This window comes from Empidonax traillii, unplaced genomic scaffold (assembly GCF_003031625.1).
Source record: "Empidonax traillii isolate 1590-97213 ecotype Southwest subspecies unplaced genomic scaffold, ASM303162v1 scaffold252:size1141739, whole genome shotgun sequence".
Taxonomy (NCBI): domain Eukaryota; kingdom Metazoa; phylum Chordata; class Aves; order Passeriformes; family Tyrannidae; genus Empidonax; species Empidonax traillii.
The window spans coordinates 362,125-506,303 of NW_020955445.1; the positions used below are offsets into that span (position 1 = coordinate 362,125).

The window sequence follows — 144,179 nt, forward strand, 5'->3', positions numbered from 1 at the left end:
TTGTTCTCAGCAAATCTGTCTTGACTGTTTAATCATCTGTTATCTTCTGGATCTTTACAAATAATTTTGATACTTCTGTTTTCTCAAACAAATGAAATTGGACTGGTCCATAATTCTTCATTGCTTCTTTCTCCCCATTATCTTCTTGAAAAATGACATTATCTTAGCCTTTTTCCAGTCTTTTGTTGCTTGTCCATCCCCTGAGTTCTTAATATAGTTATTGATGGCAGAAGTTGAATGAGCCTGCTCTGGAAGTGTGGTTACTCTGCTGTCATTTACTATGGTCAGACTTATCCCAAGTATTCTCTATAGAAGACCACACCTCTTCTATAATGAAATAGTTTCCTGATGAAGCTACTTTTTTCCTGAAGCAAGGAAAGAACTGTCCTTCTGCTTTAGGTTTCATTTCCCTGGGACTTGTAATAACTGAATTTATTGAAGTTCTTTTTTTCTGAAACTGTCAGTTTCTGCTTCCTTCTCAGAACCTTTCTTTAGCCAAAGATTGTGAATCCACTTTATGTTCATCGTATCATCTGTACTTCCAGGTCTTCCTTGCCAGTCTATCATTTGGTATATATCCTTTCCCAATAGTTGTTAGTTGATTAAATCCCCTTAGTGCTACTAGAGCTTGGGATGGTTTTGCTGGCTGCTAGAAAACCTATGCTTCCCATATCTTCATGACTTAAAAATTAAGTGTACGTTCTCATCACAGATTTTTCACCAGACATACATCACTCAGAGAAATGGACTTTGGAGTTGGTGTGGGTACGTTTGATAAACAGGAACAGACTGTACATCTTTCTTTCCTCATTGAAAAAGCTCCTTTGGCTAGTCCACTTGTCAATTGTTTCACAAAGACATCATTTTGCTAAGTTATGATTTGATTAGGTATTGAGACTTCTATTTTCTGCTTGTGTTAGCATCTCTTACATCAATAAGCCCATCTGTTCTCCACCTTGCCTTTTTGAACTTACATTGAAAAATGTTGTTTTCACTTAAGATCCTTGTGGAGTCCATCTTTATGCTTTTTTGATATCTTTTCATGGCTTTGTTTCTTTCTCTGTCCTGCCACATGATGACTTTAGAATTTTCCTTCCTGCTGTAGTACCTGTGGACAATGACTTGATGATTTGGGAGAGCCAGAGGTAAATTCAGATAGTTTCTTGGTCAATACTAGCTGCTCTGCACTGCAAATTTAATCCTCCTGTTCAATCAAACTATGGTAAATGCTACAAATGGTTTCAGGGAAAACTATGCTGAAATGGGCCGTTGGTATCTCCAGCAGGGGTAAGTGACTCAAACACTGAAAACATCTCACAGGTTTGCTTTAGATTTAAATTTTTACTTGAGAATTCAGCAATTTTTTAAGCTTAAAAAGTGCATAGCTAAGGATTTGAGGCAACAGTGACTCTACTGTCTTGTGAGAAGATAGGAAAATATGTGTGTGTAAAGTAAAGAGGACCTTGCAGTTTCTGAATTCTGATTATAGGAAAATAAGGTGCCTTTTAGTAATAAAAGTAAGCTTATCTCTTTCTTATTACCAACATCTATTTCCCAACGTGACAAAACATTGCTGTGTGGCACCTGACATATGTTCTAGAACACATAATTTTGAATTGCTTCAATGCACTTCTAATTTTTTTACGTTTTAAGTGTTTTGTGACTTTAAGTGTTCACTTGTTTTACATATTACAGCACTGTTAACTATAGAAAAAGGAGCTGAGCTCTAAACAAAATCTGCAGTCTAGCAGTATTTCCAGAGCCATAAAGCAGCTCTATTGTACAGCAGTTAGAACAAAGGAGAAATAAACTCTCAGTCCATAAATGTTCTTTGATGTGGCACTGATATGGAAAAGGCCACCTATAAAATACTTGCAATACTTCTCCAGGGAGAAGCAATCTCCCTGTGGGAAACACGGGCAGACAGCATGGTTAAAATAGTTGAACCACTTGAGTCTTCCCTGCCTGTTACATAGCACCTGCTGACACAATGTACCTTTGTTTGTTTTTCATTCACGAGTCATCCTGAAGAGCTTAAGAGAGACAGAAAACCTTTGCTGTGCTCTGGTTACTGCACAGAGCTGTGATAGTAGCAAGGCTACCGAGTAGGAGGGTCACTGAGTTGTGTGATGTCCCAGCTGCAGAGCCAGCATCTAAGAGTAGATAAAATCATGTTCTGTCATGTCAGTAGGTGAAAAGTCAGCTCAGTAGTGCTTGGTTTTGTCACTGGAACATTTGGAGAGTGCTAAGCAGTCTTACTCTCATGAATTGTTCAACTGCTGGAATGGTGGCTATGTATCTCATGCACAGCAGGTAGGAATATCAAAATCCAAAGACTCCAATTTGCTTTCCTATCATTAAAAGTAATGAAAAAACAGGACAGGGAACATATCTTGATAACTTAGGATATAACACTGAGCTAGTAATACGTGGAGACATGCTTTGACTAGGAAAATGAACTAAAACTTTGTGGGCTAGCATAACAAAAATTATTGATTTGCACTAAAGGAGCAGTTAGAAGAACGAAATGTTATTGCAAACTTAGCATCAACCAAATGAAAGGATCCTTATTGCATGCTGCACTTGGGAAACTCTGGAAAGGTGAGTCTAAAAGGGTTTATTTCAGGTCTCTCAGGAGTTCTGAGGCAGCTGTGAACCTGGCCTGGTCCTGAACATCAAGTATGACCATCTGTTTTTAGAGAGGGGACATCTGACTGACAGCAGTCAGTTTAGCCTGGAAGCTCTTGCTGGTTTTTTATTTGTTATGATAAAATATAGGATTCCACGCTACTCCATGGGAGAAACAGTCTCAAATCTTCTGTTGTGCTTCTGTGTTGGCCTTGCAGAAGAACAAGACAAATTCCCTGCTAATGCTGATATGTAAATTTTAGTGCTAAGGTGCTGAGTCTTGCAAAAGTAAGGGCTTTGAGGTTGTGAAGGAGGGTTGAGTTAGATGTGACATGAAGCTTTGTGCTGTCAGTGACATTTCCTGCTATTTGTCTTGTGCAGCTCCCTGCTCAGTGTCCCACCTCAGTTGATCCGATTTCAACTTTTCCTGCTCAGTCTGAGTGATCTGTATGCATATCAATTCAGGGCCATGTGAAGCCAGCTGTTGCATTCAGCTCTTTGGGCAGGCTGCAGGGTCAGTCACGGATGGTGCTTTTCAAGAGGAAGTGGTGACAGTTTCCCCCACCTGGAGCATTGGAACAGAGAAAACTGTACGTATTTGAAGGAAACTGGCACAGTGCTTCCAATCCAGATGTGCTATTCAGTGCTACATGCTGACAGGTTTATTCAAAGGATGTAGTGGAGAAGTTGTGGAAAATGGTATAAGTGAGGAGGAAGTGGGAGAGCAAGTGACAGTGGCAGGTCACAAAACGAGCATTTGACCTCAGAATGTAAGAGAAATTAAAAATCCTAATTTTCACAAGTAGTTTTGAGAGACTGAGTACCTTTAACGCTGCAGTCAAGTTCTTGTTTCAATGGTTGCCTTCTGCTCACTTAACATTTCTGAGCTGGTAGTAGTCTGAAATTAAGGAGTAAACAAATTCTTAACCCCAATAAATAAATCTTTACCCCAAGAAACAAGTATTTTAGAGACAAGTGAAATTGTCATACATATAAAAGACCTTCAGGAGTACTATGGGATTGTTTTACCTTCACAAGTAATTAACTGTTTTAGTGATGTTGTCGTTAGAAGAAAGTCTCATGATCAGCATCTAGCTCTTGCAAAGCTCAGGCATAAACCATTGCTGCCTCGGTTAAATAGCTTTCTCCAGTGAAGTGCTCATTTTCAGGGGAAGTACTTCCCTGCAGTCAGACTTAACCTAGCGTCAATATCTAAGGCACGTTAAGTCTTTCAGCACATGATCTAATTTCTGTCCCCTAATATAACTTTCAAAGCATCCCTGCACAACTTCCCTGTGCAGAAGCTCAGCTCCCGCAGTTCTCTGCCCTGCTGGGCCCTGTCCCAGCATCCCGGTGCTGTGCGCCCTGGGCGGCCCTGCCCCGCTGCCCACCCTGCCCGCGGCTCGGAGCGCCGCAGCCGCGCCCGGCCAAGGTGTGAGGGGAAATGAAGGTGCCGCCCCAGGGCAGCCCCGGGGGCGGGCGGGGGCAGCTGCTCCGCGGCGGGACCTCCGCGGCTGCTGTGGGCACAGCTTCGCCCGGGCGCTCTGGCCGGCGTGGGGCGGCGGGGCCGGGCAGCGCTCGGGGCTTCGCTTCCCACGCTGTGCTGTGCCGTGCTGTCCCGGCGGAGGTGAGCGGCGACCGTGGGCGTCCGCCTGCCGGCGGCTCTCGTCACCCGGAGACGGGTGTCTCCTAATCGTGTTTCCATCAGGCGCGGCGGGGGCGTATAAAAGGAGCGGCGGCGGGCGAGGCGGGCAGAGCGCGGCGCTGCCCCCCGCCCGCCCGCCGGCCCCATGCAGCCCGCCATGATGATGTTCTCCAGTAAGTACTGGGCGCGGAGGGGCTTCTCGCTGGACTCGGCGCTGCCGGAGGAGCGCCCCGCCGCCGGCAGCCTCACCGTAAGTGGCGGGGCTGGTAGGGGGGCAGCCCCGACCCCGGCGGGGAAGGGGGGGAGCGGCCGAGTGGGTCGAGGTCGGGTCCGCCGGCCCCTCCGGTACCTGGTGCCGGGCGCTGCGCGTCCCCGTTCCGCTTCTGTTCGTGCTCAAGTCAGGAGTTCTTCAGCAGTTGCAGGGGCCGGTGAAATTAACTTTGCCTCGTTTTAAAGCGCTGCCTTAAAAGTGTCTGTAAATAAGAAAAAAAGTTTCATTAGTAATAAAAGCCTTACTACAGAAAGAAACCGTGTTGCTACTGGAACAACAGAAAAGCAGCGGGGTCCCGTACAGAGGGTTTTAAATGCTTGGATTTTGGAAGTCTGTGGTAAGTCCTGCTGGCTGTTTGCATCAGCGGAACCTGCCTTTTCAAGGCCCTTGTAAACATCACAGGACGATATATAAAGCGTTTTTGGTAAAACGCAAGTCGCCTGCACTCACTGCGTTGGTGCCGATGGCTCTGCTGCTGTGTGTTAGCCTCTGCCTAAGTGGGGCTGCAAGGACACCTGGGAGCATCGTGCGGAAACTGCTGAAAACCCTGTCAGGAGGTAGAAATAGTTCTCTGTAAGGTGATGGCATGGGTTCAACAGGTGCTTAGGTCATTTCAAGCATGGGATAAACTTCTGTATGTATACCTAAATAAGAATAAAGAATATTAGTAGGGACTAACATGGCAACCTGATCCGAATATGTGAAATATTTTTTTTTACGAAGATTTTTCCCCCTATAGAATTTTGCAACATATGAAGATTTGGATGGGTTGAGTAGAACCAACAAAGTGCACCAGTTTGTACCAGTTGTGAATAGGTGTATTGTCTTTATATTGAAATGTGGAATATTGCTGTTTGTACATGCTCTACTTCTTTTGGAAGTATTGAATTAAATGGAATAAATTTATTTTACTGTCTTTATATTTGAGTTACTTTCTTCACTGAGTTCCACTATAGATGACTTTTTTTTGCTGAGTACTTGCACTTGCCGCAGATAATTAATTTTCATTAGGAAAGTTGATCTTTTACTTGTATTTAATTATGAAATATACTGATTATCAGGCTCGTAAGATTTGAGTTCAGCCTCTTCTACTGGGATCATAACAAACAGGTATTCTAGGTTTCAAATGTTTGAGAGGGTTTTGTCATCACTTTGGTTAATGCTTTCATGAGAGTATTAGGGAACCTGTGACAGTCTTGAAAGGTGCCAAGTATCCTTGTTTTCCAGAGGAATTCACAATATTGAGATTGTCGGACACTCAGCTGACTCCATGATCAACAATATGTAGCTTCTAGGAAGCAGCAGAGGTGGAAAAAACACAGATGCTATAAAAATGGCACCTTTGTCGCTTCATGTGGATTTATATGAAAAGAACTTAGTCAAATCCCAAATATTACTGAAAGTTAAAAGTGACTTTCCCCATAACTATCCCTGGGCAAATCTCCTGCTGAGCAGGATCGTATAAGATCAATTGCTAAAAAATAAACATATGTGAAGCCGTTCATATATCATTCTACAAATGTAATTGCTTTTCCAGATTATTTCCATGTTGTCTAATAAATGATGAGAGAAGACCGTGGAGACCTCTTAGTTTAAATGTGGCTGGTTTAGCCTGTGCCATTTAAAGAGTGTTCTAAGACCTGTTTGAAAGGCTTGATTTTCAGGTTATTTTCTGTAAGCTGCTTTATAAGTTAGTAAAGGACAGTTCAATCCATGTCAAATAGTTGTATGATTTTAAATTTCTATCTTTGTATTTTTAGTGTCTGTATTATGGATTATAAAAAAGCAGCATCTCACTGGAGATTCAATTTTGTCAGGAGTCACAACTTGGGCATTGGAAAATGCAGGCTATTTTTTGAAAATCATGGTCAGTCTTACAAAAATTGTCTATAAAAGCTGTACTCTTGGCATCTCAACAAGATTTAAGCTGATAAAATTACATTTTTTTGAAAATACTGGCTGAAATTTGATTTAAAGCAGTCTTTGACTCCCACATTGTGAGAAGAATGTAGGAGTCATAAATGATGGTGTAATTTTCTGTATATTTTTTGAGTTCCTCCACTAACTCCTCTTTTATAGGATGTACAGTTTTTCACAATGAGAACAGTCAGCTATTGAAATGATCTTCCCAGGGGAGTGGTAGATCCCCCACAGTGGACAGTGTTAAGATTCAGCTGAGTAGGGTGCTGAGGCTTCTTGTCTAGACCATGCTTTTGCTGTGAAAGGTTGGACCAGATGATCCTTGAGGTCTCATCCAACTTGATATTCTGTGGTGCAGTCTAAACTTGTATTTCCACCTTGTTTGTATAATGAACAGAGGTTTTGTTTTCTAAGGAAAAGTTACATGACAGCATTGATTGTACTGCAAGAGAGACCATAACGTTTATGTTTTAAATTTAATGGTTAATACTAACGTACAGACCAAGGCAAATCTTTGTAGATTGACTGGTACAGGTTAGAATAGCAACCCTGCAATTTTGCAGCAATAGTTAGGTTAGAATAACAGAGCTGCTGACTTTTCCAGTAATTTAGAGTGTCTCCATTTGCTTCATGTTTATTACTGATAGTATTGCCATAGTAATACCATCATATTTGTATTCCGTTCATATGGTTTTCCTTAAGCTTTTTTTTTTTTCTTTTTAATGTATTGGCCTCTTACATAATCATCTCTAGCGGCTGCCTTTGACCTGTGATTCTGATTTTAAGTAAACATACTACCTTTTGAATAAGTAAAGTCTGGATGAGTTCTGTTCAGCTATTTTCTAACAAAAATTTCTCTTTGCGGGAAATGCCCAATTTCATCTGAGATGATCATGTTCTTTATCCATTTGTAGCTAAACAGATCGAGTTCTGGGAAAAATGAGGAAAAGAGAGGGAATAAGGGAAATGGGAAAAGTGAATCTGTTTCTGAAGGTGGAAAGACAGCTGTGGTGTTTTCCCTGAAGAATGAAGTTGGTGGATTGGTGAAAGCTCTCCGACTCTTCCAGGTAAAGCTTACAAATCTCTACACTGACTGAACTGATGAAGGCTACTGAGGTCAGACTCTTTGTTGGTATATGTCTAATGGACTGTGGCAGAAGGAATGGAGTGCAGTTACACTCACTCTGCAGAACTGAGTGAAAGTAACTTAAAATTTTATGGACCATTCAGCAAAGCATTTTGGGCTTGCGAAGGGTTTTCTGGAATGAAGTTTTAGCAGTGATGCTGATGTTTACATCATTCACTTTAGGTTTCTCATGTGTGACTCTCAACACTGGGAATAAGATTTGAAGTCTGTGCAGGCCACAATGAAAGGAGGCACTTGCAGAGAGCAGTTTGAAATCTAAATTGCACACAGTCAGGTGGTGGTGGTGGCAGCCTTGCTGTAGGACAGTGTTTGGTCACGAAATTAAAGACACCTTTAAGTGCTTGCAGGGTAGGGGACTTATGTGTCTAACTGGAAGGTAAATTGTGGAGTATTGTTTCCCCGTAGATCGCAATGCAGTTGATGCTTTTCAGTCAGACTCCTTGCTAGTACTGCATGTAGTCTGCTTGCCGCCTTAAAGAATGGAAGGGGGCTTGGAGGCACGTCTGAGCATAGTTAAAGCAAAGCAGTATGACAGAAGTCTTAGGTTGTTCAATCTGTGCAGTGTAGTGAAGAGAAAGTTAGGAGGTGGCCTGGAGCCAGCCTCCAGGACCAAACCATCAGAGGGGTGTAAGTGTGGGAGCTCTGGGTGTTGCCCGTCCTCACTCAAGAGTTGCTGTCTCTGGGAGCAGATTCCCAAGGCTGATGTAGATTAGATACTTAGACTCTCCAGCCTAGGAAAAGGGGTGGGTTAGACCCACAGGAGGGAGGCTGCCAGGAAGCAGGATGTTTCGTAGAAAGAGAGGAAGCCTAAGTGAGTGAACAGAAATTGCAGAAGGAGTCATGTTTTTAGTGCACTTTCTCTCCAAGTGTTGTGTCTGACTGCAACTCCGGCTTAATTGCTTGTATGAGTTTATATCTGAAATTTTGGATTTGCCCATCAGCTACCCCATCTTGGGAATAGGTGTGTATAAGTCACTCTGGTCTCTCAAAATGTGGTTGGAAGATGTGGCAGAGATATCACCCCCATTCACGTAGTCAAAACACTTATTGGAGTGGGTAGTGCGGGGTTTTGTTCTCCACTTAACCTAGGGTAGATCAGAGTGAATTTGTTATGTGATTGGGTTAGCTACACCATATACACATGTTTTGGAGCGTACCAGTGAAAGAATTATGTATGTACACCCAGAGGTATAAAAGCAGAGACTGCTAGTTGGCTGTACCAGAGGAGACCTTCATCTGAAATGCTATTTATGTAAACTTATGTAAAATTGTATTAACTGTTTATGTAAAATACAGCAGGCAAGTGGAAGTAAAAGAACAAGGTTTGTCCCCTTTGGAAATCAGAAAATGTTTTATTGGCTTCACTAAGTGAAAGGATAGTTGTAAAAGTAAGAGAGAGTTTCTGTCTGGCCAAAAGAAGGGAAAAAATCAGAGTCAGGAGAAGTATTGTTTGAAAACCGTCATCTAATTCAACCTTCTGTTTAGAAGCAAGGCTGTCCGAGCACTAGATCAGGACACTATGGTTATCTGTCACTGTGTTACACCCTTGGCAGATCAGTAGTTAGGGTTGAGAGATACCCCAGAGGAAAATTTTCATGCTAGAGGTACTTACACTGTCATGTTTGATGTATGACTTGTGTTCGATGGGGACATCGTAATAGAAAATAAATTGAATTACATTTTAATTTTAATACAATTTTATTACTGTTAATGCTTTTTGCTGTCAATAATTGCTGCACAATAGATAGGTGAGGACTGATACACATTCTCACAAAAATATTTCCTTCCTCACATGTTCATAAGAGAGACTGAAGTAGTACATGTTTAATAGCATCTATTTAAAGAAGCACACTCAAGTCTATTTTAATTAACATTATTATTATGCCCATTGCCTAATAAAATTGCATTAGAATTTAATATAGCAATGTAAAACTAATAGTATAAAATTGCATTTTAAAAAAAATTATGTTATATTGTCCTCTGTAAGACACTGTCTTGGTAGATAAAATGAAATCATTAGTTTGCTTTCTTCATTAATTATAATAATTTTATTTTTACTTTCCATACAGTTGTTTGGGTTTTTTTCATCAGTATTTATTATGTGTTACTAACTAATTCTGTAAATACAAAAAGGGACTACTTTCAATAAAAACGCCTTTTAATAACTGGAAAAGCTTTCCTGAAGAATATGCTATCAGTATTGCCCTTCTCCTGGTATGTCTGTATTTCATCTGTTATTTCATCTTTCCACAGGAAAAACATGTGAGTATGGTTCATATTGAATCACGAAAATCAAAGAGAAGGAGTTCTGAGGTGGAAATTTTTGTGGACTGTGACTGCAGTAAGAAAGAATTTAATGAACTAATCCAGTTGCTCAAGTTTCAAACTAATATCGTAACTCTGAATCCACCAGAAAACATCTGGACTGACGAAGAAGGCAAGACTATTTTTGTATCACTTGGTTACACACTGACAAACGTTTTGCACAGATATCTCCATAATCTTACACTCCAGTAGGTTCAACTCGCATTCTGTTGTCTACAGATCTCGAATGTGTACCTTGGTTCCCCAGGAAGATATCTGAACTGGACAAATGCTCCCAGAGAGTTTTGATGTATGGATCTGAGCTGGATGCAGATCACCCTGTAAGTATAACACAGAATTGTCCCGTAGATAATTTTTTACCAGTCAGATTAAAAGCCTATTGACTGCTGATTGTTTTCAGAAGATGGGGACTACTCTCTCTTCAGGAGTTTCAGTAAATTAATTTTCCTTTTCTATAGAAGAATACACAAGATGGAGGTCCTCCAGAAAACTTATTCTTTGTTTAACAAGTGTGTCCCCTTTAGTAATGCTTGGGGTTTTTAAAATTAACTAGTTGATAGAAAAGGTTTCAAACTTTAAAGAGTTTAGATCAATGTGACCTTCAGTTATGCCATGAGTAGCTCTTAGGTAAGAACTGATATTGTCAAAAGGTGTCAGAGAAGAAAGAATTATGAAGGAATAAAGAAAGAAATATGAAGGAAAGGATTATGAAGGAATAATGCATCACTCAGGAGGTAATTACAAAATAAAACAGAGCAATATGTTCCTGCTTCTGCTGAATGCAGTAGGTGGGAAGGTGTCTCACATTGTTTCCTGACTTTTGTGGCAGGAGATGAGCCTGTATTTCACACAAGCTGTGTTTGCAGTGTTGCCAAATGCTCAGTGCAAAAGACAGAAAAATGGTTTTGTTATTATTTCTTTCAGCTAATTTCCATAGGTGCTTAACCTCTGAGTCTTTAGATGGCAGACGATTGAAAGCGTCTGTGTTAAAATATTTTCCATTTTTATAAATCCCAGTTTCTGCCTCTGGATGACTTGACTGAAAAATACTGATGGTAGCTAGTTGTATTGATTCCTAAAATAGGCTGGATTAAACTAGTATTGTAGGAAACTTCCAGCTGAAAGGAAGTAGGCAACAAACTAAGATATCTGACCATAAGACTGTCTTGTAATACAGTCAGATTAAACTCCACCTGTAGGGGATAGTCTCCTTTGCTTTTTTTGCACGCATTTTGTGCTATGGGGGGAGCTCGGGCACAGATTTCTCACACCTTTGCACACATGCCAGGAGGACACCTGGCAGCTCCATTTTGCTGTCTCTGATGTCACTTGCCGATGTATCAAACACAACGATCATCATCACCTCTCTTCGTTCCCAGCCACTTCTGCCACGTGTGAGTCCTTCCCACATTGTGGGCCCACAGTCAGGGAGCACGTTCCGGGATATTGGTTTCTGCCACGTTTCTTGATGACAAACATAGGATTTACGTCACATTTTCTTAGAAAGGAAAAGCCTGTTGATTATCTTCATCCATTAACTGTAATGTAGTTCAAACAGAGGTTGTAGTGACAACTCATTTGAACTTCGAGTTTATGACTGTGACAGACCATTGGATACTGTTTATGTTTTGAGCTGGTGCCTTCATTAAATACTGTAGCACTCTGCTGAAAATTTGCCTTCAGTTTTACAGAAAATGAAAAAAAGACATTTGCATTATATGAATATATATTTTACCCTTGAGGGAACTCTTACAAACGTAATTTACACACTATGCAGCGTGCTAGATGTTAGAAATGGGGTAAAAACCTGTAAATCTGTGACTGGCCTTTAAAAAGACATTCTAAGTACTTGCACTTTTTCTTAGTGGTGGCTTGTAGGTGCCAGAGGACCAAAGAGAATTATTTTACTACGGAACCTATAAGGATAGCACTGCTTCAGCAGCACAGCCCTAACCCACTTCGTACTGGCTAATGATTTCAGTCTCAGTTTCACTACACTTGACAGGCATTTAAGTCCCCTGTGCTGTCTTCCATGACTTGCCAGGTCTTGAATGGTGTTCAGCTGAGTAACTCATCATTTATGTCAAAAAGTATTAAGGAGACAAGGAGACTCCCCCAGATTACAGCAAACAAACTTCTTTGTGTAGGAGTGGAGGCTTGAAGGTTTTCTGCAGTCCTCTGAAATCCTCACTTACTCTGCCCCAGCAGCACAGCTTTGGTTATGGGGCAGTAAAATGTCTTCTGAGTTTAATGGAACCTCATACAAATATTTCAAATCTAGCCATGTCATCTTTTCATTCCCTTCAGTGATTTGCGTTTGTGTATGTGAGCAGTAAGGAAAAAAGACATTTTAATTTTCAGCTTTGAATAAGGGAAACTTAAGTGCACTTTGTGGGCCACTAACTGGGGAACTTAGCTAACTCTCTATCCTTTTTATCTTCAAGAGATTGGCAGTTCTACCTTGAAAAAAGTTAACTCTTGTAATCCAAAACCTGAAGTGTCTGCATATTTTATATGTTTAGAAGAGATCTTGTTCTAATTTTGAATAGCTCAAAGAGCTGTAAATAGCCACTGTGTATGTACTATATAACTCTTTTGCACCTCATATAGCAAAGGTACGAGCCTACTGTAGCCCATGGGGTAGAGCCCTCCTTTGTAACTCAAACTGAAGCAATGTGCCTATTTAGTGCTGGATGTTGATGGTTCAATCTCTAATGTTTGGTTAAGATGGCAACTGCTGAAATAAGAATCTTCAGAATGAGTTGCTTATGATCTCTAGACACTTGATGCTAGTGAAGAAAGATATATTAAGGGTAGGTAAATTCTGCTATGTGCCTGCATGTAGATCTCCATGAGATGAAATGACAGGAAAAAGTTTCCCTTTTCAACATCGTGGTTGAATGACTGTACCTTTGCACAAAACTGTCTTGAATGGTCTCCTGTGGGACTTTGGTGAAGAAAAAACTGAAGAAATCCTTGTCTTCCATTGCAGTCCACTAGACGGTGTTAATCAAAATACAATGCAACTAAGTACTAAATAAACACTGTAATGGTTTATTTTATAATTCTCACAGCTAATTTTATGTCCTTATTGTAAATTATTCTCTTCTTCCTTGCTTAAGGGATTTAAAGACAATGTCTATCGACAGAGAAGAAAGTACTTTGTGGATCTTGCCATGAGCTATAAATAGTAAGTACTGGCATAATTCTTCCCCATACTGCTGACTAGTGAGAATTCATGCTCTATTTAATTCTGTAGAATAAAGTTTAACGGTAGACAAAGTCATCTTTTAAACTTAGGCTAATTTAGTGTAGGCTATAAATTACAAACCTGATGATTGAATCCTGTTACATTTTTGAAACAGATACAGGCAAGTAAAGTATTTGAAAGGCAAGCACTTTCTCTTCAGCGTTTCATTCACAGATGCTTAAATTAAAGAAAACATTTTACAAATGTTTATGTGTCTTACTGACACACTTCTGAGTATATATATCTAGCATCCCTGTGTAGTTGAAAGAGCTCACCAAAGACCAAAATTATTATTTCTGTTTTTGATGCAGTTTTGATACAGTATACTGTACTGGGGTGAGGCAAATCGCATGAGGTTCAACAAGACCAAGTGCCAGGTTGGGTTGCAGCAACCCCATGCAGAGCTACAGGCTGGGAGAAGAGCGATTGGAAAGATGACTGGCAGAAATGGACCTGGGGGTGCTGTTCAACAGCATCTAAAGGAGCCAGCAGCGTGCCCAGGTGGCCAAGAAGGCCAATGGCATCCTGGCCTGTATGAGAAATAGTGTGGCCAGCAGGACCAGGGCAATGATTATCCTTCTGTACTTGGTACTTGTGAGGCCACACCTCGAGTCCTGTGTCCAGTTTTGGGCCCCTCACTACAAGAAAGGCACTGAGGTGCTGGAACATGTCCAGAGAGGGGCAGTGGAGTTGGTGATGGGTTTAGAGAGTAGTTTAGGAAGGGGTTTAGGAGAAGCTGAGGAAGCTGGGGTTGTTGAGCCTGGAAAAAAAGGAGGCTTAAGGAGACCTTAGCACTCTCTACAGCTACCTGAAAAGAGGTTGTACTGAGTTGGGGATTGGTCTCTTTTCCCAGATAACAAGTGACAGGATGAGAGGAAATGACCTCAGGTTGCACCAGAGGAGGTTTAGATTGAATGTTAGGAAAAATTTCTTCACTGAAAGGGTGGTCAGGCATTGGAGTAGACTCCTCAGGGAAGTGGTGGAATCACCATCCCTGAAGTGTTTAAAAGATGTGTGGATGTGGCCTTTGGGGACAAGGTTTAGTGGCAAACATGGCAGTGCTGGGTTAACCGTTGAACTTGATGATTGTAGAGGTCTTTTCCAAGCTTAACAATTCTGTGATGATACTGGATGCTGCAAAGTGCCATTTGTCAGGTTTGCCAACACAGCTCCAAATTTCTTAGAATTTAATCAGTGCATTTCTCTGCAGTGAAGCTGGTGCCTGTGCACAAATGCACTGCCCATGTGTTTTCTCATTTTTATTTTTTTTCCCATTTTAAGTCAGTATTTTCGATTTCTACAGTCCCTGGAAGTTAAGAAACTTTCTGTTCTACCTACAAACACCTACTGTGTTGCAATTTTCCTGTCACAGAAGCATTCAACTAATTCTAATCCTACTCTAGGTTTTATTTGCAACAGGCTTAAGCACTCATTCTCAAGGGAAAGAACATACTAATTTCATACTCTTTTTCATTTTACCACACTTCTTCAGGTTTTTCATTTTTCTCCTTTTGAGATTTCTACCTACGTTGTTTAAAGAAGATGAAACATGCCATTTTTTTCTCCCTTTATAGAAGGCAAATCTTGTCAGGAAGCATTCAGAACTGGATTTTTGAAGGTTTTTCACTATACGGCTAGTATACAGCCTGCAGAAGGCTGGGGGGACAGAAGTGTTAACTCTGCTTTGTGACCGTATAATTCTGATTATAATACTCCTTTACTTTTGTCCCATTCCTGTCATTAAGCTATTACCAAACTTACAAATGTGTAGGTGCTATTGTTCGTTCCCCTTTCTGCCCACAGTGGTGTTTGTTTAGCTGCGTGCTCATAACATCCTTGCAGCACGCTGAGCTGCTGCCTGCTGGGGCAGTGTTGCTTGGTAGAGAAGCTCTCTAGGCTGCCCAGGTAAGTCCTGAGTTTAACCAGCTTTCAAATGTAAATTGAGACAGCTTTTTTGTTTGTATATTTGTTTGCAGCTGATTGATTTTTTATCTTTTTTTTTGGTCTAATGCTTGCAGTGAAGTTAGTGCTAGCATTTAGTGCAGTGAGAAATGTCAAGTAGGATACCTGTGGATGAGGGCAGGCTGTGTGTGCTCCTAGGCTCTTTCAGTAAGTTGGATAGTTCTCCATTTACCTGTGAGAGTAGCACTAGTGCCATGTATTTCACAGCTTACTGGAATTATCTTCCTCCCTTCTTCCTCTCAGCTTAATACTGGAAAGGTCATGCAGCTGGCGTACTAAGGAGTAGTTGGTCTTCTGCTTCAAAATGTGGTTTTTTTTCCCTTACACTAGTGAGAAACATTGTTTCACAAAATCACGTAAAGTAATCCTGCATATTCCCAGAAAAAAACTCAACGGGTAAAGGAAAGGAAAAATCTTTTCCTTCTTTAGTTCTGAAGGCTTAAGAACCATTTTTTCAGTCACATTACAAAAATAAAATAACCAGAGATTATTTCAGGACCAGATCTTGTACTTCAGCAGAACTGCTCAGAGGTACTCCTTTATTCCACTGATCTTTCCAAACCTTTAAAAGATTTCAAACTTGTCCTATTATTGTGAGCAGAGAGAAAACAGGGACTTCAAATATTCTTAGCCAGGGACCACCATAACTGGCAGACCGGTGTTTAGGGCAGTTACCTGTGGTGTCAAAATCTCATTCACAGTTCAGGTCTTCTGCAGGAGTTGTCCTTAGCCCCAGGGATGTTCCATATGTGGTGATATGTACAATCATTATATTTCTGGGTATGTGTGTAGAGGTGGCCCAGGGAGACACCCGTGGCATCCTGCTGCAGCACAGCCTAAGCTGCCATGAGGAAAGGCAGATCAGCTCAGGGAGGACTCTGTGCTGCTACAGCTGAGCTGCTTCTGCTACCTTAGCTGTGGAGCTCAGAGTTATAGGTGTCTTGACACTACACTGCAGTCTCATCACATTCACTTCTGTGATCTAGTGGCTATTTACTTATTTATATAAAATGACCGGCTCTGTTATAAGAGCTGCTTTCCTTGGGGATAAACACCTCTCAGTGTCTTTCAGGTAAGTGACCTTCCTAATCACTTATTGAAGCTCAGTGTGTTTCTACTTTTCATTTTCCAGCATAAAAAAATCCCTAACCAGACTTGTTTCCTTAAAAAAAACCCAAAAAACGGAGAGATTTGACTGCAAGGAATTGGCTCCATAAAAAGTTGTTGAGTTGAAAATCCCAGATCAGCATTTACTTTATGAATTGCGACTGTTCTATAGTGGTGGATGCTCTGCTTTGTTTGAACATAAAGTGGCGTCTGTAATGGAGAGAGGAAGAGAAAAACACTAAGAAGTGAGCTTACAGGAGCAGATATTTGCTGGAGCTGGGTGTTAAAGGGGAAGGCATGTTAACAGAGCACAGCAGTGAACATCAGCTGTATGAAATAAATGGACCAAAAAACCTGTAAAAACACATTCCTCCCTCCTTCACTTAGCTTCTATCCTAAAGATAGTGAAAATGCATTAATCTTCCTAATTAGTCCTTTGAGACTGATTAGGGATTGGAAAAGTGTTGAGAAAATTAAATCTGGAGGAAACATACGATGTTGAAGAGGGAGTTTAAAATATGAGTTGATAGTTCATGTCCATGGCAAAATGGAAAGACCCTGTTTTAGTAAGGAGAAATAAAAATTCAGATTAGATTAGCTTGTAGAGTCATCTTAGCCACAAGGAAGCTGGCTATGCAGGCTGGCTATTTCTGTGATTTATTGAAGTGTTTGAGTGTAAGGTGGGTCCTGCTTGTTGAAATACAAGGGTAAGAAAAATGAGGTTTGCAGGGCTGAGGGAAAAAGGCATAGATCCTCCCTCAAGTCTGGCTGCCTTGATTCTCTTGATACAGAAAGCAGTATCGTGGTCAGCTGGAAGTAAGATCAGCTCTCCTACGCATAAATCCTATTAAGGAATTAATGTTCAGTGAACCGTACTTCAGTACTAATGAATTAATTGAAACAATAACTAAGTTATAAACCTTTTAGTGAACAGTGAACAAGCTTCAGATCCTTGATTGTGTTTATACCTTTCTAGTGACAATAGAAACATGACTTTTTCCACTGGTGCACATGTATCTTCGTGATGGGCCAGTGCTGACCCATACTACAGTATCCATAGTACAGGTCAGGCCTAAGAAAAAGGGATGAGGCTGGGTATTCCAGCACACCCAAGTGGTTGGAGTAGCAACCTGCTTGTACCTGTTGTGTACAGTACAATTTAGAATAGTTGTGCTACTCTTTCCATGAGCTGGCAGGCAGTTTCAGGCTGATGAAGTGTTAAGGGGGAAGACAGATACTAGACCTGTAGGACTGACTCCCACTACAGGATGGGCACAAACCTAGTGCAGCTTCTGTGGATGAGAAATACTTCACTAAATGTGTTGAAATTCTTGTCGTGTCTGCAAGAGTTTCTGACAGGAAACTAGTGAATGAATTGGGTATTCAGTGAGACCTTAACAAGTACAAGTACCTCATACAAAGTAGCTTTTGACTGACAGATAACTGCCATGGATCAAAATCCTTTGATATAGCAAAAGGCAGGGGGATTAAATGGTAAGTTTTCAATAAAGATGAGGGGACAACCGCAATGAATGTAGGGCAGGTGATCCTCTCGTGTCCATGTAGGGACTGCATGGCAGCAATCAAATGTGACATGAGGGCTCATTCCTTGTTACCTTGTACAGTGGAGACAGGATTATGAACTGGACAACAACCTCTAGCAAAATCCCAGCACTGCAGTTCTGCTGCTGCAGTGGGGTTCCCTGTGCCCACTATACCTGTTCAGCTGCTCTCTGGGATACTGAGGAAACTGCAGTACTGGGCTGGAAGTGCCAACCTGTCCAGCCCTGGCATGGGGATGGGACATAAGAACTGATGAAAGGGAGGAGGATCATACGAATCCCTTTGCCTGTACGTTATTGTTATAGTGTGGCAAAAGAAGATGCCTGAGGAAAAGGCAGATGGCAGAGATTACGTATTCTAGATTGTGAAGAGAAAGATTATAACATTTCTAGGGGGAATTAATGACATGAGATGATGCCCCATGACCATGACATGGGAAATTCCTTACAGCTAAATAAAAGGCAGTGCAGGTTGGAAGGAACTCTTTGCACTGTTCACACTATCAGTCAGTTTTGAATTAGCTGTAACTACTCAAGGCAAATCTTGGATGTCAGAAACAGTTTAGCAGGTACCCTGGAAGGCTCCTACGTTGCAATTTCTGTACATCTTTGTTAATGGGAGAGGGCAGAGGAACAGTCCAGAATTTAAAAAAAAAAAAAAAAAAAGGAGAGATGTATTTACAGACTTAGCGTGAGCTTCCTCGTGATGTAGTCCTGCATGAATTTGGGATTCCAAACATATCTGCACATGTAAGCAACAGTCTAAACAATGAATTAAACAATGAATATATATTTTTAAATTGGATCTATAAATTTCTAAGCATCTATGTAATTGTCTAATCTTCACTTTGCAAATGCTGGGTAATGATACTGTGGGAATATTGTGTATTTTAAGGAATGCATAGAGCATGCAGTCTGCTGTCTTACTGAATCTACACGTTAGACTGAATCAGGATCTTCAGCTGTCCGCTTGCAAAGGCATCATTGGCAATAATTGGAGAAATACTAACATGATACAGGAATAAGAAGAAATCCATCTTTCTGCTATGATATGTACAAAGATTAAGAAACAATGCGATTGTTTGAAAAGAAATACAGTTCTTAAGAAAATGATAGAATATGTACATCATAACGTCAAGAAATAATTCTGAGAAAAAAGCATCTAGTTGTCAACTTAAAATAGTTTAAATAGTTTTAATAGTCTCTGTTTGCCTTCATTTAAATAATACTTTTTGCAGAAATGTTGCTATCCATAATCTGTCTAGAACCTGGTTGTATTCAGATGTATTTCGTATTTTATTTTTTTTACAGTGGTCAACCCATTCCTAGAGTGGAGTACACAGCTGAAGAAGTTAAAACGTGGGGGGTGGTATTTAGGGAACTCAGTAAACTCTACCCCACCCATGCCTGTCGTGAATACTTAAAAAACTTTCCTCTGCTGACCAAGTACTGTGGATACAGAGAGGATAATGTGCCTCAGTTGGAAGATGTTTCTATTTTTCTTAAAGGTAAGATTCATATTTGGTTTTTCAATAGATATAATTCAATGAAAACACTTTTTTCCTAGTATGGAATACAAAGCACGTTAAATGAAAAGATTTGCGGTATTGTCAGTGGTCTTTGGTTTAGCCTGAAGTATTGTTCCAGTTTTGATGTTCTCCATGGCAGGGAGTTTTTTGACATGGCAGGACAGTTTTATGTATGTATTGCATGTATGAAATTGAGAGAAGTTAAACAGCTGAACATGTAAAACATGATGTGAGGCCACACCTGGAGTGCTGTGTCCAGTCCTGGCCCCCTCAGTTCAGGAAGGATATTGAGGTGCTGGAGCAGGTCCAGAGAAGAGCAACGAGGCTGGTGAAGGGACTTGAGCACAAGTCCTATGAGGAGAGGCTGAGGGAGCTGGGGTTGTTTAGTCTGGAGAAGAGGAGGCTCAGGGAAGACCTCATCACTCTCTACAACTACCTGAGAAGAGGTTGTAGCCAGATGGGGGTCGGTCTCTTCTCCCAGGCAAGCAGCAGCAGGACAAGAGGGCATGGTCTTAAGCTGTGCCAGGGAAGGTTTAGGTTGAATATTAGGAAGAAATTCTTTACAGAGAGAGTAATCAGACATTGGAATGGGCTGCCCAGGGAACTGATGGATTCACTGGCCCTGGAGGTATTTAAGAAGGGACTGGATGTGGCACTGAGTGCCATGGTCTAGTAACCACAGTGGTGCTGGATCAAGGGTTGACTTGATGATCTCAGAGGTCTTTTTCAATCCATCTGATTCTATGATTCTATGATTATCTTGCACTGGAAGAAAAGCCCTTCAGTATAATGAAAAGAAAGAGTTGAGTTAGCTCTGTTCTCTCATTGCCATAGGTTGGGAGTTCTGATAAGCACAGTGATACATGATACACCCCCCAAGTATCCAGGCAGGTAAAAGAGGGAATCAAATGCAAAGATAACTGAATTTAAAGAGGAGGGCAGGTTTGGCACATTGTTTTACAGCCTGATGAATATGAAGCTTTCCTGAGTGCTCAAGACCTCAGGAAGCTAGTTACTATATTTGTATATTGAAAAAAAATATATCACTTTAGATGATCTGATACTTCTCTTTCATTTTATTTTTTAGAGGATCAGTATATGATGTATTTAAGTTTGAAAATAGTCTTATTTTTCATCTGTAGGGGAAAGGTATCCCATATGGAAGATGTGGCAGTCATAAACCTGTTTGGTTTAGCTCTAGAGGAAAAGCCACCAAAGAGTTAATTTAAGATTTTAATTTCCTCTCAAAGGTCCCCTCAGATGCACATAATCCTTAATCCTCTTGCTCAGAAACTAAAATATTATAGAGGCGGGCGTTTGAAAAAAAAATTAATTATGTGCTATTAAGAGAATAATTAGGAGAGCATTTTGTCCCAAATATATATGGAAAATACTTAGCTAAAAGAAATAACAATATTTGTAATGACAGGCTTACTTTCCTCAGTCCGTGCTTCATCCATAAACCTTTTTTGTAAACACCTGCATTTACTAATAGCTGATTCACCATTCTTTGAATTTGATTGTGTCCTTCTGGGTCTTTTATATATTGTATTATGGTCTCTATGGAATGATGCTAAATTATTTTTCCCTAGCTAGAAATTCAAGATCTCAGACTTCTTTCAGAAGTATGTTTTCAGACTAAATATAGCAGTAGTAGTATCTGCTGCAGAAAAACTTGAAACATTCTCCTGTAAAAACTTTGAAAGAGTAAAGAATTCATTTTTGAGAGAAACATGCTTTTTAAAGTCACTGAATCTGAAACTGTTCTCCTCTATGGCTAATCTGACAATGAAACATTATTAAATGTTTAAATGAGGACCTCAACTATAAAAATCAAGATTTTATTGTGACAAGCAATATTTTATCTGTAAAAATAATGACAGATTTGTTATAATCCTATTCTGTTCTGTTAGTTTTCAACATATTTTACAGAAGTCATCTTCTGATATGGAAACTTCTCTCCCATTTGGTACTCCCATAAAAATATTAAGAACATGACTTATGGTACCTTAGCGTTTTTTTTTCCAGACAAAGGTATTCAAACCAACTTTGAAAAACTTAAAGCTGTCTTCATTATATATGTGCTAGCAATGCAAAATGATTTTTGTACATAATAATTGAAAATATGTAGTGGTCTTCAGCCAAGATTCTTCATGTCATGCTTCTGGTAGAATAATTAACAAGAGATCTGTCACCAGAAACTGATGTAGTGATATATGTATAATGTGGTCTTTTACTATCTCCTTCACTTCAGAAAGGTCTGGCTTCACAGTGAGACCAGTTGCTGGATACCTGTCTCCCCGTGATTTTTTAGCTGGCTTAGCATATAGAGTTTTTCACTGTACTCAGTACATACGACATGGCTCAGATCCTCTCTACACACCGGAACCGTAAGTTGCTGCATTTGCTTTAGTACTAAAAAAATAAGCTCATTAGATTCTTAAAAGACCCAACTGCATTTTGCCAATTTACCTTCCTTCAAATGTGGAAATCTTGCACCGTTGATAACACTGATGAAGGATTTGATGACGAAATCCTTCATATTGGTGAGTCAGAATTTAATTCAAAGACTTTTTTGGTGACTTTTTACAAGAATCTTGAATAACTGGGTTATGGATGTGGTGGGTCAAAAATACTGCTTGGATTATATTTCAGTGGAAAAAAGAATTTTCAACTAGAAATTTTGAAAAAAATGTTTAAAATTTTATTTTCTGTTGGACAACTAGAAAGAAGTTGTGAGAAAAAGCCCTGAATCTCCTGAAAAAACATTGCATTTAGAATTATAATTTGGACTTCTGTGTTCCCATTTTTCTCTTTTTGGGCCAGGCTCCACGGCTGAATTTCATTTCCCTTCTATTACACAGTGCAAGCAAGTCATGAGGCACTAGGCTCTCACCAAGAGAGAATATTAGATATGAAGACTGTTACAGGAACATGATAGAAATCAGAAACTTTATAATTACAACTTTAATGGGACACCATTGCAGCTTTTCCAAAACAGAATATTGCGAGTATGTATGAAATATTTTGGCATAGGGTCTTTTGATGAAAACTGGGGAAGATCAAATAACTGTATTTCTTGCCTTGTGTGTTCTGTGCACTAATAACAGAACAATACCTGTCAGTTAGATAATATGGAGGTAGTTTTACCAAAGGCATCTGCTGATCTTGTAACCCCAGGACTGACATTTTTGCAGTGAATCAGTCATCAGGCAGTTAGCATGAAATTGCAGCTGTGGTTTTGATCAGCTCAGACTACTTGAGTGTATTTGATTTTTGCCCAAATTTATACAAAGGATTTGTACATACATATTCAGCTCCAATCCTGTAATATTTGGACTCATGCCTAACTTGGATTTCATGAATTGATAGCCAAAACCACGGAGTAATGTTTTTGTATATAAAAGGTTTCATGGAACTGCATATTTAGCTTATCCAAAAACGTGCTAGCATTATTCTGGCAGGAGTCACCAGGTGGTGCTGTTAGACACTTATCTACCTTTTTCCTCAGCATCTGAACTGGGCAAAGTATTTGCTGAAATGCTCTGAGGCTAGTTTTGTATACATGTTTCTTTTGGGGAGGAGGTGGTGATCCCTGAAGGAATTCACTCACTTCTATAACCTTTGTAATTAGAGTTTTAATCTCTTAAATTTGTAGCCAAATTGCTACTATGTAAAATCCTGAAAGAAGGGCTTGGATATGTGATGCCGAACCTCTTCCAGTCTATCTAAAAATATCTGTAGATATTTCAAAAAAATAAATGATACTTAGGGAAGTACCAGGTTTTGCACCAATGATTTTTTTCTCCTGTGGCAAGCCAGTTTCAGACTGCAGTATGTACCAATGTTCAGCAAAAGAATCATGACATTTATTAACTTAGTACAAACTAGAAGAACAGTTTCATCTCCTTACAGGAGATTTAGGTATATAACTCGAACAGGATGAAAGGAAGAAATATCTTCCAAGAAACAATTAAGTGTGTCTGTGCTTTTGCTGATGTTCTCTGGTTCATTGGTTTGTGCATTTGAGAGCCCTGTAGTTTTCAGGATGCTGCTTATATTCAGAATTATGCACTGGATCATAGCTTATCCCTAGTAGTAATGGCAGCTGATTTTTTTGTAACCGTTCTGGTCTAGGTATCTGGAAAGTCACATTCTAACTGAACTATTGTTCAGTTAGAATGAAAATTTTTATTCCTTATTTGGGCTGAACTTGGTCTTAACACCACTAAATATGACTAACAGAGGAATTAAGCTGTCATCTTCTAATGATGTTATACTCTCTTCTTGCAGACTTACTTGTTCACATTAGTTAAATGATGTGGACGAAGGATCAGGAACTCCATAGGAAAAATTTGAAAATCCCTTTTAAAATATTTAGGGTTTTTTGATAGCATAGAACACATAGTAAGTGTTACCAGAAATGTAGAGTGAAATCCTGGCTTTTTTTTTAAATCAGTGACAAAACTAAATTGATTTGAGTGGGGACAGCTCTTCATCTTCTGCAGTAGCTGCAATGCCCCGAGATCTACTGGTTGATATATGGAGCCATAATGAGGTTTGCTGCAGGTCCCTGGCTGGTGAATATTACATTTCAATGATATAAACCCGGTGAAAAGACTCCCTTTGACTTCAGTGGGCTTTCCATCAGATTTAACACCCAGGCTATAGAGCTAGATACAAATTAGAGAGTTCATTTGGTTTGATCTGTATCACTATTGTATGCATTTTAAAACATTTCTTCCTGATTTTCATTATGTTTCTACTGCATTCACAAGGCTATGTAGATTTCCTCTGCTCAGCAAACTAATTTACTTCAAGAAAAATCTTTTGCTGTAAAAAGTGCATTACAAAAGTCTTATTTTCTCTGAGCAATGTGTGTGAATAAATTAAAAGAACTTAATTATTTTCTGAATAAAACAAAACAGAAGAATCAAGCTTTGTTAGTTAGGCAAAGAATTATATAGTTTAGACTATCTATAAAGGGACAGACTGGCAGGGAAGTCTTAGAGGCTCCAATCATAATCCCAAATGCTGGTTCATGTTTCTGTCTGAAAGATTTTCTGGGTTTGTTTTTTTTTTGTTTGTTTTTCATACTCTTTTTGCTTCAAGCTCCCTTCTTTATAACTGCACAAGCAGAATACCAGTTTGCCTAGTTTTAATGGAAGAATATACAAGCTAAAGGCACGAGAAAAAAATATCTTCTGCCTCCTCCTTCTCTTCCCCTTGCCAGGAGAGACAAGCTAATGGGATTAGGCTTTGTCTGTTCTCATTTTGTCTGCAAAAGTGGATGCAACAAAGACCACGTGTCCCAGGGCAGAACTGGGAATAACACATCTTTTGCTTATTTGTTTCTGGGAGTTGTGGCTTCAGTACAGGAAAACAGAGATGTAGACACTTGCTCAGGTATCAATAGCAGTGTTGCTGCTGCAGAAGCCTGCCTGCAGACAAGCATGCTTACCTGGAGCCAGGAACTTGGAGCCAGTCCCACTGGATCTTTTTTGCTTTTGTTGTTCGAACTACTGATACAAAGCTAAATATATCTGGACTGATGCAGTGTGGCATGGGTGCTCAGCAATTACTGTCGATTCTTCAGTGAAGGCAAGAGTTGGAGTTGGAGTTCTGGGCTTCCAGAGAATGGGCTTTTTGGCCCATTTCTGTGTTGGAAGATGATGGTTGGAGAAGTCATGTTCCTCTAGTGAATTGCTTGGTGCTGAGAATTCTTGGGGCATATCTGTCAGACTGCAAACTACACTTCCCAGCTGTCCTTTGTATTGTTAGCGAGGTAAGTCTTGCAGGAGATGATAGAAGAAATTGTTGTGACTGGAACTGAATTAATTAAGAAAGGATCATTAACCTGTAATGATTATCCACTCAGGTGATGCAAACCACCTTGGGAACAAAGAAATGGATACCAGCAGAGCTAACCAAATTTTCAAGTCTGAGTTCCAGTAAGAAAGGGACTGCTATCTAAGCTATGGATCTCATTGAATGAATTACTCACATATGAAGTTGGCTCAAACTTGTCACACATGACTTCAGGAAGATGCTTATCTCACCAAAAAGTGTGACTTTAACATGAGCAAATGATGCTACACATCTGTCAGTGAGGCCATTTAGACTGATAGGGAAACTTGTGTGTGATCGTCCAGTTCTGGAACTATATTTAAAAAACTTTTAGTGAGGCAGACTAGGAATACCAAAAATTTTAGTCTTCATTTGCATATTCTGAAACTATGTCTGGTGCTATCTACTTACACGTAGTTAGTGCAGACTTTTTGGTGAAGATACTGAGTAAGAAGATTTTAAGTACTATAGAAGTTGTTTTCCTGTTCATGATTTAACTGAAGTGTCAGGTTCTGTGACTTTTCAAACAAAAATAGTTTATAAAACGCAAATTGGATGATTTTGGGTAGAAGGCAGAAAACTTGATATTTTCTCCTTGCCTTTAAAACATTTGTTTACAGCTTAGGATAAAAAAAAAAGAAAAAAAGAAAAAAAAAAAAAAAGAGAAATGTCTTTGAAGAGACAAAAGCAAAGAAAATGTCAGATTGGATTTTTAAAGTGAACTTTACTACCAAGTCCATTATTTCCTGTGAACAAATGCAGCAAAACTTCCAGAATTGTTTGAGAGCTTTTGTAGATGATGCATGTGCACTTTTGTTAGGAGTTTTTTGTACACTTATGGCTATACTTTGTCATGACTAATAATCCACATACAGATGTGAACAGCAGTTCTTTCTGAAATGATTTGGGTTCCCTGCTTTTTCTTAAATCCATTTGCTGAGAAGTGGACTGCATAACAAAAGTACACAGTAATTGCAGAAGGATCTCATGACTAAATGAGAAACTAAGCACACAGAAATGTCTGTAAATATTGCTCTAAATTTCTGGGGCCAAGTGGCAAAATGTGGTGTGGAGCTCTACCCAGGTATGGAAAGGGGAATGGAGAAGAGGAAGAGGGAATATGTTGGATTTTGAACTTGATTCATGTGGAGAGAAATGCTGAAAACTGTACTTGTGAGACACTTGACTTTCTTTCCTTTGGGCAGTTCAGTCTTCATGCCACTAAGTCTGGAAGACAGTAGTGTTCAGGCTTTCCCACTCAATGTGGAAATGATGAGAAAATTACAGAACAGGTAGGGTTAAATGACGTATAACCTGTTTAACAGAAGCAAATGTGTATGTTTCTACATACATGCAGAAACCATTCACAGGGAAGAACTACTACGCTAAAAACCTTATTTCATTTTAAGACTTTTAAAGTAGGGGTCAGACACATGTTAAATGGCTTACGTTAAATTAATTATGGAATTATTATGGTATTAATTTCTGTGATGACACTCTTTTCATTTTCATTCCCTCAGGGATACGTGCCATGAGCTCTTGGGACATGTACCTCTGCTTGCTGATCCCAAGTTTGCACAGTTTTCACAAGAGATAGGACTTGCTTCACTGGGAGCATCCGATGAAGATGTTCAGAAATTAGCCACAGTGAGTCAAAACCTTTCTGTGGCATGCTCTCTTACCTGTCCTCCTCTTTGGCTGATGAAGTGATGGGCACTGGCTTATTAGAGCTGATTACATTTTCAGGTTCCAGGTGACTATGACATGACAATCACAGAGCTTTAGGTGTTTTTCCATTGCTTTTAATAGGACCAAAGCTGGTCACACTAGACAGTGAGTTTTACTTTTAAGTGCAATAACCAGCAATTTTCAGGGCTAGCTGAGATGGATTTTGTATACTTTAAGGTGCTGAAAATAAGTAGGGAAGGTAACCTGGAAAAAAAACCCCTGACCTAAACCATTTTGGTGTGTGCTCTCATCTCTGCACTGTTCATTCCTCCACAGGTGGCCACTTTGGCTCATAGCACTGGTGTTTCTGTACTCACTGTTCTGTTTTGCAGCTGTTCATTGTATTGCAGTGTGTGATGGATTTTCAGATGATAATGCATCCGTACCACTGCTCCTTTTGGAGAATACGTAGTTAATAAGCCAAGGCTGTGCAGCAGTAGATCTAGACCAAGATTAAGTGCCTCAGCCAGCAGCTGGGAGATGGATTCTATATTACGTCAAGTGAGGCACAAGCCAGTAGACAAGTGTGAACTGGAGGAGGTTGTGTGTTAAAACTTTCAGATACTACTGCAACTGGAACCTTCTTGGCCCTTGTGAGAGGGCTACTGTCAAGCCATCAGGACTCGCAGCTCCTGACCACCTGTCAGCCCTGCTGTCTTGTCATATTCCAGGAACTCATATGCAGGCAGCCCTTTGCATCATAACATAGGTTAGTGACTCCTGCTCTATACCACTCACTCTGTTTGGTTGTGTTAATTTACTATATGCTTCCTTTTGTGGATCCTGTTAAAACTAGTGCTGTAAATAATTTAATGAACTATACTGAATTAAAAGCCAGCTCCATATGTAAATATTTTATTTCCTGAAAAATTCTGTGAGATCAAGCAGAAGAATTGTTTACTTTAAAACTTATCCAGCATACTGCCGCTTTTCTCCACAAGAAGTGCAGTAGAATTTAAAGGGTTGGAAACAAAAGTGTTGAAGGTAGAGTCAAAGTAGTTTCAGTTAAACTGTAGAAGTTTTGGTGCACTGGCTTAGTAGAGACTTAGAGTCCCATCTGCTAAAAAAGGTGTTTGTACCTATTTGTTTGATTTGCAGCCCTCCAGAACAGGCCACTAAATTTAGTTATTCAAACTGTCTTCACTCCTTAGTTAGACAGACTCAATGTCTTGCTCATGGCATCTCCTCTCACATACTTCAGGGTGTTTCTAATAGATGGCTATGGAGAAGAAAGTAGTGTTTGTAGGAGGGAATCGAGAAGGTTGTGTGGCTATTTCCATGTTTGCTAGGAAAGGACTTACTACTAAGCAGACCTACCTTGACATGACATGCAGTCTCAAGACAAACTACCTAACTGACCATTGCTGTGGGTACTTCAAGGAAAATGGCATGTCCAAATATTTTACCCCAAAATAACCTTGGATGACATAGGCCTGTTGCAGAGGACAAAATTGATACTGATCTGTTTGGGTACAGATATTAATATAAAGTGACCTCTTAATATTATATAAATGCTTTTACTCCTCCCCCTCACAGAAGTTTTCCAGTTATGAGTGACTATGTCATCTGAACAATGAGCTGCTCCTGAATCACAGAGCCAAAAATAAAAGAAGACAGCTGAATCACTTTCCCTTATCACACTGAGAATTTGATATCTGAGTCAAAGTTGATTTCTCCTCTCATGCTGGAAATAGCTTTTTCAGGTGGAAGAAACATTTAGAAAGAGACTTAAGGTAACCCAGGTGGTGTTATTTTTTGTTGAAGCACAGTGAGGGGCTGTACTCTCCTGGGGCAGATGCTTAACAAATACAGAGATGTAACTTGCCCTAAAATGTGCAATATAAACAGGCAACTTAAGAGCAAGTAGAAAAAATATCTCTCAGTGGTGAGGGTGAGGAGGCCAAGAAATTCATTCAGCTGGGCACCCAATGTCACTTGAGGTGCCATTTACTACCTTTTGCAACTTTCAGTCCCGTTCCCATTCTAGATAAAAAACAGAGATGCAGCAAGCTGAGAAATGCCAGCCAAGACTCTTAACACAGAAAAGCAGTGCAGGTTCCAACAAAGCGACTTCAAAGTAAATAGAGAAACAAATGAATGGAGAGTGAGCATGCATATTAATGAGCTTGAATCAATATGCCTAAAGCAAGCTTGCCATTAGGGTGACCTCTTTCAAAAGACAGTGACATTAACATTTGAGCCATTACAGGGAGGACAATGGCTTTAGGAAGATAGGAAAACACCTCTTAGGAATTTAGACCAGAAAGAGGACAATTATTATAGGTGATTTCATAATCTTTTGTTCCATTCTGGTCTCAAAAAGATGCTGTGTATCAGCTTTGATAGATCTGCTCTTTGTCCCCATCAGTCCTGAGCTGCAAAGGAAATGTCTGATGTTTTTATCCCCACAGGGCTGACACAGTAGATGTAGAACAAGCTGGAGTCTGGTGCCTTGGGCAGAGTAGAAGTGTTTGGTAAATTGCGATTGGTTTCGTCTGTGCAGCCCCACTGAGGGCAAGAATTAAATGGGAGAGCATTGCAGAGGCCCTGGTGCTGGCCAGCTGGAGAGAGAAGGATGACTGCAGGGTATGAGGGCTGAAAAGAAAGGATACAAGTCCCTTCATCTTCTTGGAGTCTGGTAGATAGGGGAAAGGAAAAAGGAGTTGCTTTTGTTTTGTCATGAGAGTGGAATATTGAAAGAGCCAAAAGGCTATCTTTTTAGAGGTTTATGGAGAGATTCCATTTCCTTTTACGATGTTTTAGGACATGAGAAAGAGGAAAAACACAAAGGAAAAAGTGTCTGAGAGATATGTTACTGAAACAGAACAAAAGTATTTGCACACTCCACTTTTTTGCTTGTCGTGTGGTATAATGCAGTTACTGTTTGAGGAACACAATTTTACTGTGCATGTCTAGGTGCTAATTATTATCATCCTCATTACTCATGCTGTTCTCTTTGATTTTCTAAAACCACTTTTGAGCTGCTTTTTCAAGCATGTCTGGTCTTTCTGTTTTCACATAGTACAAAATAAAAAAGGCTGTCTTTTCTGCTTACCTATCAAACTATAAGCTGTAGAGAGGACTTGACACTAGGTGTTTCAACTAGTTTATATAGTATATCATTTACAACACATTTAACAGCACATAACATAAGGTTTTGTCAGGAAAATTGTACAGAAAGTACATATTGGTTTACATTTCAGTGTTACCTTGTAATTTGTGGACTTGGGAGCCAGAGAGCAGCTGTCTTTGTAAAGCTGCAAATTGATAAGCACGAACCTGCCTCTCTTGCTAATGGCAGAAATGATACCTGACTCCTGCTAAGTTGTTTCAGCACAGCTCAGGTTACTTCTTTGAGATGCGGTATGAATAGGATGTGTTTGTATAGGTAGAATTCAGTGGGGCACATTAACTGGTGGTGTTTGAGAAAAGAGGATAAGAGAGTGTCTTTGTGTGCAGTTTATCACCAAGTCTTTCCGCCCAAGAATTTGGTCATTAGGGCTTAATTAGCTGCACTAAGTTTTTTTCCAAATTGTTTCTCACTGAAAGTTACATATAAATGTTAAGTTCTTTAGAACTATAGAACTGTCACCTTTGTGTCTTTCTTGTTAATATTTGTTCTTGTATTTTAACAGCACGGGACAGTAGAAACCAAGAAATTAGTCTTGTACTTGCTGTCCTTTATGTAGAAAACCTCAACAATTGCTTCAGAATTTGAAGGAATTGTGTGTGATGAGATCTTTTAAATGCATTTCAGGCTTTTTATGACTCTAAGTGTTTTATCTGGCCTGGATGGTGACTGAGGCCAGTGGTTCATATCTACAACTGACTTGTCTGTGTATGTATCAGAAACAAAATATTTTAAAATTATACAGTGGGATAAAACCAACATTCAGAACTGCCTCTCTGGGTGGTGGTAATTCCTGTGAGTTTACTTGCCTGTCTTCCCTCAGGATCTATTTTATCTGGTCTTGTTTGCTTCATTCTAGTCCTTTTCCCATGCTGAACAACTGGCAAATAATTCAGGATAATTTTCCATTATGTTTGTTGTGATAACCAGAATGGAAGAAACAGGAGCATTGTGGATGAAGACTGAGTTGCATTTGGTAACTCTGGGAAGATACAGCTTTTGTAATCTCACTAGACAGAACTGACTGTTGCAGTCTCTCATCTTTACAAACATAAGATTAGATTTCCCAGAGGATCTAATTGGTAGTGCTAGGCCATAAGTGCAGCTTGTGAACTGGATTACTGTCTTCCTCCATGGATGAGCAAATGGAGCTGAGAAGAAAACTATGAAAGTCGGTGAGATTTTGAACATTCCAACTGTATGTCTGAAAAATCAAGGCTACTTGTGTGTTTCTTACTTATAGTTGTGAAATGATAGAGAACTAACCCCCATTGTAGGTCTATGACCAGTTCCCCTGCTGAAGCTGTTCTGACATATAAAAATACTTACATATTTCTGGTATTACAGCTCAAGAGCTGTGGCAGTCACTGAGCATATTGAAATTTTACATTCAAATATAACATTCACGCTTAGTTTTTTTTTTCTGTATCCCAGTAGCATGCCATGTCTGTGTGACAGATCCCAAGAGTGATTACAGTGAGTACCTTAAGTCCAGTGGTGACATAACTGAGTTTCTTGCAAAAGAGTTAAGTCCAGCTACACCTGTAGTTAGCGAATAAAGGAGCTACAGCACAGAGAGCTGGGAGAGAATATGACGTAAAAACTGCTAGAGTAAATTTTGATGGGCTTACAGGAGACATATGAAATTACTCTGATTTTGGCTGTGTGTCACTTAGGGAAGATGAATCAATTCCCAGGATAAAAGCTAGAATTATAAAGCTGCATTCAGGTATGATGGATCACTATAGCCAGACATTGTCCTGCTACGCAATGAGACTCAAAATACTATGATCTGTATTGTTCATCAGTAGACGGCCTGAACTATGTTTCTATTCCTGACTTTCACCAAGCAAAACCACCCATGTGCACATGTATTTGGAAATTGCCCAAGTGGAAAACCTGAAACTTAGAGAAGAAGCAGAAGAGGAGCCTGATGAAACTTTGTGGCTTTCGTAACCATTGCAAAGTCACACAGGTGTGTTTGAATCAGGAGAGAAAGATTACTTACTGATGGATTACTTTCCTTTGATTGGTGAAGTGTTGCTGGGCTCACTGACTGCTGCTCTAAAACCATTCAGAAATTTGTGGATTTGCTCTGCAAAATGTTATAACAGAATTAATAAAAAGTAATGGTTTCCATTTTTAAGGGTTTCTTTCAGCAATGCTTTTTGATAAAGTAGCTGAAGCACTGATGTGAAGTCCTTCCTACAGTATGCATAATCAAACAGATAGGTAGAAAAGATAGTACATATATCACAGAACAGGACTAAAGGGGGAGAAAACAAATTTGTGGATTTCAGGGACCAATATTGAATGTTTTAGAATACTGTGATGTTCTCCTGCGGTGCATTTTCATGGTCATCACATCAGAGATTCAAGGCACAAGAAAACACAATCTTAGCAGAAATATCTAACCAGCTTTGTAGCTCAAAGCCAAGTGGCTGTATATTACATAAAAATAAGCTAGTACTTCAGAGAAGTTACTACTAGGAGAATTTGAAGAGTTTTGTTGCTAGAATGGGAGCAAATGCGCAATGTTTTCTGCAGGAATTGTGATTGTCTGCTGAGGCCTTTGTTCTGGGTTTGGAGAGTCTGTTTCCAGGTTTGAATTCTGTCAGATTTACTGTGCTGGTCAGGCCCATGGCTGGTGCCTTGTACCCAAGTCATAAATAGCTTCTTAGGGGAGATGTAAGAACAGGATGAGCATCTCTCATTATTTTCATAGTTTTTCCAAGCTTGTGACCATTCAGAAACTTGGGAACCGAATGTGGTTTCTATGTATGTAATCAATGTGAAAGGATTTCTGTCCAGAAACAACTGTATATGTTGGAAGACACGTAGATTTTTAGTACCTGTGGTAACTTTGGCAGCAAGCTCTGTGGTTCAACTATTCATGTCTGGTGAACTATCTCCTTTTGTTGTTTTTAACCTGATTCCTACTAGGTTTTTTGTATATGAGGAGAGAACGATCAAATAATCCCTGTAGGCTTTCTATATGCCATCATGACTTGACAACACATTTTCTTGCTTAGTTCTCTCTTTTTCTGGATTGAAAACCAATAATTTGTTTAGTTATTCCTTATGCTATTGAGACGTTTTTCCTTCCCCGAACTTTCCACCTTTCCAACTAGAACTGAAAAAGAGGGAGGATATCTCAGTCACCAGTCTGTGGAGCAGGGTAAATGAGCAGTTCGAACCCTAATCTGAGTTTTGGTAAAGAGTAATATTGTGGAGTTAAGCCAGGTTTGGACGTGCTTGCTGTAGAAGTGGGAGCCTTTGGTATGGTAGGAAAAGGGAATCTAATGTTGTAGAGCTGACATGGTTTGCTGTGTAGAGATGAGAGAAATAGGCTGCACATAGGAGGGAAGTAGGATTCAATGGATCCATTGCTACTGAACGATATGAATCCCTCCAGTTTCTGATCAGCAGAAGGTACAAAGGATAGGTCAATGCAGGACGTATTAATATGAAATATAAGCATCTTGTGCTTTGTACTGTATCACTCAAAGTTAAGGAGGTGAAGGAGGATTCACCTGTTGCTGTGAGGGTGCCCGATTGGTCAGTTCAGTAACCTGCTTCTTGGAAAGGTCTCAGGTTACTCTAACAGACAAAATTTTGTGCTCACAAGTAACTAGAAATAGTGTCCTTCTATAATGTGCTTGTAACTTTGTATGCTTGGGCCCAGCCCTGTAATGAGGGAGCTCAATGCAACAGAGAACTAATTTGCCTTAATTGGGATCAGAGAAGAAATTAGAAATTTTGCTGCAGAAATAATATAGCGCCTTTTAGACAGACTATGATTTATGAAGATCAAGCCCTAAGCACTTAGAAACGCTAAAGAAAATGGCTCTATTAAAATAACAAATTACAGTCAGACACTGGATTTGCTTATACTTCTTGTAGCATTTTGTTTCCAAAAGTGGTTAGATCATAATCTTTGAGGTTACTGAACTGCGAATGTAAATTTGCATGCACACAAGTAATACATTTTGACATATAGGTTAACAAGAGAATGGTGCAAATTTCACACAGCGCTGGCTTACTAATTACATTTGTTTATTTTCGGAAGCAACTTCATTTTCATTAAGAAATTGCAGATTCTGCAGTAGTAATCTTTGCTGGTAGTTCAATAGCTCACACTCTGAATGCTTGCTCTGCTACAACAGTAATGAAAGTGAGCCTGAAAAACAGCTTTGGAAAAAATTGTGAAATTTAGGAGTGCATGCAAGTGGCTGATTTGGTGTTGGATCCAGTTGAGATAGGTTGAGGAATAGGTGAAAGGAGTCTATGAATTTTGATAGGGTTTTTTGCATATTTGTTTTTGCTTTTGACCTAGAGTAGATAATATATTAGCAAAAAGGCATAAAGTGTCTTTTATATAACATATGTAACTTGGACAAAAGAAAGTACTCATCATAAGCTTCCAGTGAACAACAATAGGACAAACGTTTTGGGTAACAACTATAAACAAAGTTTACATGCATAAAGGTTTAAATAATGGGGGCAAAAAGCAATAGAGGATAGTTTTGGAATATATTGCTACTGCTGTTCCTGACTGCCCCTGTGCTTTCACCAGTATGTAGAAGGAAAGAAATAATCCTGGGCTCTATGTTGGTATCATTCATACTGACACATTATTTGAGTCATTTGTATAAGACATGGATATTCTCTGGCAGCAGCACACAGGAGGTCAGTATGTGGTGGCTCATTTCATCCATTTCTAGGTCTTGCTTAGGATCAAGGGAATGTCTGTGCTGTGAGTGCACAGGTGGAGGAGTTGTCTTTACCTGTGCTTTCCGTGGAGCCATAGCAGTGGAGGAGTTCTGTGCAAAAAATAGCTTTGACTGCAGGTAGGGTTCTCTTGGGAGCAGCTCCCTGAATGCAGGTACCTGGTTAGCTGACTGGGACCTACAGTGGTATTGGGGTGGACCAGCTCCGGGTTCCCCATGCTCAGGGATCTGTGCGTTCTGCTGCACTGTGTGGTGCAACCATGGCTGCCATCCTGCATCCCTCACTCTCCTTTTGGGGGTCGGTGCCTATGTCAGGAGAAGAAAGCCAGGAGATTATGCATTCAGGCAGGAACCAAAACAGTTATGTGTAATCACAGAGTCACAGAATGGGTAAGGCTGAAAGGACCCACAGTGGGTCATCTGGTCCAACCTCCCTGCTCAAGCAGGATGATCCCAGAGCACATTGCACACGACTGTGTCAGGATGGATCTTTAATATCTCTGATGAGGGAGACTCTGCAACCTCTCTGGGCAATCTGTTTCAGTGCGTAGTCACCCACAGAATAAGGAAATTCTTCCTCACATTCAGATAGAACTTCTTGTCATCGGTTTCTGCCCACTGCCTCTTGTCCTGTTGCCTGGCACCATCGAACAGAGCCTGGGTCCATCCTCTTGACACCCTCCCTGCCAATACTTAGAGATGTTGATGAGGTCCCTCTCAGTTGTCTCTTCTTGAGGCTGAACAGGCCTAACTTTCTTAGCCTGGCCTCATTAGAGAGATGCTCCAGTCCCTTAATCATCTTTGTAGCCTTTCACTGGACCCTCTCCAGGAGCTCTGTGTCTCCCTCATACGGAGTAGCCCAGAACTGGACACAGTACTCTAGATGCAGCCTCACTAAAGTCCTCAAACCATTCACTATTCTTTTTATTGTCTATAATATTTCAGTAAATAATTTTGCTTCCAAAAGGGGATATTCATGCATGTAGCTACTATGCATAACCAAAATACTACCTTATGAAAAGAGCCTTCAAATACATATCTGTACAGAGCTGAAAAAATCCTAACAATGTTCACAATCGTGCAAACCACCTAAATGGTTTAAATATTGGTTCAAGTCCTGGACTTGACTCATGTGTTCAGTCTAATTCTTTCTTCCAGCATGTTCTTGGGTATTTTCTCGGTATGCAGAAATTAAAGTATGGAAGTAAGACAAAATATGGCTGGTATCCATAAAGAGCAAGGTATGCCTAGGGCCTAATTACTTAATGCAGCAACTTTGGAAGTGGTTCTTGTGCCTGTCATCATCTTTCTATCAAATGGCATCAAAGTGCTGGATGGAATATGGTCCCATAAATTTTTAATTGAGATATTTTTGGGTGATCTACCATAATAATTTTGTAAGAATGTCTTAATTATATATTTATAGGTCCAATGCTGATGCTACAGAACACGGGGGGAGGCTTTGCCTTTCCTTTCAATGAGTTTAGGTCCATGGGTGAAATACTAACCTCATTTCTATGTGTACTGTTTCGTAAAAGCTAATAGAGCTGTACACATGCATACAAAAGAGAATTTGTTGCTCTAAAATTAATGTTTATCATTTACTTGCCCAAACTGGTTATTTAGAAATATGGAGTTTGATTGAAAAAGAATTAACTCTGGAGGACACATGATTTTGCAGTTGTGTCTCTTTCTTTGTCCAAACTCAAACTTTGTCCAACTTTGCATGGTACAGCATGCAACAAATTGTTAGCTACTCCTTAGACACGGTAGGCCTTCTGAGGTTATTGTGTAAAGGTTTTTTTTTTTTGATTTATTGATGATTTTGGAAAGTTAAAGCAAATACTCTGAGCCTGAGAGCATTGTTGAAGCCAAAGAAAAGTTTACAGAGAAGGTATCAGCCTCCTTATGACAGTTAATTTTGGTTGTTTTGGTTTGATTCCAGATGTTGCTGAAGTTGTCAAGGTCAACAAAACATCAAAGTGATGACACCCTTTCAGGCATACTTTGAACAACTCCTCCACTCCGTCTTTCTGTTTATTAGGTTGCTTTTGCATCAGACAAATGGTCAGTTTAGACTGGGAAACCTTGTTTCAGTTGTTAGCCGTAAGTTTTATAAATTCTGTAACTTAGAGATCTTTCTGTAGGTCATCGCTATGGTGTTCATAAAGATGGTGTCTGCCCATAGCGCTAGATAAAGCGGTTTGAGCTCAGAGCTTTTTCAAGACATGCTGGAAAGAGTGGGTACTCACAGATTATCATTTCTTCCCCCATAAAACATATTACTCTTTTTTTTCTCCTCAGGATTTTTCTTCCCTCCCTTGAATCAGTAGGCTGTAATTGTAGTAATTATATAGCTTTACTACATAAAAGTGGCTAAGATTACAGTTTAACAAGACATTTTACATTTCTAGAATGTAAACACCTTTATAGGATTAATTTTTCAACTTTGAGTAAGCATATTAACTTATGTTCAGATCCATACTATACATCTGCAATGAATTTAGGACCTATACAAGTATAGAATTCTTGCATATCAATGGAAGCTGATCACTAATGACTGTTCCAGAGTGATCTTCACATTTGGTAAGTTACTCCTGGACCACAGCCACTGGAAATTCCTTTGTCTTTGGTACAGTGAAGAACGATGATCTCTCTGCTCACAAGTACTTGCTCAGTATAACTTTTTGCCATGTATTGCTGAATACATGTTCATGTGATTCGCTTTGAGTTTACACACTTTAGGCAAATAACTCAGTGGTGACTCAGTTGACTGTTCTGTGGTTATGACAGATTTATTTTACATGCCCTCACTGCTGAAAATCAGGGTACTGCAAGGAGATGCTCAACTGCACTTGAGAAAGATTTTGTTTGGGGCTGTGAAAAACATGTTCAATTTGGATATATTTTTAGTAGCAAAATTAATAGATATTTAAAATTCCCACAGCTACTTTTCTTCTTTGATCTGTCTGTCAACTTGACATGAATAGAACTTACACTTTTGTACTTATGCGTACTATCTTTTTTTGCTTCTTTTTTGCAAAGCAAGTTGAGCTAATGCATTAAGAGTCACAAAAGCTTTTGGGAGTCCCTTGGCATTTATGTGATTAAAAGAATATTGAATTTAAATGCTGTGTTGCTGCTGGAAACTGTGATGTTTGAAAACAAGTCTTCGCTATTAAATCAGTTTTCAGTAAATAGGTGCAAGAACCTAATTTTCTTTTAAAAATGTTTAGAAAGGATGCTGGTAATTTCTTTTGCTCTTCAGAAATAAATTTGAAATTGATATGACTGTGAAGAAATAGTGCAGTTTTTTTCCTTGAAATAAGAATTCTGAAACTTTACTGGCCAGTTGTTCCTATCTGTTCAATGTGTTTTTTGCCCACACAGGTTCAGGGCTTGCAAATGTTCTGAGATCCTTTCAGCCTTCAGGGCTTCAACTTCAGCCTTCAGCTTCAGGGCTTCTCCCTTTTCTGAAGATATGACTTTTCCTCATTAGTAGGTACATTTGGACTTCTGGAACTGATTGTGTATGCAAAAACCTCATAGTCCTCTTTGGCTAAAATGATGTGGGAGGCTCAGTGGCTCTCCTGCACCACTCCCTGCAGTGCAAGTGTCATCTGCAGTAACTGGCCTGTCAATTAGAGGGGCCACAACCTGCTCCAAGGGAATGGCATTGTGGGAAGCACCACATGAGCCTAGTGCCTTCCCCATGGGAATTCCTGTTAAGGAGGACACTGGGGGTCTTTCTCTGATCTGGCCAAGGGTAGTTACTAAAGAGGCCTTGCAGCTTGCAGTAATCAGTTCTGACAGTGGAGTGGCATAGGGCAGCGATTCAGTAAACTCCCTGCTTATAAAATGAGGATTTCTTGTACTGTGATTAGTTGCTGCACCTTTGCTTCTTGATGGATTTACTTTACCATCCTGTCAAAAGCTTCTGCCAGGATAAGTGGAAGAGAATCCTGTGTCAGTTTTCCTCTTACTCAGTTTCCTTGTGGCATTGTCAGTTTTCCCCATAAGCAGTTTCCTTCTGGCATTGCAGCACGTTCAAAAGAATGAACTTTGCCTCCTCAGTCTGAAGATGTTTTCTTGGTATTTCGTGGAGTGCTGCAACTTTATGTCTTCTTTTTGGCGTGTCCTTCTTAGCATGCTTGCTGGGGAGTGAAAGTTGGTCTTTTTAGAGAAGGAAAAACGATATTGGACCAGTGCTGAGGTCTACAGGTAACTGTGGTAAATGGATCCTGATGTCTAGGATAGGCTTCTGTAGAGATTCTGGATCTGGATGCTGGAGGAAGAAAAGTGAGTTTGTTCGTGTCTGTTCTCTGGTGTTTTTCTAAGCAATGCAATTGACAGTTTGGGACAACAGTCCTAGGATCAGTGGCCCATCGAATGAGCATGCTGTCAGGCAAGGGAGACAAATGATCTCTTGTATGTATATTTGTTTCAAGTTTTGCTCTTGTTTTGGTCATGCCTGCCTGTCAATGTTCAAGTTCCTTTACTGGAGGAGTCATACTCTCCAAGTGGTAGCGTAAGCCGCGAGGCTGAGGAGAACACTTACTGGATGGCAGCCCTTGTCCCTGTAGCCTATAAAATCAGGACTGTTCTTGCTTTGATAGGTTGTGTTAATGCCAATTCCTCACCTGTAAGAGTAGCACAACAAAGATCTGGAACACAGGAATGGCAAAGCTGTAAAGACAGGGCCTGCTTGCAGCCTGTGAATTGTGAAGGATCGTAACAAACCAAGTGTGTCATATAAGCAGCACGGACTGAAGACTGTGGTTGGACAGCAGTGACACGTGTTTACTCAGTGGGGTTTTTTTGGTGGTTGTTTTTGTTTTGGTTTGTTTGTTTTTGTTTTGGGGTTTTCCTTTTGTTTTTGTTTCGGTTTGGTTTCCTTTTTTTAGTTTGACTTTCAGAGGACCCCATCTCTTGGAGGTCCCAGCTATCATGTCAAAAAACCTCACTGTCCCTATTACATTACCTGTGTGAAATCTCTGGATGGCTGAAATTTGAAGCAACAGCTTTAAAAAGAAATGAGCAAATACTCACTTAGCTAAAATATAGGGAGTGCTGAACGTGAATTTATGTTATTTGCAGTAAAATAAAGTGGAAAGGGAATGGCTCCTTATTGCACATTATTTTTTCTTCATAACTCCACATGAAATTAATAAACCTTAAACCCCTAGGTTTTAGAAGTTGTTCAAGAGAAGAGTCAAATGAGATAGAGAAGGGGAAATAGGAAGGGCAAAGCACTAGGGCTTCAGTGCCTAATGTTTAACAAATGACCCCTAAGTAGCAATTTCAATGGTCTTGTCTCTGTAGCTGCATATTAAGATTCAACACTACTAGTTAATTATGTTGGAAAAGCTAGAAGCTCTTCCTCTGGCCATGTTGAGCAAGTTGAGGCAAGTGCTCTTTTTGGGGCATTGATTTTTTGCACCACCTCTGTGACTGCTAGCTTTGGTGGGAGGGAATTTGCTGCCTTGCCAGGAAACACAACCTTTTATACAGAAAGACTTTCTGTGTAAGTGTTGAGATTCCTGATTCTGCACCTCCAAAGGTTTCCAAGGTTTTCAACTGAGATAAAATGAGAAGGCTGGACAGACATCATCTTTGTGCAGAGAAAACCTAAATTCAGATTATTTTGAAGTAATTCAGACATGGAGTGGGATATCCAGTGACTTCAACTATGTGGAAGCTAACTTCTTTTGGAAGGAGATTAGCAGAAAATCCCAAAAATGCTTCATCCTCCACTCTGCTTGCACTTCAGAGTAGCAAGAGGGCCTCCTTCATGTGAGAATGAACAACAACAGAAAGACACATTCTCTCAGGAGACACATTAGTGTTAGTAGGGCTGTCCTTCAGATCTTGTTCCAGAGTTCTATTGCACCTGCAAGGTTGGCAGCTGCCATAGACATTGTCTTGGCTTGGCTGGACTCCCCAGTGTTGGAGGTATAGAGTTACCTTCTTACTGATACTCTTGTCGCATTGTGTTGCTTGAGGTACACTTTTGCTTCCTCACAAACTCGTGATGATAATTTTATTTGGTATACCATTATGAGTTTTTCTCCAGTAACTCCTGAATAAAGAAACATAATTTCAAAGTATTCCCAAGGGCTTAAGCCCCCCTGTGCTCACTGTAGGCCTTGCTTCCTCTGAGTATGTCAAGCCTCTGCATTAGAGGAATTTGCATGTAGGGATGCTGTGTGCTGTGGGTGTCAACAGAAATTCGAAGGCTGGTGTGTATCTATACCCCAGTGCTCTAATGAGCAGCACCACATCTGCTCAAATGTCTGTTTATAAAGAGATTGTTCCAAGCATTCACCCTTAGTGAAAGGTCTTAATGCAAAGCAGACAGATGAGGGAAAAAAGGATAATATTGTTAAATATATTCACTTTGAAAACCCCAAAGGAAACCTCATTTCGCTAAGCCTAAATGTATTTCAAAGTGGCAGACTAAACAAAACAGTTTAAGAAGGTAACTCTGAAAAATTAAACTTTGTTTTCTTATTTAGAAATGCTGTTGGCTGTGAATAGGGTCACTGCCTTTGTTGGAGGTAGGTGAATCATCTGTAATGAGACTTAGCTATTGAATTTTACTTCTTTTCTGCTTTTGATCTATTCACAAGCTCATCATGAGATTTATTTGTTGTTCAAAAATCTCCCTGCATTTCTACTCAATAATGTTCCCGCATGAATAGCTGTCAAATAGCCGGTATTGCTTGATGTCTGGACTCTTAACACTGGGCTGTATTGGCTAGTTGCCTGGGTTACCTGTGTTACATCTATCTGTTTCTTGTAGTGGAGCATTCCTGATACTAGTCAACAGACTGTGAATTTTGAATAATCCAGTCAAATGTGAAATGCCAGCTGGTTTTTTTTTTGGAGACTATTGATGTCTTTGAGATTGAAAAATAAGCAACTATTCAAAAATTTATTTGCACCAGCTCTGAATGAAGAAAGAAAGCACAAATGAGAGTCACAGATATTTCTGAGTCAACAGTTGCTTGAAATTTGAGCAACTTTTGTAGGGGGAAAGAAAGCGCCTTTATTCCATTAAGCCTTAGGACTAACTTCTAATAATAGGAGTTAGTTAGAAGTCTTTCAGCTATATATAACTATTTACTTATGAGATAATTACAACTATATGAGAAATTTTATCTCTGTGTGAATACTTTTAGAGCTAAAATATCAAAGGACTTCTAAAGAAAAAGGAATTATTCTTTGCATATTGTGAACATACTGCATACATTTGAATTGAGTGGTCTATTCAAATATCCTTTGAAATCTTAAATCCAGTAGAACCAATGTAAAGATGTTTTCTTAAGGATATTTATTTGGCACTGGTCTTGCAATTACTTACATACATTAGTAATTGTATTGTTTTCATGGCAACTAATTTTCTCCATGTCAGCTTGGGGTTATAGCCCCTTGCCACGGGCAGTTCCTACAGTGATGATTCTTCCTACCCACGTGCCAGGGTTGCAGTCATGCAGTTACTCAATCTCTCATTCTTCCCCCCTGGTGACAGGGAGCACAGGCAAATCAGTGCTTGACATGGTTGGTGTTCTCAGGACTCATCCTGACAACATTTTTATAAGGTACTTTTAGAGAACAGATAAAATCTCATGCTGTACATCATGCTGAAAATTGCCAAGTGAACACAAGTATCGGTCTCTAAGCTATACCGTAAGAAAATTAAGCAAAGTGGAAAGGTTTGAAAGGCCTTTTTATGGACAAGTCAGATTTTGAACTACTGACTCTGTGACACTAGCATCCAATACCATGCACAAGCTCTTTGCACAGGTCCCAAGAGGCAGATTTTCAAATGCAAAATGATGTGATGTGAGAAGTAGTTTTCAAAGCCTTAGAAATCAGACAGGTGAGAAGAGCTGAGCTTATCAGACCTTTATTCCTGCCTTTGAAAATTTCTAAGCATCCTCAAATAACGATTTTTTCTGTTAGCTGTCATAGCTGTCACTGATTTTTTTCTTTTCCTTTTGGTAGTCCAGTTTATAATGCAAGGCAGTACCTGATTGTGAAGAACAGACATTGTGTTTACCCTGGAGACCAGCTTTGGAGTTTGCCAGGGCTTGATCTTCTCTGTATCTTTCCTGTCAATAGCAGGACAACTGATCTGACTCTTGAAATCACACATATACTTGACCAGACCAGCTATCCCGATACCTTGTCTCTGACACAGGCAAATTGCAGACATTTGGAGGACAGTGTATGTCTAAAGCCATACGGTGGTATTTTCCTGATGTACTGCTTGGGCTGCCAATAACTTTTACTTCAAGGACTCTGAAGGAAGAAATCTGCTGTATTAGTATTTTATAGCCCTTAATAGGATTTTCTTCCATGCATCTGATTAACAGTTTTTGAACCCATGTAGACAATGTTTTATGAGCATGACTGTAAAGTATCTTTTATATATTTTTGATAAATTAGAGAAATAAATTAAAATCATATTGAACACTGTCTTGTGCTCCTGACAGTCTTGATCATTACACTGATGTCACTTGGCATAAAAATTGTTTCTAATCCTTCATTTGGCACTTTGATTCTTCATCTCATTTTGCTGATTTGGCTAATCGAGCACACTCTAGTGTAAGGCTCTTCAAAAACTACAGAAACTTCAAGAGCCTCTCAGTAAGTTGGAGCAAACCCACACTTCATCCCAAAGATGTGATAGAACTGAATGTAAAGGCAGATGACAGGATTTTGCTGTAGTTTGTAGAGGAGACAAATGTCTGGGGCCGCAGTCTAGGAAGTATGCCAGAGACAGGTCCAAGATTTGAAATCAGACAGGAGGGCCTGGATGCCCCCATTTGTGCTTGCATTCATCAGCCAACTTGTAACAACAGTGAAATAATCAGTTTTTGTCTTCAGCTGAGGCTTTAAAAAATGTATTTATCTCAACAGCCATTTCTTTGTTCAGTCATTCCCACTCCAGAATGATTATCCTGTGTGTAATATAGAGTCCCACATTTGTAGTTCACCATACAAAGAGAGGCATTTAGTGGGTATCTCTGTGTCTGGTCTATAAAAAGTGACTCTGTATAGTTAATATTTAACCTCCTTATCAGTATGCCTTGATGTTTATAGACTTGAGAGCACAGCTTACCAAGCGGGCAAACTCTGTTGATGCACTGAGCCATCTCTGCATGTCTGCGAGTGGGAAGGTGGGAGGGAATCGTGTATCACTGACTAACGATCTGAAGATGGCAGCATTGGGTGAGCTATCACACTTTCTTGGCTAAGCAGAACTCTCTTAAATACAAAATTGTAATTTCTCCATATGGCAAATTTATAAAAAAGTCGGCTTTTCATTTGAAGGGCTTTTCTCAGTGCTATAGTTGGATACCACAAGTTAGTAGTAGGCAGATGTATTGCCATTTTGTATGTGTTTTGAGTTGGTTATACTGAGAGTACAAGTCTTGTAAATACTAAAGATTGGCTCTCATCAGCAAGTGTTGGCTCGTAAATATAACTCCCTTTTATAGTAGTAACAATTATAATAATTTTTGAAGCTCTATGCCTTCTGCCCCTTTTGTTCCCTGGAGTGCGTTTCCTCAGGGAAGTGGAGAATGTTTCTCTTCCCTTGTCCCTCTGCCCCTGTAGATTGCTGAGTGGGCGTTGGGCCTTCTCCAGGGAGCAGCATGACATTGGTTTGGTTTTCCTCAGCCTGAGAAAGGTGGAAAGTAAAAGTGTCCCACGTATGGGGACAAAATCATGGCTGCTCTTACAGGTCTTTAACAGACAAACACTAGACTCCCTCATTTTAGCCACTGTTGCTTTTAAGAATGAAAATTACCATGATCACCGTGTTTTATCGGGAGCCAAATCCTGCTGTGTATCTGTTAGAATGTTCATGTTTACAGCATATGGCCTACTACCTGATGGGTTCCTTTAAAGGAGTTGGGAAGGAGGGGATGTAAGTGTAAAGCTGAGTAGTTCATTGCTGATAGTGTCAGCATGTAGAAAACAAGGACTGTTGGCTCTTAAAGGTTTTACTGGCAAAATATCTAGGCGGGGAAGCGGCGTTTGTACTCTTGGTGGTAGGTCTCTCAGCTTCACTCATTGCTTCTATAGCAATACTTGTTTCATTTTGTGTACCTGGCTGTTTCTCCCTGAGATTACATTTTTGGAGATGAGTTCTCTTCTTTTAAGTAGGGACATCAGCTTATTACATGTACTGAAAAATTTTATGCCAGTTTGCCCTAGCTGAGTCAGTAGCAAAGCCAGAGGTTGATTTTCTTTGGTTCTCTTTGATGATGTTGTGTTTTCACACCTTTGACTGCTGTGATGGAATCTGACTTAAAACATTTGCGATTCCTGCAACTGATTCTTCTTCTCAGCTGACTTAGCAGGTTTGGCTCAGACACAGGGCACATGTTTTTATTCTTTCTTTTGTTACACCCCTACGTGCCATGCTGCATGAGTCACTAGCCCTACAGAAACTTTTATGAGGCAAAGCAGTTAATAATTTCTGAATTTCTAAACATTTGTTGAACTTAAAAGAGCTGTTAACTTCTACTTTTTTACATTTAGTATGATAAATACTGGAAGAGTGGGGTATTAAAGAGGAACTGTATGGGAAAAGATCATTGTGTTAGGATCCATTCTTAAGTTATCTGAAAAATTTAAGACTTAGTACAAAATACTGGGTTGGTTCTTATCTTGAATTAATATTTCCTGCAAAGACAGTTAAATCTTCTAGGTTCAGTGAAGTTATGTCTCTACACAAAACCTGAAATTGTCAGATGATGTAATAAGCACACACACACATATATACAGGTGTGTGTGTGTGTGTATGTGCAATATTTTCATGTAAGTTAGAAATCAACTTCCTAAAACCTTTATATGTAGAAATAGTTGCTATCTTAATCTCAACTGTTTGATCTAATATCAAAAGCAATCTTGATGTCTTGTAAAGAAACCAAACTAAAACTCGATACCACAGGAGCAGAAGAGACTGTATCTTCTGCATTTAGGGAACAGTGGGCTATGTGTGCTTCTTAAGGTCTTCCTAACATTTAACTTTGTTGTGTGGGTACAGCAAAGTTAGATACCACACTGTTATTCTCATTTAGCACATCTCTTTCACAGCTTCTCATCAATTTTACAGCTCAGATATGTTACCTGATTCAATGTAGACCTAAAAAGCAACTGTAACAGATTGGTCAAGTAAACTCATTTGACTGACTCATTTTCTTTCTGTAATTTAAGAAACCAAATGCCATATTAGTTCTTCATTTATGACAGACGTTTATGAGAGAGTAAAATCAAGTGAAGACCAAGGCCTGAACTCAAGGAGGCTCTTGCGTGCATGTGTTTCAGTAAATTCACTATGTTGCAGACTTCAAAGCAGTATAAGCTTGAGTGTAAAACTGATCTAGATCTCAGAGATCTTGAGAGGTTCCTAGACAGTCGGACTGACTACCTTGCAGGATTTTATTTTAAGGCATCTTATTTGTTTTAGAAGGTTTCAGAAATCTCTCCAGGGCTCTGCCTTTGATACTAAATGATCTTGCTTGTCTGTTCCTAACTGACCATTCCTGGGATCTCCTTGGTTGCCCAGACAAAAACCAAAATGTCACATTTTTTGTTCAAAGCTCCCTTACTGCAGAACATGACATTTAAGTTACTTTGTAGTAATAACGTACTGTATCTATGTTCAAGACAGGTAATTCTGAAGAAGTTGGGCAAGTGAATGAATATGGTAGTGATTGTCATTGCTGAAGTGCCCATTTGTGACTACACTGTGTGTATCTGAATATCTGTATATTTTGCAGTGCTATTTTTTTACAATTGAATTTGGCCTTTGCAAGCAAGAGGGACAACTACGTGCTTATGGGGCAGGACTTCTGTCTTCTATTGGAGAATTAAAGGTATGTACCACTACAGCATAATCAACCTTTAATCTTAACAAAATAATAGTTGGATATAAATATATTGACTTTCAAGTAACAGTTAAAATTCTCAAGATAAAAAGCTTCCATTTAAAATATGGTATTGACCTAAAAGCTTAGAAGTATCAGCTGGCACTTGAAGCATGAAATGGACTTGTAAGGCCCAAAGTACCAAAACAACTATAAACTACAAAACTTATTTCTATTTGAATTTTCATTTCTTGTAAAAGGAGACTTATGGGTTCTAACAGATAAGGTTGCCTTGGACCTCTAAAAGCTTTGTTTGGATGAGAAGCATGTATTTTTAATACTCACAATAAAGTTTTAGAAATCAGACATGATTCTGTTGGAAGAAATCCGGTGGATTTGTATTACTGATATGAAAAAAACAATATTCATTAAGGTCCTTATTCATATTTACAATTAAGGAATGTGTATATACTCATGTTAGACTTGACTATTAGACAATACATAGATCCCTATTCTTATAAAAGTGAAAGTGTTTAATCTTGCATGGTGTGAGCAGTTGTAGTGGATCATTTATGCCTACAAAACATAGGAAAGAAGCAAAAGGTGTTTTGTTACAAGTGTAGTATTTTGGGACATAGTACACCTCTCTGTTGGCAAGGTAGGAGGGAAGGGTAAAGAGACGGAAGAGTACTATCTTCAGGGACCCAAATAAACTCTTGGTGGCTTTGCAGGTAAATAGTTGTTTTTCAAAAGCGTATATTGAATAGTATTTCAAACTATTTTGCAGTATGTCTGTTGTTTATTTGTGTTAAAAACATCTTCCCAACTTCCTGGACTGGCTTTCAGTGAACTATCTGGCAGTTTAATAGAAGTACCTCAGTGTCTTTTTGCTTTTTGTTTCACCTATAACAGAATATTTGTGGTGAAGCTCATTAGTCAAACTGGTATTTTTTCAGTAGTAGGAAAAAGTTGAAGAAAATTACCTTCTCCAGTATTTTTGCTTTGATTGCCTTAGAGTTGCTCTAAGTTCTGTGCATGCTTCAGCATTCTTTATCTGCCTGGCGATATTCTGTACTCACAGCGCAAAGATGGTTAAATGCAAAGAGGTGGACATGTCCTGCTTGTTTTCCTCTGGCCCAACAACCTTCAGTGCTGAGCCCCAAACTCTGTGCAGTATTTTGCAAAGAATCAGGCCTTTTATTTAAACTAAGAGATATAGTCGCTAGGTGATGACCCTGAAAATACCTATCACATCATTTACAAAATCTAAGGGCATAAAAATGAGGAAATGAATAGTCAAGAACATATTAAGTCTTCTACTGTCAGTGTTGTAAACAAATGCATTATTCTTGTCAAGTGTGCATATTTTGGTATCACACATTTGTGATCCCAGATCTGTATTCTTCACTCAGAAGTAATCTCAGAGTATAAGCGCAAAGAATAATCCTTTTGAAAAGCAGCAGTATAAATTAAATAATCTGCATGATAATGAACTATATTGATCTACTTCAAAGGTATGGCCATATATATATATATATATATCTATATATCTCAATCATAGTAATTGTGCCATAAATCAGTAATATTATATACTTTTCTATTACATTACAAATATATCTTGTAGATATGATGCCTGAAGGGACTATTAGACCATTTGGTTTGACCTCTTGTGTATCGTAAGATATTAAATTTCACCAGATTGTGCATATGCTTAGAGACTTAAATTAGACATTTTGATTACTGAAAATATATGTATTGTGGGAACAGAACAGCACCGTACCACAAGTAGACATAGTCTCCATGAAGGGCCTGATAAGGTGCAAAATGTCCAGAAAGCCTTTGTGGGACTGTGCTCCAGAGTAGAAAAGAAGGTAAAAGGTAAGGAAAAAAAATGCAAAAAACTACTAAGTTTTCTGCTGAAATAACCATGGGAGAAGCTGTTTCTAGACCACAAGCCAGGAATGAATGTGCTTCTTGTCAACAAGGTACATCAGGCAGGTGCTTAGGTAGGAGAATGTCTGGGCACCTGTGAGTTTGGTGCACAGCCTTGCGGCAAGCCATTGCCAGTCTCTGCTGTTTCGAGGGAAAGCAACCTGCCTGTGATGGTTTTAGTTTTCAGTTTTACCAGCCTTTTCTCTTTGCACCTATTGGGAGGGAAAATTTCTTCCTTGACCTGAAGGTTTCTGAAAAATCATGCTAATAGATTGTTCTGGAGATCCTGATTATATCAATATCCTGATTATAACCAAAATCCTAATGGATGGCAGCAGTTGTTCTGAAAATTATGACGATACTGGCTATTTCACTGGTGAGTGGGGACGAGTAGGAGAGTCAGATTGCATGGCCAGGAAGTCTCACCCTCGTGTGTGCAACACATGTACTTCTCATAGGTGTCAGAGTGAAAATATATACCTTTAAGCCATGTCCTCAAGTTGCCATATCCACACAGCTTTTAAATCCCTCCAAGATTGGTGACTCAATCTCTTTCCTGGGCAGCATATTCCAATATTTGGCAACCATTTCACTGAAGAAATTTTTCCTAATATCCAGTCTAAGCCTCATCTGGCACAACTTGAGGCCATTTCCAACTGTCCTGTCACTTGCTGCTCAGGAGAAGAGACTGACCCTTACCTCAGTACAACCTCCTATCAGGTAGTTGGAGAGAGTGATAAGGTCTCCCCTGAGCCTCCTCTTCTCCAGGCTAAACAACCCCAGCTACCTCAGCAGTGTCCTTCTCTGGACACTTTTCCAGTGCCATAATATCCCTTTTAGTGAGGGGCCCAAAACTGAGCACAGGACTCGAGGTGTGGCCTCAGTGCCAAGTGTCGGGGGACAATCATTGCCCTGGTCCTGCTGGCCATGCTATTGCTGAAACAATCCAGGATGCCATTGGGCTTCTTGGCCACCAGGGCACACTGCTGGCTCATGTTCAGCTGCTGTTAACCAGCACCCTCAGGTCCTTTTCTGCTGGGCCACTTTCCAGTTACTCTTCCCCGAGCCTGTAGCTCTTCATGGGATTGTTGCGACCCAAATGCAGGACCTGGCACTTGGTCTTGTTGAACCTCAATGATTGGCCTTGGCCCATCCTGTCCATATTCCTCTGCAAAGCCTTCCTGTCCTCCAGCAGAACAATAATCATGCCCAGCTTGGTCATGTCTCCAAATTTACTGAGGGTGCACTCAAGACTGCAAAGGCATTTGTTACTAATATGCTTTTGTGAGCAAGAAGAAAAGGCTTTCTCCAACTGCTATCCCCATCAGCTCTCTTTTCAATGCAGTGGTATTCACAGAAAATAACATGGTGGCCGATTTTATGTATAATTTCTAGAAATTTCTAGAAATTATTGAGCCACACTGTTTGCAGGGTATAAATGGCCAGCAGTATTTGGTCCTTTCAGTGCAGTGAATGGCTTGTTCAGTCTTCCCTGTTTCTTTATTACGCTGCTTAACTCTGCAAATCTGGTCAACAGCTTTAGTAACAAAGAACTGTAAAAGCTAGAGCAATGTGGGCACCAACCTATCAATATAGGATTCCCTTCAATTTTTTTTCCCCACTCAGCATTTAGACTTAAAATTTCAGATACTGAAAAGTGCATCTCCTGATATGCATACTAGGGAAACATCAAGTAAAAAAAAATTTGAAAGCACAACAAAATAAGGAGAAAGAGAAGATTAAAAATGAAGCCTGGGGGAAACGAATAATACAGTAAGTAGTTATAAAATGTTCTGCTTAATATAGTCAGGTTAACTCTAGCTAACACTATTACACAGTATGTATTTGGGGCTTAGAGATAAGGTGGAAATAATGTACATTTCAATTATTAAAACTATTTCTAAAAGGCAGTTCAAATGTCTTTGGAAATTTTAATCCATTTACTTTGTATGATGCTCTCTTGAACCCTTTCATTAAAGGAGTCTCCTATCCAATTCAGCTGGCTGTAGATCAAGTCATATATCCTTGTTGTATGCTTCTATATTAAACGGAGAGTAGTCTTCAAATCTTTCTGTATAAATTTTTAAGGTCAAATACAATATCCAGCTGTGTTATTTTGTTTTAATGATCATTTATTTTAAGAAGAGCCAGCATTAGCCTTTAACACCAAAGATTCAAATGCAAATTTTGGCTCTGTTTTCTGAAGAGGATGAAGAAAACAACTCCTGGATCCCAGATGCTCATTTTAGTACTCTTTAGAAAGTATTTTCCTTATTTGTCTAGACAATATATAAAATTATACCGCTGAAAAAAATTTTCTGGTAGTATCAGAACACTGTCAGATTTGCAACTTAGATTGTACATAAGCAGGAAAATATTTAAGAGCAGGTTTTCCAAGCCTATATGTACTCTTCCGGGAATAACAAGGCGATAAAGGTGCTGGTACACCACACAACTTCTCAACTCAAGTTTTCCCCTTGCTGGCTGAAAATTTTACTTTTTGGTTTTTGTTTTGTTTATTTTTTTTCTCAAATCCGAAAAGCTCCGAGTTGTATTATTACACTCCATTTTTTATACTCAAGAGAAATTACAAGACCAAACTCTTTTTTCATGTGTCAGTGATAGCGGTCACTTAAGAAATGATTCACTGGTGTGCAGTGTGTAAATGCCTGGTGCCATCTGACATGCTGCAGTATTTCTGACTGGCTGCCTCTTCAGAAACATATAAGTCTTCTTTTGATCTTGTGCTATATCTTCCATCTTCTGTGCAATGCATCAGACAGTCTAGACCCGAGAGACCTGTAATGGGTAATTGTCTAATTCTTAAGCTGTCCAGTTGTCTGATACCGCTGCTTTTCCTGAGAATTGGTGATGATTCATTTGGAAGTTTCACTCCAAATTCTTACTTCTCAAATTAAAGGAGAATCACCAGTAGTTTTATTGGCATAAGCAGTCATATGATTCGTATGAATGGGCCATTAGAGACAGTTATTACAGATCCACAAGATGGTAAGACGTTCTATTTTACCAAAACCTGTTTTCCTTATGAATATTAGCCCTGGCACGTCATTGGAGGGGGATAACAAAAGAGGTTTCTATGAATAACATGAACTTGAATGCTTTTGGACTCACCAGACCAAGTTGTTTTGTTGAGATTGCTTACTTCATAATGTTGAGAGTGCCAAGCACCAACATTTTAGAACACTGTAATGTTTCTGAAAAATACTCTAGTCAGCTTTGAGTCAGTGTCCTGACCGTTCTAGTTCACACTAAACACTTTATGATCTCTCTGAAGGTTTGTCTGCAGGCTTAGTTCAGTTGCTGAAGTCTGGCATTGCTGGTGTCAGCATATCAACTCAGTAGCAGATGTCATAGATGCCAGGCTGTGGAATTTGAAAACACCACCCAGACTTGCAAAGGTGGAAACATTGCTTTGGTAGCCATGACAATGCCGAATTGATCCAAGAACCAAAGACCGCATCCTAGAAGGGAGACAGGTGTCTCAGGTGGGAATTCATCAGAATTTAGGCACTTCATTCCCAAACTGCAATCCTAAGAATAAGTGATCAGTTGTCACCTAACTTTGAAGGCATGTCTAAATTCTTTACCCTCTGTTTCCAGGTTGCACATTCTCTGGTGTCCTCACATCCCAGTCTCTGCAGAATTGCTTTGTGAAGCAACAGCTCTGCTCATTGTAAACTAAACTGGGATCCAGAAAGTATAAGTCATTTCATATGGGTAACCTGAGGAGAATAGCTAGAAAGGCTTTCTTAGAGGACATCCCTTCTGATAGCTGATCAGCTTTTCTCCTCTTTAAAGTCTGTCATTTTATAAAATCAGGGCTCACTGACTAGAGAGTTATTCATGATGTAGGAGCCACAGGCTGAATCCCTTCTCACCTCTGATAGCTTCAGTCCCAAGGACTAGGCCTGGCCCAGCAGAGGCCATTAGTAAGTAGAGAAGATAACACTGTCGCCTCTTTCTGTTGAAGCTTTCACAGTACAGGAAAGAATCCATGAGCCAGAAGTAGTCACCTACTGATTCAGTTCCTGCCAAATCATGGCATGTGTCTTAATTTTGATTCCCTTCATAGGGCTTCACTCAGTCCTGTCAGAGTTTTAAAACTTTGTGCTGCAGACATCTGAAGCATCAAGTCTCACCTGGAAGTCGAAAGACACCTCAAGAGGAGATTTTTTTTATCTATAGTTAACCTCCAAAGGTATCTATTATAATTCTCAGCGAAGAAAAGCAAATTCATTTTGATAGAAGGAGGTAGGTTGCCTAAATTTACAAGCATTTGCTTGTATTGTGGCTCTGCAAAGAGAAAGTGACAGCAGGGATATAAATATAAGCAGGAGCCTAATAAGGTGAGCCTGATCCTGCAGTCCATTTAGAAGAGGATGCTCGTTGACAGACCATTTTTAATATTTGTTTTCAAACCTGTTCAACTGATTACTGGTTAGAAACAGCAAACCTTGTGAGACGGAAAAGATCCATGTACTAAAGAAAGGTAATTCTCTGACATTTCATGATTCCATGCATTAATTTTTCAGGTATTTATTTTTGGAGAGAGAGGAGATGGGAGGAAGAGGCTCTTCCAGTTTTCTGTCCTGTTATTTGGAGATTGCAGGTTGAGAGCTAGTGTGATATTTTCAGTGCCTTTCACAGGGATTTAGGAACGAGCATAAGCAAGAGCATGGATAAAAATTGTGGTGAATACCTTAAGGTTAATACCTTACTCTGCTATAAAGAGTGTCCATGCAGATAGAAAGTAAAGAAATCAGAGACACCTTTGGACCTCAGGGATCTGCTTTCTCACTGTCCTTTCTGTATGATTTTCATGCACATCTTCACTGTGTATAGATATCAGGGGACTAAAGAAGGTTGAAAGGTGACCTAAATATGCTCTCCTTCCTTACTTGCACTGCTGTAACAGAGCACTGAGAATGAAAATAGGTATGCTGTAGAAGATAAGGTAGATCCAAAAGCTAACACAAGTATTCAAGTTGAAAGGGGAGCTAGAAAAGATTGTGTTGGAAAATGTCTCAGTACCTGATTTTCAGTTTTGAAACCTGTGCCCTTTCTAGTGGCTTGTGCAAGTCATTTAAAGAGAAAGGCTAATCAGAAATCTACTCACTCTGGATAGCAGCATTTGATGCCTCATCGGCCCAGTGTCTGCTCTGTTACTTACCTGTGTCTGTTTGTTTAGCTATTTTTTTCTTTGCAGTTCTATATGGAGCATTATTACTCGGGTGTATGTGGCAGAAGGGCAATGCAGTTCATCATCATGCAGTACACTGGCATTATTTAATGGGTTTTCAGATATATAGTTTCACTTTCACTGTCAGGAAAATAGTATATGATTTTGGCCTGAAAATGTAAAGCACAGATTATTTGAACTGTTTGGTGAGACTCAATTTACCCACCAAGACAGTGGTGAATTCTGCCAGTTAAATGACATTTTGGGGACATACGTATTTGCAGTTGTACGGATAATTTTTCAAGAATGGTTATTTGACGACTTTCCTGTTTCCAGCTGAACATTTAGGTCTTTATGTTTTCATGGCAGGTGCATTTCTAATCTCCTCTTTATTATTTCATTATTAGGGGAAAAAAATTCTTCCATAGTGAGAGTTTTTTTAAGTAGCAAATTCACCATGTTCACTGTTCAAACTGAAAAAAACATTGTATGCAAAATAAGAGGGGCTACCAGCTCATGGGAAACAGCACAGTGGTATAAAAGCTGTGTATATGAACAATTGTATGTAGACACACAGCAGTATCAAAACACAGTTTAACAGGTCCTGTGGTATATTTTGCAGCATGCTCTCTCTGACAAGGCCAATGTGAAAGCATTCGATCCAAAGACAACCTGTTTGCAAGAATGCCTTATCACTACTTTCCAGGAGGCTTACTTTGTTTCAGAAAGTTTTGAAGAAGCCAAAGAAAAGATGAGGTAAATTATTTCCCCTGACTCAAAAATCTAAATGTCTCTTCTTTAGTGGTTGAAAAAAAAAATTATGTTAATGTTCTTTTTTGTTTCAGGGACTTTGCCAAATCAATCAATCGTCCCTTCTCTGTGTATTTCAATCCGTATACGCAAAGCATTGAGATTCTGAAGGATACCAGGAGTATAGAAAATGTTGTCCAGGACCTCCGCAGTGATCTGAATACTGTATGTGATGCTTTAAGTAAAATGAACAGATATTTAGGGATTTGATATGTCTGGCACTGATCTGCTGTCAGTTGCTCTTTCTGTAGCCAGTTAGGTCACATGAGATGGCTGACTTCTCTAACCCATCAGTTTTCCCTCTACAGCTTGGCCTGTGTCTTGCATCGTTGTGTACCTCTGTCTAGATATAATGTGCAGACAAACCAAGGCAATGCTAGTTTGTAAATGCCACATGGAAGAATGTGGCAGAATACAATCATCAATTCCTCAAATCAGTGCCATGTACAAGTATATAGTTAAAAATTTATCTGGCAATGGTTTTTTTCCATAAGATGATTCACTTCAGTGTTTAAGAAATGATGTTGCAGATTTCAGTAAGTCTGAGTTTATTTCTTTATAATGCCTTTCCTTCCATAAGAATCCAGAAAAAATTATTTGTGACACTTTCATTTTCTTTGTGAGAGAATCTGTATTTCTTTCTGTAGTGGTAAAGACACAGTTTTGTCTGTATATCTGTAACAGAACTAAGTGTCTCTTGTGACTGAACAATACAATTTGTATACCAGTGCTGAGATCAGGAAGGCTGTGTACTGGTACTAAAAGGTCTCAGAGATTACACATTATGAGAATTCTCAACTGACAAAAGTTCAATGTGTCTGAGTAATTGCAACACAATAAAAAAGAAATCTCTGACAATTCACGTAGAAAGATAGTTCTGATTCACACTCACTACCTGTGACAGTCCTGAGCGTGCTTCCTCTGTGAGTGCTATCTGGGAATAAGATAATTCCACAAGCCCTTCTACATCACTGTGTGCCTTGTGCATTCCCTTGTGTTTTGAACGTACTCCTCTTGCATTTCATGCATAATTTGCTTTTCCTCATTATTCCCCATTCAACCTTGACTTTTTCATGCATGACTGGGTCTATGCTGTGTTAGTATCAGAACGTATAAAATGGTGAATATGGAAGTTGTTATTTAATTATAGCCAGAATGATTTTCAGTTAGTAGAATACTTATGGAGTGATTAAATCATGGAGACACCCAAGCTGCCTTGCTTGTATCGGATGGATGCAGGTAATACCTGAGGTAATAAACTCTAAGTTGTCAAGCTCTGACAGATGTACAAGCTCTGTCTGGGGAGCACAGTGCAAAAATATTTGAGCCAGCTCTTATCTGGAAGCAATAATTATGCATGTCTTTCCTTTGTCTGGGTTATTCTCTTCTCCTATTAGCCAAGATAATGGAGAATTGACTATACTGTATGGACCCCTCTTAATGGAAACCATATGGCTTATGCGGATTATGTCAATATGGGTGAAAGTGTCATGGCTTGTCTACATATATGGAAAATAGGTATCTATTGAAGCTGCTCTCCCAGATGAAAGAGTCATGCAGAGACTCTTAAGTGTTGCTAGCAATTTCAGCATAAAAAGAGCACCACTTGATAGTGCCAGCATATCCTTAAATAAGAGGCAATCTCTAAGGATAATTTTCACAGAGAAATCTTCCACCTCCTCAGAGATAACTAAGAGATAACAGAAAAGGTACTTTTCTCTGGATGGTCCCTGCTGCATTCTAATGCTGCTGTTAATAGGGTGTGAAAAAAACCTAGTTTTAGATTTAACTGTGACTGCCATTGGTACAAATGAAGAACTGTTGGATTATCCCATGGGGATCAGCGTGCCAAAGGAGTTTTTAACCTCCCAACGTTAGTGCTGACTGTTTGCTAGCACTTACCACAGAGGAATTGCTGGCAACCTTAGCAGGAAAGTTTCTGCCTCTTTCCTCACGTAAAATCTGATGAATCCCTTGTAGCCCTTTCTGGAGAAAATGGACTGTACTGAGATTTGCTTTAACTGGTCTGGAAAAATCATTGTGCAAGAAATAATAGATCTTATTTGGTTCAAGAACTGACAAAGTGTTGTTGCTTGCTTAAGTAAAATAAAGCCACAAAGTTACTGAGGCTTTCCCTTGAATCAGAATTATGCAGGAAAACTTTAAATACTTATAATATCTGGATTTGTACTTGACTTTTCTGAATAGCTTAAAGTATTCAACAGCAGTAAAACAATAGAAGCATATCTTTGTTTTGTTTCGTGCTGTTAGCAAGTAAATCTTATTACGGATTAGGGAGAAACCCTTGAAATCCAATAGTCATTTTAGGACTAATGATGGCAAGGAAACTGTCTACAGTGAAGATATAATGTCAATGAAACAGAACATTGTCAAAGGATAATGGGCTCCCGCTGCTAGATATATGCTTAATCCAATGATTTTATTTCTATTATACAACATGATTAAAAATAAATTAACTATAATGGGATAAGGAATAACAGTGATTTAGAGAGACAATCACTCATTGTTCTTACATAGCAAAGTGGCCTTCTTACAGGCTGCAGAGCAAACTGGTTTTGGGCTTCAGCCAGTCAGGAGTCAGGACTGGGAAGGAATGCTTTAAAAAGTGCACTGTTGCACTTTTATGAATCAAATAGTTCCAGTTTAGCTGAAATTCTTCTCTGCAGTTTTTATTAGCAAATTAAGATCAGCCATACAGCAATCTCCTTGGATGACAAGCTCATTTAGCCATAATGAGGGAATTATTGACAGTTATCAAATTACACTAACATTTCATTTAGAATAGGCCATATTTATCTAAGGTGCTTGTTTAGCTTTAGTGAGCAGGACTCTGGAAATTGGACTTCTGGCTTAGTCTCATTTATTTCCTGTGTAATTCTGAACTGATGCTTTATGGGTCTGAGATATATGCACTTGCTTTGCCTGCACTGGCTAAATGGGCCCAAGCTTAATGAATGTAAAGCATTGCAGTGTTTACCACCATGCAAAGTCTAAAATGAAAAACAACACTCTGAGACATGGCAGCAAATACAAATACCAAGTTTCATTTGCCAACCGAGACATGGTTCATGCATTTCATTTAATTTGCTCAGTAAAGGGGGTGGAATGGGGAAGGTGTTACACAATATATTGTGTTTTCCCTCTCCACTCTTCAAGACCTATTGGGAATCCTGTTTTAAGTTTGGCCCTAAAATGCACTTTCGTGAAATAAGGTGTATTTTCCTTTCTTCTTGTTACGATATCCTAATGTGATGGAGAAAATTCCAGAAACTTACTGTACTGTAGTGTGTATTTGCTGATGCACTGTAGTGAATTACAGAAAAAAGTTTCACGTCTTTGAAAGGACAGCCTGGCTCAGAGAGCTAAAGCTGCCGAAGGCTTTCACCTACAGGCTGCTGGTACAAGTCCAGCCCAGTCAGCAGTTACTGAAAGCTATCACCAGCCAGCAGCAGCCTGGGCTCTGTGTGATGAATTGGGAAACTGTGATTGCTTAGTTTGGAGTAGAGGAGACTGAGCGGAGGCATGATAGCCTTTATCAAACACATAGAAATAGCTGCAAAATGGAAGGGACAGGCTGTTCTCCAGCCTCAAGAAGTAATGGACTTAAGTTGCAGGAAAGGAACATTAGGTTATGTAACAGCAAAACGTGAGGGATAGATTGCCTGGGGAGACAGCAGAGCCTCCATAATTTTTTAAGTCAACAGGGTTAGGCTCCTGTCTCTCAGGAAAGATGCTGGCACAGTCAGTCTCATCTTGAGGCCAGAGGAAAGGCAATATGACATCTTGAAGTCCCTTAGAGCAGCAACCAGGAAAAGGCTTCAGATGGCTCGTAATAGCAGTAATGGTCAACAGCCACCACTGTAGAGCATTTATATGTCACCTGCACTTCTGCCTCCTCCTTCAGTGTTTGACTAACCCTAAAGGATGGTTCTTCATCTTTCCATCTTCTCTTAGAGAATGAGTAGAATGCGTGGTCAGAGTGTAGCCCTAAATACCGACTATGGTGTTCTATTTTAAGTTCATCAGCCATTTGAGGGAGCTGTCTGTGTGATTCACCTGCTAGTTACAGCCACTCAATCAGAAGACTGAGGTGCAATTGGCATTTGTGGTTTTTACAAACAAGGTTTTTTCAACTTGATAAACAAAGTAGAAATGCGCATTTCATCCTATCTGTGCCTGCATTTGGGCTGTCAGGAAGACTGTGCTTCCTTGGACAATTTAAAGAACCTGGAGCTTTTTCAAGCTGCTGAACTTGAGTGCTCCAGTCAGACATAAACCTTGTATCTTGGTGAAATCTGAGCACAGAACAGCCTATTCTCCCTAAATATCCTGATTTCCAAGGAAAAGAAACCCACTGGTATAGTCCAGAAGGGAACTTTGGTTTAGGTGCAAGTTCCCAGGGAACTTGGGGACTGCACCTGCTGTCCAGCCTGGTTTCACTTTAAGGGCCAGGTTTTGACCCTTAGGATTAATGCAATGGTCTTCCTCTCAGGGAATCCCCTTTCCCAATCTCGAAACTTCTCTTCTTGTTTCATCTGTCAGTCTATCGCTTTTTAGAAGTATGACAGCTTCCCTTTTATCTCAGTAGGAACCATAATTATATTTCCAAATAATTTGTGAAGAGAGTAATTCTGCTACTGTTATATAATGGCTATGCTCCGTGGTATTGATCACTCCAGTTTGGGAAATGTTTCACAGACAAATTCTCACCTTCTCAGTAAAGAGTTGGACAACAATGACTGATTCCTCTTACGGGTTTCAAAGTATGTCTGAGATAGGGCGTGAAGAGAAAAGTTCTGGTTATACTAGGAAATATTTATTAGAAATTAGTCCCTCTAGTGACATAGTGAAGGTTGTAGAGATGTCCTTGGCATCCTTAGTGGCAATTTCCTGTAAGTTAACTGAGCTTGAAGAGTAAACAGTGTTCTCAGATGAAATGCTGTATGAAACCTCTGTTATTTCATTTTGCATCTGGTCCTAGAGAAAAGGTAAGTAAACACAAAACAACCAGGATTCAGTGATGTCTATTCAAAACAACTACATTTAGTTTAAAAAGGCCCTCCAGCGTCTCAGAGTAAGAATTCATATTTCTTTGCCAACAGCTGAGATAAGGTAAGACTAAAAATAAGTGTTGGCATCTTCTTGGAATTTGGCCCGGAGTGGACTATTCAGGTGGAATAAGTGTGAAATGGTTACATAGTCACATACTTTAAAATGCAAGTGGGTGATGGATATTCTGGTGGACATATTTTTAATGTAGTCAGAAATCTCAAATGTCCAGGAAAAATAATGGAGAAGAAGCCGCCATTGCCACACTCCATCTTTGGAGGTAAGGAGTTGGGTTTGTGAAGCAGTAGGAGTTGGATTTCAGTCCGTGTTAAACTGGCACATGACCTGAAAGACAACCCAAATACGCCTACATTGTCTGCTTCTGTGAGAGTTTCAGTGTGAATACAGTCCTGATAACAGAGCAGCTATAAAGCACTCTATAGCCAAGCAGCCCTGCTCCCCCACAGGAGAAAAAGTGGGTGATTTGAGACCAACAAGACACAAGTAAAATCACTTTTATTTCCTATTAAAACTTTCAGAATATGGTACTATTTCATTTTTTCATAATGGTTGCAAAGAGACATATTAATTATGGAATGGTTGATGCTCTTAGCATTGTCTGCCTCCAGGTTTTCTAGTTGTCTAGTTGTCACTAGAATCGCTCCTTGCAGTGATTTGCAAACCTCAGAGATACAAATAAGGCCAGGTAATGGTAAATGAGTTTAAGGTTATACACACAGTGGTTTTGCCACTCTAGCAGAATTTGTCAGGAGGATCAATCTGAGTTCCCTTTTAATGATCACCCCTGATAGATCACTTGCCCGTAGAGTTATGAAAAAGCAAATGTCTCTCATCAAATGGGAACCACGGAGTCAAAATCTCAACTTCTGCAAAACCAGCACATGTTCCAAGAGGTGTTTTAGTGCCAGTGCCAGTCAGTTCAATTAGAAGTAGCTTGAAATAAATTTCATAGTTGCTGGACTGAAAGGCTAAATTTTACCTGCAGGTCTCAACCCAGCCACTGTTTTCTGAAATAGATCCATGTCTGCAGGAGCAGGAGCTAGAGTCATAAGTCAGGCATGCAATGCCTGCTCCTTATTTCATTTGCAGGCATTTTTTAAAAGAAAATTTTATCTCCAGAATAAAAATGCAGTGTGCAGATGATGGGGAGGCAACATGGTCTGCTCTTGTCTGAGGTCTCATTCATTGCTCCCTTCCAGTGCTGGTCAGTACAGTTCATGCCTCCAAGGGAAGACTCTTGGTCCATGCTAATTGACGGGCAGAAGTTACAAAGCCACCTGAGTCCCAGAGAAGAGCTCCCACTCCAAGCTGCTCCTGTGGTCTCAGATAGCCACTGTTTGTCTTCCTGTCACTTTAAGAGCAACTCCTCTGTCTGTCTAGCAGGATCAATTAACACATGCTGTCATATGTGCAGGAAAAGTAGTAAAGAGAAGCTGAGAAGTGCCAAGAATTTTATTTCATAGATCTCCTTTTTCGAATCTTTTCTTCTGAAACTTGTCTTCTGCTTTAAAAAAAAAAAAAAAAAAAAGGCAAAATAGAGGCCTGTGAGCACCATCCTTCAATGCTTCCCTCCCACTGCAGTCCTCCTGCAGAACCTCTGCTGTGCAGAGGTGGGCAGCCTTGTGCAGGTCTGCACTGAGTACAGTGTGGTAGTGTACAGGTCTGTCTGAGGTGGTAAGCCCAGCCTCATTGCTGGAGTGAAGCCCTCCAGAACAGTCAGGGCTCTCGGTGCCAGTACAATCCTCCTTGCCCCATTTCAGGGGAGAATTACTTTAAATAGCTTGTTTAGCAAGCCTAACACTTGAGACTATTAAAAATGTCAGTGGCTCCCCCAGACTTACAAGGAAAGGGCACTGTGTGGTACCTGTAGGCAAGTATTGATTTTCTTATCATAATGTCAGCACAAAATCTGGCACGCACATGACATGGGGTTCTTGTGAATTCAGTTGTGTTACACCATCTCTCAAAAAGCTCAGGAGAAACAAAAGATCGTCTGTTTGCAGAGGGATGGGCATAGGAGCCTCTATATATTCTCTTTTTTCCTGCCATTACCTTATTTCCAAGGGGGAGGAAGAGCACTGTATGCATGAATGCTATGTAAAAGCTGGTGCATTTGCACTGAGCAATAGCTTGGTTTGTCGCAGTTGGGAATGAAAACGTGGTTAGAGGGAGCGAATTAAACCTCAAATGTAACGCTTCTGGTTTGCAGAAGGGAGAGGGGAAGTGCTAAGTGAATATAGGAAATTGCAGCATTATGCGTTGTAAGAGCAATTCTTTCCGTCCTTGTAGCTAATGGACTGAACAGAAAGTGAACAATTTATTTCATACAGTGATTCACCAACACTCTGACAGGGTTTCCAATTCTGAGCTCAGTTTCATGTTCACCTCCCTGTTTACTAGAGAAATAGTACAATTATCTGTCTACCTCTTACATTTTATAAACAGGCAAGGCTGCGGTATCAGGAAAGAATAAAAATAACTGTATAAATCCTGGATGTTTAAGGCTGGAAGGAAGGGAAATGAAGCAGGTGTTATCTTTCCTGCAGTCTATTGGAACATTCCTCTAAAAGTAAACTCCCAGGGAAAAGAGGTCCAAAAGAAAAATGCTAATGGAACTCGGTTTTCAATTTCTATTTAATGTTTCCCCCATACAGGTTTGTGAAAGGAAATCACAAAAAACTTCTCATTTGAGTCCACTTGTCAAACTGTCAATAGTAAAGTAGCCAGAACTGTTACAGCTGAATTGGTCACATAAAACTCTAGTGAAAAAAGGATGCTTCTCCCAGAGGAGTTTGGTAAATGTGCTAAGCTGCTTTAAAAGACAGGATGATATTTTTCTGCCTTTAACCCCAGTTTTATTGAGAACAGAAATCACTAGGACTACGAGGAGTTTCAGTTTTTAAACTGGAAATGTTTGTGAGCCAGTCCTGACAGTACATATCTCTTGCTCTTGGGAACAGTGAGTTTGAATGGAACAGCCTCCCAGAAAAGTGTAATTAGTTGCTTGTTAAGTTTGATTATTTCTGATATATTAGTGTTTATCAGGGTTATTTGGAAGGAGATTCTGGACAAATATATTGTAAAAGGAAAATAAATCCCTGTCCCAAGTTATAAATTCTGTAGAACTTTTAGAAAACAGAATCAGTGGGTTCAGTGGAAGAAGGTTATGGCTATAAAGATGGATGTGAAAGCTATTAATAAGGGTAACAAGCCAAACAGTCCAGGATTTAGGAGTCTTATTTCTAACTGCATAGGTAAAATGGAAAAAAAAATAGAGGTCAGTAGCAACAATTACCTATTGCAGCCCCTTCTGCTAATGGTGACGAGATTGTCACTTTATGGAAGAACCTGAGACTACTCCTTATGCTTATCATGAAATATGAGTATAAAGTTGATGCTCAAAATGCTGTTAGTCTGAGAGCCACTTAAATTGATGGCAGCAGCAGCAGCAGTTGTCAGTGGGGGTGCTGAAATCTGGGATCTGGCTGAGGAGGTAGCGTGGGCAGTGGAGGCGACCTGTCGTTGTTGGGAACAGCATCCACCTGTGGCTTCATAGCACCTGAAGAACATGAATTTCATAGCACCATTTTGCATGTTGTTCCTGGAGACCCAAGGGGGGAGCTCTTCAGGGCAGGGGGAAAGTACCTGCTTTTTTCCTATAGATATAATGGAAAAAGGATAGAAGGTCCTACATGACTTTTGTTGGGGATTATCAATAACAGAAGAGTTGTTACCTAATCTTAGCCTATTAAGGAAAAGAATATTTATTAAAAACATTCTTATAAATCCTTTAAAATTCTGTCTAAGTCCTAAGCTATCAGTACCTCTGTCCAAGCACAAGAGGAGAATCCTCAGTTCCAGGGCTGCTTCCCTCAATGACACTGGGATAGAGGTGCTGGGTTAAAAGTGTGCTGAGTCTCTGGGTAATTTTACTGCTGCCCTTTCTGGAAGCAGTGGGTACTGGACCTGGGTTTGCTGGGCAAGCCAGCAATGCTGGCTTCATGGATGGAATTTGCAGTGGTACAATTAATCTGCTCCCTGTAAAACAGAGAAATGCAGCATTCTCTTTGGATTATAGGACAACAGGGACAAGTGAGTTTTATGAGGTGTTTACTACATGATGGAAAGAAACATAATCTGTGAGTGCTTTTTCCTGTGAAGTTAGTCCTGGGTAGTTCCTGCAAATGTAGCATTACTAGGTGCCTCCATTCAGTTGGATGGCTCTTGCTCCATATCTTTCTGACTGTAGCAAGTTCTAGGCAAACCTTGGCAGTGGTCTGAATTTAAGTGAAATCTGCCATTTTGTTAGCTCTGAAATAAGTCACGTAGCAGGAGGAGGAGAAAATCTGTGCAGAGAGTTACCATGCTGGGGGGATCCTTGGCAATAACTCTTTGAGCTAAGCAGTATAGATCATGTTGGCTCCAGGGCTGTCTGGGCAGAATTTGCACAAAACTGTTGCTGTGACTAAGGAGCTACAGCAGATTTCTCTGGTTTCCCTTAAATTCTTGAGTTTTTGCTTTCTACTGGTGTCAGGGTTTGATTCAGCCACTGTCTCTCCGGACAGTCCTTGCCTGCATTCTCCACGAGAAATGCCGTGGTTTTCCTCTGGGTCAGTTTGCTTTCACACCCCCCACACAATTACTATTAGTTGAGAGAAGGTTTATGCAGACAAAAGAGACTGGAATTGGGGAAAATAGTATGAACATTTATTACTAGTAAAATAAAAACTACTAAAGAATTATATCTACAACAATTCTACTGAAGTAAAAGTGCTATGTATTTGCAGAAAATACTTCTCCCCCCTTTTTATCGGTCCAAGGAGAAGCAGTTTCTTTCTCCATTCTCCAAGCTCCAGGTCTCTTCAGTAACACTGTAGCACTCTTGTCGCAGCTGGAACTCTTTCTCTTTTTTCTCTTGCTGTGTTGGCCTCCAGGGCTGGGCCTACCCCCCTCCTGGGCTAAAACTGGAGGCTGGGGGTTGATCAGGCCCTGAAGGTTTTTTTTGCCATGGACTTGCAAGGGGACACTTGCCTACCATGGATCTTCACCATAGGGTTACAAGGGATAATGGCTTATGAGTCCACCCCTGTTTTCCTGTGGAGGTCCCTTCCCATGGGAGAACTGTCCTTGATAGACCTCTCCAACATGGGTCTAGCACGGATCCCACACATGGATCCCAACATCCCTACCCGAGCTGTTTTTTGCTCCAGCATAGGTTCTCTCAGGGTCACAAATCTCCAGCACCAGCAGCATGGATCTCTCACTCGGATCCCAAGCTTACCTGAGTCATCTGCTCCGGTGTAAGCCTCGTCCCTTCAGAGTCATAAATCTTCAACAGCACTCTGTCTTATCTCAGTCCTTTTCATGAAGTCTCGGCTTCCTCATGCAAATTACTCTAGTGTAGGCTCCTCCATGAGCAACATGGGGTCTCCTCACCCCAACAAACTTCTACAGGTGGCAGGAATTATTTTTTTTAGTCTTTTCCCTGCTGAAGGGAGAGAGCGAAAGCGGGGAGAGACAGGCCCCCTTCGCACTTTTCTTCTCTCTCCTCCGGCTGCCAGCTTTGACCTTGGTGGTCCCTTGTCTCTTTGCCAGAATTCTTCTGTTGTGGTTTCTGTCCAAATAGTCAGTCCTCTATAAAGTTGTTTTTCTTCACTCTCTTACAAGAGAGAAGGGGGGCTTCAGTGCTACACCTGCCCCTGGCCCAGGCCAGGGGAGGAGAGGCCCTCGGCCCACCTTAGGGCCAGCCGCCGCTCTTACGTGGCTGCTAATTTCAACCGCGCAACCAACCTTCTCTTTCGTTTTCTTAGATATGTAATTATCAAAGGCGTTACTGAGAGTTTTGATTGGCTTCTTGTCCGGAAATCCTCCTGGACAAAACCATTCTCCGCCCCAGGGGCTGGCTGGCTGGGCAAAACCATGACAACTGGGCATAGCATAAAGGAATGAAACCAGAAACTGGGAAAAAAAATGTGTCCCCTCTGTTGTTAAGAAACTGGTACCAACAGAAAACTTCCCTTTCCAACATCAGCAAGTTCAAGAGTGACTGCTCCACTTCCAGCCTCCCTGGCCCTCTCACCTCAGAAGTTGTTGGAGACAGCATTTGTTCACTGTGATTCCCGCTTGCAACCTTATTTTCAGTTGTCTGGAACACTAGAGCATGGTGAAAGATGACTTGTGTTTCCTTTTCAGAAGATGGCTTCATCTTTGGTACTGCAGAAAGAGCCTTTCTTTCTTGCAGATTGCTGAAAAATGTTTTTTGTTGAAATGTCAGTAAATCTACTTTCACACATTTGCCTAAGTGCTTCACTGTTGGACATTTCACAGTTGTGGGACCTGTAAAACCCTAAACAAAAACTAACCTATTCTGGTGTTTTTAAAAGATTAAAGCAAACAAGCAAGCTGATATTTTACTACCCTCTTTCCCTTCTGCGTTTAAATTGCCATTTGTCCTAATTAATCTTGTGTGGCTCCTCAGTTAAGCAATACAGTTTTTCAGTGTATGTATGTATGTACATGTAAATTAAAAAGAGGCCAGATTATTTTCCGAGCAGATTTTTCCGTGGTCCTCTGTATCGCAATTGCTGCCCAGGGTTCTGCAAAGCTGCACGTGTGCTTCTCATGCAGAAAACAGAGCAAACATAACGTAACTAACCCATATTGACTACCAGATGCCTCAAAGTGTTCAGGACTTGTAGTAAACTACTGTTTTCTTTGGTCTGTCTCCCCTCTGCCTTCTGATGCTTTTCCCTTTGATGCCCTGTGACCTCGCTGCAAATGCGATGCCTTCTGCTCAGTGCTCATGGACAGATGGACGATGGTGCCAGCGAGGGATCTCAGGAGTCAGTCCACTAGACTCTCGCTTGTCATTTCTCAGAAGAACGATTACTGCTTAGCTAAAGCTAATGGCTTCTGACAAGTGGTTAACTAGACTTAAAGAAATACTGTCTCTCTGAAATCAGAACCTTCTGATAGATATTTAAAACTTCACTTCTCTGCCAGATGCAAGGGTTAGTAACCATGCTTTGCCAGCTGATCACATCTCATAATTACAATTACTATCCTAGCCCAGGGAAAAGCTCAGTTCATTTGTCCAAGTATTGATTAACTGGTGCAGTCAAGATTACTTTACTTCACAGAGGAGGGATAACTATTAATAGTGTTACAGTTACAGCCCAGAAAATACAGTGATGAGGGGTTAGATTGGAACTTCAATAGATAAGAAGAGAGGCATTGTTTATATAATCCTGAAAAGCTTACAGCTTCTGTGGTAAAGGAGGCAATTAACCCTAGGGAATCACTGATGACAGGTTCATGTCCTTGCTCTGCGTGAAGGGGGCTCTCCTCCTGGGAGTCCTCAGAGGTCAGTCACCATCTTGGTGGCAAAGCTGAGAAAATCTTTGCCTGAATGACATCTCAGAGCTGATGCATGTGTGGAAAGTGTGAGGAGGCTGTATTTTGTTACTGTGAAATTATAAAATACAGCCATACCTGCGCAAAGGATGGGTGGCATTTTAGTTTATGCTCCCTGTCTGGTCAGGCAGGAGGGGGAAGGGTAGTCCATAGCATGAGGTGGCACCAGGAGATCCTTCTCTCTTCCTTCTCATGTGGATGAAAGAAGTCTTTTTTTTTTTTTTTTTAAACAAAGTTTTTCATGGAGCAATGTGATTTTGCAGAAGAAAGCAGCAACTTAGAGCTCATTACATTTATAGTTCTGGTGCTGGCTTATTCCTAAGAGTGAGCTGCAGCTTTGGTTAGAGTCTAACAGCCTCTTCAAGTCAGCAAAGAATTCTTGTGAAGATTCTCCCTCTGTGGACAAAGATCAGAATAATTTTCTTAGCATTTTGTGTGTCAGAGTCCAAAGTCCAAAGGCCAGGTCACTTTGTGCCAGGTCATACCCTTCACACTGAGGGTGTTGAAAATCTCTTGGTTTCCAGGAGCATCCAGAGACCCACAGATGGAACCTCATTGTCCTGAACTGCTGGAGGTGGTGAAGTAGGATTTTTAGCAAGGACATTTTATTGATGGAAAAATTATTATCTGAAGTCAGTAAGTTCATATGCTCAATCTCTTTGACCTCTTTATCTAGACTTCACCTAATTTCTAGGTTCTGTTCCAAAGTTAGTGTCAAAACACAGTCAGTGTTCATCGATCACATAGCACAAACGTGACTGTTCCTACTGAATAGCAATTGCCTATGGGCAGTGTGTCTGTGCTTGTATTCCCTCATACAGCCCACTCTTCCACACAGGTTGGTATTTTTAAATGTAAATTCATGCTAATCTCAGTCTCTATACATGTGGGCGTATTTCACCCATCTGATAAGGATCAAGGGACTTACCCCTTGCTACATACTTTATATTCAAACAACATGGGGTTAATTTGATGCCAGGAGAATAGCTTTTAATTCTCCTTCTCAAGGTATTAAACTACCAGCATTAACTTTCTATGCTCAGCTCTCGAGGTCTACAAGGAAATGGTGTGAGCAAATTTGATAGCAGGTATATTGGCATGTGAATGTAAATCAGGTAGGGAGTTGCAGGCAAAACGAATATCAGGTTAAGATGTGTGGTGATTTTCAAAGGGAAAAATTGAACCAAATTAAATTCAAGCTAATTTTTTTGTTCTCACTGTGTTGATGATTTGGGTGTTTGATCTGTATGCTGTGGGCGGATTGTTCGGAAATAGTAGGTCATGAGTTCTTTTGTTAATGAAAATGTGGAGGGCTCTCATGTCCCACTCTTAAATGTAAAATCTTTTTGCCAGGGTAGCTCTTACCATTAATTTGATTTATTTTTTGTCAGTTTTCCTTTCCTTCCTTCCTCCTTAAAGTCCTCCAAAAGGAGATTTGGATGCATAATCCAGTGGTGTCCTTTTTATTTACAGACTAAATGCTGAGTAGTGAAATGTAGATAAACAATAATCTGCCCAATTCACAAATACTGATTGCATGTCTCCCTTTTGCCGCTGCTTTCAGCATTACAAAAGCTTTGTTAGATTTTATGGGGTACTTATAGAAGTCAGGAGATTTCAGGGAATTCTACCTTTCTGTTTAAGCTGAGGGAAAGTATCTCAAAGCTTGGAGCCCTTTTCAGCAAAATCATTGCAAGCAGGTCCTGCCCTTTCTTAAATTGGGAAGGTGACAGCTTGAGCGCATTCTCTGAGTGCCACTGTGACAGTCTGATCACCTGGGGAGAGAAGTATCTTGCAGACAGGCAGATCCCAAGCCATTTTGGTAATTATAGGTGAAAACTAACAGCTTGCCACTGCAGATTCCTGAGTGCCCAAGGTGTGTGCTCACAGGAGGAGCCTCCCCAGTACAACTGCTGTATTCAGTGGTTCTGCAGCGGCTCGCGCCAGAAGCTCCCTGAGGAGAGCATCTTGTAAATAGAATAATTGGGAGATAATACATTACTGGACAGTAGTTTTGCAAGCTCCTGACCAGCTGGAGTAGAGAAACCCCATGCTAGCTAATGGAACTACATGATTGTCGGGTGCTGGCTGGGCAGCTAACCAGGCCTTTCAGTTGCAAACCAAAGTAATTCTCCTTCTATTCAAAGATTGTTTATAATGTTCCTTGATTGATTCTCCCAATAAAGTTTTCATCTTCCACCAGCCTAATCCTGCCTATTCTCCAGTTTTCATGAGGCAATGAAGTACCAATCTCATTAAGGAACAAAGAAGCACTTACTGTCACCTTAATGTCACCAGCACTGACATCAGGCTGTCAATTTTCTGTCCATTTAGGAGCTAATTAATGTGGCAGAATAGCTGTTTCTTCCACAGGTTTTTTCCTGAACTTAGGCATCAGTGTCAAAACAGAGGGTGTGAAAGTGTAGTTTAGATGAAGTGTAGACACCTAAGTCGAAAGGCATGAAAAGTGCTACCTGCTTTCCGATTTAAACTCTAAAGGTATTTGAATTCCGTAAGGACCTCAAGGCTCGACTGTGGCATTTCCTAGTGCCTAAATCTTGGGAAGAACCCAGAAGTGCCATTATTAGGACTAGAAAACTGCCTAAGTTCAAATGGGATTTCCATTCAGGCATGACCCTTAGCAAGTCTCCTGGAAGTCATGAACAAGTTGATTTGAACCAGGACTAATTTCACAAAATTAGGAATGTGTGATGTTTCCCTTTTAAAACTCAGGCAACTCCAAAATACAGGAACCATTTGGAAGCAGAATTGACCCAAGGCCTAAGAGGTTTTTCTGCCTGTAAAAAGAGAGCCCAACATTGCTCATCAACTGGACATCCCAGCCACCAATGCATGGTCCATCTCTGCCAAGATCTTGGGCTCTGTGCATTGAGAACTGGAGGGAGCGAAATGAAGCCTGGTGTTAGGACATAGTCACTTGAGTTTTACTTCTTCTCCTTTAGCTTAGCTATCACTGTTTAGAGTGAGTATTTCCTCCTAGAGGTACAGTGGGAATTTGAATTAGCATAAAAAGTCTTTCCCTGATTAAAAAATTAAAGAATTCTGGATGTTGTTTTAACTGCAATGTGTCCAAGGCTCAGCTATTTGACATGACTGCATCATAGAGTACCAAACCTAAGCCTCTGTTAAAACAAGCAAATTTCTGTTTTGTTTGCCAAGAGAATCTTCCTTCCCACAGTCTAATTAATGTTTGTCTGAGTCTTCAGACAGCCTTATCAGAAAAGGGTGACCCTTTCCACCTGATTCATCTCAGAGAAGTACCAACCTCACACTCCTTAGTTTCACTCAATGTCAACGTGTGCCACTTATATTGCTGAATGTTTTATCTGAAGGTTTGGAAGGGCATGCTAGGATATGCAGGGTTGGAAGAGCACAAGAAAGAGGAGTAATGACATAGCAAGGAAGAAAGCATCAGCTGTCCTCTGCATGTAGTTGTTGGATTGAGCCTCTCTGGTGACGGCAGAACAAACAGGAGCTGGAGCTCTGACCAGCTCACCAGTCACAACCTCTCTTGTGGGCAGCCCCTTCACATCTTGTACTGCTGCCAAAGGTAGAAATCTTGCCCCAACACCAGCTGAGATTGTCCCTCCTGCAAAGGGGGCTGTTTGCCTCTTGTCCTTCTGCTTTGTCCCACTCTTTCTGGTGTAATCTGAGCCATCACAGACACCCGTGTGAGTACCTGTATTGTGAACACCCTGAGTGCCGTTAACCAGAGATATTGGCATTGGTACTGACAACCCAGCAGCTCCACGAAGGCCCAAGTTTTCTGTCTTCCCTGTATCCAAAGAGCAGTCTGCTTTTGGCCATGTTTGCACCACAGTGGCTCCTTTCCTGTCAAGTGCTTCCACCTCTCCTTCCCTACTTTCTTTGTTTTCCCTCACCTTTCCTCAGAGGGTTTTCAGTACTGCAGTCAGACACTCTTCTCCATGTCACTTGAATGGGACTCTGTTTTTAGTTTCCATTTTTTTCTAAGCTGTTTTCTTTATCTATACTCAGAATTACAAAAGTGGCCACTTCAGGTAGCTATGACTTCTGAAACACCTGTTGCTTCTGGTGGGAATACTGTCGCTTTGTGTGCTCCAGCTTTGGTGCTTTTGTTCTGGATGCATGAACGAGGAAAGTTCAAGGCTATGCTGCAAAATGTTTGTCTTTCTTCTTTTAAAGCTAACAACCAAACTCCACGATTTTTTTCTGCCTCTCTTTCTGTGCTGTAGCTTTTTCACACCTCTCCACTTAAGAACCCCTTCAGAGGCACTAAAAGGAGTCCTTATTTCTTTAGAGAAGAGATAGTTAAAAAGGCACAGGACTGTGAGGGGAAGATGGGGATATGGGAGCTGAGCAAGGCTGAGTCAAGACAGAGGCAAAAGCAGTCGACTGAAGTCAAGGAGAGGTAAGAGCCTGAAGGGATAGGCGAGGGAGGGCTGTTGGAGCCTGTCCTTCGTCAACTGAATAAACAACCCACATGGCAATAGCAATAAATAATTTTATGAGGCGCTAGATAAGCTTTTAAGGGAAAAATGTTAGGGGGTGTAACTGCAAATTGAGGAGGAAAGCAGCTGAGATGGGTTTCCTTGTTGCCGTCTGTCCTCTATTTGGCAGCAGTTCATTTGTGAAAAAAGCGGTCAAGAGTAGTTTATGATGCTAAGACATTTCAATGACTTGCACTCAGTGAAAATCAGTGATATTTCTCCTTTAGGTTTTGCTGCTTGCAGTTGAAAGCATTTCCCTGCCTGAAATACTATTTTGTTAAACCTGGCAATGAGTAAAATCACAAGTTCCTTAACAAAATCCTCTGGGCTTGAAAGGGGATGTGTTCATTACCCTTGTAATTAGCAGGAAAACATCATCTTCACAGGGCACTCAGTCCCCTCTGATTCTCCTCCTCACAGCTCCCTAATCACCAGGTGCCGTTCAGATTGTAGATTGTTGCTATTTAATACATATTGTAGAAAACTCTGATTATGTTTCAGTGTGAAACACTTCGAGAGCTGGGCCATAAATATTTCCATCAACTTGTGTCTCTTCCACCCCCAGGACTCACTTTCTGCAATACAGCTAATCCCTCAAAATGCAGTTTTGGTTCTGGTTTTTGTGGAGCTGATCTTTATGTGAAGGAAGTGTTACCTTGGGAACAAGGTTAAGTGATAGGCTTATGGACCTACTCTCTTAATTCCCCTTTATTTTATGATGGAAATTTAAGATGTTGTGAATGCTTCATCATAACATATGCCAGCAGAAACATGCCAAAAATAGCAATCTGAAGCAGCACACGGTATGTAACGCTTGCATACTTCTCCGAGAGTTAGAGAGATTATTGAAACAACACATGTCAGATGCTATTACTGTCATATTGTTGGGGCCATCTGTTAGAGGCCAAGATCAAGACCTGCTGCTTTCCCAGGAACAGCAGCTCCGCAAAGGACTGTGGCAAATTAAACCAGATCTGCTCAGGCCTGGGGAGTTCATGTAAGGGGTTTCTTGTTATGTTTCAAGATTTCATCAGGGATAAACCCAACAGTATATTTTGGATGTTGCTCCAGGGGAAGTCTGAGGAAAAGCTTTTCAATTCTTTTTGTTTGTTTATTTGCTGTGTGTGGGGGTTTTTTTGGGGTTTTTTTTTGAGACACTGAATAGCAGGTCCAAGATAAGGACTGAATTGTCAGGATGGGATGTGTACATTTGCACTCACAGCTGTGCTTCTTGGAAAACATGTTCATAAATAAAGTTCATACAAATGTGCACATGAAATTATTTGCAGTTAGTGAAGAATAATTTGACAGCAACCTGGAGTTGTATATGACTGCTGATTAATGCAGTTGACTACATGGACACAAATTTTCAAAGCAACACAAAGACTTTTGAGGTTCCATATGGAATTAATTCGGATGCCAATTTCTCCTAGTGCTCTTCAAAATCTCAGCTAGAACACCTATAAATTTGTTTACTAGATATAAGATCAAGTTCTGTTTGGATCCACAGGGAATTTTGGTACTGGCAGCAGTAGGCTGGATTTCACACATACACTTAATGTGTCAAAGTAGCTACTCACACATACATATATCTATTCATATAGATATGCCTTTTCAATAGTATTAACATAATGGCACAGCTTTTAGTTCCACTTCATTCATAGAATTTACTTAATGGGCATATGTTTTACTGGCATGTTCCTTAACAGTTTTAAACAATGTCCTTGCTGACACCAGAACACTAAAGAATTAAATGTATTGATGTGGAAGATTGAAAGTCTCTGCTATGAAGACAGACGTGGTTCAAATGCCATGGAGTGGGAGTAATTTTCAAATGTAGGAAAATGATATCATAGATCTGGAATATTTTTGTGGAGGTTTTGTTTTGCTGCATTTTGGTGAAAGACTTGGACCCAGCTCCTACCCATTCTACACTTTTCACTCGGTAGAGCCACAAAGAGCCTCCAAAGCTTTGCTTCAACTCTGCTGCAGAAAGAAATCCTGATTTGAAATCTCAGGCTGTGCTACAGCACATGGATACCTTTCCAACAGACTCAGGATGCACAGGTTCATAGTGAGAGCTCCTGGAGGAACCCAGCACAACAGGGTGCAATAGCAGGAGAGACCTTCCCAGAGTGGAGGAGGCTCAAATCTAGTACTGAAATAAGAAGAGAGCAGTGGGGGCATCCCTGTTAATCTGCAGTGCAGGAGGGAGATGCATGTGGAAGAGGGAGGACTGCTGGGGATCCACTGCTGGCAGCACCTTGTCCTTCTGCCAGCTATTTTCATGTTTTATGCAATGACTGCTTCATGTAAAACCTGTGGATGGTCCTGAGATTTGGGGTGGGATCCAAGTCCCCGTTTCCAGGAGAGCACTCTCACTGGCAGGGCAGAGACTTGAATTTTATTAACTGTACCTTCAGGGCCTGGGTAGGGAGCTTTTGCTTGTGGAGGTCATACTCTGGGGAGAGGACAATAACATTATGCTCACAGCAATTTTGTAATCTACCGCTGTTCTGTCCTCTGGGTCTATTGCAGAAAACTGGTGTCAGAAAGATGCTGCTGCAGCTGTTGCCAACGAGGAGTAATGATCCCAACTGCAGCATCCTCCGTACACATATCACTGTCTGGGGACGTTAGCAGTACAAGCTGATTATGCAGTGCAGAAGTATCTAACAACCTTCTATTTATTTACTTGCAGGAGAAATTTCCCAAGTAGATCTCTATCAGTCCTCACAGCCATTTTTACTCATTGCTTTCTTTAATGAGAAGTGTTTAAAATACATTTTTGGAAGCCTTGTTTGATTGAAATTCATTGTGTTCAGATTAATTCAGATGAGTTGGAAAACTCTTGATTCCTTGGAGGAGGGTATCAAGGTGGAATTGAAAGATGGTCTAGCAGTTTTGGAGCCAAGCAAAGGGCATGTTTTCAAACCACAGGTACTGTGGAGATATTTGTTATCCTTGAGAAGCGCTAGCCTAAAAGAGAAGCTTCCAGAATAAGAAATAATTTCCCTCCCTGTCTGGGTTTGATCATAGTGTTATTTGGGGTAGAAGCAATTTTCTGATTTTGAAATCTGTGCCAAGTGACAAGCTCCCAGGACAGGGCATTTCAGCTGAGACCGGTGTTCCTGTCACTTTTACTGCTGCTTCCAGCACAAATGGGCAGCGATGCCAATTTCCATGTGCAGCTGCCAGTGTCTGCCACGAAGAGGTACTCTGAGGGAGGCCACCAGCAGACTGTCTCCAGCTGAGGGACCACACAGCTTTCAGCATCTCCAGTCTGGACCAGGTGTGCCAGTAGTCAGGATGACTGATCTCAGAGGACTGTCTTGGATTAAGCAAAAACTTGAGGTGCATTGACTGGCACATTTTAGGTATTTTTTGACTAATATTTGTTCAAACAATTCTGAAGCTCCTCTCAAGATTTCATACAATCTAAAAGCTCACGTATCATCTTTGCTGGCACAGTGTATTCTCCAATTTCATTTAATGTCCAGCCTCCACGTGACCAGAAAAGCTCTCAAAAATTGGTCCACTTTTAAGATCGTGAAAAGAACAGTCAATTCTTCAACAATCTATATATTTCATAGTATGTGGTAATAGAAAACTTTCATAAGCAAACCCTAAAGCATCACAAAACTCTGCTTTCCCTTGAATGAATTCCAACGCAAAAACTGCCTGCCTGTGGTCTGCAGGACTTCAAACACAAAGTGTGTTAACATGAATACCATGACCAATCTCAGCCATAATGACACAGAGAGAGACTATTGCTGACACTAAGTAATTCCATGCTGCAAGAAGTTTGTTCAGTGCCAGCAGAAAAAGAGGCAGCTCCACTGTAGAGGCTATCCAATTTGTGTAATTTTTCAGGAAATGCTGTAAAAATATTTTTCTTCATGAACCTGTGCTTGAGCTGTGTATCTCTAGGGATAAAATATTTTTGTTCTTCATGGCACTTTTTTTTTGGTGTTTCATGATGTGACAGGTTTCAAATATTTGGTGGTTGAAAGATTAAAATGCATAGTGTAAAGGTGGCAGGAGGATAATATATTTGTTTGCTGTTTTCTTGCTTGAGTTTCCTTAAATATGAAGAGGGCAGAAGAATTCAACTAAACCAAACAAAAATGTGTTTTTTTTCAATATTGAGGAAATACAGACTTACTTGTTTACACTGGGAATATTCTTTAATTAAGGCAACCCTTGGAGTAATAGTATATATGAGGGAGGCTGAGGCTGGAGCTATTTCTCCTAGGAGAATTGTGAATTAATATGTGTTCCTCTCTTTTCCTCTAATTTCTTTCTGCTTGTAGGAAAAATTATATCCACATTGTAGCTTCAGTCCATGTCATTTAATATCCTAGACTGGTCCCCCCTTGGGATGTAGGGGAAGTGGGAAAAAGGAGTATATTTAGAAAAGGAGATAGTTTGTAGAGAATTCAATAGCATTTTGATTAAAACAAGACCCCTGAAATGCAATGGATTCAATTGAGATTATTTAAATAATGTTCTCTAGCAATTCTGCACTGCTTTTGCTGCCCCCTATGGTTTCTGGGTTCAGAGATGGAAAAACTGCAGTTTGCCTTACCAAGCCACAGTGTTGTAAGAAATGAAGAGTGCCAAATAGCCTGTCTCTGCTGATGGCTGCCAGTGGGTCCTCTGGGAGAAAGTAAGAGAAACTGAGCAAACCCCTAGGGAGCCTTGCCAGCACCCAGCACTGGGTGGCCCAGCTGGTGGCCCAGCTCCCGGTGCTCTGCCTCTGTAGCAGGGAACACCTTTCCTCCCTGGGAAGCTGATCTGGAGGTACACTCTGGCCTCTTGGGTCCCTGTTCCTCACCAGCTCCCCTTTCCTCTGCCAAAGCAGTGACCCTACCCAGGAGCTCTTTATGCCTTTGGAAATGTGCTGCTGTGCTTCCCCCTTGGAGGGCAGCACCTAGGGAGGAGGCAGATATTGAGCCCCTTTTTTTGGTCTAAATGTTACCTAGTTTAGTTCAGAAGAGGTCATTGCCTTCTGCTATGCCAAACACCTGTTCCTAGAAAGCACACAGTCACAAAGCCATCTAACAGACTTCTCACATCACTGGGTGTAAACCATGTATTCATTTTATCTGCTTTTTCCCCTGGGGAAGTGGTCCAAAGCCTGAAGTGTCATTAGGAAAAGCTGGAGGAATACTGACAGTTCTTGTTTTGCAAATTGTCAAATGAACCCATTTCCCACTGTTGCTGGTAATGTCTTTCATTATGCCTTTAATGAAATTGTATTGACATATTTATGGTCTAATAAAAGGAAAAAAAAGTTACCCTGGAAAAGCAGTTTTCAGAGGCTGAAATGTTTTAATAATGGTTTCATAAATTATTTTCATTTTTTTTTAGTCATAAACATTGGCAAAAAGGACATCATATTATTCAAAACTGCTAATGAAATGATCTCTGGACTGTGCCGTTTAAATCCTCTAAGATATATTTTTTTCCTACCTCTCCTTTATATTCAATGTCCTTTATTTTTGACATCAATGGGGAGCTGGCTACAATATGTTGTATCTTCTTCCCACACAGACCATTTATCCGCTAATATATTTTTCTATTCTCTTATCACTGGGAAAACAGCACTTTTTGACATACCATTTTATGATTTATACTTTAAAATACCCACCTGATCCAGTTTTATTATGTCCTCAGTTGTTGAATTCAGCAGGAGTTAAAGTAGGGACTTTAGCATCTGTTTTGAAATTGTTAGGGATTAGCCAGAAAATTTTGTGATGATTCTGATGAGCATCTGTCACTTTTTTTGTGGGGCAGTGGTGAGAGCTTCCAGATAGACTGTCATGTCTGGTGGATCTAGATCTGGACTCTTCCTAAACCTGTGATCCAATCTGTTAATTGTACTCATTTGTATGACTGCAGTTCTGGTTTCAGTAGTAGATGATGTATAATCTTTTTCAGTATTTTTTTCTTTTGTAAACTCATACAACGAGTCTGACTGAGAGCTATGTATTTTCACTTCACTTATATGAATCAGCCAATTGCTGAATCCAGCTCAATTAACATCTGAATTGGCTTTTATGGAAAAAAAACAACAAAAAAAGACTATTGGTTCTATCCCAGAGGTCACAGCAGACTAAGAAAATAAAGGTCATATTGTATCTTGAATTCAGGATGTACAGATGTTATAAAAAGATAAAATCTGAAACCCAGAAGGGAAAGGAAGATGTATTTGCAGCTGTACTATGTATATGTAAATGGTAACACATGATTTACTGGTATTATCTTTTTTTTTTAACAAAGAAATGTCGTAAAAACAGGCAAACAGAAAAAAAACCAAAATGGACCAATGAATATCAATACATACTCAATCTCGCTTAAATATGCAACTGGGGGAATATATGCTAGTTTCTTAGGACATGGCCAGTAAATATATGGAGCCTTAGTGGCAACTCTGGCTTTTTGGAACATTAGTTCCTATATCACAGATGAAAATAAGGATATAAACATCAAAAATAAAGAAGAGAAACGATACCTATACCCATGAGATCTCTGTGTAATCCAAATCAGTTGCCTGCAAGAGAGTTAGAAAATACTTTATGCATTCAGGGAATACAGCTTTCCATCAGAGAAATAAAATAGATATATCTAGAAGGTATCAGCATTGGTCTCATATTTCCTTTCTTTGGGTTTTACTCTGATGTGATTTCATAGTAGCCATACTTTTCCCTTTGAAGCTCACCATCCTTAGCTCAGATGCAGGGACAAGGAACATTTTGGAGGCAGAACTCTTGGCACAATTTTTGCTCATGTTGTAATTTCATCCTGTTTCACGTTTCTGTCTCCTTCTCTGCCTGCTGTGACTTCTGGCTTGAGCTTGGGCTGAGCATCTCCAGAGTTCACCATGTTTGAGACATGTCAAGTGCTGAGCTAATGTATAATTTCATCCTCTGTGGGGTGGTGGTGGTGGACATGTTGGCACAGAGTACAAGGAGTTTGACCCAATTTTTTTAGCAAAGATGTTTGTGATGGTTTTCAAAGTTTTATGAAGGGGTTGTCATTTAAAGCTGTTTGTGGCTCTTACAGATGTATTTGTCTGTCTGCCTGTTTGTTCAGGCACATTTGTTCTATGTGCCTGTTTTCTGTCTGCCTGTTTATTATCAGCAAAGTTCAGGAGTGGGGCTGCAATGGCTGAAAATGCCGGCCTGTTTGTTCTCCTGATTCATAAAAGAGGAATTGTACTGTGAGGGAGTTTGGAAAAGAAAGGTAACAGTGCAAGAAAGCCAAATTTGAATCCATGCCCAACTCTATAAACTTCACCTTTATTCTTCATTATCCACTGCAAAAGGTGAAGTGTCTTTGTGTTTGTTAAATTGCTGGCCTCAGTCTCACAACTGCCATTCAGGATCTGAAGCCGTGACATTGCAGCTCTCTGTGAAGCTGAGTTCAAAACACCCTCACTCTGGCTTAGAAAACAAACAAAAGGCTTGGGTCAGCTAATGGCAACATATGGAACAAGAATTTAACTGGTTGCCTGAGGATAAAGGGATTTGTATTTGCTTATTGATCCCAGGGGCCAATCTCATGGTGATGGCTAAACTTTTCTGTGGATCTGAAATGATGTAGCTAATGGAGCTGGACCTCATACCTCTGACCTTTCCTGCTCCTCCTTGTCAGACTGGACTGGGTATTCTCCAAACTGCATTTGGTGCTGCCTTTGCCAAAATCCACGAGCCTGTGCTTATTTTATCAATCTGTTTATAAGTGCTCCTGCTTTAGACCCCTCTACTTACATTTACAGCCCTGACATTACAAATGTGAGTTCTCAAATAACAAATTTGTTTCCCTGTAGACTTAGTATGCTGTGGCATCTGTAAATATCTGCTCTCCCCTGTGAGTCCAGAATAACACTGTAACATGTACAGGTCAGCTCAGGGCAGGAATCACCAAAACTGCCTACATTAGGAGTTCTCTCCTGGTTTTGTTTTTGTTTTTGTGGAACCTGTATTCTTTTCTAAAGGAATGCCTGCTCCTCATAACTCCTCTAAAAATCTCCCTGAGGTTTTCTATGTGATAAGTTGTCTCTAAAATAATTTCATGAGTAAATTTGGTAGAGTATTTCAGACATGTTCCTGCAGAAAGAGTAGGACCATTCCAGGAAGGGGGTTGCCTGGATCTGTTGTCTAATAATGCTTTATCTATGATAGAATTTAGCATAGCTATGACAGGATGAATAAATTGTTCTCAGTCACCTACCAGTGGAAATTTCTCTTCACAGCATCACTTTAAAAAGGAAGCAGTTCCCCTAAAATGTTAAATTGATGTTCCAGCTGAGAAAAATAACAGTAACTTTTGAAAGAGAATTTGATTTTTATACTCTTCTGGTTTACTAGCTGGCAGCCTTAGGTATCTGCAAGTATATCCTGAATACATAATCAGCCTAAGCTGAAACCAGCACAAGTTTTACATCTCTCTTGTAAATACAGTTCCTACAAAGGGTGCTTGCACTAGAGCAATACATAGAAGCACTGCACAAACTTACAAAGTGCTCTGAAACCCTTTAAAGGGTAGTGCTTTTGAGTAAATGACATTCTCCAGTTTTGTGATGTTGTGGATAAATGCCTCATTTACTAACTGTGAGGGAACCACAAAGATCTGTTGTTGTAAAAGTTTGATTTTCCATTTTTTGGGACTGGAAAATAGAATAGAGATTTGCCCCAGCCTTGTGGCATAATTGACAAATCATTAATTTCATTGACTCTCACCCTAGTGAAATTTATCAAACGTAAGTCCATTTGTATTAGCAAAACGGGTTACACACCATGGTGAGGAAATCCCTCTTCTCATGCTCTTGCTTTTATACTTTCACCTTTATTTATTTATTCTTTTTAAAGCGCTGTTACATACTGTTGTGGGCTTAGAAGCTTCAGACAAAGATCATCAGGGAGATCCTTCTGTTGAGTCAGGAGGTGCAGAAAGGACCCCCCGTGCTTTCTGAACTCCTTCTCAGAGAGAAGTCTAGGTGCAGCTGGATCCAGTCCTAGTCCTAGATGTGATCAATGGTTTGTGTCTAATGGATTATATAGATGTAACTGAGCCTTTGCAGGACTTTGTCTTGCAGGATTAAGGATGGCAAACCAATACATTATTTAAATTGATGATAATAATGATTAGACTAAAGGACTTTAATCTGAATCAGTTCATAGACAGTATAGATATTTACAATTACAATACAGTAAACTATTTATTAGATCAATAATTTCAAAGCTAGTAAAATAATTAGTAAGTAGGGATTGATGTTACTCTGTACCAATGACTCTGGCTGAATATCTTTCACTCAGCCTCCAGGTGTAACCTTGAGGGGTGTTCCTACAGGGATTCTAGAAATCCCTGCCATTAAAAAGTGGGATGTGCTTTCTGTAGTATAAAGTGATTGACTGTCAGTCATACGTTTCTAGCCTAGCTGCGTCAGCTCAGCAGCCTTCATCTCAGCAGCTTTAGATAAGTTATCAGTACTATCTCTTGTTGGTTCCTTTATCAGGAACTTTTTCTGCCACATCCTCTCCAGTGACAGTTTCTGTCAGGAAACGTTGTTTTTCACATTCTCAGAGTGTTTAACTTGGGGATTGTCAAGTTAGGCTGGTCTCAGCCCTCTTCAACAACAAAAGCAGTTACGACCTCCCTTCTCCATCCATTGATGCAAATAGGGTAAAGTTTGAGCTGTTTCACTCCCACTTGGGCAGAGCAGCCTGCTACACATACCTTGTAAAGAACCTAGAGGAGTAAATAGTGAAGCCTTCTGCTTGGTCTTGTCCATTGAACTCAATGCACTTTATGTCAAAATTGCAAATACATCAAGTGCTAAATGAATGTTTGCCAGTGTTCAGATGGATTTGGGAGAAGCAAGGGACTGCATGCAGCAGGCAGACCCACCTCACTTCCATCTCCCACCCCCCAGCCTGCAAACTTCAGTGACGAAAAGAGCTTTTGAAGGGTGTCTGACTAGGAATAAATTTTCTTTTTTCTTGGTTTAAAGAAGAAAACACTTTCCCCACCCCAGCAGGTTTTTGGCCCTGGCTGGTCTGTGTCAACACAGCTGGAGCTGGAGTGGTGGTGATGTACACCACTGGTGATGCTGGCAGGGGGATGCTGCTGTGGGGGTGTGCTGTGCTTCCACTGCAGCTCAGCCTCTGGATGCCATGGAGGCACACAAAAAGAGGAGGGTTAAGAGAGATCCTGATTAAAGTTCCATTTACTGATGCTCCTCACCAATTTATATCCAAGTGCTAGTTTGCTAATTAATGACTGCTCATGAAGTGCCATGTGTCAGCAATGAATCACTTATTTTTGTTGCACTGCAGTAGTATACTGCTAATGAGCAAGGACAACTCATACAATTAAAGTCTAAAATAGCCCTGTCAGTAGGACACAATCAAGTGTTTATATCTTGCTGCAGAGGGTGGACCAGAGTATATCACTTTCCTAGTGATGTCTTTGCTAGTTTTACAAGAAAAAAAGATGGAGAGTTGAAAAAATTTGGGGTAGTAAATATTTTTTCAACTGTAGTAGTACAAGGAATTGACTTTAATTTTAAAAGAACTAGAATTCTGCCAGTTACCTGTATCTGGCATAATCTTAAAATAAGGCTGTCTTAATTATTGCCTCTAATGGGCCTCATCAAGCTCAAAACTAATTAAAAAAAAATAAAAGGGAGAAACAGCCTGGATAAAATGGGGAAGATTAGTGCAAAGTTACAGCAAAATCTGTAGTTTGTTTCTTCACAGCTGCATGTAGGTAGGAAAACTGAGAAATGGGGACAAGCCAGCTGTGAATGTATGTAGGCAGCTGTTCATACTTTAAGCAATACCTTGAAAAACCTGCCACTGAACCAGGAAAAGAGCAAATAACATTTCTCCTGTTTGACCTGGTCAGTGCTAGCACAGCTGAGATGTTCTGTTTTCATTCATGAGAGGTAAGATCAAGTCTCTGAAGAACATTTGGTCCATCCATGCACACTGCATCCCTTTCTCCACAGTGTTATGCATCACAGTCTGAACCACTGATGTAGTCCACTAGTTTTCCTCACAGGAGGGAAAAAAAAAATTGTATGTCTGAGAAAGCAAGTAAAATCTATTAGGCAAGTTCCCCATGTTAGTAGCGACATGCACAAATGACATAAGGCCATATAGGTTTCCTAGATGCAGCAGTAGGAAAACTGCATCCCATTTCCTCTGTCAATGGATAAATCTGTCTCTTCTGGACCCAATTAACCTAATCAGGAGGGAAGGGGTGGGATATATGTAGTCTATATTGAAAAGATAGGACAAAACAGAGGCATTGTAGAAGGCATGGGAAGAAGAATGGACCTTTTATTTTAGTGGTTTGGATACAAAATATTTCAATGTTTAGGATTTTAACTTTGTAGTGAAAAATAGTTCTATGAAAATGACACATTCCTTCCCCCAACAGCCCCTATGATCTCTCCACCACTCCCTTTTACACACACCAATGTGGGAACTTGAGTTTCGATGAAGGAACAAGAGCCTGATCAACAGCTGTGACCACTGCTGATGAAAAAGAGCAATAAAAATGAACATCCATTGTCCTTGGAACAGGTTCTGAATACTTTCTCAGTGTGAGCAGACCTGATCTTGCTCAGCAATAAGAACAGCTAAGGCTCTCCCATTACTGCTAGCATGACAGATCAACATTTGTCCTTGGTGTTGTCTGTAACAAGCACTGGGCAGACCCTTTGTATTGGCCCCATACAGCTGTTTAAAAAAATCCCATGAAACGAGAATCTTTTCTGAAATGATTTCTACAAATTCTCAGGAAGCTTTGTGAGCGTCTGACTCACTCTGGGGTATAAAGCCCTCACTCTGGGGTATAAAGTACAGTGGGATTGCCAGCTCTGTTTTTTCACAGGCTTATTTAAGAAAAATACTCAACTCAGGTTGAGTAGGGAAGACCTTAATCTCCTTATTCTTGAGAACACTGCAGCACTCCCCACCTAAACTTGCTTGAATGTTAAGCTATAAAGGCAGGTGTGCTGCCTGTATCTTATTCCCTTCATGGTCCCGCTGTGATCTCCAATGACATCCTGGCACTGGACAGTTCCCCAGTGATAAATGGGGAACAATTCCTCTTTTCAACATCTGCTCTTCCGCTTCTGTTTAGCTCTTTGAAAGCTGTTTGTTTGCATTGACAAGACTGTGGTGAGATCGTGAGAAAAAACTTTGAATGGAATTAATTTAGATATTTCTGATCTTGAGTTCTCTTTTGGGTAAGTCAAGGTTCTGTATAACTGCAGAGTGGAGGCAGGGATAAAAGTATGAGGCTGTCAGAGCATCTGCAAAATGGACACTTCATGAGTTTAAAAAACATTCACTCTTGTGGAACAGAAGTGTAGTATATGCCATTAACATTAGTGTCATTGAACAGCCTCTAAATTGCAGATTGGTGGGAAAATATTGGTATGAAAACAAGAGAAAATGAAAACTGTAATAAGCTCTCTGCATAAGAAGGGTAATCTACAGTTAAATATAAAGGCTAAACTGAAAAAATATGAAGGATTAGACATATTTCCTATTTTAAGGCTAAGACCGATGCTCTGCCTCCAACCCCCAAAGCTGTGACAAAACTTAATGGTGTGAAGCAGAAACACCATGTCAGATTTCACTCTGCGTTCCTGACTCTGGATGATTTATCAGTTGCAGCCATTCTGTTTGCTATTAATTAAGTACAAAAGTTATTTTACTTTTGTAAAGTTATTATATACAAAAGTTAATAAGTTAGCTTGACTGTACTATGGAGCTTAGTTGAAAGTGAAAACAAAAGGCCTTTATTTCAGCTGCTGTAAATTCAGGTTCCAAATGTATTTCTTTGCATTTGTACACTCATAAAATGAGAATAGGCAGCCTGAATTCTGTACTGTAGGTTCTCCAACACTTGTTGTAAATGTGGTTATAAAAACTGATTACTTCTGAACAAATAACCTGCATGCATTATAACACAGTCAGGAGGATGGATATGATCTGGATGGTATTAAGACAGAATTCTGTCATTTCTTTCCCCCCTGACAGCAGATATGTGGGCTTCACTTTACGCTTTGGTGAACAATGAACTATTGACCACCAAATGATGGGAGAGCGACGTTTGATGTTGAGAAAACTGTACTAGAAGTGCCCTCTGGGAGACAGTGCTCAGCACAAAGGTAGTTCTTGAAGCTGACTGCCAGCCAGGCTCTGTCTGTAGCTCTGACTGCTTCAGAAATGTCAGTAATGTCAGCCAAAATGGGAGGCTTGTGAGAGAGGAAGACAGAGCATCTTGCTGCGGCAATAACAAGTTTGTTGCTAAATGTGAGCTATTACTACCCACAAGCACAGATTTCAGAGAATGCACCCCTAGACACAACTTTCCTGGTGACATGTCCCTGCTCTGCTGGGAACTCAGATTGACACATACCTATGGCAAGGAGCCTTTTTCCCCCTCTGTTACCTTCTGTTTTATTCCTCTTTTCCTTCTACCCAGATAATAATAGAGTATTTTTCCATTTTCTTTTTCTTAATGGCAGGTAGAAAGAATAGAAGATAAACCCCAATAAAGCAGCCCTAGAGTCTCTGGGGAAGTGGATGTCTTTCAATTCAAAATACAATGAAATACAAAATACAACTATGATGGCTGATGTGGCTTTTTATTCTTCAGTCAGATGATTAAAAGGTAAATGCTTCCTTCTTTCAGTGATGTACTTCAGTACAGTGATGGTAAATTGAAGACAAAGATGTGTTTGGGTGATGCAGGGGACCAGACACTATTCAAACATAGGATGGAGAGGATTTTGTTTCTCCAGGAGTCTGAAAGTCCGACCTGTTTGGGAGTTCCTGTATGAGTGGAGATGTGCAGTGTGGGTGAGCTGAGAAGGGATGTCAGGGGCATAAGAGATGGTGGGAGTTGGAAGCCACATGTGGCTGCCAGTCCTTTCGTCTGGGCTGCAAATATACATCTTGTATCTTTTCTTTCCTGTGAGAATCTCAAGGGTTCTGCTGCAACACTGCTCCAGCATAGTGGTACTGCACAAAGGAGAAATCTAGTTTTTATTCAGGATAGAGATTTAAGCATTCCTGTCTACTTCCATTCCTAGTGGTTGTTTGGCACTTTCTTGTGCTGAACTTCTGAAGAGTCCATACAAGGTGCTTTGACTAACCACTCTGCTCCTGAAGCCACCCCCAAAATTTAAATAACCCAGACGATCCTTCAACTCCCAGTTCAGCTCATTAAGAAGTGTGGGTCCCTGGGACCAGCAAACACAGCACGGGATACATTGTATGCAGTGCTATCTTTTGTATGCTGATTTTAACAGCTCTCTGAAAAAGAGGTTCAATTACAGTTTGCCTTGGAAGAGGCTTTCATATGAGCTGCTGAACCCTCCCAAGCGCCATTTACAGGCCAGTGCCTGCCAGGCTTTGATGTTTGCTGGAGAAAGTCCAGCCCATGGACAAGTCACCAGCTCCAACTCCTACTGGAGGGGCCAAGCAGCAGACGTGCCATGAGTGCAAAGGAGCACCTGGGGGCTTCAGAAAGATGGCACGCCACCCAGAGAGGTAATCTTAGTGCCTAAGAGAGTTTTCCAGGGCCAGAATTGTTTGCTTTAATAAAGTAAGAATTTTAGCTGGTTGAAATGAGGATACGTGATGGGGGAAATTTAGTCTTGATGGAATATTCTTATAAACATTTTATTATTACTTTTTGCACTGAAGTGTTCATTGTGTCTCATGAGAACCATCGTTAGACATTTTGACATACTTTTTATTCAATTCAGAAATTAACAGTGTAGTTTTAATGAAGTTCAAATAAACCCAGTATGAATGCTGGGATACAAAACAGTTTTTTTGTTCAAAAATGAAGAAGAAAATCAAGCAAAAGCATATCGGAAGATTACAAAGATAATTTAAAAGAAAATAAAAAGATAATGAATGAGCACAGCTATCATTCCCCTGAATATAATGAAATGTGTTTTATGACATTTGGCTGTAATCACAATTAGCAATACTCAGGGCTATTTGCTTGGCTATGTGTGCAAATCTGAATGTGTGTGTATGAGAAAGTAATAGTGGCTGTACAAATTAATTTCTTGTGAAGAGCTGATTGCTCCACCTGTTATAGTCTGTCTACATCCTATATTCCCATCAAATGTTGCCGATTAGTTCACAGAATGTAATTGAAGAATGAAAATAGAGAGCAAAATGTCTGATTTATAGACTGAAATGGTTATGCCCAGTGATTTTTTTTTTAATGCCGGTTTAAATATTCTGTTATTAAATTGATTAAATAATTAAATGCTGCTATAAACATGTCAGATGGTACTGACATCAATTTTCTACTGCTGAGTGGGACTCTCATTTACTTGCTAATATAGTGAATATTTCTAAAGTTGGTGCTAGTCTTGAACAAGATTTCTAAAGAACACAAAGGAAAGAAGGAAGGGATGCAAATACCCTCTATAAACACTTGTCAGTGAAAAACATAGCATGGGCAGATCATGCTGTTTGTATGTGCCTTATTTATGTTAAATAAAATTTTTCTTTTTTAAGTTGAGCAGAGCTGAAAGAATAACTGGTTCTAAAGGGAAAAGATTATTTCAATGATTCCTTGTTTTCTTTAAAAATACAATCACCAGACCACAAGCTGCATTATTTGTGTGTTTATTCAGTTGTAGAACTGAATCTATATTTGAGAAAGCATGAAAAGTTAAGACAAGAAATCCCTAAATCGAAACAAAGCCACTTGCTGCAAATCAAAATGTTAGTAAAGCAGATAAAGTAGAAACTGGTTTTGGGAAAATATATAAGCTGATAAAATCCATGCGGACCTATGGGAAATTAGCATAGCAAACTATTATAAATATTGTCAGCTACAGCAAGAGTAAAGGAGATCTGGCCATCTCACTCCCCAGTTAGAGCTGAGGCTCTGCAGGTTTGGAGCATCTTAGCTGACTGCCTTTCTTCATATCTGGTGGCAGCTGAACTGTATTTGTATTCAACCCTTTATTCTTTGTTTGCCCTGAACTTGCTTGGAGTCTATTTAAGCTGTGCTAATGGCTGTAGTCTAATTTAATGAATAATCTCCTGGAGGTCCACAGTCGTTGTCTGGGTTTACAAATTTTTTAAGGAAGAAAAAAAACCTGTACCTGCCTTTTTGATGGTATTCTGACTTTGACATGTTATTTGGCCCACTCACTATTCTCCACCAATATGCAGAGAAGAGGGGATAGCAGTGTGTGTATCATGCTGTGCTGCCTTTGGCTGGGGCAGAGTTAATTTTCTTCACAATGACTAGTATGGGGCTGTGTTTTGGATTTGTGCTGAACACTGTGATGATAATACAGAGATGTTTTTGTTATTGCTGAGCAGTGCTTACACAGAGCCAGGGCCTCTTCTGCTTTCTGTACTGCCACACTGGCAAGGAAACTGGGGTTGTGTGGGAAGCTGGGAGGAGACACAGCCAGAACAGGTGACCCCAACTGACCAAAGAGATATTCCAGACCATATGACATCATGCTCAGTATATAAAACAGGGGGAAGAAGGAGGAAGGGAGGGACTTCTGGAGTGATGGCATTTGTCTTGCCAACTAACCTTTACATCTGATGGGGCCCTGCTCTCCTGGAGATGGCTGAACACCTACTTGCGCAGGTTTGCCTTACAGCAAAGTAAGCCTCTCATTTTTAAACATTTACCTGGACTCCACATTCCAAGAGTCCCAATCTACATCAATCCCCTGACACAATACCTACTTCCATTTTCTCATCTTTTTTCTTGTTCCCTGAGTATTTCACTTAAGTATTCAATAACTTATAACTTGCCTGTGCAGGCAAGTATTCCTGATGCTGCAGTGATGGCCAGATGCCGGGACACCTCCCTGCTTGTTGTCAGATGCAAAGCAGAGGCCTTTTTGCAACTTTTCATTAATCATTAATTGTTGGACTCAGGTTTAAAGACTGGAAACTGTTTAATGTGCCTCAGGTTCCCTTTTCAGAGCAGTTTTGAGCTGAGTGAGTGCACACAGTCACTATTCTCTGAATATGTATCAGAATAGATTGTATTAAAGTTCTTTTTTCAGTTGCTGGTGAAGAGATTCATTAAGAACTTATGTGCCATGAGAAACTTGGGAATTTGACTGATTGAGTGTGAAAGCATGTACTCCAGTTGAAAGGATGATAAAGGAGATAAAATTGGCATTGTGGTTTTGAGGAGAAGGTTCCTCCAGATTTATTTAGGAGAACAAGTTAAATAATATTGGGAACAAAAGCAGAAAGCTTATGAAAATAACAGGTTAAATAATGAAAAATAAAATTATTTTTCAGCAGTAAAGAAACTGGAGAAAGCCATTAGATCTCAGTGACAAGTCAGTGATGATCACTACAGAAGATATACTTGGAATGGACATTCTCACAATTCAAGTGACTGTCTTTACTCCAAGTCTTAAAAATGATTAGTGTCTATATAGCTGCAATGGTTTGGGGGCTTTTTTTTTTTTTTGGTAGAAATTGCTGTAACTAAAACTAGATATGATTGGAATTTGGAAGGCAACATTTGTCATTACTAAACATGTTTGCTTATATTTACAGTTCTAGAAGAAGTAGCCAGCAAGGAAGGTTTTAACTTGAAACAAATCTGCCATGTTGTTAGGAGACGTCAGAGTAGGTCCTCTAAGATGCTCTTTTTCTGTCCTGTAAATACACTTGGCAATTTTATGTAGTGCATGGAGAGCCAGACGTAAGTGTCTGTACATCTCCGTTTGGCACTATTCGATCTGAGAATTGTACTTTGGTGTACATTTTATTAAATGCAAAAATGAAAAACAGAAGAAGCTTCTAAGCCCCGTGTCAGTGAACCACACAGTAAAAGTGCAATTATAAAACTATAATAAATATTTATGTGCTTAGTACATATGAGATATTCTAAGATTCTATATTGTAAACTGCACATGCACTGAATAACAAAAGACTGAATACCAAGGCATTTTCTGCTTTGTAGATTAGGCTACCACAGCCCACCTGCTTTGGAAGCAAGATTATTTTCTTTTGCTAAAAGTGAATGTTTTCAGATTCTCATGTGCATGAAGAATTAAGCATTTACTTGTATCTGACAAGGAGATGTATATGACATGGTGTATCCAGAGTCATTTTATTCATGTGGTGTGGGAGCCCCTGGTGGTCTAGAGGTTAAGGACACGGTGCTGTCACTGTTGAGACCCGGGTTCGATTCCCGGTCAGGGCCACTCCCTGGGCAGATGGAGCTCGTTAGCCCATAAGGCAATCCATCTACGTCCTGAGGACTTCGCTGCCACCGTCCAAGCGTGCTTGGCCCCGGCAGATGAACCTCAGGATTAAAGGGTGGGCTCAGTTCCGCGCACACTGTGTCTCACCTAAAAAATCCAATGCGCAGGCTGGAAGGTGTAAAGACCTTCCCTGGTTCTTCATTCGCGAAGACTGGCCATTATTATTTATTCATGTGGTGTATTATTGTCACTTTTTAGCTAGTGGAACTTCCTCTCCTTCTATGAACAAAAACTGTGTCTCTTTTGCACTGTTTACTAGGCTCACCCTAATTCTTATTCTGTCAAAATAAACTCTGAGATATGAACTCTATTCCTCTGTGGAAAATAAAAACCCCACAACCTTTTTTGTTTGTTTGTTTGTTTTTTCCTTTTTGTTGTGAATGGAAATAAAGAAGGTTGAGAGATAAGTCTGGGAACTATAATCATAGAAATGTATTAATGAAACTGTCAAATAATTCCTTTGAAGACACTTTTTAGCATGTATTTCAGAAAAGGAGCAATTTGTGTGATGCCAACCATCATTAATTGAAATTTCTGTGCCTCTGCTTTAATAAATTCGCTTCACTTACTTGATCCTTTAAGTGGCTCTCCCATTAAGTGGCTGCACTTGTTAAGGGAATGGTGTGAAGCTTGTGGTCTCTGCTGAAATCTGTTTACATGCTAGGTCCATTGATAAAAAGAGAAGAGCTTCACATCCACTTATGGTGCAAATATGCAGCCTCCTTTCTGTGAAAAGTAGGTGGAGAAAGAAGGCTGGAAAGGGTGGCTTGGACATATATTTCTGTAGAGCTTAGTCATGCCATTCTCTTAGTAACCTGATCTCGTTCACTCAAGGACCTGAGCATGTGCATGATTCCCATATGGCTAAACAAGGATTTTAGGCTAAAAATGTGCTTGTGAGTGCAGAATCAAGTCGACAAAGATACGCTAAGTATGTGGTAAGCAGTGGCTTGGAAGCAGCTGACAACAGCATAAAAATACATCAGGTTATGCATCACTGGCAGGAATCTTTCAACTGGATAAGGTTGGATAGGGTATTCTGAGGGGATAATTCAGCCCCTTTTCATCACAGACCAGGACGTGTTTCCATCGTGTGGGCAGATTGGTGGTCATTCCCCATGTGACAGGGAGATCCTTGAACCTCAGCCATGTATTCTCCTTACCTAAGTTGTGTTTCCAGCTGGGTAGGAGGGCACCACATAGACCTGGCCATACAGTGCAGCACCTGCCAGCCAGCCTTGGTGTTTTGGTTATGTGGTGAAGGTGCTTCCTTCTGGCCACATGAAAACATGGCATGGGGCTATAGGGAAAGAGGGCATCAGGGTTGGCAAAACAATTCAATATCCCAAGAGAAGGGATGGGATGAGGTCTGACGCCCAGGCCCAGTGGGGAGGCAGTGCTCTCCCAGGTGGCAGCTTCGTTTACCTTTTAGATGTCAGTGTAGTTCCCCAGGCATGCTGTGGCTGCAGAAATACCCAGCCTGTGCCCATCATCACAGCTTCTTTTGGTGGGCATCAGTCAAGTGAGGTCTTGGGGCATAATTCCTAAAAAAGAAAAAAAAAGAACAAAACAAACCAACCAACCAAACAAACAAACAAAAATGGTAGCAGGGTTGTGGTCTATGCCAGCTGTCAAAACAGTGGGGCCTTAGGAGTTGCCTCAGCCATAAATTGAAGCTATCTCTATGGATAACTTGAGGGAGTCAGTTCACGCTGGGTAGCAGGGTTTTTGATGTGACTCATAATTGAATACCTACAGAATATGATCTCTTCTCTAAACATGTAATGCGTGTAGAATTTTACACAATATATAAATTCTGTAATTGTATGCCACCTTTTTGAATGCAGCAACAGGTAAAACTGTTCCTGAGCATCATTTTTAATGCTTTCTCTGAAAATCACAACTACTGTTGCAATTCTGAGCCCAGTTATAAAACTAGTACCTACCATTCACAGTAATACATGTCAGAGGGAGGCAAGAAAAGGATTAGTGTTTCATGCCAACCTGATTCAATAAGTGAACTCAAGTTACCTAAATCACATGAAATCCTAGGGTAGCTCATATACTTTAAGCTAGGACATCCAAATACCTTGCTGGGCTGATAGGCTTAGGCTTAGAGAATTCCTAAAGGAATCTGAAATAATTTCTGCTTCGTATAGTGACTGCTGACATTCATTATTTATATCTTTATCTTATACTGAGAAATAGAAGAGTTTCATTTTCAAATTTGTCATCTGCGTATTAGACATGAACATGACTTAAATAGCAACAGAGGATCTCCCTGAGATAGGGATATATCTCAAGAACAACCACTGGTTGATGAGGCTTCTGTTGTGCAGAAAAAATGCCAAATTGGCTTCCTGAAGAGAAAAAAAATCTACAAAACCTACCAGCATCTTGTCCAAATTAAGAATTTATTAACTTCAATTGGATTTTCACATTTAAACCCATTCTGTTTGATTATCTATTAATTGACAAGCAAATTCTTTCTCCCCAGAGGTACCTTTCCTTTCACAGTCTTCCTTTCTGGCTTCTCAGAAAAAAAAAAAAAAAAAAAAAAAGATCACAGCATTTGAACTCCCCAGTGCCAAATTTTAGGTACAGAATTCACTGTTAGCATGTAAATTATTTGCCAGTAGTGGACCTGACTGGTAAAGACTCAGGTGCCAAGCTTCAAACTTTTTGAGTATCTGGTTACCAGCTCCTGAAGTGAAATACTTAACTCTCCCATACACTGTGCCTCAGGGTGGTAAAGGAATAGCACTCCACTGAAGTGGAAAACCAAGCAGAGTTACTCACAAGAACCAGTTCAGAATTACTCAATAGGAACCCATTCAAAGCTGCTCCAAACATCAGTTTGAAGCTCTGGTGCTGAATTCAAGGTGATAGAAAGGCACCACCATCCTCAGCCAAAATTTTTCTCTCTTGGATTGTCTCTGGCACACATTTGATCAAAGAAGTGGAACTGACAAATCTTTCCTTGAAATTCAGAATTAACAAGAGACATTTGTGTAAAAGAGCAAGTCCCAGGATCAGGAACCAAATTAATGGTGTTTTCTCTCTTCTGAAGGTCCCAAGCACAGAGCCACAGCCCAGGCACAGGTGCACCATGACAAAGATCCCTGCGACTGCCATGCCCTGCTGTTCTTCCCATTAGATCCCACACACACCTGCATGGAAAGACCAGCAGAACACCCACTGATAGTAGCACTTATTCTCCTCGTTTCTGAGCAAAAGTGTCCCCGTTTCACTGGGACTACTTTTTTGTCAACATTCTTGAAAAACTGTTGGTTTAGATTCTTGCAGCAGATGTGAACTCAAGTCTTTTCTGGGTGAGGAGATCCTAAGTTGATAAGGGTTTTGAAGAGAAGGATGAGTGGCTTTTTATCTTTCTGTTAGAAATTAATGGCAGGAGAAGCCCTGTTTGACATTTTATTAACCAGGCACTGGAGGGTGCCCTCTGTACTTGTCTCCTTCTCTAATTTCAGTGGGAATTTTGCAGTCATAGTTTTCAGGAATAGTCTTATTCACCTACTCTTGTACACCTCTGCACTTCAGTACTTCCTTTTTCCTTCTTTTAGACATACAGAGAAGAGCATTTCAGAGGTTTATTTCTGTCTGTATTTATGTACTGTACCTTTTGCATAATTTGCATCATTTGAGGCTGTTTAAAAAAAATGTACTTGCATTACTTTTGGGAATTGAAGCATGGAAGAAAAGAAAATTACATGTTTATCTTTATTTGATTTCTTAATTTGAGATGCAGGGATAAGTTAATTAATTGACAAAGAGGTTTTAGATTTATCCCATTAGAAGTTAGGGCTGGGACTGCTGAGCAGTTAACCATTTTTGACATGTCAAGAACCTGAGAAGATTGCTTTTTGTTACGTATTGATTTTTTCTCACTTCAAGCTAAGATACTTTTATATTTGTTTTAATATTTTGCAAAGTAGTAGGAATGCCAATGGTAGCTAACAGGAAAGGGTCTCTGCTTCCAGTAGCTTACACTGAATGATTATTTTGCTGAGAAAGTATAGTGATGATTTTATACTACAGTTACATCGCTCTGTTTCCATGTCTTCTCAATGGTGTGGAGATTCAGAGTTCTTGCTAGATTCTGGTAAAAGGCAGGTAAAGATCAGCTGATAAGTATTAGTAGTAGTATCATAGAATGCTAATATTGCCAGTAACTAATGATCGCATTTTTGTCTGGAGATAAGTATTCAGAAATCCAATCAACAAGCACTGACTCTGTTGTGCTAAGTTCTGTATCTGAAAATTTCAGTCTAAATATCCAAGTTAGACAGATAAGACATTCATGCTTAATTCAGTGTTCTCTCTGCTCTGTATGTTTGGCAGGGACACTTAGTCGTAGACAGATCACTAAGTTAAAGCATTTATGAGATGCTCTGAGGTCCCCCCACAGCCAAACTCTTGCTCTGGCACAATTCTCCTTGTGTCATTTAATTTCTAATCCCTTTCCAGGCCAGTAGTGCATTAGCTATGTGGTAGAAAAAGACAAAAGTACTTTCATATTCCATTCAGGTATCAAGTTATTTAATCAAAACCCTAAAGAGTGAAACCCAGATTTGGTTTGGCTCTTTATACTTAGCATAACCTAATACTAGGGCTTTGTTTCCTCCTCAACTATCTGATTGAATGCTGCTGCAAATTATTCTGTTTTTAGCAAAGCATTATTTCATCTGGGGCTCATGTTTCATATCTTTCAGAAAAAAAAAAAAAGGAAGAATTTTTTCATCTTATTTTCAAGACTTGCTTAGGTAAGCTTTATGACATACCTGCAAGACTTGAAACAATACATGTCTTGAGGAGTAAAAAGACATCAGTGACATTTCATATTGCCCTAATCACAAAGGGAATATATTGCATAGTCTAATTCCTCTCCAACACATATAGGATTACAGGGTAATTTGGGCTGGAAGAGGCCTCAGGAGGCCTCTGGCCAAGCCCCATGCTCGACAGTTCAGAACAGATTGCTCTGGGCCGTACCTGGAGCATGTGCTTCAAGACCTCCAAGAACAGAGGCTGCTCATCTCCTCTGGGCAGCCTGGGTCCTCTGCTTGGTTGTCCTCATGGGAAACATTTCTTCTGTCCAGTTTGAATCTCTGTAGTTTCACTTAATGTCCTTTGTCTCTCAGCCTCCAGACACATGCTGCTGGGAGAAGCCAACTCCATTTCCTTGACAAGGTCCCTGTAGGTGCTGGGGGGCTTCTCTGTGATCCCCTCAGAGACATTTTCTCTCCAGGTGAACAAGGCCTGGTCCCTCACAGCCTCTCCTCACAGGGCATATGCTCTATTCCTGAGCATCGTGTAATCCCTCCACTGGACTCTCTCCAGTGTATCAATGCCATTCCCATACTGTGGAGCCCTAAACTGAATGCAGTGCTCTAGATGAAGTCTAACAGCTGCTGAGTACAGGGAATAATCACTTTCCTTGGTCTACTGGCTGTGCTCCTGCTGACACAGCCCAGGGCACTGTTGGTCTTCATTGCTGCCAAGGCTCACTGCTGGCCTGGGCTGACCCACTGGCACACCTCCTCTGCAGAGCTGCTCACCAGCCTGCCTTGTTGCAAGGGTTTCTTCCTCCCAGGAGAACCACATTGCATTTGTCCTTGTTGAATTTCACAACCTTCCTGTTGGCCCATTATTTGAACTTGACTTCAGGCAGGGATGGAAATACACTGGGAAACAATTGAAAGGACATGATTGAATTCAGAGGTTGCTCTTGAATCATGCAGGACAGAAATTTAAATACATTAAAGGGAGGAAGAATGTGCAAAGGGATTTCAATGAAATTTTGAAATACCTTGAAATACAGTGACCGAGTCTTTCATCAAGCTGTGTATGGCGTTAGCATAGTGCAAAACCTGCTGCTGTATAAGCAGAGCCCACAATCCTTTGACCAGGAAAAAATTCATTAGTTCACAGCATGGAGCCGTATATCTATCAGCAGTCAGGTACATAAAGTGCACATCAGGTGTTTGTGGGATGTATGTACTCACACACACATACATAAACACAGTGTGCTACAGTGGGACTGACAAAATGCTGATGGGACAGGCCTGCACATGGGTGGGAGCATATGCCTAAAAAATCTCTTGTCATAGCATTTCATTAAAATCAAGCAAAACAAATGGAGGCCTGAATATAGTATACTTTAGGTCCCTTAATATAAACCAAGTTGCACAGACATAACCTGTGTAACCTCACTGTCCTACTCGATCTCTAAATTAGGCCTTTTTAGGGTTATTTAGGCTTAAGGAAGGACATGAATTTGAAGTGAAATAGCTGTTCTAATTTTTCATGTAAACAAACTCTTATTTGATTTTTCTGTAATTATTCAGTAGCATGAAAATTAAAGATTATATTCCCTTTCAAAAAAAATGTATTAAATATTTCATGCAAATGACTTGATTATATCATTTTAATGAATACAGAAAAAAATTAATCAGCACAAAAAGTCATTAATTGTAACATGGCAGAAAACCATTGAAATAGACAACAATGGTTCTTTAACATGTTAAAGAACTCTTTACTCAGACTATCGCAAAGCCATCTTGTGGGCAACGTATTTACTAGTAATTCGTAAAGCCCTCTCAGTGCTTTACATATCCCCCTATGTATTTCAGTAGGAATCAACCCTGCTAAGACTGAATCATTCCACAGTAGCCTGTATACACAAAATACAGAGGAATTTACTTCAAAAAGTGGTTCCTGATTTTAGGAGTCATCTCTCTTTTCATAAGCTCAACTTGATCAGAACTGAAGAATTTGTGAAAGGCGATATTGCACTCAGAGGAAAGTCAAAGGGATTCTGAAAATGGATACAGTTTAAAGCCACATTGGTACTACCAGCTACTGCAAGTCCTTACAGCTGAGGATTAAGTTATATGTCTGTGTGGACGATGCATTTTTAGCTCTGCAAAACTCTGGACATTGAGTTTTTTCCCTGAATGCCATTCATTTCTTGTTCTATTTGTCCAATAAATGGACAGCAATCAACTTCTGAAACAGAATCTCAAACAATAGGTAATATCAAGTGCCTGAAATCTGAAATGCTCCCAACTACATAGAGAAGAGAAATTCTGAAGAAAAAAACTGTGACACTGTCAGGAAAAACATCCTGAAGAATGAAGAGTGCATGCTGATTTCTTGCAGAAAATGGGAAAGCAGCATGATTTTTTTGTCTTAATATCATAACCAATAGAAACATAGTAGCAAGACTGTGTAATGTCTGAAAAATAAGTAGATGTGATTTAGAAGATAGGAGATGATATCTGTAGTTAAAAATTCCCAAATAGCAGTATAATTTTATTCACCTTTTTATTTCTGGGGGTGTTTGTTGGGGTTTTTTGTTTGTTTGGTTTGGTTTAGTGTTTTGGGGTTTTGTTTTTTTTGGTTTGTTTGGTTTTTTTTTAGTTTACGTTGGTCTGGATTTTTTTTTTTTTTTTTTTAAGATTTCTGATACCAATCTTCTTCAAGCAGTTAGGCTATAAAGAGAATATTGGGCTTTTTCCACATGTGTGCTGAGGTTTCCTGTCAGTGGCAGCACTGCCTGGAAAGCATCAGATGAAGGGAGACCTAGGCTAAGCCTGAGAGAGGCTGGAATGCTGAGAGTACAGACACGCCTGCACTCGTGTATGACAGGAAGACCTACTGGAGACTTCCACGGGCTATATTTTTGGATGGTCTAAAATAGTATAATTCTGCAAAGTCAATGGAGTGGTGTTGATTCACACCATATGGGTATTTGGCTAAATCATTCCCTGGCAGAATTACAGAGCTATAAAAGTGGCAGTGCTCTTCCACTGTCACTCTGTGGGTTGATTCGATATTTGCTGAAAGGAAACAATAATTGAGGCACTGATATTTGCTTGACAGATAGTACTCATGGCAACCTTCTCTCAGGCATTTATTGTGTACACAACTATTGAGAGCACTGATAGCTTTCCTTCACTTGATGACATAATAAAATACTACAATTAGTACAAAATGCACTCAGCATTCAAAATGTCATCATCTAGTGATATTCATTGTTCTTGTGATCAATAGATTTTAGTGGAGAAGGATGAATTTATTTAAGTGATATTTGCATATGTTTTTAAATTGTTGCTGGTTGATTTGAATTAGATAAAGCAATTTCCAGATTTTCTCACCAGGACCACTTACTTTGTTTTGAAGTTTTCCATTAATCCCTATAATTTATTGCATAAATTGATATTTTTTTTCCATCATGGATAGGTGCATTTCCTATGACATTTCCTATGATAAACAAATGCTTGGTATTTTGTTTCAGCAAGAATAGGATGTAAGGTCATCCTTCTTTCAGAAGGAGGCTGTACTAGCATGATGACATTCAGGGGAACAAGGTTGCTTTTCTAATTTTGTTATAGTCAAGTGCTGTGGTGGTGCAGTGGTATCTAATAGAATCAATAGTAGGAAGAGGACAGTGTTTTTGCTATGGAGACAGAAATTATAAAAAAACCCAAAGGATTAGTGTGGGAGATAATGACCCTGGTAACTCTGCCCTGTTACTACCTAGCAAAATATTTAGTGAGTTCTCATTGCTTCATTTACTATCAGACACTTGCCATAAAGCATTAAATTATCACATGAGTCTTTTGATAGATAGATAGATAGATAGATAGATAGATAGATAGATAGATAGATAGATAGATAGATAGCTATAGAACAAATGCACGCAAACCTTTATCAGTATGAACTTGGGATGCTTGCCGAGGCGCATCCTCATCAGACATTAAACCCAAGTGAGAACTCATCTCTGAGCCTTGAAATTTGTATAAATCATTAAAGCTACCCAGCATATGCAGCATCACCCCTTACCTCAGTGCCTGTGGAAGTCAGAGTGCAATAAGTGGTTACATTTACTTCTATATTGAAATAAGATAAAGTCAGTAAGGAACTCCTGTTTGCTGCAGCTAAATCACATCTAATTCTGGAATTGAAGAAAGGCACAGTAAGGAAGGGACTTCTAGAGGTCATCTGGTCCAAGCTCTGGCTTGAAGCAAATCCATTGAAATCACACTGCTCAGGATCTTGTCCTGTAAAATTTTGAGTATCTCTATTGATGAAGATGCTATATTCTCTCTGATCAGACTAGTTGAATGTTTGACTGCCCTCGGGGGCAATTCTTGTCTCCTAATTTCTAATTAAAGTGTCCTACATTGTAATGTGTGTTCCTGTCTCTCATCCTGTGTTTTGGGAGAAGTCTGTTTTTGCCCTGTCTGTACACTTCTATTAGGTATCTGAAAATAGCAAGAAGATTATTCTGTTCTTAAGATTTCATAAACCCAGCTGTCAGCCACCCCTTGTACACCCTGTGCTCCTTACCCCTGCTACAGTCCAGGAAAAAGAGGGGAAGCACAAGGACTGCTTTTCTTTCCCTCTTCTGTTCATGGGGGCTCGAAGCAGATATTGGTGCTGATGCTGGAGGTCAGGGGGAACCGGGGAAAGATGGATTACTTATGCAGGTGTGATCTAAGCAGGCTGCTGAGACTCGTGGCCATGAATGCAAGAAATTGAATTGCAAGCCCAGGCTAAATGGGAAGCAACCAGTTAGGGAGAATTACATGCAAGGGTTATCCTAATATGGGCCAGAGTCTCCTCTCAGAGTCCACAAACATTTTGAGAAAAGACCTGGCTCCTTTGGTGTAAGACTTCTCTTCAGCACAGCAGATACCAACAGAAATTTTGACCACAGGACACATCACGTGCAAGTGCCGTTTATCTTCAGCACGGGTATTTTAATAATTTAAAGAGAATTTTAAAAGATATTATCATGAAGAATACATGCTTGTATTCTTCTGCCTGAGTGTCAATACTAAGAGGTACAAAGTATGAACCAAGCAAAGAGGAGTGTTGTGCTCTGATGTGATGTATACTGAGTGATGGTACACAGACTCATTCAGTTCACCTCTGACAAGGTTGGATTCAGTGAGGCTAGCTGTTCATAGATAAATTATCTGTGCATGCTCATCTGGCACAGCAAACCTTTCTTCCAGTCACCGCATGACTGCATTGTTAAATACAGAATATCCGATGGTGTAAAAGGAGCTTAGCTTCTGAGGGCAGGTTTGATTCTACCAGACTCATTCCCATTCCTTAAACTACCATAAGCTTGAATGGGGCAATACGGTGGAGAGGAAATGAAGCAGTGGCTCTAGTTCTTCCCTGCCTTTTCCCCCATCCTGCACATCTGGGTTTGCAGGAGGGGAGCTGCACACTCTGTTCCTTGAGATATGTTGGAGAGGCTCCATTCCCTTGGAAATCCCACAGCTGAGTATATGCAGATTGCTGGTTAACACTTTTTAGTAGTACTCACAGTAACTGCTCCTGTGCAGCAGTACCCAGCAGCTTTCTGGGGCTCATCTACTTGTAAAAATCCAATGAAATCTGAGGGGACGTGGCAATTTCTTGCACCTGTCAAAATCTTATTCCATTGCCAATGCACAGCATGTCACAGAAGCATTTTCAGTAGTGGGAAATAAAATCTGGTTAATCTCTATAAAGCCCAGAAATAGTGATTCTCATGCAAGGATAGCAATGTCTACAAATTTAAGGTGGCTGTGGATTCAACAGAATACTGACTGAGATACTGAAGCTTTCATGGCACAATCTAGGGAATCATAAAGATGTGCGTGTACAAGCAGTTTTTAAATTTCAGTTTAAACATCAAATTGCAATGCAACATCCACATAACTTTGTCACAAAGTTTAGTGGGAAGCACTTTGAGCAAAATATAACCCTCTCAGCCAAATACTTGTCAAAGAAATATTCATGTCTTTCGGTATGGCTATAGAGGCAAACTGCAGTTAAGAAAAATGACAACATTTTTAATAGAAGTCTTTATTTTAGGTTCATTTTTCATTAAATATTTGACAGCCCTGGAGTGCATAAATAATTATTTACTGTAGGATTTAATTAAAATACACTTATTTTTTGGAAAAAAAAAATCCGTCCTGAAATACCAGTGCTACAATATGCAGGCAAAATAAATAGGGCAACACAATTCTGAAGTTCACATTTATTGCATGAATGCTTTGAAGTCCTATTTATGGGCCAAATTCAAAAACCAGTAGAGGAGATCCCTGTGGGGGAGGAATTTATACTGTGGGATGGGAGAAGCAAGTAGTACCCATGTGTGACTCCTGTATCTCTCAATGCCACCATCTTTTCTCCCATGGGGGATGGCTGGTTGCTCCACATAGTCATGGAATTTTATTTAAAAAGCAGCATTTTTTTTCCTTAAGTTAAAAAACCAGCAACAAAACCTCTCCTGCGTTGCCCTATAACTGATTTCACTGCTACCCAGTTAGTCATCTGTATGAAGAGACTGGCAAGGTTTGGCCCAAAACAATTGTTGCAATAACCCGCAGATACCTAAGGAGGTAACTGTAGCTTGCACTCAGTTTTGGACAGATGACTTATTATGGCTCATCGAGCTTTGGGTTGGGATAGGAGGTTACTATGGGTCTGCAGAGGACTATTCGTGGGAGCTGTACCTCTTGGTGGATTTGTGTTGTGAAGGAAGGCAGAAGAAGGGAAAGCTGTACACATACTCCCAACACTGGATGTCCTAAATGATAAAACACATATAGTGTGTTAGATAGTGGAATTGGCTGGCATTCGTGGGAGACGTGGCTCTCTCAGAGAGCAAACCTGTTCCAGCAATAATCTGGAGAAGTTTTCCACTTATGTCTTTAAAGTGAACTGCTGAACAGAAATGTTTTTATACTGAAAAACCAGGCACGGTAGAAAAGAATATGTACAACTCACAACTTCAAATCAATTTCAGGTATCATGTGTGATGTACATCTTGCCTTGAAAATAATCATAGCATCATTTAGATTGGAAAAGGCCTTTAAGATCCTCAAGTCCAACCATCAACTGCCAAATCCTCAAGTGCCACATCCATATGTCTTAAATACCTCCAGAGATGGTGATTCAACTCATCTCCTGGGGAGCCTGTTCCAGTGCTTGACAACTTTCTGTTATGAAATTTTTCCTAATATCCAATCTAACCTCACCTGGTGCAACTTGAGGCCATTTCCACTTGTCCTGTCACCTGTTATCTGAGAGCAGAAACTGAACCCCATCTCACTACAACCTCCTGTCAGACAGTTATAGAGAGCGATAAGGCCTCCCCTGAGCCTCCTTTTTTCTAGGCTAAAAATCCCAGCTCTCTCAGCTACCTCTCATATATGACGTGTTCTCCAGACCCTTCACCAGCTCTACTGCTCTTTTCTGGACACAATTCAGCAACTCAATGTCCTTCTTTCAGTGAGAGGCCCAAACTGGACACTGTCACTGCCCTGGTCCTGCTGACCACACTGTTCCTGATACAATCCAGGATGCCACTGGCCTTCTTGGCCACCTAGGCACCCTGATGGCTCATGTTCAGCTGCTGTGAACTAGCATTCCCCGGTTCTTTTCTGCTGGGCTGCTTTCCAGCCACTCTGCCCCAGTCTGTAGCATTGCAAATGCTGTGCTGCAAGTGTGCAAAAAGCCAGTGTTTTCAAACTTTCCTGATCAAAGGCATAGTTGCATGGGTAGGCTGTACACATGCATGTGGAAAATGTGCAACGCTCCCATCAGCTACAGGAGGGTCAGGGCTTTCCAGAACTCCTCTCTAACTGATCTTAATGGATGAATACAACAGATTTTATTCTCTGCTTCTTCCAGGTGCTTTTTTAATAACACTGCTGGAGAGAATAGCTTTTGTTTGCACAAGTGGCCTCAGTTTCCAGTAAACATCACCCATGCTGACACCCCGAAGGGGAATCTGAAAGAAGAATTGATTTGTACTCAAGCCCAAGGTATTCTATCTGTCCTTGGCTTACACGTATTGCTGTCTGAATCACAGTAAGATAGTGTAAAAATACTACTGACAACTACCCTTAGGGATTCTTACCATGTGGAATAATTATCAGGGCTCTGGGGAAGCTGGGAGGGAGCTTCCTTTCCCTTCAGGGACTCTGTTGAATAACTCAAGCTCCCTTGGTATTTACACAGGTCTCTCTGTATGATGGACCAGAATTTAAAGCAAACAAACAGGTAACTATGAACAGACAAAACCAAACAAAAAACCATTTATCCAACAGAGAATCCTGCAGCCAGACCTAGACAAGAAAATGTTGTTAAGGGCACATGTTCCCAAAGCAGCTGCTGGCGTGTTCAGCAGGAATCACTACCTCCTCTGTGTGATGAAAACCAGGTCATTTACTGAGTGCCTGAACGTGGATTTAATAGCCTCACTGGGGTGGATGTGGTTTTCCTCTGAGGAACTCTTGTCCTTATGTTACATCTTTGGAAAAGGACACACTTTTCCCTGCCACATCCCTAAAAAGAAAAATAAAAAACCCCCCAACTGCTGTAAATCAAGGAAAATTCATAACTTGCTTGAGGTATAACAGCTGTTGATTTAAGACTCAACATCTTTGGGACCACATTGCTGCTAGGAGGATAAAAATCTTTTTGACAAAGTTGGGACCATAAAAATTGTAAGGCTTTAGTCAACAGTTAGAGAGGATTTGTATCTCCCTTATAATAAATAACAATAATAATAGCTCACATTTATATGGTGCTTCCCAGATTCAAAATGTTTTACATACATCAGGTAATTAATCATATTGAAATACTTTCTCTTGCAATACAGTGATATACAGTCCAAAATGTATCTCATAAAGGGGACTGATGACTCATAAAATGCAGCATTTTCCTCACTGTGTAACTATCACCGGTTTTTAAAATGGCAAATATAAAAATCACACACCTTTATATTTATGCAGCCCATTCTTCAATTATTACATCTGTGCAGTGGCTGCTATGGTTAATTTGGGCTGGGAACATGACTGGAATTTGGATCTCCAATCTGATTCTCTGATCTCCTCATTCCATTCTCTGGAATTTTTTGACCTTACAGGGGGATTGTGTTAGTCACTGTCAGCCTGCTAAAGCTGATGGTCCCCAGCTCCTGCTTAACGTCTATGGGCAAAATGGGCTCCATCAGGGGACAGGCCAGAGCAGGCACCAGGCTGTGGCACAGAATGGGGTTAGCCCCCTCTCTGTAAGGTCTGCAGAGACCATGGAGGGAGAACAGCATTGGCAGCTCTTGTAAATACTCTCTGAAGTCCTTTTTACTGTGTTTTGGAAATGTAAAGGAAACCTGAAAGGGACGTGTCCCAGATTTTCACTCCTCTTGTATCCCTCTCCTTGTACATTCCATCTCATGCAATGTCCCTGAAGGAACATGAATCAAACCTATAGCACAAAGGGAGTGTTTCTAGCACAGTTTCTAGCACATATTTCTTGACTGACAGTATATTTGGTTTGCATGGCAAGATACTGGTTGCAGGGGTCTGCAGGACTGGCTTCTGTGAGAAGCTTCCAGAAGCTACCCCCATGTACAACAGAGGCAATGCCAGCTGACTCCAAGACTGACCCGCTGCTGGCCAAGGCTGAGCCCATCAGTGATGGTGGTAATGCCTCTGGAATAACAGATTTCAGAGGGATGAAACAAAACCCGTGCAACAGCAGTCAGAGAACAGAGTGAGAAAATGTGAGAGCAACAACCATGAAGACATCTTGGTCAGTGGAGGAGGAGGGGGAGAAGGTGCTCCAGGTGCTGGAGCAGAGATTTCCCTGCAGCCCAGGGTGAAGACCATGATGAGGCAGGGTGTCCCTCTGCAGCCGATGGAGGTCCCCACACTGGAACAGCCTGAAGGAGGTTGGAACACTGGGATAGACCCATGCTGGAGCAGGGACGTGGCAGGATCCATGGCCCTGTGAAGAAAGGTGCCCACTGGAGCAAGACTTGTGACCCTGAGAGGGACTCGTGTTGGAGCAGTTTGTTCCTGAGGGACTTCGCCCTGCAAGAGGGATCCACACTGGAGCAATTTGTGAAGAGCTGCAGCCTGTAGACTCTGCTTGAAATCTATGCAGGTCTCTCCTTCCATCGAGGGATGCCACATTGGAGGAGGGAAAGAGTGTGAGGAGTCTTCCTACCCCTGAGGAGGAAGGAGCAATTGAGATTCCACTATTGGAGTGGAGGAAGAAAATTGGAAATAAAGTTAAGCCTGTGAAGAAGGGAGGGATTGGAGGAAGGTGCTTTAAGATTTGTTTCTATTTTCTCATTATCGTGCTCTGATTTGATTGGTAGTAAATTTAATTAATTTCCCTAAGTCTGTTTTGCCCATGATGGTAACTGATGAGTGATCTCTCCCTGTCCTTATGTCAACCTGTGAGCCTTTGGTTGTATTTTCTCTCTCCTGTCCAACTGAGGAGGGAGAGCAGCTTTAGCGGGCATCTGTTGTCCAGTGAGGGTCAGCCTGCCACAGACAGTCAATGTTTTGTGAGACTTCTACAAGTCAAAAAATACTGTTGACCTAATGATGATAATGAGAGCTTTTCCTGCAGTTTCCTAGAAAAAACCCACAAACATCTGTGTCCTCCGTGCAGAGGACATGGCCTCAAAATTTGGAAGGACAAAATAGGGTTGTAACTAGAGATTTTCTTCTCCTGTCATATGCAGTGCCTTTATTTGAAAAAGTTGGGTAAATTTACAGATTTCACCATCATTTACTGCTTCTTACTTGCAGATGAATGTAGGCAAAAATCCAATAATCTTTAAACTGACTAAAGATGAAGCCAAACTCAAGCCAACCTTTGCACCAGCTGCATATACTAGTGACTTTTCATGCTAATATATTTTACTTTTTCTTTGACTTACTAATTACTGCCACAACTCTGTAGCATTTTTTTCATAGTAAAAGGTAAGGTAATTGCATAACTGTGGAATTATCTTGTTGGATGGGATTGTTGTTAAGTACTTTTGCTTTCTCTCTGTAGAAATTATGAAAGACTGCATTTTAGGTCTTGACTCTTATTTATATGAATTCTACTTTATACCTTATAAGCAATATCAGAATCATCACAGGGAATGCAAAAATAGTTTACTAAGTCTACAAGGCCCTTTTAAGCTGACAGAGTGGTACAAAGTGTCATTAAACATTTATGAGATTCAGACTATTGGGGCTTTTGTTTAGCCCAGATCCACACTTGGTTTAAATCAGTTTGTTGACTGAAAAGGCGTGACAGCAGAAGAAAGCAAAACCTTTGGAGGCAGGCCTTTTTGCACAGCAAGAAATGAGATCATAGCATCCTGAAAATTTTTCAGCAGCTACCAGTATGTGTCTTTCCGGACACTCAATTCTGCCAGGCCCAGCACATCACAGATCCTGAGGCAGGTCTGGATTCAAAATGTCAGCAGCCCTGAGTGACTTGCTGAGACCTCAGGAGAGGAGCAGCCACCTGCAGCCAGGAAAGCCTCTCTAAGTCAGCACTGGAGGAGGAAGGACCTGGAGGCGTCCAGCCATGGCTGTCAGATGCTGGCTGGCACGTAGCCCTAGCCTGCTCCTCTCCTCCATCTCTATTCTCCACAGTCCTGCCTCCCATGGTGTAGCTCTGGGCTTTCTAGCAGAAACCCTTGCCTGAATAAGCAGGCTTAGAGGTATTTGAATGCTCTAGTGAGTCTTGAAATGCTTTGCCTCAACTGTGAAAGGCCACTTTGAACAAAGGCAATAATTGACCTCCCCTCATGTATTCAGTCATAAATGATGACTCCTGACTACTATATTTGCTTTCTACTTTTCTCTTCTGTTACCACTGGTGAGCCACCATTACCGTGGAAGCATGAGCCATATAATCTCTGGTTTGGGCTTTGTCAGCAGGGAAACCTCTTGAGTTCAGGTTGCAGCATCCTTGTTGCTGATGATGCGTGATGTCAGATGCATGAAGCCAGTTTTCTGCTTCAAGATCCACTCTGCAGGATTGCCCAATAGCACAGCATAACTTTTCTTTGGAACTTCGTCAGATTTGAGCTGACAGTTGACAACATGTGAGACATGTAGATGGAGCCTTTATGGTAGAAGTTATAAAAAGTTTCTTTTTAGGCTAGGAACTGTATTTTAAGCAGCAACACATCATACTTCAGTGAAAGGTATATTTTTCAGATCATACCTTGCTTCTATCTAGGAAAGTATTTTTTGTATATTCTCATATCACATGAACAATATTTACATCGTCACTGAAAGAGTATTGTCAAGGCCTCATACTTACAGAGCAAACCCTGTGCTTTTTTTGCACATTTGAGAATGACTGTCTTTAGCTATAATTTACATTCAAGACTGAAAATAAATGTTTGAGATGTCTGAGCATGAGTCTGTTGCCCTCTTTACATTTTTAAACTAAGCAATTGTTGATTGGATGAGTGGAAGACTAATGAAAACTTTGCTGGTAAACAGGGATCAGCACTGTTCACCAGCTTTTAATTCATGCAATTGCTAAGGAATTGACAATAATGTATGTGCAACGACTCAGTGATAAGTAGAAAACAGATAAGGAAAAAGGTATCACACATCCTGAAATTGCACAAAATTAATACATAAAAGGACTCTCTCTTTGCAAATATCTATGTACACAAATGCTCTGGATAGATGCTCAGGCTACTATAAGAAGGATAAATTCTCAGAATCTACGTGACCTCATGAGAAACAGGTTAGAATGTGGAGCTAGCTAGTGAGGAACTGTGCAGAAGAGGGAAGTCCAAATGGCACATGCCTTACATCACATAGTTCTTTCAATGCTTATTTTTCTTAAAACAAGAAGGACAAATCAGGTGGATAGAGCCTCCAGCCAAGGTGTGTGAAACAGAGGTCCAACCCTCCTCTCTTTGGAGGTGTTGCAACATGGCCACATGTTCATATGCAGGTTTATATTACCTTATGATTTATTTTGGGAGATACGGATCTAAATCCTTTTTGGGAAAACACATGCTCCAGGGAAGTGTTTAGTATCAAAGTTTTGATGGAGGCTGCACTTAAATTAGCTTTTGGGTACCTAGGACAGAGTCCCATGAGCACAGAAATAACAACATTGCTAAGCTGACAGTAGCAGTACTGCAGCAAATTTATGGTTTTGACTGTAGTATAGTTGTCTTACTTCCTTTGACACCTCTTCTGGAAGATCTGTTGAAGAGAAGTAACTTTTGGTATTGTCGTATGAGAAGAAAACTCTCTGTGCAGGAAGAGTTTTTGACAGGAAATTTTAATGTCCCTCCTCAGCCTTCTCACAACCTCTTCTGTCAATCCATATATTATTAATAGAGTTGTTTTAATACATTTGATACATTTTGCCTTTCAAGATTTTTATATCATTTTGATTGACATCAAGGCAATTACAGAAAAAATTCTAAACCATTTCTTAAACATAAAAGGAACAGTTAAGCTCTTTTAAATAATTTTTAGTATTTGAAGATAGATGAGCAACCTCTCCATAATCCTGGAAGCCCCATCCCTTTCACTGCACTCTTACAGACCTGTAAGGAATAGTTAGGATAACCCTGTGTAGATTTAAGCCTTTGGAAAGAGTTTATTCTCCCCAGAAATTACTGTTATTTGTTTTTATATTTTTAAATTTCAAAAGCAAAGGACTTGTTATAGTCAAGCTAAACCTGACTAATTTTTTACATTGTAGCACAGTGTGGAAAGAACAGAAATAAATAAATCAGCTGGTAAGCCATTATCATTCATTTTGCATAGAAAAAAAACAAATACAGCTGCCATTTCCTAACTTTCATTGAAAATAAATTGAAAAAGTGTATCATTCTTTAACCTAGCAAAAAACCAGAGAATTGCCTAATATTCCACAACGCACATTACTTGTGTAATATATATTACAAAGGGGGAAAAAAGAATGAAGGGTTGAGATAGTTTAAAGTTGTAAAAGTGGATTATCATATCCCAGAATGACAAAAGACTCATTTGAAAGAGAGAGAGAATAAAGAAGAAGGAAGAAATCAACTAAGATATTCAAAATAAATAGCAGTTGTTTCTATCTTCCTACACTGCTTTGCAGCTACTGTATCAAGCTGATAACAGGGTAGGTGGGTGTGGGTGTTGTAAAAGTCCAATATTGGAATTGGCTCAAAATCTCAGATTTCTGAAATACTTTATAAAACTGAAGCATTATTTTGCAAGGATGCCAACATAATTATGTAGACTTCTCATCTGGAAAATAAAAGAAACTTGCTGTCAATTTTCTTCCATCTCAGTGGATTGAAGTTACAAAAGTAAAGCAAAGAGAAAGCCCCATGCTCTTTGTCAGTGTGTTCAGGTGCATATGAAGTTTTGGTAGCCCAGGTGAATGAGCAGGGCTGTGCTACATAGAACATCATCCTTTTTCCAAACACCTGACCTGGAAGTCAGTCATGCTGAGGACAGTTTCGATCTTCACTCCTCATTGACCAGACTAAGCACTAAGCCTGGTAGTTTGGTGAGTACAACTACATGATTCATGCTTGCCCTCCTACAATCTGATCATACCAGCAAAACTAATTCCAAAGGCAAAGAGACAATAATCAGTTTACAATGTCTGCTCTGACCCACGAAGTTTTGGACCAAGCAGCTATGCAGAAAGACATCTTAATTACTTTCACTTGTCCCTTCTACCACTCTGGTTCATCCCAGATTCAGTCACTTTGTGACTCATTACCACTGAAATCTCTAAGAATTGCAAAATCACTGTTTTGGATTTCAAAACCAGCTCAGTTGAGAAGCTGTCCATCTTAAGCGCTTCAGATAGCCTGTGCCAAAGGATGGTCGATGGCCAGCTGACACGTCCAGGGCACTGAGAGCCAGTGAAACCTGCACTGGTGAGAAACCTGATCACAAAGATAAAGGGCATTTTATGCAATTTGCTTACGCATTAAAACCACTGTCCAGTTTTCCTTGGAGCAGCTACTGGTCACACATTAATTACCCTTTAGAAAAAACCATTACCAAAGGCTAATAAGGTTTAATGCTGCTGAGGAGAAAAATACTTGTAATGTGAAATATTTTTTGATAATCAAGATATAATAACTTCCTTCATAAAAAAAGTGGCAGATTCTGAATTTAGGGGAAAGTAAAGAGTTGCATAGTGTTCAGGTTCTTCAGAGGACCTCAGGAAACACAGGACACAGATTACGTTCTGCTTTGTAGCATCCTAATTGTGTCAGGTTACATGGAGAAATAAACAAACCATTTTTCATATTATATACCTGACAAGCATCTATTATAGCATCCTCCAGAAGCAATTTCCAGTGATCTGTATGTTCTTGCACAGTCTTACTAAAAAGTAAAGGAAATTGGAGAGTATATTTGACAGATAAAATTAGAAAATTAATCACATAGATAATCCCTTCAGATGTTCAGAAAAGGTTTATGAAGAACCAAATAAAAAAGGTGCAGGAGAGGAAATACTTCAATTTACGAAGAGAACTGTGAATGTTACTACTGGTTTGCTTTCGTATTCCTTAGCATTATTAACTTACACACATGCATACAGGAGCTCCAAGAAGTCCTAACCAAGACTGGAACAATTTCATGTCAAACCCTTTGTATATGCTAAATCTGACACTGTTTGATTCTCCTTTCTTCTCCCTCTTCCCCCAAAATATGTGTTTATACATTGTACTCAGAATAAAAAGCACACAAATTTTAATTGAATGCTAAATACAATTATCATTACAATAATACTGCTTTGTCCATAGAGAGCTTTATGGTCGCATACTGTGAATATGTTCTTGGTTTGTGAAGAAAGGCATAGAATAATTTTGTTTTCACTTTAAACTGCCTGCTATTACTTGTAGCAGTCTTGGGAAAGTGCATGATATAGTTTGTACTTTCCCTTAATTCTTTTTAAATACAAGATTTAAAGTGTGTGAGATGGGTGTATCTTTGCACACTTTAAATGTCATTATATGAAGTTCTGTGCATGACTGTTCATTTTGGAGCCACTGGCAAAGCTCAAATTGATTTTGAACTTTACATCTGCCCTAGGAATGCATTTTAACAGATGATGGACAAATCTGCAATTTAATTTAGTGGCTACTTTGTAAGTGACAGGCCTTATATGTGCTGGAAATGGTGGTTTCAGGATTATTGTCAATTGAATCTGTCCAAAAGGATGCTTTGTTTTCTTTGTATTTAGCATATTCTACCCAAGAATATATTTTTGACATGATTTCCCTAATTAATTTTTATTGAACAAGAAACCATTTGCCAGAAATTCTTTTCAATATTTGGCAAAAAATACTCCTTTAGATGATGATTATTATACTTATCTTCAGTTTGGGGAGGTAGTACAAGAAGGTAGCAATAAAATAAACTGCAGTCTGTGATATGCCTTAGATGTGGCACTGGTTATGTGGCTGCGACTTTTCTGTTGTGCCCCTGTTCCTACCACCCAGTCAAGCTCCTGACAATAATGATTCAGGTTCTCATTCTTATTGAGCATCCCCTTCTATTTCTGTAAAAAGCCTTTTGGCTCAGCTGGCTTCTAAACAGGTGTAACCCTTTTTTTTTTTTGTACCTCATTAGGCACCTTGCCAAGGAGAGAAAGGCTGATTCAACTTTCCTGTCAAACCGTCTCTTTTAAAGTGGCACCTTTGAAAGTGAGATCCATTATTTTGCTCATGTGACTGGGCTCAAGTCTGAGAGGCAACAGAGCAATCCTGGTTATCCCAGGAATAAAACGCTTAAGCTTTAGTGCTTTAGTGGGAACACAGAATTTTGTTCCTGAATATCTCACTGAAAAATATGTATTGTGTTTCAGATATTTCCAGTAAATTTGACCACAGATGAATAGACATGTCATACCTTTCTTAAGGCGGAATTATTCATATGACAGAAGCTTTTCAGAAGATCAATTCTGAGGTTTTTATTTGGGAAACATATGCTTTGAAGTAAAAGGGACTTAGCCCTTGCAGAAACTGAAAAAATCCAGATTCTTCATGTTGATATGGTTGTATTTAGTGTGTTTATCTTCTATGTATTTGGGCTGAAGCCCTCCCCAAAACCTGCTGGGAAGTTTCTGTGCTGGGGAGCTACCTAAGTGTCAGTGCCTTTCTGTGCACACCCCAGTAGTGACATCCTGCTGTGACATTGCCCACAGCCAACAGAGCCCCCTTTTTTGAGGAGCGATGCCTTGTATGTCCTCTCTTTTGATTCTGTCAAGGTGGCTTCCCAAGATATTTAGGATCCCTTCTGTTTCAATGACTTACTGATGGACAAAAGGCCATCTCATTCTATTTTCATTCTTTCCATAATATTTTTGATAGCAGAGCGCCTAGGGACGAATGTTCTGCACTGGGAGTCTGGCCTCTGAACTTGTTGCAAGTTGGTGTGTGTGGATTTTTATACCTGCATAGACCACAGCTAAATATGATGAATGTTGAGGCTGAGGCTTATGGAGCCAGCTACAGGGCTTAGCTGGACCACTCCACATGGAATGAATAGCGTTTACATGGATCATTCTCTAACTGGTTTTAACTACACATTGCGGGTGCAAGTATGGATGTGCTGAATGGATAGATACTAATAATTCAAAAAAAAATCATCTGTTTATTTTTGCTTCTTTTTAGTTTGTTAAATCTCTGCTGTAGTTTTCGTGAGCCAAGGCTGCATGTTTAGTACACGACATAGGATTTCAATAATCACTTCTTAAGCTAAATCTAGGCCTATTTTACACATTTGATCATAGTCTCAGACTACATTTGTGTTCTTGCTTATCTATTTTCCACTCAGCCAGCACCTACACTTTGCTCCTCTCCCCCTGGACTCAGTCTCCAGTGCTTATGCCGTGGGCCTTGGACACCATATGAACAGTGATTGGCTGCCTCCAGCTAAGGCATGGGGGCCTGACTTGCTCCCCTGTGCTCCAACTGCTTGGTGATCTACCCATGGTTGTGATGAACCACTCAGGGTGACACACTGGAAAGCATCCCGCGGGCTGGTGGGGGTCTTAGCTAGAGGCAGGAGCTGGCGGTGCTCATTCCCTGGCAGTGGGGTGAGGGTTGGCTGGCCTCAGCTGTGGGGCCTCTCTGTGTTCAAATCTTAGCTCAGCAACGTGAACCAGCTTTCTCAGCTCCCAGCCTCAGCATGGGCAAACAGGTTGTATGGGTACATCCCACTTGTCCCAGAGCACATGTGGCTGTGACACCATAACACCTGTACCACTAAAGCCTCCTCTAGGCTTCTACCATACAAGCTTAGAAATTAATAATTTAAAGAAAACAAAGGAAAAGAATTAATTTAAGAAGCTCTTGATGATGCCAGCTAATGTGTCCAACTATCCAGAAACAGAAGATTATATATGCAAGCTACAGAGAACGTTTGCAAACATTATCGTTAATGTGCACACCTTATCAACATACATTGATTTTATATGCATCCTTTAATTTAAATAGCTTTGATTTTCTGTCAGGAAGACAAAAGAGAACATTAATAGCCATCGTTTACTGAATTTACAGAGCTGTGCATTAGTTCCTCTAAAATGATCTTCTGTTTGTTATGCTTTAACTATTAATATTTAAAAGAATATTACAAATGCTGGAAACCTGAGTCATGTAGACATTATAGAAATAAATTGCATATTTGATATTAATTCACCCTGTTACTTCCTATCATCCTCCATAAAATTGTATACTTCTTGCAAAGCTACCAATAGCAATCTCTGGGTGCCAGTTTATTACCTGTATAGATATCATTATTCCCCTGTGACAGCAAAGTCAAATTCAAGGCATTTTTCATAAACTAGGAAAAATTACCTTTCCAGTGACATATGACACAACCTTCAACTACTAAATGGATCCAAGAAAAATTCTCCTTTGGAAAAAGACCTTGCACATGATTTGTGAGCCTTAAGAATATTTCTTGAGAAAGTTAATTCTGAGAGACTTTACAACTGAGCAGTGTTTTCTGTTTATATTAAACTGTACTCTGCTATGATGCATTTCAGAATCAAAACTACAGAAAAAAATTTCTTTGCGATATTTTATCTGTACAAAGACTGTTAGGCCCTTGTGCTGAGGTCTGAGGTGTTGTTGGAAATCTCACATAAAAATTTTATTTGTAAATGTCATGTCATGATTTTCAGCACTGAGGTGTTCCAGGAGATTGATGCTATGATGAGGAGTCTGAGGAATGGAGACTAAAACTGAGGTGAGATGTCTGGACACTGACAGGCGAGTTAAAGTAGGATGAAGTGGTTGAAGCAAAAAGCATCAGCTTTGGGGAGGAGGGGAAGACAAAAGGATATTTGTAAAAAAAAGACACTCCTTCCAAAATCCCACCCAGATTTAACCTTCCTTCTGCTGTTGGTAAAGATGTATCTGTAAAGCCCATTGGCATCTGGACTCCTTCATGCTGGCCCATATGTGGGATGATAACCTACAGATGCTCCTAAACCCCTCAGTTACCGAGATGGAATGAGTACACCATGCCTGCCCACAGCCTAAGGAAGGGTTAATTAATGGTTTCATTACCTCCACTAGCTGAGATCAAGCTGTGTATCTAAACAAGCTGCTGTTAGCGACAGCTGCCTGGGCATCATGGAGCAGCAAATGGTGAGGCTGCAGGCTGCCCTGGAGAGGCTTCAGAGATACAGGCTGACAGGAGTGGTGGGAAAAGCTATGTGGAGAGGAAGACTGCTAAGCAGGAACCTAGGAAGTTGCAACAGAAGAAGGAGAGGTACGGAGGGATGATCTGCTATTACTTGATCTAAAGCTAGCAGGAAAGAACAGTTATGGAAATCCCTGCTCCCACCTGAATGGGCTAGGCTAGAGTGTCTGAAGTTAGAGTAGGGGTTCATAACTGAGTCTGCAAGCCCTTGCACCTACAGGGTGTAGCTTTGAGCTGTTTGTTATCTGTGGGGGATGGTACTGCTATGGAAGAATAAGGTGGCATGGGATGGGGATGCTCGTCTTCACTCCAAGCATGTAGAGCTGGCTTCTGCTGCTTAGAGTAGGCTTCTGCTGTCTTAGTGACATTCAGCTGTGCAGTACAGCTCGGTGCTCTGTGGAAACCCTGAGGCTACCTCTGATGACAGCACTGTGTGACAACCGTGTGGTGCTTGCTCTTGCACAGGTAATCTTGCTGAAAAACATGTTGGAACAGTCTGAACAGCATGGTGTTTGAAGCAGCTAAACCTCTTTACCCCAGCTGGCTCACAGCTCTTCCAGGTGATGCTGTGCAATATAGACATACTAAAAATACTGCAAAAGCAAGACGCTAGTGTTTGCTGAAGCAGGATGACACTGCTTGTCTTCTCTATCCTGCAGTCTAGGAAAATTAAGTTTGCCATCCGCATATCCATATAGTGTTAAAATTGGAATTTCCTGGGGTCTGGAGAACTTGCATTTCAAATAAAACTGTATGAAATTGTTTATTTCCATAACTTCTCAAAAGCAAATTGAGCAGCTTCTTCAGGAAGGGATGTATATGAGAAAACGTCTGTCTGAGGAGTGGGGCAGGCAAGATGGACAAATCCCTGAAAACAGGGGTCTGGATTCTGTCACTGTTTGACTCGCGGGACCTGGCTAGTTGTGAGCGTAGCTGCCGATGAGTCGGACTGCACCCAGCTGGGGCTGAGGGGCATCACACTTGGGCTCGTAGGAGACACAGCTGGGGATGCATATATATTGTTTTTGATGCAGCAGAGGCTAAAAACTCCTCATAGAAAATGGAATGGGGTTCTCTTAAGTACTTCCCCAAAGTAGCACAAGGTCCTTCTGTGTGATCAATGGTTGCACTCCTGGGTATCCCATTACTTTTTTCTTTAGAGTATTTTTTTTATGCCATTACACTCACTTTTACCATTTAAGTTTCGCTGATGCTTTTTCAGAATTTCAAGATTCCATGTGTATAAAAAAACCCCAAAAATATATTCAGATCCCCTTTTTAAGCATGCAGTCATTTCTCAGTCCAGCAAGTGCAACTTTCAGAGAGGCAAGTTACCAGTGTATGTCTTATGGTGCTGGTAACTACGTAGAAGCACCTGGTAACTGATCATAGTCTGGTCTGTGTGAAGGTTTGGGAGGGAAAAGATTGATAAGAATAAGTGATGCATGATGGAGTCATGCAGAGACAGCTGTCTCTGTAGCTGTATCCTCGGCAATTGCTGAGATGTGAGCACAGGGTGAAACCTCTCTCACTTGTTGTGTGTCATTCTTCACTCAACCTTATTGCAACTCCTTTCCCCCCCTCAGTCTCAGTAGAGAAGCATCTGCCCATCAGTGTTTTGCAACGGGTGGCTTTTCAGCTCACAGAAAATTTTGGAACCTGACAGGCTATCCAAGGCATTGCTATTTCAGTGTTTTCATGGGATGTAGCATCCAGACACCATACAGTCATTACTAGCTCTTTTTCTCAAAGGCTTTTGCACTGTCTGGAGGAATGATGTTAGCAAAGGGGTACAGGAATACAGGGGTTATGGAAGAAGGCTGTGACTGTACTGGGAAGTCAGTTGCTGAATTTTCTACAGTATGGGCTAGTGAGCTGCCTGTTGGACCATCCCTCCTACTGCTTGAGCTGAATTTACTGTGTTTGAACTTATTTAAGACTGAGAGAAATTGCTGGACACATACCGACTTGTTGGTAGGAGAGTTTACTGGGCTTTTCATCCTTGGAAAATTTCACTAAACCTCAGTGTCCTGCTGGGCATATGCTCCTGTGCAGCTCCTTAGTCTGTTTCATCTCAGTAATGGCTATATATGATCATGAGATACTGCATTTTCCACTGTCTTATATTTTCTATCATTTGTTCTGATCATATATCTTAAGGATGAAATCTCATTTCAGTACAACTCAAGAGCTACTGTAGGAATAGATACATTTCCAGAAGAATTTGTAACGGGAAGTTATACTCGTTTTGTGAGGAACGTTGAAGGTGGATGGGGAGGGGGAACCCCAGGCAAGAGGCCTTTCCTTTTACCCCTTGCTCCGGGGGGGAGCATGCCCTCCCCCTCCCCCCCACCATGAGGTCTCCATGGTTCCGGCAGAGACCACAGGAGATGAGTTGCTGGCGGGGAAAGCAGGCAGAGAGCGAGTTTTATTGTTCTAGTCACTGTTTAAATAGCTCTTGGGGGGATAACAGTATAACCAGTGGGAGTCCAGGAGGTCTTACAAACAACCAGTGATAACAAAGGGTTAACAACCAATAGGTAAGCTTTCAGTTGTCTCTTAGGACATTCCAAAACTACAGTGAGGGATCTTGGGAAGAAGAAAGGTTTACACAAAGAGTTACCACACCATTTTGGAAGCACGTTCACTTTAACAACATTACCATTTCTACATCCTTTTATATATAGCAGAGTTACCCCAACAGTTTTGCTAGGAAGGTTTTCTGCCTAAAGTGGTGGCTCTTTCTCAAAGGCAATTTCAATGCTTTCCCCTGGCCTGACAAAGCAAGAGAAGTTCTCAGGCTCTGTCTGGTTTGCAGCAAGGTAATACGTTTGCAGAATGCACAAGGCCTCCTTGGGCCAGAGAGAGAGGGGGAGGAGAGGGAGAAGATACAAAAAGCCTTGGAGGAGGAGGAGTGGCTTTGCCTTTTGCCCCTGGAGCCTGATGCATGTACTGCCATAAAAAAGTGGTCCTTGCATATGAAAAGACCCTTTTTTTCAATCTTTCAAAAGCCTTGGCATTCTTGGGAAGAATACCTGCATATGTTTACCTTACAGCTACTATTTATCACCCCTCTCCTTACTAGCAAGATTATCTGATATATGACTGCTTGATTAAATTTCAGAGATTTTCAGGGATGACTTATTTTCCTTTATAAATCTGTATTTAGTAAGAGACAATGCAAAGGAGCTGACTAGCTAAAAACCAGAATTTGTAAGCTTACAGTCCTTTTAATGTGTATGCAGAATAAAATGACAAAGACGTTTTATTTGGGGGCTTATAATATAGAAAAACTTCTTTCTTATAGCTTTCAAAGTTGCCAGCTTTAAAATCCCCAACAAAATGATTAATAAAAGTAACAAAAAGGGCTCTTTAAAAATTGGAAACCAGAAACATTCTCTCTGCTCCTTTCAAGAAGACAAACTGACCATAATTCCACTGTCCATAGTTCCTTCAAGTAATGAATGAGGATGTGTTTGTGCCATTCTGTAAGGTGAGGGGACAGTTGAGTTATTAGTGCGGTGTTAGAAAAAACTTATTGTCACCACAGTGCAGCCAAGTCTTGATCTGAACGTACTTTGCAGTAGACATGTCCCATGACACTTTTAATTTTTAGATATGTTTTTGAATTTCTGTGCTTTATCAGAAGAATCTGAAGTGTGCAAATCCACCTTGAATTTCACAAGTACGTATGTTACGATGCAGTATCTGATAATTCATCTCTTCTGAAAGTAGGATTAGTGGGAGTTTACAATTATCTAGCTTTACTTCTCTTGAAAAGGTGTTGCAAAACTAATGGCAGTAAGATACAGAAGCATTTTTCTTGTAGCAAAAATCACACAAGTCAGAGGTTGCCACTTACATTTTCCAAGGTAAGTTTGATGATTATCCTGTAAATGAACATTGATTTTTTTTTTCTGTAGATCCCATTACTTTCAATCCCAGAGAGATTGTCCTGTCTTCTTGCATACCTATTATAAATGAATAGAAACAATTTTCTTCATACATTATTGTGATTTTTTTCTTAAAAGAGAGATACCCAAAGCCCCTAAACCACAACCTCCTCCTTTCCCCATGATGCTCTGAATGCCAGATCCAATTATTTTTAGTGCAGGAGAGATTTCTGTGCTTTTATAACTGGCTGACCCACAAGGTGGCACTAAAGAGAAAAGTGACAACTTGGCTAATAAAAAGTGAAAACCAAAGGCAAAATACCATATGCTGAATCAATATTATTTTAATTAGGAGCACGCTTCCTTTATTGTCAGTTAAATTTTATTTTGTGAAAAGCCTTAAAGCAGCAAAGATGGTTCACTGCCCCTGTCCCACACCAAAAGTTAAGTTTTTAAGAGAATAAACGAGACATGGGTCGTGTATTTATCACAGCTCCAGAATCTTAAGGAGGATAATTGTGATAAAAATGTAGTTAATTAATTTTCTTCTCTGAGGAATAAAGGAATTCAAATGAACTAAAAACTGAAAACTTCTTTTCAGTCATTAGTCATGTTGGTAAGAGATATGACACAAGGAATTATTTATTGTCTATGAATGGACTGAATGAATTTTCTACTGGAATATTTTGATTGTTAAATTGTTCTGCCTTTGTTGTTCAGTGCTCTGGTCTTATTTCAAATATAAACAAATTATTTGAAACAAGAGGGTTCTGTGACAATAAATTTTATACCAACAGGGGTTAAATCTTGCCACTTTGAATTCTCACCAAAAATATCTTAATTGTGAAACTCAATGGAAAAAATTGCATCTGAGTAACCTCTTTATCGCCAGAGTAGCTATAATATTTGTAATCCTTCTGAGATGTGTGCCTATGGCATGAGCACCATTAAGGGCGATAGGGGGCAGGAGTCTACCTGCAGAGACAAACTCAGAATACTACCCATGCATTAAGAATAAAAAACCCTTAAAAATATCATGAAATATTTTCTGCTAGTTGAGTGGTGTTACAGAATACCTGGTAGTGTGCTCTGAGACCCATCAAATGATGATATATATCGGTAATGCATTTTGATGCTTAATGAAATTGCAAATTTACAATGTGGAAATCAAGAGTGACACACAGGTAGCTTGAAAGACTGGAATCTAGAATCATTACTAAGTAGGATATTTTCATGTATTTCAAACATAGGTCGAAGTTTAAGTGCTGTTGGTGCATTTAGATTAGTTTTATCTCTGTGAACAGTTACTTGTTTTGGTTTTGGTTTTGTTTTTTAATCAATAACTGGTATTCTATATTCAAAGACCTTGTTTGATTGGTTCATATTATTCATTGTGTAAGGAAATGGAAGTATCCAGTCCTCGGGATCTCAGTAAAATCAAACCCAGACAAATTTTGGCCAAGAATTGCACTGAGGCAAATGATCTTCCCCAGTCAGCTGAACTTCTCTTCCCCTTCATAATTTGTCCCCCTCATTTATGACTCCCCTTTGGCACTTGCTCCACTTTAAAGGCTAGCCCAAAGAAAGCCATGTTTCAGCACGTACCAAAGTGCTTTAGTGTAATCAATTATAAAGTCACAGCAAGCTTAAACACACCCTGACCTTTTCCTTGCAGTCTTTATTCAGAGAAAATTTGGGATTAATCAGCATTTGGAATGAGGAATCTCACAGTGATTCTCTTTGTAGACGCTTGTGATTGTTTTTACAGATCATTCTTCCTGAAGGATTGCTGCGGACTGTATTTCCCACAGCTGTTAAATTTTGGCCACATTTCTGCAAAAATTGCCTATTTGATGCTTATCCAGGACATTTGGCAAACCACAAATCCCTACAGTATTTTGATTGTCAAGATCAGTGTAGGTGATCAGTGAAGGGTGAAGGTAAAGATCAGTGCATATCCTTACAATTACTCAGGGAGTCCATAGCAGGGTACAAATGGTTAAGGTGGACCTGACAAAATACATTCACATATTCATATAATGCCTACTGGACACAAATATGGGCCTGAGGCAGGTGATTGTAAAACACAGGTATTCCTGCATAAGTTGGAATGCTCTAGCTTAGCTGAGTGAGGAGACTCGTGAGGAAACATCCATATTTTTGCCCTGTAAAATGGAAATGGGATACTGACAGAAACAAAAGAACACAGGATATTTATAATGCTTTACAAAATGCACTAAACTGCACTGAAATCCTGTATTGAAATCCAGTACCAAAAGGATGAATATGTATTTTAGAGTTAAATGGATAAAGATATTATCTACAGATGTTTTAAAAAATGTGGTTTAATCTAAATTTTAATGGAAGTAAACACTTGCCTTGCCCACTACCATGGTCCTTGTATTTTTTAATGAAAAAGTGCAGCAGATAAGACACACCCTAGGCATGGAAATGTTGGTTCCTTACATAATCTGGAGTTTCCATAAATAGCTCTTCTTCTTCTCCTGAGACAAACCTCTTACTACTAATTGATTCCAATTAGCCAGTTTTAAGTGTAATTATTCAGTGAAAGAAACAAACAGTATTATATCTATGCTATGCATTCCACTACTAACAACATGGCATTATTGAACTTGTGGAATTGAAATGGTTCATGCATGGAAAAAAAATGTCTTCAAGAAGCTGTGTTTAAAAACACTGAAAAAACCCCCCACGTTGTAAAGATACTGAAATGTACTTTAACTAAAACTTGCTAGTGGAAACCTTGCTTTCCTTCTTAAACTACTGCTGAAATTAAGAAAAAGAAATGAAACAAAGAAAAGAAAAATCAGTTGCTGAGGAGATATGGATAAACATGAAAACAGAACATCTGGGGAAAAGAATATATCTCAGGCACCTAAATTGAAAATTTTAAGTATTTATTTCTCATGAAAGTAGATATTTTTATCCTAAAGCTTGAGAAAGAAAATGCTGAGTTTTGGGGGAAAAAGAAAGTATTATGATTTTGTAGGATAGTACTGAGTAGTTTAAAAGGATTGAAATATAAAGGAAGAAAATTTCAAAACAAAGGGTGGCAATGGTATGATTCCAAAACACAAGGTGAGTGGGAAGCAGCAGGGGGTCACTGGGGGCCTGGTGGTGCACAAGCAATGCTCTATTGATGTGTCCTCTGATGTTCCTTCCAACTTGAGAGGTGACAGAAAACAAAGAGGTGATGATAAGACAGAAAGAAAAGAGGGGAAGAGAAGGATCCAGATTACTAGGGAGCCTCTCTCTGTCTTGTCTTAAACTTCCAGCTTCTCTTTAGATAGGACTTTACTCACAGCACAGACCAGCACCAAGCCCCTTCCTCATATATCTGTTCCTTTAAAAAAGGAAAAACAAAACCTGTCCAAGATAAAGCCTTACCTAGTCATCTGGACATCTCTAATTATACATTAAACATAAATAGTACTTAATGCCAATGAACTCAAGTAAGAAAGAAGGTCATTTATACAGGTGACCTGTGGGTGAAGGAGCAGAAAATGATGGAAGGAATGTTCCTTTTCTTTGTATGTTTAAGCCAGCACAAATCACTGTGTGTCAGCTTGTTTTACAATCCAGTGTTTTCACTTTTAATTAGAAAGTCTTTCCCGTAGCGTTTTTCTTAGCAGCAATTTTTAAACTAAACAGAAGGTGTATTCCCCAGTGCCATATGTTAAACCTGACATATTACTGAAAATGTCTTCTGGAAAAAACACCCAAACCAAACAAAAACCAACCCCCAAATCACTAAAAGTAGGACCACTGTCCCAATCCACTCCCTCTGGCCTATTTGTAAGCCTCAAGAGGACTCATCTGTCCTCTGTAAGGCAGAGCCATTTCTTTGGGGAATTCGTCATAACTGAAAAGCCAGTGATGATGGACTGATAATTTCTTCTTTGCTTTGCTTCTAACCTGTGTGGCTTGGAAACAGTCAGCTGCTACTTGGTCTTGTAAGTAACAGTCACATGGATCTGTGTCTGTGAGAGGTGAATAGTTCATAATACTTTGAGAAGTTACCTCCTTGATGTTCTTTGACCAGTATGTTTGCAAGCTATGAACTGTAGTCCACTTTAGGACTTAAACAGGAGGGGTTAAGACCTATGGGTAACCTTGACTTTGAAGTATGCAAGGAGAATCCAACTATGACCAGGGAAATGCCTGAATGAGGCTGAAAGGATCAGTGGAGCCCTGACTGATGTGGGCTGATGCAGTATTTTCCCCTTGTAATTCGTCCCAATATAAATTCCTGTAGATTTTTGTCTTTGCATAGAAGGACATTTTTTTGAGCCCCTTACCATATTTGGTATTTTTTGTTTGTGGGGTTTTTTTTTTGGTTGGTTGTTTTTTTTTATGTTTGTTTGTTTGGTTTGGCTTTTTTGTGAGTGGAGTCAGTATGATTAAGTCTGTCTGTAAACCTCTGCTATACCCAGATGAATGAAGGATGGATCACTGGGGTTAAAAAGCAGCAATAGGTGGGCAGACTCAGAAAACTGTAATGTGCTGATCCCCAGTTTGGATGAACTGTACCCAGCTGCATGATATATAGTGAGGTTGCTCATTTACAGAGCTTTTCTTCCAAGACTGTAAAGCACCAGTGTGAATACTGAGAGGTGTTGTGTGCAATCTTAATGTAACATAAACTACAGCTTTATGGGGGTCCCTCATCAGCTCTTTACTAGCCATGCTACAAGCTGGTATAGAATTGGAAACTGTGCTGTCTGAAGTATATACATGTTTCTTCTGATACTTGTCTAGGGAGGGCCATCTTCACAGCAATTCAGTTAAGGTGAGACATACTCGTATTTTGTATGAGTATGTGAAACCCTAAGCTATAAGCTCATAAAACGAGATTGCATACAACATGTTGATGGCCTAGGGGAAATTTTGAACAACAGGGCGTCATTATTGGGATTTTACTGAAAAAATGATCAATGATCCCATGTATTTTCCAACAGTCTTTGCAGAAAGACCAAGGGAGTTGCAATCCACATCTATGTTTGTAACTGTGGACAAATAAAAACCCAATAATTTTCCCTAGATGTACACAGGTTGTTTTTTGGGAGCCCTATGCCTTTGTATTTTCTCAGCAAAATAGCTATATATCAGTCTGTACACAGAACTACTTGCAGAGAGTAGCATTTGAGAACAAATTATTAAGTTAATACCTCCCTTGACCTTTATCTGGTCAAGCTATGTTTTAGAAACATGTCATTACTAATATGAAGAAGAGGTTAACTTAGTAATGTGAGGTTTTAGAATGATGGATGAGTTGAGGCATATGAGCTACTTAACATAGTACCTAGCTGCACCTTCTTACTGTAAGTCTCCAGAGTGTCAAGAAACCCAGAGGGAAGTGGAGAGGAAACCTCTCAGTGCTCTGTTTGAGCAATGACAAAAGCTGGAGGTGAATATAAACAGCCTTAACTCCCATCACTCATGCCTCGTGCCAGTATTTTGAGTGCTATTTCAACTTGGCTTAAAAGGAATCAGCCTCATGGCTTCTTACTAGCATGCACCTTAAACCTTTTACGTACCCTCTCCCAGTACTGGCCCTTCAGTTTATAGACCAATATTCTCAAAGCTAAGTTGTGTGACTGACTCCGTTGGCTGGGGTTGGAAGATCTCATCCTGGAGAGTTATGTATTTGTTATTTGTACATCAAGAAGGTCAGAATGATGCTCCCATGCTGTCACGCACACAGTTGTACATTCCCCTTTAAAAGTGGCAGAGCTGGTTAGCCCAACTGCCTGCCACTCACTGCTCTTCTGAGCAGGTTTCACAAAAACCTTAACCTGTGAAAGCTGTAACAATTCAATTGTATTTAAATAAAAATGTGATTAAAAATTAAAAATATTTATAAATGACACATACTGTTCCACTGTATTCCAGGCTACTTCTACTCTTCAATCACAGCTTTGCCTGAATGTCTCCATGCACTGCTGATGGGAACAAACATAACTTAAAAATCAAATGCAGAGAGCGATAGAGGGAAATACTGCCTATCTTACTAACGCCTGATACTGACAGCCTGCATACAAAATCTTAAAAGCACTTCCTTTTCTGGCCACTTTTAAAGGGTTTAATGAAACATATAGAAACTGACATTTTAAACCTGTAGCTTTAGATGTTAGTTTGCCGTGTCAGGGTTTTGTTTGTTTGGTTGGTTTTTTTGTTTCCCCACCACTCTCCACCCTCCAAATCACATAGCAATAGTTTTCTACCCTTCTGCTTCAAACTTCAGTCAACAAATAATGAAGGCTATTTTCAGATAATAAAATGTTTCTGTTCTTTGGCCTATTGTAACAGGTGGGCAGTCAAATATCACCAGAGGAAATATGTGGGAATGCCAGTTATGGACCCAAATCTTAGTCTTCCTAGGACGTACAAACAAAATTATCAAGTGTATCACCATACTTATAATTAAGAATAGTTAAGATTACAAACATTTTTTAGACCATGCTCATTTCCTTCCAGGGACAGTAGAGCTAAATACAATCCTTCTATAGGAATATATAAGGAAATATAAGGAGTATATAAGGAAGGTAGTAAATTCCTTATATTTTAACTCGTAGTCCTTAGACTTAAAATTGGTTTGAAAGTCAGCAAGTGATCATTCGTATTCTACAACAGCATGCCAAGTGATGTAACATTTCTAGAAGATGTCGCAGATGCAGGGAAAACAAATCAGGCATTTCCTCCTGAAGTGAAATGGCTAATACATCATATTTCATGAAACTCTGCAGAATTGCTTGGCTTATGAAAGAAGTGTAGGACTTGATTTTTATTTTTTTTTCTTTTTTCTTCACTATGGAAAATAAGGCCTTTATCCTGCAAATTGTTATGTATGCATTTAACTTGACGTGCAGCATATATTCCTGTAGATTCCACAGGACTGAATGCCGTGGATAGAGACATCTGTAACTGCTTACAAGACTGGAGCTAAAGAGCTTCAAAAAAGAAAATGAACAGAGGTAGGTTTTGAAGTACGCAAGCAAAATAACTGGAACAGAGATGCTTTCAGACACTGATCTACATCCTCGCTGTATATATTAATTCTGTGTTTCTGCAGTCCCTACGTGCAAAAGTTTGGGGACAGGTGGAAGAAGTGGGCTGATTCAGTTCTCCAGACTGGGGTTCGCTCCAAGGGCTACTCAAGCGAAGTGTTGCTACATTACCCCAGGCAGCATTTAACATATCCTTAAAATCCCTCCAGCTGAGGAGACGGGTTCAGCACTGGCAGTCCTGGGTCCGCGGAATAACGGCAGGGAGATTTCTGAGAGTCCCAGCCAGAGCTTACGGAGCGATTTTTTTTCTCGGCATATTAATCCTATCGATTTAAGTAGGAGTATTTATCCTTTTCTGAGCTCCATCCCCACGTTAGTATGACAGCACTATTGTCGTCCAAACACGTAGTCGGCGGCTCTTTATTAAGTCTCTATAAATACGACACAGTAAGGGCGTTCAATATTTATGTGTCGAGCACACGCATTTGTGTGTAATACCGGGCAGTCCTGCGGTTCGGAGGCTTTGCAGCCGCCCCGACCTCGGCAGCTGCCCAGCCCTCGCTCTCCGCCCGCCCCGGCTGGGGCTCCCGCCGCCGCCTCAGCGACCTCCCCCGGAGCCGCCGCGTGTGACACACCGGAGAAAAGCCTCCCTCATCCCCGCGTCGCCCCCGCCTCCCGCCCCCGCCCGCTCCCCCGGGGCGCCGCCGTCACCGCCGGCAGCCGGAGCAGCCGCTGAAGCCGAGGGGCGGCGGGGCTTGCCCGCCTCTCCCCCCTTCCCATCCCTTCCCTTCCTTCGCCTCTCCCCAGTGCCTATATATAGCCGCCTCTGCTCGATTCAGCCGGGAGACTGCTCTGTACCTGCAGGAGACAGGAAAGAGAAAATAAGAGGAGCCGCGAGGAGCGACTCTCCGGAGCCCGACCCGCTCGCAGGAAGAGGAGGACGGGCCCGGCCCACGTCGCTGTCCGGTGCCACCGCTCCGGTGCCGGGCGAGCCCCGCGGGGACGGCCCGACTTGCGCGGCGGCGCCCCGGGGGCGCGCATGGCTCGGGTGCTGCCGGGGCCGGGCGAGGAGCCCGACCCCGGTCCCGGCGGCTCGGGACGCGGGGGAAAGAGAGCTCCCTGCGGGCGGCGGTGCTAGCGGGGGGGCCGGGGCGGCAGAGCCCTCCCCCTTGGCGCCGAGGTGTGCTCGGCGGCATGTGCTGAAGTGCCCCGCAGAAGCCGCACAAGTTGCCTGCGCTTCGCGGCCCCGGCGGCCGGACGGCGGAGAGCGCCCGCCGCCTCCTGCCCGACCTGACCCGACCTCGTCCCGTATCCCCGCCCGGGAGCCGCTCCCCGGCGGGGCTCCCAGTGGCCAGGGTGATGCGGCTTGTCGGGAAGTGAGGGGCGGTGCGTCCCAGCTGGGCTGAGAGCCCCCCTGCCTCGGAGTCTTCCATGCTTTCGGGGTCCCCTCGGGTGGCGGCGGCCCCGCGGGAGGCGGGGGCGGCGCTGCCGTGATGGCCCTGGAGGAGAAGCGGGAGAAGCGCCCGCCCGTCACCCCCATGATGATCGAGGAGGAGGCCGCCCTGCGGAACGGCAGCCGGGGACTGACGCCGGGACCCTGGGCCGAGGCGGCGGGGCCAAGACCTCGCACCACGGAGCGGCACATCGCCGTGCACAAGCGGCTGGTCCTGGGCTTCGCTGTCTCCATCCTGGCGCTGCTGGCGGTGACCATGATCGCCGTGCTGCTCAGCGTCCGCTTCGAAGAGTGCGGCGCCGCCGCCGACGGCCCGCCGCGGGCCAGCGGCAACGGGAGCCTTTCGGGGGCGGCCCGGCAGCCGCCCGGTGCGGGGCAGCCCCACGGCCGGCCAGAGGAGGAGGCGCGGGGCGGGGAAGCGGCGGAGGAAGAGGAGGAGGAGGAGGAGGAGGAGTGGCAGAGGCGGCAGGAGTTGCCGCTCTGGGCCCGGCCGCGGCTGCCGCGGCACCTGCGGCCGTTGCACTACAACCTGATGCTGAGCGCTTTCATGGAGAACTTCACCTTCAGCGGGGAGGTGAACGTGCAGCTGGAGGTGCGCAACGCCAGCCGGTACATCGTGCTGCACGCCCACCGCATGCACATCGAGGCGGTCCGCGTGGCCGAGGACAAGCTGGCTGGCGGCGTGCGGGTGGCCCGCACCTTCTTCTACCCCCAGACACAGGTGTTCGTCGTGGTCCTCAACCGCAGCCTGGAGGTACAAAGAAGTTACAACCTCAAGATTATCTACAACGCCCTCATCGAGAACGAACTGCTGGGCTTCTTCCGCAGCTCCTACGTCCTTCACGGCGAGCGAAGGTAGCGGAGCGGCCGCGTCGCCTCAAACCCAACTTGGTCCGAAGTTGGCATCCCCCTCGCCGAACTTCGGGCGAGGCGGCGCTAGGACCCGGCGGCCGCGGAGCCGCCAGGCGGGTGATGCCGCGGGCTCCACTCGCCTGGCCCCGGCGGTGCCGCCGAGGGGCGCGGGGCTCCGCCGGCCGCCCGGGCAAGGGCTGCGGCGCGGAGGAGCGGCCGCCAAGCCCAGTCGGTCGGTGAGCACAGGCTGGGCCTCGCCTCCCGCTGCCACCGCTCGCGTAGGGTCCCCGTAAGGCTGGCGCTGGCAGGGCGGAGCTGCGGAGGCTCTGGGGGACTGCGAGTCCTTGCCCGCTCCGCGCCACCGGCTGGTGTCGGGAGAGCGGCTGGAGGGTGCCGAGGCTGAAGGGCTGCGTGGGAGCGAGCAGGGGCGGGCGGAGCTGCCCCGGGCTGCGGGGGGGACGGGGTTGGGGCCGTGCGGGAGGCCGGGTCGGGGTCAGCCGGGGCCGCCGGCAGATGAGCGGAGCGCTCCGCCTGCGCGCCCGCCGGGGCGGCGAAGGCTGCGAGTCAGGAGATGCCCCAGCGCGGCTTGGGGACGGACGGAGGTAACGAGCCAATTTCCAAGGGTGGCAAGAGTGAAGCAGACCGTCCGCTCGGTCCATGTCGGGGCAGGCCCGGAGAGGAGTCTCCGGGTCTGTTTAATGACTCCGTGTGTGTTTGGCTGCCGTGTGCCCTTGTGTGACAGAGCCTTGCCAGCAGCGGGACTTCTATGCTGGTTTAATTTTATTCTATTATCCGAAGGAAGAACGTGAATGTGAATGTGATTTCACGTAACGTGAATACGTTTACACCTCTGCAGCTGAGTCGCTGTAGGTTTATACCCTGCGACCGGGCAAACGTAACTAGTTTTCCTGCAGAACAGGATTCAGTTTTGATTTGTATTTACTCATGTTGTTATAGCCCCTTGGGTTCCTGTCGAGGCCCTTGTTAGGTAGGCAAGGTCACTGAGAAGGCCCTCGTTTAGGCAGTTAGAGAGGCTTTCTTTTTTAAAGTAGTTTTCTAACCACAGTCAGGCTTTGTAATTGAAGAGAAGGATGGCATGGGCTTCATGGTTCTGGCATGGCTTATCATTTTAGAATTAGTTTATTTTTAAGCCGTCCCTTCTTGAAACATCTGTAGATGAAACACGTGCAGTGATGAGTTTTCCTGAATCTTACTGTTTTATACTGCGAAATGAAACAAAGAGTTTATAGTTGGAAGAGCTGGGCAAAAATACTATGTCAAACATGAAAAGCATCCTCACCAACCGAATTAAGTCAAAAGCCCTTTTATTAAAACGTATTTTCATTACTATGATTACTGACAGTTTTTAAGCAGTCTGTTAGAATTGCAAGCAGGATTGAAATTAAGTTTTTGCAATTTGTCATCAAAGTGAAATAAAACGGAAATTTGCAAAAGCATGGTCGTAGGAAAAGATGCGGATAAAATGCCTGTTACCACGGATGATTGAATGGCTGGGGTAATTGAGAGTTCTTACAGACCTGAATGGAAATGGGCAAATCAGAAAACAAGGTACTGTTAACAGCAGGGGGTATAATTCACTTTACAAATCTGAGAAGTTATTTAAGCAGTTATTATTCTTGTGTACTTAGACTTTGTATAGGAGTAATTGAAGTGTCAAATAGGTGTGGCAGTGACATTTTTCCAGAGTTACTGTACTATGCTTCAATACAGATTCCCTAGTTAAGATTTAAAAACCACCACCAACAAAAAAAGGTCCATTCACTTTTTCAGTCATCAGAGTAATTTAAGATACAGGATGGAAGGCATATAAAATGTGTTTCCCAGTACTCTTTGTGTAACTTTCCAGATAAAAATTGCTTTGTTTTTAATACACTAAGTAAAGTAATGCAAGATCTAAGGATAGATACCTTACCTTATGTAAGGTAGCATTGCTATATTGAAATCGATGGCATGTTATTTCTTTACACCAGTTCATTTATATTTCTTTCCATAAAATGTTTTCAAAACTGTAATCATCGTGTGGTTATAGTTTCAGGTGTTAAATAGAAGTAGTGTTTTTCAACTGGCACAGGCTTAATGACTCACTATAGTATAAAGTGAAAAATACACTTCTAAAGCAGGAAACTTTTGTGATCAGAGCACAGTCTTACGATGTAACAATTTGCATTTTTATTAATAACCCATTTTTTAATGTAATACATATAACAATTTATGGTCCTTAAATGTGGACAACTTCTATTATGATAGACAGACAGGCTTCTTACATGCTCCCAGAGACTTTGATGCTCCAACAGGGCTTTAGCTTTTGACATCAGATTAAAATACAGTAGCCTCGTTGGAGTAAAGTTGCTAAAGAAGGGCCCAAACCATATTTCTTTTCCACTTTTGTTGTACATGAAGAGCTAATAACTCTGGGTAACTGTGAGGCATCACAAACATAGTAATACCTTTACTTTATGATTTTTTTTTCCTAAAGTTACTTTCTGTGGTCTTCACAGGTGAAAGTCATTAATCAGTCTGAAATGTTGACAGCTGCATAAAAGCAGCTTCTGACTTAAGTCTTTTCTACTCTATTTGAGATGTAAAATGCAAGTGATATGCTACAAATTTACTTTGCATTATGTGCCAGAATTTACTGGCAGTAATCAACAGACATATAATACAGAGCTACTGTAGAGTACTGTAAAAATATGCAGGCATAATTTAAGTGAACGTCAAACTGTGGCTTAAATGAAAAGGAAAAAAAAATTCTTACATCACACAGACAAAACAAACAGACATATTCGTTAGTCTTGTAACAACTAAGATGTCAAAATAGATAGGTTGTTGAGGAAACATGTCTTCCTTTAACAGATGAGATGGCATTAAAACAGCTGTGAAGTACTGCTGTGGGTATGAGGAGAAGACAAGCTGCAAGCCTGTCATTCCCCCAAGTAAAACTTTATATGTTCGTATTTTTGGGAATTGGAAATACAAGTGTTGGTGCCCAAAGTGGTGTGTAAAGAGATGGATGAAATACTCAGCTTGCTCTTCACTTTTATTATGGTATAGAAGTTTCCTTGTTTTACTTGAACACAGAGACAATGTTGTGGGTTTAGTTTGGGTTTTTAAAGTATAAATGTTTAGTTTTTGGGAAGCAGTTTTAACTTTTTGTTTGTTTTGCTTTATGGCACAACAAGCAAACAAATTTGATAGTAATGCACATGTTATAAATATCACCTTTATTGGTAGTTGATATATTTCTAGTATGAAATATTGACCACCGAGTGTTTGCCCAATTCCATCTATGTGGATACATATCTACCTGTCTGGGAGAATACAGATGATGAGGCGTTTACCAGGGTTATCAGGATTTATTACCTGGTGAAGGGATTGTTTCAATGGCCTAATGAGTATTAAATATAAAAGTATTAAAGAGAGAGGTTGGGGAGGGGGGAACAAGGGAAAGCTTCCTTATTTGGAGAGTGTCACAGTATAAACAGTATTCCCTGAGTACAGATTTACATGTATGTTGGACCTCATTAAAATTATTAATTTCAGAGGAAAGTTCATCATTCTTGCTTTATTAATAACAGGCCAGTACAGTTTTCCATGCTCACTTGAGGCTTCTGCTGATGTCTGTAGCTGCTTAGAGTGTGCTTAGAATGCAGAATCAGGTCCACTTGAAATACTTTGCATATAAATTAAGTTGCTTTGCTCCATTTAATTGGCTGATTTGGCTTTGTTGCACTAGTACAAATCCACTGATAATATGGAATTTTTCTGTATTAACACTGGAATACCTGACACCAAATTTTTACCTTAGATTTAGCAGCCTTATGCAGAGTTATGGTTTTAGTAATGCATTTTTTGTAACAAGACAAGAAAAATGTGGTACGATGAATTCCTTCAATATGTACTAGCCAAAAAAGGCTTTTTATTTTAGACATAAGACTGATCATAAATGCCTCAGTGGTGGTAAAAATTTTCAAATTTAAAAAAAAAATTATCCTTATTTGAAAGAGATGATAATTCACTGGAAAACATATATCTAGTTCTACCGGGTGCAGATGCACTATAGCAAGAAAAAAGTATAACATTTCAATAAATTTATTTCTTCATTGTCTCTAAAATATGTGTAAAACCCAAGAAGTTTTAGAAAAAGTTAGTTAGATACTTCACTTTCCTTATGGGCTACCTATTTTCTTCCTCAGTGTTAGAGGGTATCACATTGCAGAATAATGGTTATAGACTGATTAATAATAGGTGCCACCGTTTTCATTATCTCAAAACTGTCCACCCATCCTCTTCCCTTTAGAGGAATAACAGATGATTAGTCAGCCTCTAAAATTTTGATAAATGTTTGCCTGGTATCTAAAATTGCATGGTTATTTCCACTGATGAAACCTTGCAATGTGAGAGGTGAATCAATACCACTCAAAAAGCCTATGTATGTGCAACTTTTACAGTTACATAGTTGGCCCATGGTAATTTTTTCACTCTGCATGCCACTAGAAAATACTTTTATCAAACCCCATAATTCAGCCTTGAAGTGTAACTTCTTGTTTCTGCAAAAAGATCACTGCACATGGGTTTTCTCTTTATGTGTAAGTCTCTACCCAAAAAGTTTCCTTTTCTGTATCTGATTTAAATCTCTCATTAATTGAAAATATTTATTTGTTCTCTCTAAAATACACTAGAAAAGGAAACCACATGTAGAACAGTGAAATAGTCTTTGCTTGTTTAAACATTTACTGACGCTTGTAATTCGGCAAAGCTCACAGAATTTTTTTTGGATGTGCACAGACACCACAGTGCTGTGCAGCACACTGTCCCAGGCCTACCTGCAGGCGATACAGGAGTAAACAGCAGTGGAAAACAATGACCCTCCTGAGTGCACTGTGTGACCGTAAGTTCTCGTGCCCAAAGAAAGGCAAAGTGCCCTGTCAGTGTCTCAGGGCAGAGTGAACTCCTCGAAGGCTGTTAAATCCTGGTTTGAACTAAGGACTGTACTTGTTTTACATTGTAACCACTAGTGGCTCACTTTTTTTCCCACGTATTGATGAAAAATACTGCTAGAACCTAAAGTTTGATGCAAGACAAGGAGTTATTTATTTAACATCATCGTGGTGTCTGCAAATTTGTATGAAATTCGTAGACCATTACTTTGTATCAATTGCATTGCAGTAGAGGTAGTAAGAAAGTGATAAAGCAGTGTTCAGACAGTTGTTTGAACTGTTTTCAGCAGTTATACAGTTGTATTTTTCCCCACTCTAGACCAGAATAGTCAAGCAATGTCTTATTTGGTATGTTTATGCATCAAGTGCTGGGCACAGTTACTAATCACTGTTTATTTTTGTTTATTGCTTTTCTAGGTTTCTTGCTGTTACGCAGTTTTCTCCTACTCATGCCAGAAAAGCCTTTCCTTGCTTTGATGAGCCCATCTACAAGGCCACTTTCAAAATCAGCATCAGACATCAAGCAACTTACTTGTCTTTGTCCAACATGCCAGTTGAAACTTCTGTTTTTGAAGAAGATGGATGGGTTACAGATCACTTTTCACAGACCCCTCTTATGTCCACATATTACCTAGCTTGGGCAGTGTGCAATTTTACATACCGCGAAACTGTCACCAAGAGTGGAGTAGTTGTAAGTATTTCTAATGTATCAAACACATTTCACTACTTTGAAAACCCTCACTTTTTATAGGGGATCCTACCATCAAGTACTTTAACTATTTTCTTGATTAGCATTTCTAAAATTTGCTAGTATGTTTAATACTGGTGTGTATCATTTGTGACCTTTTCTGGAGGTTTGTCTAAAGTTTTTGGTTTGTCTTGGGCTTTTTGTAACTGGTTAACTTAGTAGGTGTGTTTGTCTGATGAAATTTTAAGCTTTTAAATATACCATTTCACTTTGCTTTGGTTTTCTTGGAAAGTTTTGTCTTGTTTTTTCTATAGCCTTTTCAGTACCAGTGTTCACGAGACTATTAATTAAAAGAAAGCAGTAGTACTGGGTTAAGAAAGCAGTAGGGTTTCCAGTCTCCTTCCTTCAGTACTGACACGTCCTGTGGTTTGCTGTGTGCTAGCTCAGGAGGCTGATACAGTAATCTCTATCTTAGATCTTTTGCTCAGGAGCAGGACTTTGTAACCTAGCTGCTTCCTGAGGTTGATGGAAGCACTAATTTTCTGAAACCATTGTTTCCTGATATGGCACGGTTCCAGGAGTTACACTATGACCTTTATTTATGTAAGTTTTGGTTTTGTGTACAAAGATCAAGCTCAAAACTGTATAACAAGCCAAAACATACATGAGAAATGCTGTCAGCTTAATAGAATATTTCACAGAGCTGTCATCTTGATTTTTCAGGTGAACATACAGAGAAATCCTTCCTTCATAGTTACTGTGAATAACAAAACAGAGCTAGTTCTGGAAGCAGAGGACTAGACAGCAGTTTGATCTGTGCACCTGAGCAAAGGGATGTTTACCCTTTTGCAAATGTTGTATGACTTTGTGCTGTAGCGTGGGGGCATGAGGAAGGACTGCAGGCTGGTCATATCAGGAAATATCTCCTTAAATGCTTTGAGCCAGCCTAAGCACTGTACTGCTGTGGAGGGAGCTGCTCCCATCTTCCCTGAACCAAAGGTATTCTTTACCTTCCTTGTGCCAACCTTCACCTCTGTACAGCCACATGATCTGGCTGAAAACTGACCTGAAAAATAAATGAAAATGCGGTAAGTTTTCAACCAAAACACATCTCCAATCCAGTTTTTTTTTGTGCAGCTGCCAGAGCCCTAGCATGGATTTGAGGCTGTGCTGATGGAAGGTTGACCCAGGAAACCCCTTTGGATTGGCATCTCTGATTTAGGCCATACTGAAGGAGTCAGCAAATAAGTCTTGGTTTTGTCACTGGAACAGCTGGATAGGATATGGGGGGCCTTTCACTTCTCTTCAGTCCTTTCGTACCATGGCTGACAGATTATGACACTATTCTCTGGCCCCACAAAAGAAGCAACCATGACTAGAAAGTGCTTCTTTGAGGTGCTTTAACCTAGGAGTACAAGGATATGGGAACTACTGAGGCCATACTTGCGGTTCTCATGTTACTTTTGATGGCTGAAAGGCTTTGAGTTTGTGGTTTGGATTTTCAGTGGGGTTTTAGTGTATTTATTTGTTTATTTTTCTAGATTGTTTCTCTTGTCAGTACAGTGAGTTAATTTAGAAAAGGAACTCAAAAGTGCCAAGGTAAAGAAATAAGGAAAGAGAAGTGGATGCTTGGTTCTTAGTGTTACTTGCAGCAGATTAAATATTTGTACAGTTGCTATTGCTCTTGGGATGAGAAACTGGTTGCCTCTGACTTTTTAATAGTCATAGAACCATGGATTAGAAGGGACCATAAAGACCATCTAGTTCCAGCCCCCTGTACCTTGGGCAGCAACAGTTTCCACTAGATCAGGTTGCTCCAAAGCCCCATCCAACCTGTCCTTGAGCACATCCAAAGATGGGGTGTTTACAGCTGTTGAGGGCAATCTGTTCCAGTGTCTCACCACCCTCACAGTAAAGAATTTCTTCATTATATCTAATCATACCCTCTTTCAGTTTAAAGCTGTAACTCCTCATTCTATCACTACACTCACTGATAAAGTGGAGTGTTCACTGGCCTAGTAGAACGGGGTAGAGGTATCAGGCTGTTTCTTACTTGTTGTCAACCAGTATTGGAACAGACTTCAACTCAGGTAGGATTTGATGATTTTCATTGTAATGTACTTCACCTGGTAAAGGATTTAGCCTGAAATTAAGGATGCCTGATAGTTTTCAACTTTAGAAAACACTGAGGTCTCTAATAAGATGGAAGTTGTTTGGTGTATACTCTGGTAGGTAGGTCTCATGTTCCTTGTGCTCTAATACAAAGTGATGCTTGCAAGTTTGTGCTACGTAATGCTACCTTGTTATCTCACTCTGAAGTGTCCTGGGCTCATCTGAGAACCAGTTTCAAGCAGTTGGGCTTTCAACATTAGTGTCAGCAACTGTATGAAATGTGGGGATAGGCCTTAGGACCATCATCAATTTGAAACCTACTTTCTCTTTAACTCATTTTCTTGTAGTGTTGTTCAGAGCTCATATCCTGCAGACTTTTGCTGCTTGAGTATGTTTGGTAACCTCTTGTGTTTGGCAAAACTGGTCTCATGACTTTAGATTTAACACAAATCTGAAGAGAAAATCCAAGTATTTATTTGTTAGGAGTTTGTGGCTTCTAGAGCTTGATTATTATGCTTGAATCTATTGATTTAGAGCATTTGGACGTATGTATACTCCACCAACTTGACGGTATCAGTGTACAGAATTATGCCAAAAATTATGCAAATTAGTAGGTTAATCTTTGCAAGGACTTCAAGACCAAAAGCCTGCTTAGATTGAGATAGTTTGAGATTGTTTGGTTAGTCTAGAGTTTTAGCTCTTGCTTTTCATAATATACCTCTGTAATAGGGGCGTTATTGCCCAGGAATACCAGAATAGTTCACACTATTCACACACAATAGGGTTATTGGTTAAATATATCTTGCTATTTTTCAGTCCATTTGGGATCTGATCATCTTTAATCATGGTTCAGTTTTGTTGAAGGAGTATTTTTTAAGGTATGAATTCACAACAAGCACTTCAGAGCTGTGACCTTTCAGATGAATTGCTGAGGTAATCCATGTCTTTGAGTCTCTTAAATTGCAGTACCAGGAATTCATGGACTCTACTTGCCGAATTTGAAAATATCTGAATCCTTGCACATGCAATTTCCAACTTCTTGGTTTCCTTCAAAGCCACTTTTTCACTAAAATACAGTTACTCCCACGGCAGTTAATATAAATGTATAATAAAAGTGTTTCCTTGTAAAAATGAATGAATTTTCAGGAAAATTAAACAAACCTTCAGTTGAAGCACCATGATAAGCAATTTCTTGCATTAGTGAATCTTTCTTCAATTCAGTTAATGCATTGTATATTATATTTATTTTGTAGGCATACTGTAGACATTTAAAAGACTTCACACTGCATATACCTTTGCTTTTCTTTTGGCACTTCCCTAAACCTGGTTTTGATTCACAAAACACTTTGGGGGCAGGGGGCTGTCCTTTCAAATTTTGACAGCAAAGTTAAGATTTTAATTAAAATCTCACCTCTTTTCCAGCTGACCAGTATGAATAAAATGCTGTGGACAAGAGTGTATAAATTCTGAGAGGAACAGAATTAACTGTGAGATTAAAAACAGATTTGTTCCTCAAAACTGCTTAAGTATTAGCTGTTCATTTCAAAGACCTCAAAATTAGTTTAAACCTAAGTGTGACATTCAGTACAAGTCAGGTTATAAATAGAAACTGACTTTTGGAAAGCTTAGGTAGCCAATTAAACCAGGAATTTTTCCATATCCTATATAATTCTTGGAGACATGAAGACATTCTATATTTCATACACTAAAATTAATTTGGAATTTAGACAAGCAGTTATTTTCTAGGAGCACAGCTCAGTGGATGTAAATCATTAGCATAACTCTTTAGTCCATATGGATCTGATCAGAATCCCTTCCAGAGTAGGTAATTTAAAAGCAGAGCTGACTTTTTTATATGCATTGCAGATATATAATATGTTTTTTAGATTAATCTGGGATTACAGGAAATCACTGCAACTGCCTTTGTCTTTGGGCAGGGGCTTTGTTCCTGTGGAGAGGGTTGTGGTGCAGTCATCTATGTTGCTGTGGTCTAGGGAGCAGTATAGTTCTACCAGGGTGGTGCCTGAGGTAATGCGGTATTAAGGGAGGAGGGATGCCCTTGCAAGCAGGCTTAGCTAATCACTGTGTGGCTCTGGCAGGTGTAAGATGTAGTTGGTGAAAATCATGGGATCTGTGTCATCTTTGCCCAATATGATAATCCAGAAAACTCCACTTACCTCCACATGCTTGCTTGCTTCTCCTCTTACATTGCATTTCCTAATCATACCTCTTATATATATTCTTTGTCAATAATTCTTAAAAGCAAAATATTGCTGGCTGGATTGCGTTGTATGTTACATCATCTCTTTGTCTCTTTCTTTCATTGTTGTCTTTATCTGTGGTTTCAATTCACCAAGCCTTTTCCTACTATTGTTGCTTTATTATTTCCCCTGCTTGGATTAATTTTTACAGTACTTCATGTTTAGCTGTGCTTCTATTCTTCAAAGCCTCTGTTTCTCATTCCTTTGTCAGGTGAACATGGAAACTCACTATATCCTGCATGGCTTTTCACTGTCTCGTAAGTTATTTTAATTCCTTTTTTTCCTGCTAATTCTTTCTCTTTTCAGTTGGTGGAAGGAGTGGGCACTCAGGGAAAAAGCACAAAATATCAATTGAGATGAACATATTTCTGAGAAGAGATGTTTTGGGGTGATTCCCATTCTACCATTCTTTTTTGCTGTGGATGGGATGTGGAGATATGTATGGAAATAAAATGCCAACTGGCAGCTCTAAAATGTTTCTCTTGTCAGAGGGAGTATCTGATAAAAAGAAAGTGTGTGGAAAGGAGTGGAATCAGGAGGAATTCTGGGTGCAGGGGTTTCAAGAGACAAGTGCAAACAGTGCCAGAGCAGATGGGAATGAGCAGCTGTGAAAGAAAGTGGCTATCTCTCTGGGTGGTGGTGAGTGGGAGGAGGAATGCTGACGGTACACAGTGCCTTAAGAAGAATTTTGTGTGGTTTCGCTTTTCCTACTCCTGCGTCTATTCCAAAATGGTTGCAGCATGTGCTGCAGGGCTGGCGGTGTGTGCCTGGCAGCAGCTGGGTCAGCTGCTCGGGGCAGGACCTCCACAGTCTGACTGAGCCCATGTGCATTCCATTTTGAAGAGACCTCTGCAAGGGGGTATGTCTTGGTTTCAGTTGTATTAAACATTGCTGAGCAATTTGCCATAATACAGAAAAAGACCTTAAGGCTAAGGAAGATCTTATGATAAGCATCACGCCACAGTAAGGCCAACCTTTATTGCACTGCTTTTATTTTGCTATTACTTTATCTAAGGTGTAATTAGAGATCACAAGCTCCTGGTTAAAGATCTTACTTCAGTACTTTGCAGTGCATTTAAGTCTCTGGCCAATGCGGAGGAGCTGTAATATTTGGCTAAAGGAAAATTAGATAATTACTGTTTCCATGGTGCTCTCTGACTTAAAGAGAGCCTACATAAATGTCCTGGCACTGAATTATCTCAAGCACGTGTCTGGAGGGCTCACTATCAGTCAAAAAGGTATAGTGGTCTCAAAAATGGGATCCATGCAGTAATAGTTGCTTGATTCTGCCCAAGTGAAAAATTATTTTTATCCAGGAAGGGCTGGTGAAGAAAGGCAAATAAGAGGACTTAGATCAGAATTGGTGTGTGCCCAAAAGCTCATGCTGGTTTAGTTCCAGCACCATGGGGAGACTGTGGTTTTATCCATGTCCTTAAGACAAGATGACTGGAAGTAGTGTATTGGTTCTAGCTATCCATAAGATGCTGGGCAGCTGTGCTGGGCATCCCCTTATCTGCAGTGTGGGAGTCAGTCTGAGGAGACTAAAGAGCTGACTTTTATTAATAGTGTAAAAAAAAAAAAAAAACAAACAAAAAAACCAAACAACAGAACCCATAAAAAAACCCATGTTGGACACCAAAAAAACTTTTTTTGTCATTTATTAGTTCCTAGAAAAAAATGAAAATATCAGTTCCTGTCTAAAATAATATCCATGTTTCGTGCAGTTCAGCCTGTAGCCTTTAGAAAATTATTCTGTATTTGAAAAATATATTAATGTTTTTATTTAATAGGAATGACCTCAAAACCAAGCAATTTCTGTCAGCTAATGACAACCTGGATTAAAGGCCTAAGGCTCTTCTTTAGGCCCTCTCTTCAGCTGATGCTTAGTGACTGCCAGCAAAGTCTCTTCATCAGTTATTATTTATTAATCAGTATTGAAACAATTATACATGAGATAATTCTTTGTGGGTGAGCATATTGGTTACAGCAGAATGATTTAGCTATCAAAAGTAGAATTAGTCCTCAGTTAAAATAAAGGTTTCTTCCTCTGCAACCTGAATTTAGTCCAGCTGCAGAGTTGTGCTCTACTTCTGAAGCCCTGCAAAGTAACTTTTGTTAGCCCATTGCTTACCACTGGGAGGCCACACATGTATCTGATAGACAGGTAACAACTAACACAGGAAACACCAGGCGTATTCTGAAGCCTGGTCTGATGCAGACTTGTAATGTTTATTCTTTATATGTCCTCAAATTTCATAGTGATATGGTGATGCCCATTAATTTTTGGTCTTTATAACAAATGTCCCAGTCTTGCCTTCCCCGGAATAGTTTTCATCAAACAGTTAAAAAAAAAAAGCGCATGTTACAAAGAATGTGTTGGGAAGTATGTGATTACGTTGAGCTAGAAAAGCACACACACATATGAATGTGGGTAGGTGTGTTTGTGCTTTCTTTTGCTTGTATGAAATTTTCTCTGTAGTACCAACAAAGGCTGGTTCTACAAGTATCTTTTACTCAGTTCAGTGCTTACTATTTTGAATTATTTTACTTATGTGGGAAATTGTAATGCAATACAATAATAATCCAAAGAAATCATAGCCTTTTCAGATTGACCCCATCAGTATTTGTTTACCCATTCTGCTTCAGGTTTTTATATTGAAAATGACTTCTAGTTTATTAATTTTTAAATACTATAGCTACAAAATGTACTACAAACAAACAAACCCCTATGTGATCAGCATCCATGTTAAACTGAATATGCCAGGGAATCTGTTAAAAACATAAATTGCAAACTTGCAATCCATTGTTATTGATTTCTGGTTGAATTTGCAAGTCGAATATGCTAGGAAAACACTGAATGTGCATTGTACTTACCACTTTAAAAAAATTATCTCGTCAGCACTTGTAGTACATGCTGTATTTAAATGTGATATTTGTTTTATTAACGTAAGTGCCCAGCTGCAGTCTGCAAATAATGCTATTGAATCGAAAGACTTGAGTTTGGGAACATTATATTGTTTTGGTTTTGGGTAGAAAGATCACCTGTAAGTGTCTGGGGGCAGTGGTGTACTTTGTATGTAGTAGCAGTAAGACTGTCAAAAAGCAAAATCAGTTTCTTAATTTGTGGCTATTTTGTAGGTTTATAGCTTGCCTGCAGTAACAGTGAGGAGAAACAGAGAGGCAGCACATGTGATTCTTGGCCTGATGGTTGTCAGAACAGCATCCTAATTGTAATTCTGTACAGTCAGGAGCAGTTCAGCCTGTAGCTGCTTCATCTAGGGTCTCTGCTGGCTAAAGAAAAGAAAGCAAAGTTTGAGACTCTTAGTACTTTCCACTCCTTCCCAGCTATTTGCCCAGAGTAGAGTAGTGTGAAGTCTCTGCAGTTCCTCCCATCTTCAACATTTCAAGAAGGCGAAGGAGTGAGATGTAAAGGAGAGACTATCTTTGCTTTTCCTTTCATGTGCTAATGAGCATATGCTTAGTAGTACGTACTGTGACAATACAACTCATAGTAAAGACTGAAGACCCGAGCTGTGCTCTGCATTTTGTACTGTGTTATTTCATGTGTCCTTATGCCTCTTCTATTCTGCTGTCATATTTGACTTCATTAACTTATTTGTTATGGTCTCTGTCCTTGGCATCAACATGAATTCTGCTTTCTAATGTCCAAGGAAGTAGCAAGAGTCTTTTAACATGTTTCCATAAGAGTCATGCTCTTGCTATAAAAGCAAAATGAGTGCCATGGAATCTGTAGAAGGTATCTCACTCCAGAACAACGTAAAGGTTAACACATTCCTGCACCAGCCTAAACATCTGTCAGTCAAATCAGTGTTATCCTGTATACCTACTGTAGTAACTGCACTCTGTGCAGTGAAAATGGATTACTGAGGCAGGTGACTTAGATGACATCTAGTTGAGTGACAGATAACAGTATTCTTGATGGAGGAGAGTGATGTGTACCTTTATTTATTTATAGACCTGTGTCTCCACCAGGGTTTAGCGAAGTTTTAATCATATTCTTCATACAAGAACAAGAAACTTAACCTGTTTGTTCACAGTTTTTATAACCAGTGGTAGAAAAGTAATCACTAATTTCAGAGATTCATACCTGTTGCAAGCCCAACTCCTTCGTTGTTGACAGTCAGGTGTCTGTAATGTTCACTTTTTAGACTTGCCTTTATTTGTTGTTTTAGTGTTGGAAAACCTGCACAAATGCCATCTTATTTTTGCCTTTGTCATAGTACTTTTTGATGCCTGGAGATTTATGGTGTTTACCTGTTTTTATGAGTAGAGGACCTAGTCAATTTGGTTTTCTACTAAGGTGTCTATAGGGTTTACAAAGCTCTTTTGTTCTTCTGTTGAGGTTCTTCCACACTTCAGGTACCTCTTCTGAAGATTTTTTTAATCAGAATGGAACAAGAGGCTGGAAATCTTGTGATTCTTGGGGTGTCCTGCATAGGGCCAGGAATTGGACTCTTTGATTCTGATGCGTCCCTTTCAACCCAGCATGTTCTGTGATTCTATAAATGTGCTTTCCAGGGTCTAACCTGACTTCACACATCTTTCCCTGCTACTCTGCAAGGGTGTTGTTTGCACAGGGCAGTAGCCAGGCAAGCAGTCCTTTCATTCTTGAGTTTATTCCATCTCGTAACAGTTGGTGTGACTGTCCAACTGCTCAAGCTCAGCATGTGGCCCCATCCCCTGGCACCCCTCTCATGCAATGAGGAGGGGGAAGGTGGCAGAGAACCAGCTTTGTTGGCCTGGTTCCACTGAATGGTACCCCTAGGAGATCCTCTGCTGCTCCTGCCTGGGAGCTTTCTGGCTGCTGCATGCTGTTGAGACATAGCAAGAGCAGTCAGAAATGAGAACTGAGCCTGTTATCTTTGTATTTGGAACAGCATACTTTGAAAGCAGATTATGTTTCTCTTTGAAGGGTAAATGACCTAAAGTATATTAAAAGAAGTTATCCCATAGTGGATTATCATGAAAAATATTTAGCCATGCATTTTTTTTTCACAGCATGCAGTGGTGCTGTGGGGCAATGTGGGATAGAATGAGAAGACTAATATTTTATTTACTTGAAATTACTGGGGGGGAAGGAATGGGATAAGAAGCAAAAGGTGGTTATTAGCATTTACCTCTGGGAGTATCCACACTTTCTTCCCTCCTGGGAGTGGTGATAGTTTGGTATTCACAGCAGCTTGGAACCTCAATTAAGAGTTTGTAGCCTCAGGACAGCAAGTGGTACCTTAGTTAATAAAGATAAAAGAAGAAGAGAATAAAAGGTGGAAGAAATAGAAAGTGGAAAAAGAAAAAGAGAAGTGACTTCCTATGGAAGAATTTCAAAGAAAGAAGTATACCTACTGAATTATTTGCATACCCTGTGTTTCTTGTAGTTTTCCAATACCCTGGCTAAATAAGTCGCACTCCATGGTTGAACAACAGTACATCATACTGTGTTTTGTTTTACTGAAAAGTGTTCCTACATGTTTAAAATTTGATAATGTTGTTGTAAGTTTGTTGTTGCCCTTTAAAACTATGGGAAAAAAGGGAAACTGATTTATACCTGGTGGAAAAGTTTGATAGTTTTTTGTCTGATAGATAGATGTCTGTTTTTTAGATAGAAGCCCAAATGGGAATGCCAATGAATCATAACATGTACTGCTTCATTTAAAGTCATATGTATGAATGCATATGCATTCATAAAATAAATACTCGGAATATATGTATTATATAAATATATATATTTATACGTATAAATAACTATTTATAAATAATATATTTTTTACCACTGCTGCATCAGAGAAGATGTGTTTTTGTTTTTTTTTCCCCCCAGACTGAAGGAATAATTTTCTGCATGTTACTGAAATTCTGCTGACTGACTTTGGAGGATGGGAAGGGATTGAAGCCCAAATTTGGTTTTCTTCTCATCATTAACATTTGTTTTTGATTCCTTAGCAATCCATATGTTATAAGTGTTAACTATGCAGTTCTAGGGTAAGAGAACAAAGTGGTCACAGGGAGTATCTGATTTATTTCAGTCCACAGTACTTTTGCTATATCACCTGTCTGTGATAAGCACTAGCAAAGGTAGTGGTAGCACTCTGCACTTCTTTGGAAGCCTACTATTATCATGTGCTCTCGTTGTATTTGATCTTTATTGTGAGCTGCTGTTTTATCTGTGAAATATGGAGTGGTGGTTTTTACTTGTTTTCTATTTAACTTTCTTTGGAACTGTTTAATGTTTATTCTTGAGCCAAAGCTGTTACGTTTGAACTGGAAATTTGGACAGTTAATATGAGCAGTTCTAAGACTGTATTAAGGTTTCTATTAAAAAATATTACATCTGTTGTTAAAGTTAATGGGCTCCAAGAGAGTAGAAAGATGAATTCCTCTGGAATATGATATCTTGATATAGAAAAAGGAAGTTTGAAACTTTTTTCCTTGTATCTCTGTATTGCTTGGCTTGTGGTG

General features: G+C 40.4%; 2 protein-coding genes across 4 annotated transcripts in view; both read left to right on the forward strand.

Annotated features, from left to right (window-relative positions):
• The first annotated feature begins 4,386 nt into the window (after positions 1–4,386).
• Positions 4,387–89,259, forward strand: TPH2 (tryptophan hydroxylase 2). 3 transcript variants are annotated; one of them, XM_027889089.1, is made up of 12 exons: positions 4,406–4,523; positions 7,379–7,531; positions 9,865–10,048; positions 10,156–10,256; positions 13,059–13,126; positions 19,129–19,325; positions 21,601–21,736; positions 26,714–26,840; positions 46,580–46,675; positions 54,421–54,554; positions 54,644–54,773; positions 89,209–89,259. In XM_027889089.1, exons 1-12 carry the CDS (start codon positions 4,419–4,421, stop codon positions 89,212–89,214), a joined length of 1,437 nt encoding a protein of 478 aa, XP_027744890.1. In that variant the 5' UTR covers positions 4,406–4,418; the 3' UTR covers positions 89,215–89,259. The 3 variants fall into 3 exon arrangements, with proteins under 3 accessions (XP_027744889.1, XP_027744890.1, XP_027744891.1); XM_027889088.1 differs by lacking the exon at positions 89,209–89,259 and having other exon boundaries at positions 4,387–4,523; positions 54,644–55,589; XM_027889090.1 differs by lacking the exons at positions 46,580–46,675; positions 54,421–54,554; positions 54,644–54,773; positions 89,209–89,259 and adding an exon at positions 36,727–36,928.
• Positions 89,260–126,803: 37,544 nt separating this feature from the next.
• Positions 126,804–144,179, forward strand: part of TRHDE (thyrotropin releasing hormone degrading enzyme) — a 201,032-nt gene continuing 183,656 nt past the window's right edge. Inside the window, exons 1-2 of the mRNA XM_027889092.1 lie at positions 126,804–127,689; positions 133,062–133,335. Of these exons, the coding sequence (XP_027744893.1) occupies positions 126,875–127,689; positions 133,062–133,335 (1,089 nt within the window). The 5' untranslated portion in view covers positions 126,804–126,874. The remainder of the gene's footprint in view (positions 127,690–133,061; positions 133,336–144,179) is intronic.

Coding starts and splice junctions, on each gene's coding strand:
- TPH2 (XM_027889088.1), top strand. CDS start 4,419: ATGCAGCCCGCCATGATGATGTTCTCCAGTAAGTACTGGGCGCGGAGG. Junction 13,127..19,128: donor CTTGCCATGAGCTATAAATA/GTAAGTACTGGC, acceptor TTTTTTTTACAG/TGGTCAACCCATTCCTAGAG. Junction 46,676..54,420: donor CTTCTATTGGAGAATTAAAG/GTATGTACCACT, acceptor TATATTTTGCAG/CATGCTCTCTCTGACAAGGC.